General features: G+C 54.4%; 2 protein-coding genes across 9 annotated transcripts; both read left to right on the forward strand.

Annotated features, from left to right (window-relative positions):
- The first annotated feature begins 6460 nt into the window (after positions 1-6460).
- Positions 6461-23969, forward strand: FGR (FGR proto-oncogene, Src family tyrosine kinase). Of its 6 annotated transcripts, XM_070045676.1 has the most exons (14): positions 6467-6609; positions 9653-9726; positions 13628-13690; positions 14703-14935; positions 15408-15510; positions 16328-16426; positions 19517-19620; positions 19866-20015; positions 20665-20820; positions 20917-21096; positions 21675-21751; positions 21989-22142; positions 22918-23049; positions 23158-23969. In XM_070045676.1, the coding sequence occupies exons 4-14, from the start codon at positions 14716-14718 to the stop codon at positions 23364-23366; spliced, it is 1584 nt and encodes a 527-aa protein (XP_069901777.1). In that variant the 5' UTR covers positions 6467-6609; positions 9653-9726; positions 13628-13690; positions 14703-14715; the 3' UTR covers positions 23367-23969. The 6 variants fall into 6 exon arrangements, with proteins under 6 accessions (XP_030728719.1, XP_030728746.1, XP_069901777.1 ...); XM_030872859.3 differs by lacking the exon at positions 9653-9726 and having other exon boundaries at positions 6461-6609; XM_030872886.3 differs by lacking the exon at positions 9653-9726 and having other exon boundaries at positions 6461-6609; positions 14706-14935.
- Positions 23970-32296: 8327 nt separating this feature from the next.
- On the forward strand, positions 32297-97315 carry AHDC1 (AT-hook DNA binding motif containing 1). 3 transcript variants are annotated; one of them, XM_030872906.3, is made up of 7 exons: positions 32297-32324; positions 32995-33092; positions 75525-75702; positions 80790-80901; positions 81047-81084; positions 81481-86388; positions 96662-97315. In XM_030872906.3, the coding sequence occupies exon 6, from the start codon at positions 81555-81557 to the stop codon at positions 86343-86345; it is 4791 nt and encodes a 1596-aa protein (XP_030728766.1). In that variant the 5' UTR covers positions 32297-32324; positions 32995-33092; positions 75525-75702; positions 80790-80901; positions 81047-81084; positions 81481-81554; the 3' UTR covers positions 86346-86388; positions 96662-97315. The 3 variants fall into 3 exon arrangements, with proteins under 3 accessions (XP_030728766.1, XP_030728773.1, XP_060165194.1); XM_030872913.3 differs by lacking the exon at positions 32297-32324 and adding an exon at positions 32559-32763; XM_060309211.2 differs by lacking the exons at positions 32297-32324; positions 81047-81084 and adding an exon at positions 32559-32763.
- Positions 97316-140496: the final 43181 nt, after the last annotated feature.

Consider the following 140496-nt stretch of genomic DNA (forward strand, 5'->3'; position numbering starts at 1 on the left):
CCTTATTCAAGGTCACACAGCCTGTCAGAGGCCCTGCCTCTTACCCAGGTAAAGACTTGCTGCTCATAAAAGACAGAACGTGCCAATCGCCCTCCAGCGGTGCTGACAAGAAGTGCTCGAGGGTCAGGGAAGGGAGAAAATACCACCTGCCTAGAAGGCTGAGCCTGGGCAAGAAAAGAGGAGAGAGAGGCTGCCAGCTGGGGAGACCTCTGGGCCAAGGGTTGGCAGTGGGACTTGTGTGCATCGCCATGGGGGCCCATCCCCTGCCCATACATGAGGCTAGTCCATGAGGATCTCCAATGTTGCTCTCCCTGGTGATTCCTGAGACAAACCATTCTGCTGCTGAGCTATTCTGAGAACGTAGTTCTTCCTGCTTCTGAGCTGAAATTCTGCTGCCTGAGGCTGCACCCGCTGGTCAGAATTTTACTGTCTGGGTCCCCAGAAGGGGTGTCATCCCAGAGCCTCGGGGGGTGGAAGTCGGGGGAGGGACTCTATCAGAGTTTTCACCTGTGGGCAATCTCCTATTTCTCCTTCAGAACCCACTAGATACCCTCTCCCCTGGGGAGTCATCCCCCTCCCCCAAGCAAAGTTCATTCCTTTCTTCATTCCTGTTTTCAACCAACGACTACCAAGCACCTACTAGGTGCCAGGCACGATCGATGTGCTGGGCAGACCTGGTGACCAAAGCCCTGCCCTAGTGGAGCCGAAAGCCTAGGCGGGAGGCAGAAAAACACATTGACTAATACACACCCTGATAGCTGTTTTTTTCCCCAAAACTATCTAGCCAAATTTTATACATTACATTTGGCAATGATGTCTCTCTGGTCTCCTTTAATAGAGAACAGTGACCCCATCCTGCCTTTTTTTTTTTTAAAGACAACAACTGTTTTAAATGACCTAGTCAGTTGTCTTTCAGAATGTTCCACATTATAGGTGAGCATGAAGTTTCCCTCTAGTGTCGTTTACCGTATTCCTCTAAACCCGGTGTCGCTTGTAACTGGAAGTTAGGTGGAGACCACAGGATAGCAAACTTTCTCTGTGAAGGGGCCAAAAGTAAATATTTTGGACTCTGCAGCTCATACAGTCCCTGTTGCAAGTACTCAGCACCGTCGTCGTAGCATGAGAGTAGCCATACACAGTATGCAAGTGGAGCGTGGCTGTGTTTCAGTTACAACTTTATTCAAGGACATTGAAATTGGGATTTAACGTAATTTTCATATGTCACGCAATATTATTCTTTCTTTGATTTTTTAGAATCATTTAAAAATGTAAAAACCGGGCTTCCCTGGTGGCGTAGTGGTTGGGAGTCCGCCTGCCGACGCAGGGGACACGGGTTCGTGCCCCGGTGCGGGAAGATCCCACATGCCGCCGAGCGGCTGGGCCCGTGAGCCATGGCCGCTGAGCCTGCGCGTCCGGAGCCTGTGCTCCGCAACGGGAGAGGCCACAACAGTGAGAGGCCTGCGTACTGCAAAAAATAAAATAAAATATAAATGTAAAAACCATTTTTACTTCAGGGGCTGCACAGAAACAGGCAGAGGGCCATCTTTGACCCATGGTTTGCTAACCCCTGACTGGATTTAGGTTAAGCATCTGTAGCAAGAATTCTTCATACTGATGGTGTATACCTAATAGTCATCACATGAGGAGGCACGTACTGCCAGCTTATGCCAGTTACGGGGTGAGTTGCAGGATGTCCACTAGACCTCTCCATTGAAAAGAGAGACCCTCTTCGCAAATGGCAGGTCAGCTGTGCGGGGCTCCTTCAGCATTATGTGAACATTGTGCTCTTTAGAACCTTTCAACTAGCGTTTTTAGCACCAGCTATGCACTGAATTGTGTCCCCGCCACAAATTCATATGTTGAAGCCCAAACTCCAGTGTGACTGTATTTGGAGATAGGGCCCTTATGGAAGTAGTTAAGGTTAAATAAGGTCATAAGGGTGGTGCTCAAATCCAATCAGACAGGTGTCCTTATAAGAAGATACACCAGAGGGCTTCCCTGGGGGCGCAGTGGTTAAAATCCGCCTGCCAATGCAGGGGACACGGGTTCGATCCCTGGTCCGGGAAGATCCCACATGCTTTGGAGCAACTAAGCCTGTGCGCCACAACTACTGAATCTGCTCTCTAGAGCCCACAAGCCACAACTACTGAGGCCAAGTGCTGCAACTACTGAAGCCTGTGTGCCTACAGCCCATGCTCCCCAAAAAGAGAAGCCACCGCAGTGAGAAGCCCACGCACCACAACGAAGAGTAGCTCCCGCTCCCTGCAACTAGAGAAAGCCCTCACATAGCAACGAAGACCCAACACAGCCATAAGAAAAGAAAGAAAGAGGGCTTCCCTGGTGGCGCAGTGGTTGAGAGTCTGCCTGCCAATGCAGGGGACACGGGTTCGTGCCCCAGTCCGTGAAGATCCCACATGCCGCGGAGCGACTGGGCCCGTGAGCCATGGCCGCTGAGCCTGTGCGTCCGGAGCCTGTGCTCCACAACAGGAGAGGCCACAACAGTGAGGGGCCCGCGTATCGAGAAAGAAAGAAAGGAAGAAAGGAAGAAAGGAAGAAAAAGAAAGAAAGAAGATACACCAGAGTTCCTTCTGTCTCTGCCATGTGAGGGCACATTGAGAAGGCGGCCATCTGCAAGCCAGGAAGAGCGCTCCCACAAGAAACCCACCCTGCCCGACCTTGATCTGGGACTGCTAACTTCCAGAACTGTAAGAAGTAAATGTTTGTTGTTTGAGCCACGCAGTCTATGGCTTTTGGCATGGCAGCCCAAGCGACTCACGCATCATTGACAATGCTTGCCTAAATTGATTATCATCTACTTGAGGCTGCAACATGGAGTTTTTCTAGTTCTCACATTCCCTCTAGTGTATTAGCTGGCATTCTTCTACAAAGAAAAGCTTTCCTTCATCAAGTAGGAATGAACCGCAGCTCCTCCTAAAAAGACAGGATAAATGTTAAATTCTCTAAGGGAAGGTTTTGGGGTTTTTTTCTTTTTAATGGAAAATTCTAGAACCTGTTTGTATGCTGAGAGGATAATTCTTTGGAGAGGGAAAGACACGGTGCAGGAGAGGAGGCTACAGAAGGCGTGGAGTCCTAAAAAGGTGGGAGGATGCAGAGTGCAATTGGGGAAGGGGGAAAAAGGGTGGGGAAAGGGAGGGCAGAAGAAAGGGTGTGAACTGGTCATCTGCGCAGACACACAGGGCCAGCTTACTAAGAAATGCACCGGACGGTTGCTGGGCCTGGTTCGCATCCTTTGAATCTGGGAGCTGTAACTCTTGGCTGTCTGGCAGGTGGCTTTCTCCTCCTCACCCAGAGAAGGTGAATGGTTGGATTGCTGCAGGCCTGGGGCTTTCCAGGCAAGCACACCGGAGGCGGCAAGGCAGGGCAGGGGCTTGGCAAAGGGGCACCATAACGACTGACCACAGAATCCAAGATAGTTGAAAACAGAAGTGAGAGCGGGAGAGTGATGGCTGGATGAGAAATGGATGGGAGGTCTCAGCAGCTGGCTGGGCCTTGATTTTTGGTTTTGGTATCAGTTTTCAGAACTGATTTAAAGGAACACATGAGCGAGCGCAGGAGCTGTGAGCACTAAGGATAGTGGGGGAGGCCCCCCCCCGTGGCCTCTTTGCCCTGTGCCCATTGTCTCCTGTGTCATATGGGGGGCACGTGCCACATGGAGGGCAAGGACTGGACCTGACTCCTATTTGAGCCTGCCACAGACTAGTGACAGGGAAGGTTGAATATGATCGAACGAATGAATGAATGATAGCGAACACTTATACGGCACTTACTATGTACCAAGCACTAGTCTAACAGCTCATCGATTTCTCTCAAGACTTCTGTAAGGTAGAGACTCCCCATTTTACAGATGAAGAAACCGAAGCATGGAAAGGTAAAATAATTTGTCCAAAGTCACAGAGCTAGGAAGAGGCAGAGTTGGACTGCAAACCAGGCAGTCTGAGCCCAGAGTCTGTGCTCCTAACCACCAGGTTATTCTGAATGGATGAATGAGAGTCATAGACTCGGCCTATCTCTGTCCTGGGTGAAGCCAGGTATATCTTGAGGTCAGAGCCCCGATCTGGTCAAGAGAGACACCGAGACGATCAACAATGAACTGAGAAATACTCAGTTCTAGATTGTGACAACTGCCATGAAGGAGACAAACTGGGTGCCAAGGGCAAGAGTAAAGGGACCTCCTTAGATGAGGTGGTCAGGGAAGGCTTCTCTGAAGAGGCAGCACTTCAGGTTAAGGATAGAAAGGAGCCAGTACTGTGAAAAGCCAAGGAAAGAGTGTCCTAGGAAGAGGGAACTGCATGTGAGAAGATCCTGAGGCAAAAAGTCAATGTAGTCTAGGAACTGAAAAGGATTTCAGTGCGGCTGAAAAGGAGGATGGCCCAATGGACCTGAAGAGGTGGGCACGGGCCAGGTACGCAAGGCTTGGGAGGTCATGGCAAGGCATTTGGATTTTATTATTCTTCCCTATTATTGAATTGTATTTTTGTTATTCCAAGCAAAATGGGAGGTAAGCCATGAGAGAGTTTTAAGCAAGGAACTTATGTGGTCTGATTTGTATCTTAAAAGCAGAAGCAGGGCTTCCCTGGTGGCGCAGTGGTTGAGAGTCCGCCTGCCGATGCAGGGGACACGGGTTCGTGCCCCACTCATCTTCCCGGAGCGGCTGGACCCGTGAGCCGTGGCCGCTGAGTCTGAGCGTCCAGAGCCTGTGCTCCGCAACGGGAGAGGCCACAGCAGTGAGAGGCCCACGTACCGCAAAAAAAAAAAAAAAAAAAAGCAGAAGCAGTTCTGTTCTGTTCATTTGCTTATTCATTGATTCTTGAATATTTTCATTCATTCTTTAATTCTTACATTCAGTCGTTTATTTTTTCATTGGGCTTTCATTTGTTTACCTATTAATTCCTTTGCTCCTTGATTGATCCATGCACTCCTGTACCCAGAGAACCTGCCTCTCTGTGCCAGGCCCTGCCTGGGCTCCAGGGGCATTGCCAAGAGCCAGGTCTAGTCCTTGGCCTTGAGGAAAACATATCCCACACCGCACACCCCAGGAAAATGATGCTGAGTGCTCAGCTGGGGATAAGAAGCCAGCCCTTGAAGGATGACAGAGCCTGATAGATTGGGGGATCCCCAGGGATGGGACCAGTCTCTTTCATGTCTGTGCTCCCGAAGCCTGACACCTGACAGGCAATGATAAATGTTTGTTTGTTAACTGAACAGGTGGGACAATAGCCAGCCAGGGAGTGCTTGATGGTGGAGGTGATGATGTCCAGCCAGGGTGACGCCACCCTTCCCAAGTCCCTGCACCTCCACCTCCTCCCCTGTGTCTTCCTCCCCCCATCCTTCCTCCCATTATCCTAAGAGAAAGCCATTCTTACCTGCACCCCACTGTTCTCTGCCACCCCGCAAGCATATTGAGACACACGTGAGCCCATGCGTGTGCACAGACACACACAGGCATTCAAACGCATCCCTGCTCATACACAGAAGCACATGTGCCTGCATAATGTGTCCCAGTTGTTGATTCCAAAATTGCAGTCATCACGTTCATTGCCTCCAATCACACACTCACACACACACACACACACACCTGTTCTTACACACGCTCCCTGCCTCCCCACTATATCCCAACACACATACTTCTCCACCAAACAGCCCTCCCACACACATCTCTTCCTCCCCAGACAGGAGGGATTCTCCTGGTCCTGGCTGAAGGCTGAAGAAGTAATAGTGGTGGTGGTGGGGGGATTGAACCCCAGGTTGAGGGGAGGTCAGGGTCCTCCCTGACCTTGGAAAGGCTGGAACTGTGATAGAAGATGCTACTCAGTTTTTCTAAAACTTGGGTGTGGGGGGAGGCTTGACATCTCCCTGCTTCCTCAGTGTAGCCCAGTGACTGATCCTCTGAAAAGCAGTTTCCTAAGAGAAGGGTCTTCTGCTGCTCCCCACTGTCCTAGATCCCTGCCTCCACGGCGCTCAGTCCCCAAGGATGGCAAGGTGTGGTGACTGGATCCGAAGTGGCCCTGGTGACAGCAGTCTGAGGTCAACTGGCTGTGAGAATTTGGGTTAAGGTCTGTCCGCATCTTGTCTTCAGTTTTCTCAGCTGCAGAAGCGGGGTGGGGCAGTGATAGAGAAAAGCCCCTCTTAACCTCAAATGCCATGATTTTAAAAGAGCAGGTGCTTCTGGGTGTGAGGAACCTGCCCCTTTGGAGGGGGTCTTGGGAAGGTTGTGCTGGGGATTCAGGTCTGGGGACAGGAGCCAGGGTGCAGGGGGAGGCCTGGGAAAGCCGAGCCGCGGTAACCCGGGGGAAGGTGGGAAATGGGGGCGGGAGGGCCTGGGATTTGAGGGCCCCTCCCCGCTGCGGGCAGCTGGCTTGGGGCTGGGGCGTGACTGCAAGTTCTCCCCGTCGCCACCGCCACCGCGCCGCTGCGGCTGCAATAAGAGAAGTCCGAGGCTGCTTCCTCCTCTCTGCCCAGAGGGGGCGGCGGTCAGAGGCGGGCAGCACCCCAGTTTTCTCGCCCCCACCCCCGTCGGTACTTGTGGCTGCTGGGAGCCCCGGCTGGCTAGCCCCGGGGTCGGTCAGAAGCGGTGTCCCCTGGGACCAGGTAGGTGCAGTCAGGTGGGGCTGGAGGGGCAGGCGGTGCCCCGCCCCCAGCCCGCCCTAGGCCCCAGGGTCCGGGTTGCTGGGGAGTGGGGGGACGTGAACTTGGGGAAGATTGCTGAGGGAGTTGAAGGCCAAAGCGACCCCGCTCTGAAAAGAGCCTGTAAAGGAAAACTGAGGAGGCCTGGAGAGTGAAACCGGTAAAATTTGGGGAGGGCGATGAGGGAATATGGGGAAAGTAAACTAAAAGGACCCCCCAAAATGGTCTGGTGGGGAAAACGGAGGGAACCTGTAGAGATAGAATTTGGGAAAGGGGCTGAGTCGGGTGAGGGAAACTGAGGGGACCCCCACAAGGGCCTGGGAACCTTGAAAGCGAGAATTTGGGGAGAAGCTGAGGGGTCTGGAAGAGAGGAACTACTATTTGGGGGGCCTGGGAGAATCAGGTGAGGGAGTTTGCCAGAAAGGGGTCAAGGAGAACCATTTCTGGAGGACGCAGAACGTGGGGCGCAATTCCGGTGGTCCAGAAAGTCCCCCTATCCGGAATCGGCAGAAGTTGGGGGCGAAGTCTGTAGCTGGGAAGGGAGGGGAGGCTGCCACGCTGCAGCCCCCTAGACTCTCCCGCCCAGCACAGGTGGGCGGGTCCCGGTTGGCTAGGGGACTCCTTCAACTTGCTGGAGGCGTGGGTTCCCGTTTCCTGGGGAAGTCCCCGCCCTCGGCAGGGATGGGCCTCTCTGGGTGCCCCCTCCTGGCCCGCGGTGGCGGTCTCGGTCCACGTTCCTCTCGGGATCCGGGAATTGCTGGCCGCCCCGACGGAAATCCTGCCTTTGACCGCGATTGCAGGGAGGGGCTGTCTCCATGGCAACAAGAGGGCGGAGAGACCGAGCCCAGCGCTTGGCTGCAGCAGGACTCAACGCCCGCGGTGCCCCCTTTGGTCCCCTCCCCTCCCCCCCCCATTTTGGGTCCTCAGTCGAGGGCGGCCTGCGGGACAGAGGAGTAAGGCAATGATGCTCAGTGTTCAGGGATCCTGAGGTGGGGAATCTGCATTCTCAGGGACTTAGCCAGACTGGGATCTTGATTGCTGTGTTACTTTAGGCAAGTTATGGGGCTTCTCTGGACCTCATTTTCCTCATTTGAATTATGTAGGACATTATCTCTGCCCCTACCCAGCTCCCATTCCCCACCTTATCCCCAGTCATGAGAACCAGGTGCAAAAAGCAGTTTTTGCCCAGTGTGCTGGAGGGGTTAAGACTTATCACCCCTTCACTTTCCCAAAAGCATGGAGCGGGACCAAGAAGCCTGACAGGGCCTCCAGGAACCAGCACACAGCTGACTTCTAGTGAAATAAATGTTTGTGGGTCTGTTGAGGCCCCATACTGGGAAAGTCAGCAGGTTTGAGATATGTCCCCCACACCCCTGCCCCCCCTTTTTTTGCTATTTTTTGTGTTTATGTTCATGGTGTAAGCACTGGTTTGTCAGCAAGTTTTGCCGTTCTCAATTCCAAATAATACAAAGTTCAATATGAGTTTTATGGAGACTTCATTTTATTGAAACCAGTGATCCCTGAGTCCTTTGGCATCCTTCCATCTGTGTGTGGTGGTGGGAGAGCAGGGCTGTGTTCCCACTTCTAAGATGGGAAGATGGAGGTTTGGGAGTGAAGGACTGACTGGCTAGCAGTAGGGACCCAGAGTCCAGGGCATCCCGTCCCTGATGTGGTGAAGGAAGTAGCCAGAGATGAGGCCGGCGTTCCCCCCGAACCCTACCAAATCCCACGTAGCCCTCTGGAGGGGGGAGCGGGTGAGGAGGGGTGTGATGGAAGAAGGTATGGGGTTCCTGGGCTTCATGGCTGGCACCTGCTCCCCAGTGGGTGTGAAGTGGTGAGTGAGGGTGGAGAGTGTCTGTGGATGTGCTTTGGGCTTTGAGTGAATGAGCATGGGCATGTGAACATATGTGTGGGTGTTTGGGTGTTCTCTGCAGCCACCTGGGGCTGACGTGGCAAAGGAAGTGGCCAGACTTTTGGGAGGATGGATAGGGAGACCCCAGAACTGGGGAAGGAGGAGCCAGGGCCCTTCCTGCACAGAGCAGACCAGGCTGGGCTACCATGGGACCCCGGGGAAGTCTGGCCACACAGTGGAATCTAGGCTCTTGTTCCCTCAGCTCCCCCTGGGCCACCCATGGCTCCCATCCCCCAAGAATCTCCATTCCCTCAAGACCCCTATTTTAGAGGCTAATGAGTAGGTTTTCAGCAACAGATGAGAAACCACCTTTACCCACAAGAAATGGAGGAAATTCAGCTGACGCCCTCAGGGCCATGTGGAGGGGAAAGTGAGTGTGGCCCCTCTCCCCCCTGCAGGCACCTGGCCCTACGGGTGGCAGAGTCAGACTCTGGTATGGCCTCAGCCCCTGGGTGTTCAGGGCTGGGGGTGGTAAGGCCTCAAGCAGGAATGGTGCGAGATGGTTGGAGGTCCTATGAGAGGCGAGGGCCTCAGTGAGGGAGATGAGGGCTCAGTAAGGGCACTAGAGCCAGTGAGGGATGGAGGGTCCCAGTGAGGGGTGGAAGCATTCATCAGGGGTGTCAGGCCTTGGCGAGGGACGGTGTGCAGCGGGGCTGAGACTTGGGCCTGCTCCTGGCCAGCCCAGAGCCCTGAGGAGGAGCCGGAACTCTTGCTGGATGGTGGTTTCCTGCTGCTGTTCAGTCCCAGTTCCCTTATGGTGAAATCCCCCAGGCAGCTGGGTCAGCTCAGCCCTCCCGCCGCACCCAGAGCACTTCTCTTTCTTCTCAGCCTTGCAGCTCCTCCTCCCTCAGCCTCAGAGGGGGCTTCCCCAAGGGAAGGGAACAGAAGTGAAAGTTCACTGAGCAACTACTGAGTGCCCTGTGCTTTCAGGGGCTTGACTGCAGTTGATGCGCAGAAGCAACCCCATGAGGTAGAGATTTAGATTCCTATTTTCTAGGTGAAGGAACTGCAGCTCAGAGAGAAGTGAACTGACTTGCCCAATGTCTCAAGCTAGTTGTCAGGCAGGGTAGAATTTGAGGCGAAATCTGTCTTCAGATCCCACAGGACGTCCTGTGTCTCCATCAAAGCCCTGATGTGGCGTTGACAAGTATGGACCTCAAGGAAGATGGGTGAGCCTGGGGCTCCTATGTCCAGGAGTAGGGGTGGGAGGGAGGCAGGTTCCCTGCTGGGTGGCCAGCTGCCATATGTCAGGGGTGGTGTGATCAGTTGGCCAGGAGCTGGGTAGGAAATATGACATTCACCAGTCAGGGACAGCATGACCTCCTGCTCAGGCTTTGGAGAGCATAGCCGGGAACAGAACTCTGGACCCAAATTAATAATCCTGGCTTTGAATCCCCTGTCTGGCTGTTTGACCTCCAGCAAGTGACTTCCCCCCTACACGCAAGAGGGAGGTAGACTGATAAATGGTCCCTGGGGTCATTCTAGCATATGCTTCTCAGCCTCACTCAGCCACACTGGGCAAGAGCCTTCCCACTAACTGTACAGAAGGTACAGATGCAAAAACTGAGGCTCAGAGGGCTCACATTATTCACCCAAGGCCCCAGAGCTGGGTAGGACCACACAGAGGGAGATGCTGAAGGTGGGAACAACATGGTCCAGGACTGGACCTCAGCTCTGACATCCACAACCTGATTTTGATCCAGATCAGACTTTGGAAACCAACTCCTGTCAACCAGATGTTCAAGAGGCATGTTTATTAACAGACTCAACTCCCTGCAGCGACCAGAACACTTGTAGCCGTTCTCTGAGCTAGTGCCTTTCTGGTGTTAGCAGGCAGCCTAGATCAGCGCTGAGAAAAGAGAGACCTGGATTCAGATTCTAAGAGCTATGAAAATCAGTGATTGCCTGAGAGACCCTGGGCAGGTCACTTCCCCTCGCGGGGCTGTAATGAGAATTCAGGGCATGTAGCACAGGGCCTGGCACACTGTAGGTGCTCATTAAGGTACATACGTTATTGCTTTCACAAGGACTTCAAAATACAGCATCGCTTATGACGGGCTTTGGAGCCAAATTGATTGGGGTTGCATTTTAGCTTCCCCTTACTTGCTATGTAGCTAATCTTAGGGAAGTTATTTAACACCTTTGTGACTCAGCTTCTTTATCTGTAAAATAGGGGTAAAAATAAAACCTACCTCATAGGGTCACTAAATGAGATCAATCATGGGAATTGCTTGGCACAATGTCAGGCACTGAGTAGGTGTTTAATAAATTAGCATTTTAGAACTAATAGTCATTGCCCCCCCACCCCAGACTTTTAGGAAGTCAAATTACCCTCCTAGGAATTGGTGGCTGGTAGTTGAGATCAGAGCTAGGTGAGGACAGAGTCCTGGGGGGCTATTTTCGTGCAGATGCCAAGCAGAGAGGACCCTACCTGCTCCCTTTCTCTCTTTCCTAGCTTTAGCTCTTTAGTTCTCTGTCTCTGCCTCTCTCTTTCTCCGTCTCTGTCCCTCTCTGTCTCTCTACCTCTCATTTCTGTCTGTTTGTCTCTTCTCTTTGTTTCTTTCTGGCAGTGATATGCTGGAGCTAGCTAGCTGGTACTGGCTCTTGGGAGCTGATTCTGCGAATCTCTTTCCAGCCCAGCGTTCAGGAAGTCACTTCAGTAACTTGAAATCAGCCATGGTGGGAATATTTACACCATGGAAATCAGCAACTGCTACAAATCAGGGCCCTTTTCCCCCCTTTTCTTTTAAGTCAGTATACCAGGATACCCTCACCCCTGCCCCCGCTGCTTTGCCAGGGCTCTCCCTAAGCCCATAGAGCCTTCCGCCTCCTTCTCGGAAGCTGACAGTTTCTGAACCCACGTTCCACTCCAGGCGTGCAGAATTCTGGGCTCCCCTTAGGCTGATTTGAAAACATTGTGGTAACAGGTACCTGTGTATTGTTGGAAGTGGCCGCATTGTATCTAAGTGGGGACCCAAGAGGTTGTATAAGTTTGTATCTCTTACAGAGGGGAGCTCTGTGTGGGTCTGTGACTCAGGGATGGGGGAGCTACATATATCTCTGGGTTTCCCTCTGGGGGCTCTGTGCACCTGTGCATGCTTGCAGGAATAGCTGTAATCATCTGTGTCTGTGACCAGGCAATGGAGAGAAGTGGTTCAGATCCTGGAACCAAACGCCAGGATACATCATCTGTGTGACCTTGGGCAAGTTTCTAAACCTCTCTGTGCCTCAGTCGCCTTATCAATAATTATAATACTTACCTCGTAGAGTTGCCGTGAGAATAAAATGAGGTAATATATATATATAAAGCGTTGAATGCAGTGGCTGGCACAGAGGAAGTGCTATAAATCCTCCATATGCTATTCTTTGGGAGAGGCTGTGTGTGTGTGCATGTGTGTGTGCATGTGTGTGTGTGTGTGTGTGTGTGTGTGTGTGTAGATGGGTGAGGGCTGAAGGTGTGTGTGTATTCACAGATGTCTGCATCTGTGAATCTGTACAGAGGAGCTCAGAGTCCCTGTGTGAGGCGCTGCGTGTAGCTGAGGTGACGTGTGTGCGTCTGAGAAGGTGTCGGGAGGGCCGTGTGGACCTGCGTGTAGGGCTCTGTGTTGTTTGAGACGTGCAATGTGTCTTCCTGTGAGAAGACCTCCATTCTCACCCTATAACCTTTGTTTTCATCTTACCCCCATCTGTTTCCTCAGTGCCTGAAATCCCCTGCCTTAGCTCTAGATGCCCCCCACCTCCACGTCTATTCTCTCCCTGAGTCTAACCAGCCCTGTAGCCCTTCAGACAGTGGCTTCACCCCAGGGGAGGGGTCCTGAGGTGAAGACCTCGGCAATGGCTTGGTGAACAGGGCCTATTTTGGGGCTCAAACCACAGCCTGCTTCACAGCTCACCACATGGGTGTCACCCCCCCACACACACACGGGAGAATGGTTACAGTGGAGCATGAGACAGGCTGGTGGGTCTAGAGTGGGAGTCAGGGCACTGATGTGACAGAGCCGTCAGCCAAGCAGCTGGATCCAGTGGATCCAGGAAGGCTTCCTGGAAGAGGTGAGTCGTGCTGGGTAGGAGGGGCAGGACCCATAGAGAAGAGGGGGGAGGCTATCCATAAAGGGAACTGGACTTGGGAGTTGAGAAAAGCAAGACCGGGCACCTGTCCCAAGGATCCTTGGGCCCCTCTGGGAGAAATCAGGGTTCACTGGGTTGGTGAACCCTCTCATATCTCATATCTGAGGAAACCGAGCCCTCTCCCCAGCAGTTCCTCTCTGAGTGTTGCAGTGGCAGAGTTTCTGGAGGGGCGTGGAGATCCCTTGCTCAATGACCTGCCTGCCGTGTCGCTCAGAGGACACAAAGGCTTGGCTCACTTAGGGGTTCCCCAAGGGACCCTGGTGGCTCTGGCTTCTGACCTGGGCCTTCCCCTGATGTGGGGATAAGAACAAGCTCTGGAGGTAGGTGTCCACCTGCACTCAGCTACCAGACATAGTCCTGGGGTTGCCAGGGTTTACCCAGCCCAGGGTGGGAACAGAGGCAGCGCCCGGAGGCTGGGCTTGTTTTTAGGAGACAGTGACCATAGGCCTGTAGTGAGCTGAGCAGGGCTTGACAGAAATCCTATTAGAGACATGAGTCTAACCCAAAGGTACGAGTGTGTGAGTGTACGAGTCTGTTAGCCTGAGAGGCAGCCTGTGGCGTGTGTGTGCCTGTGTGTGCTACCATGCATCAGGGCCTGGGCTCGTGTGAGAGTCAGTTGTGTTGGTGTGTGGCAGTGCTGGTGAGCACACTCATGCAAGTGTGCGCTGTGAGTACTGGTGTGTCACTGTGTGCTGCCATGGGTGCTACTCTATGTGTTGGTGTGTCAGGTGGATATGAGTGCGAGAGGGCTGGTGTGGTGGCGTGTCCTGTCTGGGGGTGGATGTATAAGTGAGCCGGGGCTGTGGGAAGGAAAATGAAGGCAGAAGGCACGCTAGGGCCGAGCCCGGGCCCCCTGGCTTCCCGGAGAGGACAGGCGCCGGCATCTGGCTGCAGGAACACTGGCAGAGACTTCACCTTCCGTGTCCTCTGTCTCGCCTTCAGGTCTCTGGCCCCTCCCAAGGACCATGCCGCAGCCCCACTGACCCAGGAGTAGGGGCCTGAGGGGTGAGTGGGAGGAATGGGGACTGAGGGCTCTCAGGGTCAGGAAATGGGGTAGGGGTGGCTTTTCTGGGCCCCACAATTCCTCACAGCCCCCTCCCCCTACAAGGACCCTGTTGCTAGGTAACAGATGGGGGAGCCGGAATGAGGCAGCTTGAAAGGCCAGAGGCTGGACCCACGACAGGAAATGGCCTTGATCCCCCTCTGCAGGGAAGCTCCAGGTGCAGGCACACAGCCCTCACACACACTTACACACAAACACACATCGATACATAGACATGCACACACACATAGAGACACACACATACCCACAGAGACATGCACACCTACTTACACAGACCTACACACACAGATACACACACGCAGACAGGCACAAATACTCCCACTCAGGGCTATGCACACAGACGCGACACACAGATACAGAGGCACCCACTCACACACACCCACCTGCATGCACAGTCACACACACACACACACACAGGCACGCACATGCACGCTCACACAGAAACACATGCATACGTAATACTCATACAGACATGAACACACAGAGTCATCACATGCAATAAACATACACACACTCATACACACACTCACATAAACACACAGACGCAGACATTCACAAAAGGCTGCACATACACACACACACACACACACCAGCAAACTCACAAATACTCAGAGATACACACACGAGCACTCTGACGGAGTCACGGAAACCCAACACATTGAAGCGCTAGGAGGCAAAAATATGTAAATGAACACAGCAACATCGTGAAGCAGAAAACCAGCCCCGTGGAGGAGACACATACTCTCTCCACACACACTAAGGCAGCTGGGGGGGTGGACGCAACGGTGGCCCTGCCCCACCTCTATCCCTCACTAGGGAGGACACCCCCTACTCCAGGCCTGAGAGAGAAAGCTGCATGCCTGCATGAGTGTGTGTGTGCAAGCGTACGTGCATGTGTGCCTAGGGTGGCATATCTGGCAGGGGCCCCAAGTGAAGCATGCCCCCGTTCTGTAGCAGGGCACGTGGAATGGGCTGTGTGTTCTGCAAGAAGTTGGAGCCGGGGCCCAAGGAGGATGGTGGCCTGGAAGAGGACTTCAGGGGCTACGGGGCTGCAGACTGCTGTGGCCCTGCCCCTACTCAGGGCCGGCCTGCATCCTCCTTCGCCCATATCCCCAACTACAACAACTTCTCCCCTCAGCCCGCCAGCCCCGCCTTCCTCAATGGGGGCACCATCAGGGGCATCTCAGGTGAGTCCAATGGGCTGGAGTCAGGCACTGACTGGACCCTGGCAGGATCTAGGGGACGGAGAGACTTGGACTTGCCCTTAGGAGCCTCCATTATGATTTGGGAGACACGGCCCTGCTTTTAGCGCACAGTCTGAGGGAGTATGTACAGCCCTACCTTCAGAAACCCCAGTCTGAGGGGGAGACATAGTTCTGTTCCCAGTCTGAGAGAAGGACTCTGATGACAGATGCCGGTGGGAAGTCTGCTTGGTGGGGGAGAGCAGAAGCGACTCCCCAGGGAGCCCCCAAGGGGGGAGGGATGGGCTTGAAGGTGTGTGTCCTGAATCCACGTCCAAAGCAGAAATCCACTGCATTCCAAAGACCTTTGCGAGCCAGTGCACTGCAGCAGTGGGGAGGCGTAGTGCCTGGCTGTGGAACAGGACTCTGGGGGTACAGCCCCTGTGGTGCCCCCTGATGAGTAGCCCTGACTCTGCAGGGACTGGGGTGACCCTGTTCATCGCCCTTTATGACTATGAGGCCCGAACAGAGGATGACCTCACCTTCGCCAAGGGCGAGAAGTTCCACATCCTGAACAACATGTAAGTGATCAGGCCACCAGCTCAGGACACGGCCTAGACCGGGAGCAGGACCCAGAGAGGAATCCTGCCTGCTCCTTGTCCTCAGAAAGCTCTAGCCTAGTTGGGGAGGGATACTTGACAATCACAGGCCGGGGTGGTTGCTACTATGTAGGGGAAGCCTGAGGAACTACGGGCACAGAAAGAACACCAGCCATGGTCTCCAGGGTAGTAGTGATCAGGGCAGGCTTTCTGGAAGGGATTTCTAAGCTGAGACTAGAAAAATGAATAGACATTGAAAGAAGGGGTGAGAAAAAAGGAAGAGAGAGCGAGAGAGAATGAAACTAGAGAGAACGAAACTAAATGATGACTTCTGGAAACCACCAAGTGGTTCAGTATAGGTGGGCCATAAAGTATGAAGTGCAGAACAGAGAGAGCAGATCCTGGAGAGGTGGGTGGGAGCAGATTCTGCAGGGCTCTTTAAGCCATCTTGAGGAGTCTGGATTTTATCAAGAAGGAAATATAGCCATTGGAGGGGTTTTTAATGGAGAAGTGACCTAGTTAGCTGTCCACTGCCCGCCCAAACCCCAGCCCAGCTGAAGTGTCAGAAAAGAAAGCCAGGAGGCCCAGATGTCCCCAGACATATTCCTTCAGCAGGGAGAAGCTCCCGGGGCAGCTGCAGTGGCTGGGGCAGAACAGACGAAAGCCTTGGGGAGGGTGTGTACCCAAGGTGAGGGGTTGGCAGGGCCAGTGTCCACCTGATCCTCGGCGTGACCCTGCCTGGCCCCATGGTGCCCCAGGGGCTGGGTTGCCAACGACGACGCCTGTTCTGTGCCTTCAGCGAGGGTGACTGGTGGGAGGCTCGGTCCCTCAGCTCTGGACAAACTGGCTACATTCCCAGCAACTACGTGGCCCCTGTGGACTCCATCCAGGCTGAAGAGTAAGTAGGGGTTGGGGGGAGGCCAGCCTTACAGACAGGACCCTGGAGTCCAGACTCAAGGCCACCTCTTGGGCAAGTCACAGCTCTACTCTGAGCCTGTCTCCTTACCTGTAATTCTGTAAGATCTTTGTGAGGATAAAAAGATAATAATGATGACACTAAGAGTAAGTAAATATTATCTAGCATGTACTATGTTCTGGACACTATTCAAAGTGCTTCCTGTGCATTAACAAAGTTAGAAACTAATAGAATCCTATTTTACAAATGAGGAAACTGAGGCACAGAGAAATTAAATATCCTGCCCAGTTCACATGGCTAGTAAGTAGGTGGAGCTGGTATTTGAACCCAGATAGTCTGGCTACATTTGCTAAGCATTATATATATATAGCCTCTCGGAGATAACAGCAGTGTATGAACTTTAAAAAAAAATTGTAAAGTGCTAAACAGATGGAAGGGGGCATTACTTAGAATTAATTCTATTAAGGAATCAGGCAAGTATCATTTATGGAGTATCTTGATGTAATTGAGATACTATGACAGATACTTTACCTATCTAGATTCATTTAATTCTCACAGTAACACTATGGATATTATTATTGTCCCATTTTACAGATGAGGAAACTGAGGTTCATAAAAACTCTTTATCTAGCCTCACATATACATACATATATGGGAAAAGTAAAGATTGGAGAGACGGCAGAATGGGAGTCACCAGGACTTGGTGACTGATTTGCCACTGGGCTATGGGGAGTGGGAGGAATCCAGGGTGACCCAAAACCTTCCTGAGGAACTGAGTGGGTGCCATTTGCTAAAGTGGGGAACACAGGAGCAGGCACAGATACATGAGCGAGCTTGTTAGGTTGAATTCATGGAGAGGAACACCCACATGGAAGAGACGGCCAGCAATTAGATTAGGTTGTGCTTTGTATGCGAGGTGCCCAGCCCATGCCAAGCCATGCCCCTGAATTAGCCCAGAGGAAGGGGCATCTTATTCTCATTGGAACTAAGGCTCCTTAGTTTGTTTGCTGTGGCTCCTGCAGAGGGCACACCTGGGCTGGGGTGGCAGGACTCTTCAGAGTGGAGATGATAAATAGAGCTGCACAGGGGAGTGAAGGAAGAGGGAGAAGAGTGAGAAAGAGATTGGCCCTAGGACCCAACTTTGGAAAGAGCTGTTGGAAAACCAGGCCAGGCTAAGTCAGAACAGCCAAGAGGGTGGAGGGGAGGTTTCAGGAAACAAGAGAGGGAGTGTCAGAGGCTGCCACTGGATTTGGCAGTGGGGGTGACCTTGGTGAGAGATCTCTCCATGTGAAGTGGGGGTGGAGGCCAGACAGCAGAGCCTGGGAGGGAGTGGGAGGTGAGGAAGTAGAGACCCAAGTGTGAAGTGCTTTTTCAAGTGAAGGAAGGTGAGAGATATAGCAGAATGTTGATGGCAGGATAGAGCTTAGAACGGTTTCCTTTGGGGAAGGAAGAAATGTGGGCATATGTAGAGGCTGGTGGTGGGATGGAGAGGCTGCTGATGGGGGCTGGTCGGTGGGGGAGAGGTGTCCTTGAGCAGATGGGAGTGAACGGGGTCCTGAGCTCAAATGGGATGAGGCCTTCATCTGGAGAGGGTGGTAGGAGGCGTGGAGGAGAGGAGAGGTGATGAGGCAGAAGATGAGAGGTTTGGGGGTCCACATCTCGGCGGCAGTGTTGTGAAGTTCAGAGAGGCACTCCATGCAGTGTCATGGTTAGGAACAGTGTCGTGGTCAAGAGCGCATGCCCTAGAGCAGACAGCTTGGGTTCCTGTTCCGGCAGCACAGCTTAAGAGTCGAGTGGCTGTGGGTAAGTTGCTTAACCACTAGGCATTTCAATTTTCTCGTCTGTCTAATGGGGGTTAATAATAGTACCTACTTCACAGTGTTGTTATAAGACTTAAATGAATACATATATGTATGACAGCAGAGCCTGACACAAAATAAGCGGTGTTATGATTACGTCAATTATTAAGGATGTAGCTAATGTCATGGGTGTGAGTGGGGGCAGAGCATTGATAAAACTTGGGAATGTGTTCTGTCTGCATAGTTCTTCAACAGTTTCTCCTTTCCTGCCTGCCCTCCTGGACACGCTATTCGCCAATGCCTTCCCCTCTTCCCCAAACTGTGCGTAGTACCCAGGTATGGATTGACAGTCCCAGAGTTCACTGAGACTGCCACCTCCCTTGATTTGAAAACTATGCTCCTTTTAATTCAGCCCAAGATGGTCACAGGCCAATTTAGTGATCAAACGACATCTGAGTCTTCTATGACACCTACGGTCACCTCGACTCTCCCAGTGTACTCTCACAGTTGGTTTCAGGCTACAGTTCAGTCCCAGAAAGAATATCCAAGAGACAGCAGGGATGCTTGAGGTCTGAGGTTGAAGTAGAGACTTAGAACAACATCCAGATTTAAGAGAGTGGAGGAAAAGCAGCAGTCAGAGCTGGGCAGCAGCCGTCAAAAAGAGGGGAAGAGGGAGTTCCCTGTCAGTCCAGTGGTTGGGGCTCGGCGCTTTCGCTGTCGTGGCCCGGGTTCAATCTCTGGTCAGGGAATTAAGATCCCACAAGCCACGAGGTGCAGCCGAGGGGGGAAAAAAAAAGGAGGGGAAGAGAAGCAGGAAGGGGTGTCGATCTGGACGACAAATGAGGAAAGGGTTTGAGATGTGTGCAGGGAGAGGAATCTGAGCGACTGCCTGCGATGGTGGGAAAAGAAGTAGGGTGGGTGGCAAAGGATTTCAGGTAGAGCTCATCAGCCAGCCCTGTGGGCAGGTCAGTTCCCCTCTCTGTGCCTCAAGTTCCTCATCTGTAAATGAGCCTATGGAAGGAGCGGTAGTGAGATGGACCCTGATGAGGTCACTGATGACCGGGGTTCTAGCAATTTAAATTCAAGAGAAACCCAGAGAGTGGAGAGAAGTCTAACCTTTATTGGGCACCTTCTGTGTACCAGGCATTCTACATTCGCCTTCTCTGTGATCCTCCCAATCAGGCTGAATCTTGGCTACTGAGGTGACTTTTCCCAGGAGGCTGGGTTGGGGGTTGAACTGGGTGTATCTGACTCTTGCCTGCCCTCCCAACAGGTGGTACTTTGGAAAGATCGGGAGGAAGGACTCAGAGAGGCAGCTGCTCTCCCCGGGGAACCCCCGGGGGGCCTTTCTCATTCGAGAGAGCGAGACCACCAAAGGTGGGGCTGTGCCACTGACCATACAACAGGGAAGTCTAGCCTTTAGGGGGGAGGCTAGGAGCCGTGGGGTGGGGCTTGGGACAGGGCCACGACTGGGACAGGGTTGGAGGGGCAGAGGTAAAGCTGGGACTGGGTTCAGGGGATGTGGCCATCCAACCTCAGAGTCCCCAGCCCTGTGGGCCTCTCTGGGCTCCCAGACTGGGGATGACGAGGAAAGCTGGCCCAGAGGTGACCCTTGCCCACAGGTGCCTACTCCCTGTCCATCCGGGATTGGGACCAGGCCAGAGGCGATCACGTGAAGCATTACAAGATCCGCAAGCTGGACACAGGTGGCTACTACATCACCACGAGGGCTCAGTTCGACTCGGTACAGGAGCTGGTGCAGCACTACCTGGGTGAGGGCAGCCCTCAAGGCTGGCGTGTGCTTCAGATTCCTGAACCAATCCGCTGAGACTGAGGCCCAGAGAAGGGGCTCCCAAAGCAGTAGTGGCTGGACCAGAACTAGAACCCAAATATCCGGGCTCCCAGCCCAAGATCCTGCTCTGTAGGTTTCCAGAGGAAACTGAGGCATGAAGCTGTCCATGGCCAAACGATGCCCTCTAATGTCTGAGCTGGGTAGGAGACTGAGTGGACCTGACTTGGAGGATGGGCTGTGGGGTTGAGGGGAAGGTTAGCATCCATGCCTGGTTTCTGCTTTGGTTGGTTAGGCCAAGGATAGGTCCGTGGAAGGGTGAGGGCTTCATGTCCACACCTTTGTCTGGAATTCCCAAATCCATTTCTACCTGTCAGGCCCAGCTGGAGGCCACCTCTTATGCGAAGGCCCCAATCCTTTCAGGGATCATCTCTCCCTCTGGTGCCACCTCGTTCCCTGGGCACCAACATGTTCACCTACTCAGTGGACCAGGTTGCCTTCTGCCCTGGCCTGTGACCTCAGCTGTGTCCTAGTTCCTTATAACTGATCTTGGGGGCTGGGGTGGGGTGAGGAATGTGTGGGCCATTCTGGTCTGCCTTTGACCTCCAACCTCCCAATCCCCCACTGCCCAGAGGTGAACGATGGGCTGTGCCACCTGCTCACGGCGGCCTGCACCACCGTGAAGCCGCAGACGCTGGGCCTGGCCAAGGACGCCTGGGAGATCAGCCGCAGCTCCATCGCGCTCGAGCGGCGGCTGGGTACCGGCTGCTTCGGGGATGTGTGGCTGGGTACGGAGGTCCTGGGAGCGGGGGCCGGGGCCCGAGACAGGGGCGAGGGCTTGGGACGGCGGCGAGCCGGTCCTGACAAGCCTTTCCGCCCGACAGGCATGTGGAACGGCAGCACGAAGGTGGCGGTGAAGACGCTGAAGCCGGGCACCATGTCCCCGAAGGCCTTCCTGGCGGAGGCGCAGATCATGAAGCTGCTGCGCCATGACAAGCTGGTGCAGCTGTACGCAGTCGTATCGGAGGAGCCCATCTACATCGTGACAGAATTCCTGTGCCACGGTGAGGGGCGGGGTCATGAGGCGGAGTCTGGAAGGGCGGGATTTGGGGCGAAGTTAAGGTGCGTGTCTCTGGGGGAGGAACTTGGGTGGCGACTTGGGATGGGGCGAGGAACAATGGGCAGGGTCCGAGTGAGGGGCCGGAATGAGTGAAAACACAGGCGCGCTGGGAGTGGGGGCGGGGCCAAGTTAGACGGGGCGGGCCCGGCCTGGGGGCGGAGCCTCGTGGGTGGTCAGCTGGTGGGTGGAGCTTGGGCGAGTGAAGGCGGGATCTGTGATGAGAAAGGATCTGGGGCAGAGTCTTAGTGGGGTTTGTCTAGGGAAGATGGAGGAAGAGAAGAAATGAGACGTGGGCAGAATCAGGGTGTCTGTGAGAGTAGGGCCTGGGCGAGATCTGTGAAGGGTTGAGGCACCTGGCAGAATCCTGAGCGGGGGCGGATCTAGGGTGAGAGGCCTGGGAGCAAGGGATGGGGTCAAACTATGTGAGAGGAGTCATGGAGAGGGGCGAGGCCAAGAGAGAGAAGGCAAGCCTGGAGCTGGGAGTAGTGTCTTGATGCTGATTTTTTGAGTTCTCCTCCCCAGGTAGCTTGCTGGAGTTCCTCAAGGACCGGGAGGGCTGGGATTTGAGGCTGCCCCAACTGGTGGACATGGCAGCCCAGGTAAACTGGGACAACAGCCTTTAACTCTCAGAGCCCCTCCTATTATTTTCCACAAATCCCTGTGTCCTCAAACGCCTAGCCTACCCCTGGAAGTGCAGCCCCAGCCCCCTGGATCATCTGTGCGACCTGAGGCAGGGCACTGCCCCTCTCTTTGAGCCCCAGTCTGGAAAGTGGGTTTTTCAAATGATCCCCCACGCAAACCATGGTGTTCCCATCTCTCTATACCTTCGCCCCCAGGTAGCTGAGGGCATGGCCTACATGGAGCGCATGAACTACATCCACCGAGACCTGAGGGCAGCCAACATCCTTGTGGGGGAGCGGCTGCTGTGCAAGATTGCTGACTTCGGGCTGGCCCGTCTCATCGAGGATGATGAATACAACCCCCATCAAGGTGCCCTGCCTCACCCCACCTTCCAAGAGCTCCCCAGTGCACCAAGGGGCTGCCATGGGGCCCCACATTCCCGCAGACCATCCGGGACATTCCCACTCTAATGTAGTGTAAGAGGCAACTCTGGGTTCAAACCCAGCTCCTTCACTTACCAACCATGTGGACTTGGGCAAGTCACCTAACCTCTCTGGGAGCTGTCTTTTCTCACAATAAAATTCTCAATGAAAATATTCAGACAACAGTAAGTCAACAGATATTTACCAAGCACCTACTATGTGCAAGGCACTGCTATAAATCTCAAGTGAAAGACCATAGAGTGTAATAGGGAAAATGCTGTAGCCAGAATGCCTGGGTATGAATCCTAGACACTTACAAGCTGTGTGATTTGGGCAAGTTATTAACTACTCAGTGCCACCTTTTCCTCTTCTGCACAATGGGGATAATAATAGTAATAGTAAAAAAAATAGTAATAAAACTCACAGGGTTTTCATGAAAGTTAATTGAATTAATGCATGTAAATCGCTTAAAATGGTGCCTGGCACATGGTAAAGGCTATACAAGTGTTAGCTATTATTATGATTGGAATTATTACAATGTTTATAAAGTGCCCGGTACTATACTAGACACAGTAACAAGTGCTAGCTAGATACCAGGTCTTTTCTGTTATGCCCAGAGACCTCTGTGCTTAGGGTCTCCAGTCCTAAAGATGCCATTCTCTTAATCCAGCTGTCCCCAGGGATTTCTGCACTAACTTTCCCTTCTCCCCCAATCTCCCCAGGGACCAAGTTCCCCATCAAGTGGACAGCCCCAGAGGCTGCCCTCTTTGGCAGATTCACCATCAAGTCAGATGTGTGGTCCTTTGGGATCCTGCTCACTGAACTCATCACCAAGGGCCGAGTCCCCTACCCAGGTTTGCTGGGAGGTGGGGAGGTGGAAGGGTGGTCATGGGAAGGGCTTCTTCCTGGTTGCCTCTTCAGGAGGGGCTAAGCCCCCTGACTGACGGAGCCCCACCCTCCAGGCATGAATAAACGGGAAGTGCTGGAACAGGTGGAGCATGGCTACCACATGCCGTGCCCCACAGGCTGCCCAGCATCCCTGTACGAGGTCATGGAACAGACCTGGCGTCTGGACCCGGATGAGAGGCCTACCTTCGAGTACCTGCAGTCCTTCCTGGAGGACTACTTCACCTCCACAGAACCCCAGTACCAGCCTGGGGATGAGACATAGCCTGTTTGGGCATCAACCACCTCTCTGGGGGTGCTCACCAGCCCTTCCAATTGCCAGGGCTCTGGTCCCAAAGCCCCGCAGGCCTAGAACCCTATAGAGTCCTAGCATGTCAGAGCAAGCAAGTTGCTTTTGGCATCATCTAGGGCAACCCATTCATTTTAAAGATGAGGCAAATCAAGGCTCAGAGATAACCCCTCACCAACTCTGGCCCCAAGCTCTATTTCTCCCCTTCCCACTTCTGCCCCTGCATGCCTCTAGTCTTCCTGTCTGCACTCCCCCCACAAAAGAAATGCTCAGATCTTGTCTAGTTATTTATAAAACTGTATATCCTTTCCCTCACTTATCTCCTGTCCCTGCTTTCCTACCCTGTCATCCCACCCTGGTCCTGGCCCCCAGAATTCACCTCCTACTCAATTCTCTCATGTCTGTAAGTTACAAAGAGAGGGAAAGACTTTGCCGGATCCCTTTCCTGCTGGATGGATTCTGTAGTCCAGGACTGAGGTCCAAGCCCAGGGTGAAGGAGAGTGTTGCTGAGGGCTCATCCCCTCTCTGAATCATGTGTGTGTTTACTGATTTTGTAAATAAGAAAAGTGACAATATGAATCCTTGAGCCGTGAAAATCCCTTCCTGTGGGAGGGATGGTGGTCGGTGGGAGGTGAGTGGGGTTGCTTTGGCCGCTGGGAGGCAGGGGAGGCAAGAGAGCGCCCTAATGCCTACTAAGCACAGGGCACCCAAGGTGCCCTAGGACACCCCAAAGTCCTGAAGCTCATCCCCTTGTGAGTTTAGGGTGAATTGAGAGATGGATATAGAAGACAGGTAACTGCAGATCAAAACATCTCCTTCATTACTGATGTAGCTTTCAGTCTGCATGCAGTGGTTTTGCTAATTCTTTAGTTGATTTCAGCAGATCTACTGTTCATCACAGGCACCACAGAAGACCCTCAGGCCTCCCCGAGTGGGGCAGGGGGAAGACCACAGTGGACCCTCTGCAGCTCCCCAGAAGGGACAAGGGGTGGGTGGGGAGAGGCCTGAGAGTCTAGCTCATTGGATTTCACTTGGGGCAACTGTGCCCCCAGGGGGCTTCTGGAGAGGTTTGGAGGCAGTTTTGTTAGTCACAATGACTGGGGGCTCCTACTGGCATGTAGTGGACAGGGAGGGGGCTGCTTAACAGCCTGCCATGTACCCTGCAATGAAGATTTGTCCCCCCCCCCGGCTCCCCCTTTGAGAGACTCCAGCAGCTGATGTGCCTCCGGGTGGAAACAAGACAAACAGGGAGGGCTTCCCTGGTGGCGCAGTGGTTGAGAGTCTGCCTGCGGATGCAGGGGACGCAGGTTCGTGCCCCGGTCCGGGAAGATCCCACATGCCACGGAGCGGCTGGGCCCCTGAGCCATGGCCGCTGAGTCTGCGCGTCCGGAGCCTGTGCTCCGCAACGGGAAAGGCCACAACAGGGAGAGGCCCGTGTACCGCAAAAAAAAAAAAAAAATAGACGAACAGGGAATAAGGATTCCCACCTCTCCCATCAGGAAGTTGTTGACCCCTGACTTATTAAGGGAATGGCCAGGGGAAAGAGTCTGGGGGCTGGGAATCACTGCTACGCTTGGCAGACAATGACTAAGCATTGACTCTGTGAAGGGCCATTTGCTGGCAGGACCCTGGGAACACAGAAATGAACAAGACCTGTCCCTGTCCTAGAAGAGTTCACAGTCAGGCTGGGTAGAAATAATAGTAATAATAACTCATTTATTAAGTGTCAGCTGAATGCCGGATGTGTTTACATCCATCTTTTCATTTAACCCATTCCTGAATCTGGTTCTATGATTAGCCCCCCTCCATTTACAGATGAGGAAACTGAGGCCCAGGGGTTACATGATGTACCAAGGTCACACAGATATACGTGACAGAGCTGGGATTTGAACCCAGGTCTCACACCAAGGCCCATGATCTTTCTACCAGACCTTGCTGCCTCTGGGCCTTGGGAAAAGATCTTATCTGTCCCAGGTGGATGTCTGGGTGATCCTTCTCTCTCGAAATATTGGTAGAAGGAGTCCCTGGAAACCCCCCAAGCTGAGTGACTTAAAGGAAAGCGGATGAGGTGGCCAGTGCAGATGGAGCATTCCCTGTGCTCAGCCCTGTGCTGGGGATGGCTGAACAGGAGCGATAAGATGGGTAGAGGCCAAGTGGCTGCTTAGAGAAGTGGTCACAGGAGTGGGAGCCTTAGCTCTGTACATTCCAACTCTCAGGGGCCAAGGCTTCCAGAAGGCCATGTTCTCTGGCAAACCAAACTCACAAGAGCCTGATGTATAAACCAGAAGCCTAGTGTTTCCACCTGCCATGGAGTAAGCAGATAAGAGCACAGTTCTGGAGCTGTTGTGTAGTATTGTGAATCTTGCCTCTACCACTTGCTAGCTGTGCCACTTAGTGCAAGCTATTAATCTCTCCAAGCCTCAATTTCTTTATCTTTGAAATGGAAATAAATGCACAATACATGTTAGCTGTCTTTGTCACTACCACTTACAAATCATTTACTCTATGCCAGACATCCTACTAAGTGCATGTCGCCTACTAAGTGCACAGAGCCCTATAAGGTGAGGGCTATTATATCTTGATTTTACTAATAAGGAAACTGAAGCGCAGTGAAGTAAATAGATTATAAGACATAATGGCAGAGCAGGGGCTTGAACCAGGTCCTCTGACTCCAAAATCAGTGCTCTCAGTATCTAGAGTCTTTCCCTGGGACCAGACTATTCCTGTCTGCCCAAAGGGGCTCTGCCTGGCACCTGGATATCCATTTAGTTTAAATGGAGGCCCAGCAGGGCAGTGAGCCACCTGGAGTCCACCAGGCCCCCATGACTCCTCAGCAGAGACCAGAGCCACCTGAGCCTGGAATCCCTATGTCTACTGGTTCCCTGTCCCTCCCTCTGGTGCAGCCGAACGAATCCTCCCTTGCACCCCCTTTTCTGTGCATCCTTCTGTTCCCTTCAGATAGAGCACAATGCAATTGATTAGGCCTCTGTTTTCTCAATTTCAATCACATCCTCGCCCTGCCTCCCTGAGATTACAGGCGGGTCACCTTGATTGCGGTTTCCACCGTTCACAAAACCCTTCAGTCATTTACAAAACCATCTCTCGTCTCATTCACTCCCCCACCTGGCTCTTCTCTTCTGTGATGCGTGATTTTACTGGCTTAAGACTCAGAGGGCAATTTTATTTCCAAGTTCATGATGGGGGAGGAGGACACCTAATTGACTAATGCTGGATGTTTCACATGCCTCGTCTAATTTGAGCCTCGCCATGAGGCAGTGCAGAAGTATGATTATTCCTGTTTTACAAAAGTGGAAACAAAGACTCTGAAAGACTACAACGCTTGCTCAAGGTCATCCAGCTGGATGATAGAGTCAGGATTTGAACACAGGTTTGCGTGACTTCAAAGTCTTATGCATCCCCCTGTGTCACGTTGCCTTATTTAATGGAGCAGCATGGGGAAGTATAATACTCAACCAGAGTCAGGGCCAGGGAGGATAGGGGGCGGGGGTAGCCCCATATGTGCTGAGGGTTGTTTTCATAAAAGAGCCAAGTCATTTATTAATTTCACACACATCTACTGATGTCTCTTGTAGGCTGGTCCTGTCCAGGAGACAGAACAGTAAACAATTACAACACTTAGGGGCAAGGTCAGTCTGGAGGCCAAGGGAGACTTCTTGGAGGAGGTGAAAGAAAAGTCTGCTTGATGAAGCAGCCAGAGGGTGAGATCATCTCCCACTGAGGGAATGGCATGTGCAAAGGTCCAGAGGTATGGGAGAGCAAGGCCAAGTCAGGCAAGAGCAAATAATTATGTATGGGAGGGTTGAGGGAAAAGATGAGGCATATAAGAAGATGGTTGGAAAGTCAAGGCAAGAGGTAGGAGGGTGAGAAAACCAAGGGTCATGGTCCCTGAGTTGTGGAGAAAAGTCAGAGAGGAAAAATCTCGGTGCCCCAGGACCTACTGGGATGAGTCTATTCTGGATCCCACAGCTCCAGTTCTGAGCTGGGTGGACCCACTATCCACTCCAGGAGTTCTCTCCCAGGTACAGTATCAAAGCCTCCCTTCTACCCGGCCATCCACATCCATTACACCACACACACACACACACACACACACACACACACACACACACACACACACACACACACACACACACACACACACACACACACACACACACACACACACACACACACACACACACACACACACACACACACACACACACACACGATGGTTTTGCCGTGGTGTCCATACTCCCTCTAGTGGTCACTCTGGGCACTACATCCAAAACTTTCGTCCGAGACAGGAGGACCAGGTCCCTTCAGAGCCTCCCAATCCATCAGAATGGGAGAGACAGTAATTCAGTACAGTTCCTGCTCTCAGAAATCTCACAATGTAATGATAGTGAGAGTGAAGGAGACAGGCACAGGCAGAAGACGTAGGAGAACAGGGGAGGGTCCTAACTCAATTGGGCAGGGGGAAGTCTTCTCATTAGAGGTGTTGCTTCACCACCGGAGACCTGAAAAAGGAGTGAAAGTTTGCTAGCAAGAAAGAAGCAAGCAAGAGAGGGGCATTCCAGACTTGACAGAATTAAGTAGCTCAGAGGCAGGAAATGGGACCGTGCAGAGAGATACAATTAAGTAGGAGTGATTGGAGTAAAAAATTTGAGGGGGATCAGTGGCTAAAGATGAAGATGACGAGGTAGGCAGGGGGTCTTGTCTGCCATTGCCCTCGGGCTAGGATTCCAAACCTTGGGCCACGGAAGCCACTGAAGGTTTTGAGCAAGGTAATAACAGAGTCAGATTCACTTTCCAGAAGGAACCCCGTGGTGACCAACACGGAGGAAGGATGGGAGGGGAAGAGGTGGGAGAGGAACACCCTTCTTGGACACAAAGAACCACACCAGGTCACACTCATAGGAGAACACAGAGCTTTGGGCAGGACTGTGAACCAGATATATCAACACACGTGATGACACCTACAGACATGTCAGTGGGACCCCAGGCTGAGCACCCAGACAAACAAACACATACTGACAGACGCTCAGACATATAACTCAGGTCCTCGAGCCAAAAGGAAACCAAGGACACACATTTACCCCCAGACACAGGCTGACAGTGAGAACCATGCATGCCCTGATGGACACAGGAATTCACACACACACACACACACACGCAGTGTGGCTGTCAAGGGCTCTACCCTGCCCCCCTCTCTCTCCCCCTGGGTCCCTCACCACCTCGGGCAGGAACAAAGCTGACCTTTGCCCTCTGGCCTCTGGCCTCTCCTCCCACACCCCCTGCCCAGAGGGAGGAGCCGTTTGAAGTCTGGGCTGCAGCTGGGGTTTCCTGTTGCCTGGAGGAATGTGGGAGGACTTTCTGGGAGGGGTGAGTGCAGGGAGGCTAGCCCATGAGGAGGGATAATGGGGACCTGGGGGCCTTGGTTCCCACTGTACCACAGTGAAGGAGGGCTTCCTGCTTCCATGGTCTCTTGGGCCCCAGCTCTGAGCCGTTCCCATCCAGAGGAGGGGAAAACCAAGGCCATAATGGCTCCAGTCCAACGGGCCTCTTGTTCCTGGATCAGTAGCTCAGTGGCTCAGGACAGGCCCTCAACCTCTTTTGGCCCAGTTTCTCCTTCTGTGGACTGGGATGAATTCCTCTCCAGCAATCCAGACTTTTCCTGCGGTAGCTCCAAGAGTGGGACCAACCCCAGAACTTCTGTAGTCAGGGAAGGCAAGGCTCCCTTCACTCTGCCCTTTCCAGGAGCTCCAGGGGCCTGGTTCCAGGCTGCTGTGACCTCTCAGTTATTGTCATTATTATTATCATGACTTAATAATCCCTCAGCATGCCCGTGCCAGTTTTCAAAGTGCTTTCACATCCATGTGTTCAGTAAATCTTCTCAACAGCTTTGCCTGTAACACAGAGAAAGGGTTACTCCTCAACTTGACACATGTGGAAATTGAGACTCAGCGAGTTTTAAGGACACACAAGTAAATGCAGAATCAGAACCAGGTCTGGGGAATTCCCCGGCAGTCCAGTGGTTAGGACTCCACGCTTCCACTGCAGGGGGCCCAGGTTCGATCCCTGGACGGGGAACTAAGATCCTGCATGTCGCTTGGCACAGCTGAAAAAAAAGAACCAGGTCTGTCTGGCTCCTATTCCACATGGCCTCCAAACCCTTGGGCCCTACAACTTTGCCTCTGGACTCTCACCTCTATTTCCTGGGGTCTAGCTATACCACCTTCTGCTTACATTGAATCAAAAATGGTTGGGGTGAGCAGAACCCAGAAAGGATGATGCAGGTTCTTCCAGGACCTGGGTCCCCGCCTTCAAGTCTGCTTTCTCTGGGCGCTTATAGCTACCCTGCCCAGCCTGAGGTGACCCCAGATGCTGTTTTTGAGGACTGGGTAGTCCCCATTTAGACTAGGCTGGTGAAGCAGAGATGTCAATTAGACACTAGGTGGCAGCAGCCACCTACAGGAAGACTCAGCTTGAGTTTGGGGAGACCACCCCCCCTCACCCAACACAATTTTAAGAGGCTCCAAGAGAAGGACCAGCCCCCAAATGACTGGGAAACCCTGTGATGCTTGGTTTCCAGCTTTGCCCAACACCTTAGGGACCAAGCACCCACCCTGTCTGGGGAGGGGGTCTCTGAAGCAACCTAGAGTGGGAGGGGAACGCGCGGACAGCCCCACCTAACTTCTATTCCCCTCTCACTCGTGGAGCCATGGGCCCTACTCACCTTGCACCTTATGACCTAACCTCTCCCCTCCCACGTGTTTCCCAAATGCCTTTTCATCCCAATCTACCTGGGGCTGCCTATTTCCCAGAAGCTATCCTGTATGCCCACCCAATTCCCTCCCCAAATTTGCTTCAGCTTAGGTGGGACCTTCATGCCCTTGGGCAGAGCCTAATAGGTAAGGATGCTGTGAGGGGGTAAAAGAAAGGGGAACCTGGGCCTCTCCTATGCTCCCCAGTGATAAGTCTCACCAGTGGGGGACCAGCTGGTGCAAGATGCCAAAGTCCCATCTATTTGTGATAACTTTAGACTCAGGCTTTGGAGGTGCAAAGGGCCCCTAACGACTTTAACCACTGCTTTCATTAATATCTGACCTTATAACTGTTCCCATTCAATGAATAAATCTTTGAACCCAGGGCTTGCCTGCAAAGAGAAGCTGCTCCCAAATGGGGGGCCTCTGCCACTGGCCATGCCAGCCCCATGATGCCAGATCAATAGGTGTACTATTTAGACCCTAAACCTCTCCCACGGCTGCTGTGCCCCGGTCCCTGCAAAAGGCCAACAGAGAGTGCCCCCTAGATCCCCTCTTTTGCCCTCTGGGGGTTCCAGACTGTCTAGAGGAGGGGCTTGGGAGGGGTGGAGGTGTAGGGAAGGTGGTGACAGGGAGCTGCAGTTGGCAAAATGACACCACCTGCCTTTGTCACATGCTGGCCCTCACCTCGCAACACCCCGCAGGGCCAAAGGAAGAGTCAGAAACAGGTGGGCCAAGGACAAAGGCACTGCTGAAGAAACTTCAGACATGGGGCAAGACAGAAAAAAGCCAGCAGACACTGGACAAAGGAACGTCAGAAACACAGATGAAGTGGGACTAGCGCAGGACCAGTCAGGGCCGGTGCTGGTAGACACCAAGGACTGGGCAGCCACCATGCATTATTCATCTCCATGTCCCCTGTGAGCCCTGCATACCTCAGTTAACATTTGTCGAATTGAAGTGCCAAGGGAGGACACACAGACACTGGGAGAGAAGGTCAGACAGAGACCTGCGGAGTCAAAGCTCCCTGCCACGGCCCATTCCAAAGCAGTGGGCTTTGGAATGAAACGGATCCTGGTCTGGCTGGGCTCTACCACTTCTTCAGTGGTTGTCATGGGCCTCAGTGCCCTCATCTCTAAAATGGAAATGATAACCATACCATTTCACCAGGTCTTTGCAGGACTCAAGAGCCCTGCGGTGTTCAGTAAATGGCAGCAGCAGCAGTTTTCCTTTCTGGGCTGTCCAGATACCTCCCCTTGGTAACCAGGCCCTGGCAGTGCACATTTCCATCTGTGGGGATAGGCCAGGCAGGGGGCCCAGAGCGAGGGGCTGGATAACAGATGTGACCTGAAGAGGAGGTAGGTGAAAATGCTGAGTCCAGCCCCCTGGGCACAGCAGGGGCTCTGAACTGTTGAATCTGAATGTTGCTTCCTGACACAAGGAAAAAGCTCAGTCGAATTCAGGAAGGCAAGGTGTGTGTGTGTGTGTGTGTGTGTGAGAGAGAGAGAGAGAGAGAGAGAGAGAGATCTGTGGATTATCCAGGAATTTGTGCCCTCGCCGCCCTTGGACTTCTAGAAACACTAAGCTTTGGTGGGGGTCGCTAAACCCAGAGCTCAGAACTTGAGACGGGGTCACTGAGTGAGGAGGAGGTGCTGGTGGGCTTTGAGGTTTCTAGAGCAGCCCTCTCGCCATAAACCCTTGCGCTTTACTCAGTAGGAAACCTTTTCATAAAGGGAGAATGCCCCCAAATTCAGGGAGCCGGTCCTCTCCTCTTTCCTCTTCCTCTCTTATTTAATTGGGATGCCCCAGAAAGTAGCAGGCCCTTTAGCTAATCCCTCGATTCCCTATTCTACTCTCATTCCCTTCGCAGACCCCGCCCCTTCGCTCCCGCCCCTAACCTCCGCTCAAGCCAGAGCCCCCACGGGGGACTAGGAACGTGGGAAACGTTCCCAATCCTTGGGGAGAACCAGCACCCCTTGGTAAAACAGGACTCGCCCCGGCCGGAGGGGCCCGGGCGCTGGGGTCCCTGCAGGGTCCCGGCCGCGCCGTCGGAGCTGCTGGCACCGCCCCGCCCGCCCCGCGCGCCGAGCGGCCGAGGCGGGGACTACAAGTCCCGGCGTGCCGCGCGCGCGCTCCCCCCTGGGGTTCCGGATGGTGAGCGGCGAAGGTAAGGCGAGCTCGCAGAGGCAGCGGCGGCGGCGGCGGAGACGGAGAGCGGCAGGCAGGCAGGCAGGGCGAGGGCGAGAGACGGAGGGAGGGAGCGAGCGAGGCAGACCAGACAGACAGACAGGCGGGCGGGCGGGCAAAGCGAGCCACCCGCCAGGCTGCGCTCAGCCCCGCTCGCAGCGGAGAGAGCAGAAGGCAGGAGGAGGGAGGGGAGGAGGGGGAGGGAGGGAGAGAGGGAATCCAGCTACCACCACCCAAAGCCAGCGTCTGCTTTCTGTCCTCATTTCCTTTTCCCACCCAGCTCTGAGAGCAGAGAAAGGCAGAGGGAGCGAGAGATAGAGACAGTCAGAGAGACAGACAGACAGCCAGAGAGAGCAGGAGGGAGGAGGGCGGAGGAGGAGGAGCAGGAGGAGGACTACGCGGGGCGCGTTCCCTCCCAGGTTTGCAATTGGGGGGGGTGGGGGCGGGGGTGTCCAGGGCTGTGAGAGTGTGTGCGCGGTGGGGGGAGCGAGGGGGGCGCAGAGAGCGAAGGAGTGATAGAGGTGGGGGGCGCCGCGGGAGCGGGGGGCCGTGTCCAGTGGAGTTAGCGGCGGAGAATGTGAGCCGAGGCGCGAGCCATGCTGTCAGCAACGGCGGGCGGCTCAGGGCTCCACCACGACTGCTCTCCCCAGCTGCCGAGCGCCCGCGTCGCTGCCGCGGCCGGAAGACAGACGCCCCCCAAAGCCCCTCGCCTGGCTCGGACCAACGGAGCCGGCAGCCCAGCACTCCGGTGAGTGGCGCCTCCTCCCCAGCCCTAGACCCCCGCTGGGGACCGGCCGGCCGGGCTCTTTTGTGCAGCGCACCGGGGGGGCTCTGCGCCCCCTCCGCGCGCCCGGGTCCGGTCCGCCGGACCCCGTGGCTGCGGTGCCCGCGGTGCGATCGGTCTTTGTTTCCACCGGGGCCCGCGGCTCGGCTGGGCTCGGCTCGAAGCCTGGCAGGCAGCGCCGGGAAGGGGGAGGGGGAGGTGGACGAGAAGGGGGGGCGGGGAGGGGGGGTTCTCGGGTTTCCTGGCCGCCCCGCGGCTCCCCCGGCTCGGGGGCGAGGTGCGCGCCCAGCGCTGCCGCGCGCCCCCTCCTCCTTCCCCCTCCCTCCGTCTTTGGATTTAAAACTGCAATTTGCTCTCCAGCTTGCTGAGAATGTGGGGGGGGGTGGGTGAAGGGGGGGACCGTGGGAGCGGAGAACAAGGCTGGATTTTAGGAACGGCCCTGGGAAAGGGGGAGACTGCGGAGGGAGGAGCCCCTCCCCTTCAACCCCCAAATCCCAAGGTTCTGCTGGTGCTCTGGGAGTTGAGGGGCGGGGACCTAATGACCCGGAGGGGGTGTGGGGCGGAGGAGGGATTTGGGGGCGGCCAGGGCCGTAGGGGTTGGGCCGCGTGCCCGGTTACCTGGCGAACAAAGTCGGCTCACTTTTGCATAAATAAATAAATAATCGCCTATCAATGCGTTTCCTCTGAGGCTGTGATTGAATCGGCCCCCTCTTCCCCAGGGGGTGGGGTGCTGAGTGACAGCTGTCAGCCCCCTGGGCCGGTAGCTGGGGGTGAATTGCAGAATCCCTCTGCTTTCTGGCTAAGGGTGCATTCCCCTGCTGGGTCCTGGTCCCCAGGCAGAGCCAGAGGGGCAGGGGGCTGGCTCTGAGTCTAGGAAATAACCTTGTTTCCTGTTCTACAGGAAAAGGGACAGCAACCCAGAGTTTGGGGGCTGGGGATGAAGACTGATGGGAGCTGGAGGGGTTCCCCAGCAGCCTGACCCCCCAGCCTCCTGCCAGGCGAAGGGGCCAGCTGAGGGAGGAAGGATGTGGGCCTTGCTGGCCGGAGGCGGGAGCTGGGGCCGTCCCTGAGGCGGGCAGCGGGCACTGAGAGGGAGGAGGGAGAGAGAGAGAAGCGGGGGCGGGAATTCTCTACCGCAGACCCTGGGGGCCAGGGCCAGATGTGGAGGGGTGGGGAGTCCCCCCCTCCCTCCTAGCTTGGGGGCCCTGGGGCTGGGCTGGGAGGGGCTGAGCCTGGTGCCCTCCGTTCTGCACCAGTGCCTGACTGGCAGGGCCAGCTGAATTTGGGCCCAGGCGTCACCCTGGGAGGTAGGGCCAGGCTGCACCAGCCTGGCCCCTGAGCACAAGGAGGGACCCTTGGGGGGCCTGTGCCTGTCTGGCTGGGCAGGCGTTTCCCGCCGGACCAGTTGGTGTCAGGCGGGACTTGGCCCCAGCTCCCTGGGCAGAGCTCAGGGTGTGAGGACAAGCTTTGCCTCCGGGTCAGGGTGGCCACATTTTGTCCGCTGCTGCCGCCGGCGGGGCGGGGGCATGCGCCCGGGCCTGGGCAGAGTCCTGCCAGGAGCATTTGGGGTGTTTCTATTGTTGGCTTGTTCCTGTTCCGTGTGGCCCGGTGTGTGTAGCTGTGGGAGCTGGGGCTGTAGGTGACAGATTACCAGTTGGTCGTCCCCCACCCACACACAGCCCCCACCCCTGCCGCCTGGAGGGGCAGGCTGGGTTGTGGTGGTGAGCGGCGGGGGGACCCCCCAGGTGGCATGTGCCTGCAGCTTGCCATCTCCCTCCTTTGAGCAGATGTATATTTTTATAGTAATGGAAAATCAAACTGGATAGTAAGTTGAATTCATTTTTTTCTTCTGCTATGTCAATAGTTGGAGTAACCCCTAGAGACTAGTGAACTTCTTGCCCCAGAGCTTCTACCCTCCAGAGGTTGCAAAGATCAGTGAGGGCATGAGCTTTGGGGGACCAGTTCAAACCAGTGACTCTTGTCCCTCTTGGTCTGGCATTGGGGCAGGTGCCCAGGTGGGCGGGCATTGCCCCCTCCCCAGGCATTCCCCCCACACCCCACCCCACCCCAGGTGTAGTCTGTCCTCTCAGCCACCTCCTTGGTCAGTGCCTAAGCTGTGCCCAAGCCCTCAGGGACCTTCTCCTGGTGGGCTCTCTCCCCCTGCCTGGGCTCCCGGCCCACGTGTTGATATTTATTTTCTGTAGTAAAATCCATTTTTAATGCCGTTACTTTTGAAATAATATAGAGAGAAACAAATGTGATGTGTTTAAGTTGCCCTCTGTGAGTTTTTAATGTGATCTATGGCTGAGGTAGTGATGGAAGGAGCTGTTCGGCTTGGGGGAATTTGGTGTCATAAAGAAAAAGAGCTTGCTGTTATTATGGTTGCTGGGCTGGGGGGTCTGGAGCAGGGTCGTGGGGGCAGGGAGCCCCAGCACCCCCAGGTGCTGTGGATGGACAGGCCTGCTTCTCAGTTTGGAGGTGTGTGGGTTCCAGGATTGTTTTGCATTGCTCCGCAGCCCTTGATGGGGCCTTTGGTGAGGGGGCTTGGCAGCTGGGGGGCTTTGTCCCCCCCATTCCACCTGGTTAGATTGGGGCAGGGAGGCTTATGGAACCCCCTGCTGAGCTCAGTGGGGGGTATACTGTAGGGAGGATGGATTTGGATTCTAAAGGAGATTAAGAGACAGAGACGGGATCTTTACCTGCTTGGTGTGGCTGTGCTGGAGGCTTGCGGGGCAAACTGTCCCTGGCAGAAGACCTTTTTTTTTAGGGGGGGCTGATCTGGACCGGCAGAGCCCCAGAGGGACATTGCTTGTTCTCAATCAGCCTGGAGCGCTGGCTCGAGCCACTACCTCCTCGCCTCTGTTCCCCATTGGACAGGGGCTTTCTCCAGGCAAACCTGATCCCCCTCACTTCCCCTCTTCTCTGCCCCACCCCAAGTCAACTTCTTTTTTTTTTTTTTTTTTTTTTGGTTTGTGGAATACAGAGCTCTGTGCCTCAGGCCAGCCACCCAAGACCACAGGGTGCCATGCCTTCATACCAGATGCCCAGGCACTTCTGGTGTGATTAGTGAGGTCAAGCAGACTCACCATTATGGGATGGAGCCCAGTTCTGCCTCTGGGTCCCCTGGGTCTCTTGGGACAGAGCTGGGGAGGGGGAAGCCAGGATGGGGTGGAGCTGGGAACTGAAGGGGGGGAGCAACGGTAACATTGTTGCTAATGTCAGCAGATGGGCCCCCCAGGGAGAGAGCTGGGGGAGGTGGGGAGGAAAGAGACCCAGAGAGCCCGACTTGAGGTGGAAAGAGGAAAAGATGATGACAGAAGCCAGTGATGAGGGGGTGAGAGAGAAAACGGTCAAGGAGAAGAGCCAGGATCACAGCCCCTGGAGATGGCATCCAGGGGACCAAGAAGGCCTAGGCATGTGCCACTCCCCACCCCACAGCCCAAAATGAGCGGGCACTGAGAGTCTCTCACCCAAGATCAAATGCTGCTAGGATAGTATCTGGAGGAGAGACAAGCGAACGTCTCTGGGAAAAGAGAGGAGGACAGGTGGGAGAGGGAGAGAAGGAAGCTCTCCCACGGAAGGAGAGAGAACGGGGAGACAGGGGGATTCCAGGGGTCACTTGACTAATGCTCCTGCCCCAGGGCAGCGTCTCCCCTCTCCCCAAATTTCTGGGAACAGAGCCGACCTCTTCTTTGGACCTGGGGGCGGAGCCTGAGGCAGGTACAGCGCCCCACAGGTTGTGGGCGCTCTGTGTCAGGAGGCACCGGGCTTTTAAAAGTGGGGAACATTAGGACCGTTAGAGACACCAGGGGTGTCATCCGGTTGGATCCCCCCACCTTGTTTGACAGGAGGAAATCCAGTCTAGAGGGGCCCCCTCCCCTTGCTTGCCTGGGACCCAGGCTCTTTCCGTCCACCTCTCTGTAGTTAGAGAGCTGGAACAGCTGCAGGGGGCCTCCTGGGTGCGGAGGGGGCCAGAGCCTGCAGAGAGGAGCAGGCGGGCACCCTTGTGGCCAGAGCCCCCCCAGGGGAGGGGGAGGCGCCGCTGCCGGGAGAGAGGGAGGGAGGGGAGAGAGGAGGGGAAACAGTGAGTCAGGCTTCCAAGAGCTGAGGATGAGAGAGCCAGAGCTGGGAGGGAGAGGGCAGGGAGGGCTGCTCAGAAGCGAGGAGAGGGAGGGGGCCCAGCCAGGGGCAAGGAGAGCTCTAGAGGGAGGGAGCCAGCCCCTGGCCCTGGCCCAGCGGTAGGCCTGTGCAGGGCTGTGCAGCCAACATGGACTTTGCCCGTGGCAGGTCAGGAAGGAGCCAGATTCTGCCCCTGCGGCGTCCTTTTCATTCCCAGCGTCCTTTTCATTCCCTATTCCTCATTTATGATCCCACCCCAGGGTCTCAGGAAGAATGACTGGCTGTGTCATCCCATCCCTTCCTCAGTTTCCCCATCTATTGTGGGATTTGGACTGTGAGCTCTTCTTAGAGAGGGAAGAACAGAGCCTCCTGGGAAGTGTTGGGGGTACCTCCTCCAGCTGCTGGCTTTGTGCCGGGGCCCTGCTGGAGGCTGCCACCAGTCAGTGTAGGGTGCAGGTCTCCGCGCTAGGGCTCCTCTTGAGCCCTCAGAGTTGCTGGGCCAGGGAGTGGCGGTGACGAGTGCTGGGGTGCAGTGTGTGTGTGTGTGGTGCCGGGCTGGCAATGGTAGGTGGACTGCCTGGGGCCTCTCAGGATGGCCAGGACGTAGACAGGGCCACGAACTCCAGATGTCCAGAGCCAACCTCTATTTGGGGAGGGAGGAGACACCCTTGTGATCCACCCCCCTCCACCTTATCCCTGTGGGTCAGAGGCACTGGGGCAGCTGGGAGGTAGGAATGGTCCCTGTGGGAGCTGGTGAGAACTGCCTATGGGGCCCCTCGTGTCCGGAGCTGGGACCAGCACTGGAGGGATCCCCAGGGACTGCTTGGGAGGGAGGAGGGAAGGAGCCCCCCTCCCACCCATCTGACAGGAAGCTATGGCTTCGTCCAAGGCCTGGCATCCCCCAGCCCTTCCCTCCTGGATCCCCAGCATCTCTTCCATTGGTGAGGGGATGAGGGAGGTGGGCACTGAAGCTTCCTCTCCTACAGGGCCTGGCTTTGGGGGGAACGGTGAAGTGAAGGCAAAGTGAGGCCCCCTGCCTCCCCCTACACGCACGCACACAGACTCAGCTGCAGTGAGGCCCTGTTTTCTCCTCTCTCTGCTCTGGGGTCCTTGGCTTGGGAGCCCAGGGGAGGGGCCACTTCTGCAGCTGGCTGGCCTCGAACTCCCAGCTCCGCCAGCTGCTACTGAAGCTTCCAGAAGCTGCAGCTCTGCACCCCCTCCCCGCCCCCTGAGCCAGGAGAGGCCTTTGCTGACCTGGGGGAGGGTGTCTTGGTGAGCGAGTGGGCACCCTTAGAAGGACTAGCACAGACAACCAGACAGATGGGTGGCGGAGCAGATGGACAGAGACACCCACGCACAGGCAGACGGAGAGAGACAGACAGATGGACCAGGACTGGGAGAGACGGACATACAGAGGTGCTGGCAGAGACAGAAGTCAGAAAAATGGAAGGGCTTGGGGAGAGAGAAACAGACAGAGAGAGACAGAGACTTGGAGACAGGGAGATCCAAGGGGGGAGACAAAGTGACTGAGATGGGAGAAGGAGAGATATGGGGGAGAGAGGGAGGGGCAGGAAGAGATAAAGAAAGGGGGAAACCCAGACCTAGAGAAAGAGAGAGGAGAGACTGAAGGCTACAAACCACAAACAAGGATTTGATGAGAATCTGGAAGGTGTTTTCTCCTGCTTCCCTCCCCAAACCCCCAGGCCAGCCAAGTCTCCATTCCTTCCACCCCCGGCTCAGTTTCCAGCTGCTAAAGAGGTCAGGGAGAAAGAGAGAGAGGAAGACACACACACACACACACACACACACACACACTCACACACACTCTCACACACACACACACACACACACTCCCCCCAGATCCCAGAGACCCCTTTCCCCTGAGCTCTTTGTAGGGGGAGGGAGTTGCGGAGGGTGCCTCTCCTAGCCCTGACCCTTACTCACAAATGTACATACCTCTTGTCTCAGAAAATATCCCAGAATACTCCCCACTCACTCCCCACTCACACTCACTGTGTGTCTCCTTGTGTAAGTGCACCCCCCCATACTCACGCCTGTCCGCAGGGGCCTGGCCTCACACACACTCACAAATACACATTTTGTGGCATACATGTCTCTGCTCCCACACTCATCCTGAATCTCACAAACATAACCGGTGAACCTGTCCCTATGCTTTCTTACCCATACAGGCAGTGACACACAGGCCTCATCGTGGCTTCTCGAAACATGTTGATACACACACATACACAGACACACTCTCACACAACAGTGGCCGTCACCCCAGAGCAGAGAGAGGACTCTTTCTCTCTGGAGGGGAAGATCAGGGTTCCCAGGGAGCCATGGTGTCATGGGGGGGGTATGCCCCCCACTCTGACCTAGCTGCCAGGGCAGGGAGGCAGGAGACACTTTCAGCCGGTGGCAGCCTTCCTGCAGGGCCTGGCCTGGACGCAGAGAAATTGGCTGGTGTGAAAGAGCTGAGAGCTGGTGAGAGTGTGTATGCACATGTACAAACATGTGCACGTATGTACAGGTATAAGGGATGGTGAGTGTCTGTTACAATGTGTATGAGAGAGACTGAGTGCATATGAGGTGGGATATGGGTGTGACAGGGAGATCCACTCCCCAAGGTGTGTGGAGTGTGTGGGTGTGGGTGTGACAGCTACTTGTCGGGTATGTCTGTGTGGAGGCATGTGTATGTGACAGGTGCATGTGGCTGTACCTGGCTTTGCAGTGTGCGGGTGTGTGTCATGGGTGTACACATGTGACGGACTGGGACTCTGGGGCTGAGGGGCATGTGTACCAGGGTGCAGTGTTCTGCAGATGTGAAGGTGTGGGGGATGTTTGCGTGTGAGTGTAGTGTAGGCAGGGTGCATGGATGAGGGGGTAGCTGCCTGTGTGAGGCTGTGAGCTCGTAGCCTGGGTTGGAGGGCTGTTTTCCAAGGCAAGGATGCTGCTTGAACAGAGGCCACCGGCATGAACACATGCGAAGGGGCTCCTAGGCACACAGTTGGGCGCTGACCCGCACAGACGCACAAGGACAGACATACCCGCCCCTGTCCTCCCTCTTCGTCTCTCCTGGCGTCAGTGGTTTTCAAAGGAGCCTCCACGAGGACTGTTTGCTGTGCAGTTCCTCCCACCCCCCAGCCCGTGCCTCTTCAAACACAGGGATGCCCTCCAGGCAGCTTTGTGGAGGCTCCTGCCTCGACCATCTGAAGGCAGATGGGTGGGCTGGGATCTGCTGCCGCCCCCCCAGGGAGCGAGGAGGCGGCACTGCGCCTTCGGCCTGGGCACAGGAAGAGACAGATGGACTGCCTGTCTCGACACCCGGACGTGGGGTCTGGGGGTGGGCGGGCACCACCGGCAGAGGGGCTCTAGCGGGCAGCCCCCAGGTGGGCCCCTGAGCAAAGGCCAGGACTCTGCCCTTCACCTCCTCAGAGGGGCACCCGCCCTCACCCCGCAGCCCCATCACCTGTCTGGGCACAAGGGCCCAACTCCAGCCCCTCGCACCTCCTAAATACACAACCACTTCCCCACTCACAGCTCCAGCACCCCTAAACACACAGCCCCAGCACGCCCCCAAACACACAACCACCACATGCCTACCCACCCAAACACATATTACAGCCCTAGTACTTAACCAAAACCCAGATGTTCATGACCCCCAGTATACCCCCAGACACCCCAACACACACACACAAGGCTTCTACCACATCCTCGAACATATCAACTCTTCCTCCAATCCCAGCACCTCCCCAGATACACCCAGGACCCTACTGTTAGCCCTAATACCTTCCACACACTCAGGTTCTCAGAGTCCCAGCACCTAACCAGACACCCTCAGACTCTCCCGACGGCCCCAGCGTTTCCCTCCGCTGCAGCTCATCACGTCCCCAGACACACCGATACAGCCCCCTGCACCTTTCCAAACTCTCCCCGCGACGTACACGTACACACACCGCCTCAACACCCACGCGGAAGAGGACACCGCTGCAGCCACACCATTTACCTCAAACACACAGACACGGTGCATCTTTGAACAGTAATGTCCCCTCAGCTTCTTGTACCTTCCAGGCCGTGCACGTGCATGCGCACCCCGCACACGCACACGCACCCCCCAGATCCCAGCACTTCCGCAAACAAGCAGTCCTCTGTGCATTCCCCAGCAAGCTCCAGCTCCAGTACTTTCCTCAGCCATCCAAGGGCCCAGGGACAGCCCCCACCCCTCTCCAAACACCAGTCCCGCACTCATACACAAACACACAGGGCCCCAGCCCAGTCACCCCTCAGAGCAGCTCCGCCCTGCGCCCACACCTCACCCTGCAGCTGCACTCCCACCATCACACGTTCCAGCACAGCCTCCCTCCTCAGCGCTCTCCATCACCGCCCCCCCACCCCACCTTGTCCTCCCCAGCCTCCCTCCCCCAAACCTCCCCGCAGATAGCCTCAGCCTTGCAGACACACTGGCCCACTCTTCTGTGCTCTCTCTCGTTTCTGGGCTGCCTGGTCCTCCCCCACTTCCCAGAGCCTCCTCTGCCTGGGGAGGCATCTCCACCCCCCCTCGTTGCCCCAGGCCTTTCATTCCTGGACAGTGAGGCTGTACATCTGGTTCAAAGCTGCCCCACCCAAGACCCTGTGCTCTGGGCACCCTGGCCTGGGCTTTGGGGGTTTGGGGCCTCTTTGGGGGCTCTTGGCACCTGGTCATCCTGGTGTGTCAGCCAAGAACTCTGAGTACCCAGCCCTGCCCTGACTCTGTCGTGTATGGGTGGGAGGTGGGGGCGGCCTGGGCAGGGGGATTTACCCCCAGCCTGCACTTTCTCAGGTGCTTGCCAAATGCCCCTCTTCTTGGGCTCACCTGAGGGGGACATTGGGCCTGGAGCTTCAGGAAAAAAGATGGAGAGGGTGCTGGCTTGACATGCTTCCCCTCCCACCCACCCCCCGAGATCCGGGCTTGGGGCTTGGTCTCCCTGGGAGTCAGTTCCGACAGTGAAGGTTACTTTACTAGATGCATGATTTTAAACGGAATCTCCACCATCTGTTCCACCCCCTAATTACAGATGCACAGAATCCGCCTCAGAGGGCAGCATGAGGGGAGTGATTTAGAGGCTGAGCTGCTTCTGCCTGCATTAGGGCTGGGGAGACTGGGGGGGCCTCTGGGTATTGCTCACAGCCCCCCAATCCCATCTTTTTCCCAGGGGCCCCTCGTGCCTCTTCTCTTGCTGGGGGAAAGGCTCCTAGAAAGGTGCCCCGACCCCCTAGACCTGAAAGAGGAAGCAACTGCAATGCTGAGGGAGGGGTCCCTGAGAGATCGCCTGTGTCCCAGGCCCCAAGTCTGGGGAGGCAGGCTCCATTAGAGCCTTAAAAAAAAATTCAGTGGATCGATCTCTTGCCTGCTTCTTGTGCCCTGGGGAGCCACAGGCGCTGGCCTGGCCCAGCTGTCTGCCCACCCCAGAGTAGCAAGGATTAGTGAGGTTAGGGAGGGGGCGGTTAGAGCAGAGGTGGGGACATCCAGGTTTTGGCAGCAGAGGATGTGGCCAGGCACGCCAGGACCCACCAGGTGTGTTTGCACGTATGTGCCGGTCCTCCTTGGTGCAGCTGGCAGGCCCGACCCCAGCTTGAGCCTTGCCCTGTGGGGCTGGACGGGCACCAGGGGCCGGAGGGGATGGCAGGGCCTGGGCCTCAGAGGGTTCCGAGGGACACCCCGAAGATGGGTCTACCTTTGCCCGTGGCTCCGGGGACCTGGGGCCCGGGCCAGCTCGCTGGTGGTGGTGGCGGCCGCGGGCACACTGCGGTAGAAGCTGGAGCATTCACTGTGGGGAGAAAGGGAGAGAGGCCGGGCTACAGGAATTTTAAAGATTGCTGTAGGCAGGAGGGTCTCTGGAACCCTGTGGAGCGGGCAGTCATGCAGAAGTAATCCTATCGCCGCCTGCCTGGAGGAGAGGAGAGGAGAGGGGGCTGGGAGGGGAAGGATGGCGCGGCCGCCCCTTTCCCACCTCAGCCCCTGCCCCGGCCAGCTGTGGAGGGAGCCTGGGACCCCAGGGGGCTCCCCCGGGGAGGCACCACCCTTCCACCGCTGCCTGTGTCCCCTGGAGGGGCGGCACCGCAGCTGTTGCTGGGCTAGGAGCTCTGGGTTTTATAAATAATGCAGCTTGGAGGTGGGGGCCAACTCAGCCTTGGGTCACCCACTGTGGCATCATCTCCAGCTGGCAGTCCTGTGGCAGAGCCCCTCTGCCTTCCAGCCTGCTCCTCCTCTTTTGCTATGTGAGCTTGGGCCAGAGGCCCAGCCTGTGTGAGCTGGGCCAGGGCAAAGGAGTGTGGAAGAACCCAGAACCCCCTGTCCTTTTGTACCCCGCCCCCACCAGCCTTCACAGGTTAACTGGCCACTGGCTCAGCAAATCCAGGCTGGGAAGGGATGACCCGCTGTACAGGGGCCTCCCCAGTTCCAGCCCCTCCATTTTGCAGATGGAGTAACCAAGTCCAGAGAGGGCAGGGATGGCCAAGGCCAGCCAGCTGATGAGCACCTCCTTCCTGTCCCGTTCTGCTGTCACTCAAGGCTCTTCTCAGCCTCAGCTCAGCTAAGAGCAGGGCCTGGGGGGGTGGGGGGCGTGGGGGGGCGGGGGATGTTTGGGAAAGTGGTTGCAGCTGAGACGTTGCCATGGCGATGCTGCAGGATGCCGAGCTGAAGTGGGGGTCCTACAGGGTCTCTGGGGCCCCCAGCTCCACACCCCTGTGGTCTTCTCCTCCCCATCTCCTGTCCCCCACCCAGAGGCCTGTCAGGCAGCTCCGGTGACAGGCTGGGTGGGTGACAGGTGGTGCAGGTGATGGGCTGGGTGGGTGACGAGCTGGGTGGGTGACAGGTGGTGCAGGTGATGGGCTGGGTGGGTGATGAGCTGGGTGGGTGACAGGTGGTGCGGGTGCGAGGCAGGCAGGTGACAAGCTGGGTGGTGACGGGCCCTGCTGATGACAGGCAGGGGGTGTGGTTGGCGGGGATGCTGTCTCCTGGCTGGTGGCCTGTCGCAGCCCCCCACCCTCATGCTTGTGCACATGCACAGACTCTGGGCTCAGAGCTTGGGGCTAAGATACTAATGAGGCTTATTACGTGTGGAGGGGCAGGTGCCCAGGCTCACTAATGAGAGGCCTTTAACGAAGAGGGGAGACAGCTGGGGGGCTTTGAGGAATTTGGCTGGTCCTCCTGGTCTGGAGGGTGAGCCAGGTCGGGACCCCACCTACCCTTCCCCCCGGCCACTTGGCTTTGTGTTAATACTACCCACAGTCATGATAGTTACCATTGTCCGAGCGTTTGCTACGCTGGCCGAGCCCTTTACATGCGTTTTCTTATTTCAACTCAGCAGTCGTAGGAGGGAGGCACTATTGCCCATTTTATGGATGAGGAATCTGAGGCTGAGAAGGCAAGGGACTTCACATAACAAGTTTCTGTTGCAGCTGACATTTTAATCTTAAGTCTTTCTGTCCCCAGAGCCTGTGCTCTTAACCATCCCACCAGTAAAACTCAGGTCTTGGTGCAGACCCCGACCTTCTCTCAGGGCCTCAGTTTCACTCTTCTGGAAAATGGGTGTGCGGTGGAGGAGTGAGCACCATACGCTCTTCAGCTCTGACTTGGGTGGCTTCAGGGGCTCCTCCAGTTAACTGCCAAAGCCTCACCCCATCTGGCCCAGATTCTAGGTGACACCCCTGGACTGGAGAGAGGGCAGGGCTTAGCACTGAGGGAGCGGAGCTGAAGGGGGGATGCCTGGGGTATCCAGACCACTTCCTGCATTGCGTGGTGGGGTGGCTGAGGCCTGGAGAGGAGCAGCAAGGGCCCAAGGCCACACACCCTGTGAGCTGTAGGGCCCCGTGGGACCCCAGGTCTCCTGGCCTGTTGGAAGGGTGGGGCTGGGAGTGGTGCCAGAGCTGGGAGGTCACCTCCTCCTGGACCCCACCCACCAGCCTAGCTTCTGCCCTGGAGGTTGTGAGCCCCTGCATCCTGGGAGGGGGCAGGGGGCTGTTGGCCACCTCTTTAGGGCCATGCCCCTTCCCCGTCAGTCTGGGCCCGTAGTGTCAGTTGATCTCCTCCCTTTGGGACCCATTGGGGTGGAAACTCCCTGGCAACAGCTGATGGATGGGTTAAGGCCTTGACATTGGCCTGGGGCCACAGCATGACCCTGGAGGAACCAGGCTAGGGCTGGGGGGCTTGGAGGGGAATTTAAGGGAGAAGAATTAGGGTCATAAATCTTGGAGCGTCTGGGTTCTCTTCTGCTCGACCTTAATCTCCTACCAAACCTGCTCTCTGGCTGCTCATCCAAGTCTGAGGGTTGAGGGGGGTCCACCTGCCCATTCCCCTCTCCCTCCAACTGATGCCCCCCCATAAATTGCACCCCCTATGGGGAAGAACAAGTTGCAGCCACTGCCGCTGGACAGAATTAAGAACTTGTGTGTCTAGACTCCTGGATTTGGCCTCTGATTCATAACGGTAGGCAGGGCAGAGAGCTTCACTGCCTCAGTTTCCCCAGCCTTGGGTTTGAAATCCTCTCCTGGTGCCTGACTGCTCAGTCAGGAAGGAGTGCTAAGACCAAGAGGGATTTCACAGCTGCGGGACACATGGCCCTGTCCTCAGAAGCCCCATTCTGAGATAAGCAGCACAGTCCTGGCCTTGAGAGCCCTCACACCCAGAGGTGAGGTCTTGAACTCAGGCTGGGTGTGCGCTGAGGCTCAGGTAGGGAGTGGGTGGTGCTGGGTGGCTGGGCTGCTCTCTGAAGCAAAGGCCGAGGCTGGGGAGAGGCCAGGAGAAGGGTGGCGGTTTGCCTGGGGGGCTGAGGAGCCGTCTGTGGTTGGGGGTGGGAGCCTGGAAGGGTCCGGCTTTCCCATAGTCCCGGGCAGCTGTAGCCTGAAGTTCTGGGGCCCTCCTAGCTCCCCAGGGAACCCGCTGCTGCCCGGCCCTGGGGACCCAGGCGTCCTGGCGGGTGAGGGCAGGTCTCCGGCAGGCGCCCTGCCAAGCCTCGCAGCCTGCTCACCAGGAATCTTGTTGCTGAGAGATGGAAAATCCCGGTCGGGCCTGCAGCTCATCCCTCCCCTCCGGGAGGAGGAGGGGCCCAAAGATTCCTTCCTGCACCCGCCCTCCCGTCTGGGGCAGGGCCCTCCTCAGCAGTGGGTGGGGCTGGGGGGCCCAGGACAGGCCTCTAAGGCTCCGTCACATGTCCTGGAGCCTAGCCCAGCCAGCAGTGGGCACCGGGGCACTCTGGAGGCAGAATGAGCCTGGTGTGGCAGAGGAGAGGTGGGGGTAGGGTGCTGAGGCCACAGGGGGGCCTGCATAGGGGCCTAAGCCTGGCCCTGGCCCCGCTGGCTCCTCCAGGGCGGAGGGTGAAGAGTTGGTTCTCTCCTTGGACAGGAAGACGAATGATCCCATTATGGGAGCGTGATTTTATTCCACGTGTCACGGAGTCTGAGATTAACTTGCTCACCAGTCTGTGACAAACCCCTCACACTCAACACACACATACACACACAGAGGCACAGAGACACACGGAGATCCTTGGTCTCACAAATGCACCTTCCACAGGCACACATAAGCATTTCCACACTACAACGCATGGCAGACTCTCACACGCAGATACACAAGCACACACTCACACTTAAAGATACACCGAGATCTAGACCCACAGTCTCCAAAGCACAACGTTCTCCCACTCACACTAAGGCCACACAGACAGAGATACAAACAGGCGGTCCAGGGGGATGCTCGCAGCCCTACTTAGACATGCACAGATCAAGGACGTCCGGTGCCCCACAGGCACAGATACACGTAGACACACACAACCCCAGACACAGTCTTGTGGGCAAGCCTAGACCAACCGCCACACACACTGAGACAAAGGCCCAAAAACATACAGAGACAAAGACAGGCACAGACACACAGCCGGCAGCACGCACACAAGCACAGGCGTGCACACCCGGACACAGACAAAGACAAATAAATGCCCAGAGGTTTTGCTGTGGACAAAATGTGAGGCGCACACACACATCTGGGCCTCCTGCTCGGCCTCTCTGCCTGGGGACGTGGTGATCTGGCGCCCGTGGCTCCAGGGAGAACTCTGAGGAACCTTCTGCTCGGTCAGAGCCCCCCACCCTGGGCCCAGGGCCAGCCCCCACCTCTGGCTCCCGGCCCGTGGCCGAGGCCACGCAGCCACACCCTCAGCAGCGCCCTGACATCCTACCTTACCCTCCGCGTCATGCACACTCACGGTCACACCGTCTCCTCCCGCACGTGCTCACCACGACACCCTCCACGCCCGCACACTTACGGTTTCTCCCTCACACCCCCCCTCAGGTGTCCCCTCCTTGTTGTCTTTCTCAATCATTTCCCCACCCCCTCGCCCCGCAGACATGCACAACCTCCTGCACAGCCCTCGTGGCCCACACCCTCGCCTTCTCACGCAGACCCCCATGCACAAATAGAACGCACGGGCTCTCTGCCACAGACCCACAAGCCATGTACACGCGCTCCTTCACATACTTCCTCAGCACCGCTCTCACAGACTAATTCACAAATGCAGCACACTCACACACGCACACTCCCCCGCATACATCCCCACCGCCTTCTCACATGCGCGCGTGCGTGCACACACACACACATACTTTCAGAGCCTCCCTCACACCATCACTTTCCTTCCTCTGTCTCTCACAAACACTCCCTCTGCCAAGAGCGTGGCTCTGCTGCAGAGCAGCCCCTGAAGTACTTGTCACTGTACTCCACCACGTCCTTGGCCTTCCTGGCCTCAGTCTCTTCCCTTCCACCTCCAGCCCTGCATACTGTGGCCTTGTATTCTTTTGCCATTTCTCCGTTTAGTCAACAAGAATATATAGAGTATTCATTTATTCATTCAACAAATGTTGACTGAGCACTGATTATGGGTTAAGCATTGGGGATACTATGATGACACAGGTCCTTCCCTCGTAGAGCTCTCAATTTTGTGTCCAATTCGTTTGCTGCTTGTCTCATCTGACTAGAATGGAAGGTAACCCTTGATCTTGGATGTTGAGAGATGTGTAGGAGTTCACAGGAGGAAAAGTAGGGGAAGGGTGTTCTAGGCAGAGGGAAAAGCATGTGCAGAGCCTACAAGTAAATCAAGGTACAGTAGGCTGGAAACTGAGGTGATGCTCAGAGACTAGAGGAGAAGCTGCAAAGAGGGAAGAAGCCAGATGTCACAGAGTTTAGATGCCATGCTCAGGGGTTTAGATTTTGTCTAGTGGGCCACAAGGAGTCATGGGAAGTCTTTAGTGACAGGACAGGGTGAGGAAATGATGGTGGTCTGACCTAGAAGAGGTGAGTGGGAAGGAAAGGAGACTCATTTAGGCACAAGAACCAGTGGGGTTCCAGTTCCAGAGCTGTGACCTCAGGAAAGTCACACAACCTCTGTGACCTGGGTCCATCACATGAGGATGGGAGACAGTACCGGAGCCGGGCTTATGGTATATGCTCGATAAACAGTAGCCATTATTGTCGGTTATCGGTAGGACGTGGCAGGGCATCAGATGAGGAGGAGATTTTACTGAGCACCTACTGAGTGCTGGGTACTGTGCCAGGTGCTGGGGCCCAGAGGGGAGGGAGGTGATCTGCGGCTTCAGGAAGCTCACACACCGTAACCACAGCTCACGTGGACAACAGAGCGCAGGGTGTGAGGGTGGAGGCAAAGCACCTCGGAAGGTTAGAGGAGCATGAGGGCTCTGGGTGGCTCACGAAGGAGCTGGCATTGAGCCGAACCCTAAAGAGGCTGGTTGAACTTGGGCAGGCAGAGGTGGGAGAAGGAGCTTCGGGGAGAAGGAGCCCTGTGAACGACAGCCTGAGGGCAAGGGGTCTAATCCGGCTGTTGTGCGGGACACAGGAAGGGGGTGTCGTGGGATGGGATTATGGAGGCGAGACCTTGGTGGCCAGGCTAAGGGGGGGGTGGTCAGCACGGACTGAGCTGCACTCTAGAAATCCCATGTTTTGGTGGTAACATGGAATGTGTCCATTAGAGACTCTGCTCCAGGCTCCGCCAGTAGGCCATCGAGTGACGGTGAACAGCATGCCATTGCCCTCCTCGACCTCAGTTTCCCCATCTGTGTGATGAGTTCAGTCTTGTTTAGGAGGGAGTTCCGGTATCATGTCCTGGGGCTGGCCTAGCCTACTTCGTTGGGCATCTTCTGGCCTGGGATTCTGGGTCTCAGCAGTGCTTCCTTCCTGAACACTCTCAGCCAAAGAAAGGAGCAAAATGAGGGGTTCCCCAGAGGCAGGTTTTGGGCGCTCAAATGAGGGGCCAGGAGCTGCACACGGAAGGGAGGGGTCTGTGCCTGGATCTGACTCCAAGCCCCAGAGGGAAACCAGAAGAGAACGTCAAGGTCCCTCTTCCCTCTCGCCCTGACCCATGTGGTGGCAGGTGTGGGCCACGTGCCCAGTCCCTGGTCCAGGGGGTATCAGGACTATTCTGCCCACTGACAGAGGAGCAGGGCTTGGGTTCAAGAATGTGGCCCAGGGCTTAGAGTCCCCTGGGGTTAAGGAGCCAGGAGGCCAATCTCAGGGTGGCAGAGCCAAGTAAACGCCCATGGGTAACCGGGTTCATTTATATTTGGTGTTGCCAGGAGTTGTGGTCTAAGGCAAGTCCTGGTGACACCCCAGCTGCCCGGGATCCTGGCTGCAAAGGGCTCTTTAAGCATCTCACCTGTGAGGTGGGGCCGGCAGAGAATTAATTTCCTGTGCTATTTTAATTTTGCTGTATTTAATTTGCTGTTTATTTTAATTAATTAATGGCGGGTAATGGTCTATCGTAACTTGCTGCGGCTGGCTCCTCTTCCTTTTCAGAAGGGTGGAAGGCCAGGCCAGGTGATTGCCGAGTTAGCAGTGGGGGCACGGGACGGCCTTGGGGTCCTGACCCTCTCCCCCTTTGCCCCTCAATCCAAGGGTCTTCTCCACTCTCCCTGGTTCTCCTCCACATGGGCCCTCTCCTCCCCCCTCACTAGTAGCCCCTCCTACTTCTTCCTCTTCTCCCCTCAGGCCTGCCTCAGGGCCTCAGATGCAGTAACTTGGTGAAGAGAGGCCAACATGAGATCCCTGCCTGTCCCCCAAGAAACTGTATTTTAATGTCATAGGTGGTGGATTAAAGGACAGGGAGCTTGGCTTGCAACCGAAGTGGTGCTTAAGAGCTGTTGGGAAAACTTATAAAGTGGGGGTCAGTTTTAAATGGCAGCTCCCTTCCCCACCCCAGCGCCCAAACAGCACGCCCATCGGTGTGGTCAGGCCTATGGGACACTAGCATGTTCAAACGCCTGTGAACACATCCTTGGGCATCATTTCAGTTATTAGTTAATCTCTAGGACAGACCTCCAGGGGAGGATTATCCCCTGTAGAGAGGAGGAAGTGAGGTTCAGAGAGGCTAAGTGACTTGTCCAAGGTCACACAGCAACTAAGGAAAGCAGGGTCTGGATTCTGGCTATAATCTATCTGGCTGCATAGAAGGAGTTAACAGTTGGAGGGAAGGGAGGGGAAGTGGCTTGGGGCTTAGGGTAGGGGGATTAGGTCAGAAGACTGATGGGGCCAGGAGATGGGGTCGTCTGGCTTTCGAGGATGTGGGGAGAGGAGAGGAGCGGGTCCTTGCCACAAGGGGCTTCCCGAGATGTGAGGTCTCTGCCACCTGTTTCCATTTCCCTCGGTGCCTTCAGTTGTCTGTTTGGAACTGGGGTTTGCTTTGTCACTTGCACTGTACCTTACCAGGGGGACCCTTCCATGGCTAGGTGGAACTCTACTTTTATTTATTTTAACAAACACATAGCATTTACCACGTCCCAGATACTCTTCTAACTTTATAAATAGATATTCATTTAATCATCATAGTAGCCCTCTTATTATCGTCTTTATTTTACGTATCAGAAAACTGAGGCTTAGAAAGGTTAAGTATGGATAACTTGTCCAAGGTCACGCAGCCAGTACCTGGTGGAGCAGCCTTTGAACTTGGAATACCGGGATCCACAGTCCTAGTTCGGAGCCACCATCCATCCTGCCCCCTTAATGCTCTAAGTGGGACATAGGGCCCTGAATTCCCAGGACGTACTGCATCTTTGGGGAGCCTCTAGCCTTGGTGGAAGGGGAGCTCCAGCCCCACCCTGACCAAACCCAAGTCTGATAGGGCAGACAGAGCCCACAGATCTAGAGCTGCTTTGTGAGGGAAGCTGGCAGAGTGTCAGGGTGTGCCTGGCTGGGAGGCGCATATCAGCAGTTAGGATGCCTTTAGAGCATGGCCCCGTGGCCACAGTTCTGGCCATGGTAGGGGGTCGGGGACACAGAAGTGTTGACAGAAGCATTGCCTCAGACGGAGCCCTCAGAGAGCTTGCCTTCTGACTGACTGGAAAAACAAGGCAGGTGTGTGTGAACAGTTATCAACAGTTGTGTAAGACGGGGAGAGAAACGGCACAAAACCCGAGGCCGTTGAAAGAGCTTGGGCTTGGAATCCTTTGTGGCCGTTTGACTCCTCTCTCAGCCTCAGTTTCCTCACCCGTCAAGGGGAAATGATGATGGCTCTGACTCCATAGGATTTTGTGAGGCTCAAATTAGATAAAATGTGCAGGATTTGAGCTTTGGAGCAGGGGTGCAGTGAGCATCCATCCAGATGGCATTGGAGCAGATCAGACTGGGAATAGTGAGGACGAGGAGGCCAGTGAGGGTCGCGGCTTTGCAGTCAGACTGCTTGGGTTTAAATCCCAACCATGACAAGTCGCTTACCCTCTCTGGCCTTGATTTCCTTGTCTGTAAAATGGGTATAATAATAGTGCACCCCCACCACCACCACCATCATTGGGTATTGTGAGGATTAAACTAGTTAATTCATTTATTAAATAAGCAATAGTGAGCACCTGCTGGGTGCCAGACATATTTCTATTCACTGCAGATAATAAATAGTCAGTACGTGTTAGCGATCTTATTGTTATCATCAAGTCATTTTCAGGAGGCAGGGGACTGTTCAGGGAGGAGGAAAAGAGGAGGCCGAGGCTTTTCAGGGTCTTTGCCTAAACGGGGATGAACGACATTCTGATCACAGGCTGATGTTTAGTGAGTGCTTACCATGTTCTCGGCACGTTAGCTTATGAGGTGCTCACATCATCCCCGTTTTGCAGGTAGCAAACAGGTCGAGAGAGGTGTAGTGACCTGCCCAAAGGAACACAGCTAGTAGCGGGTGGAGCTGGGTTTTGAGAGACTCAAAAGCCAGGCTCTTGATTACAAAGCTTTAAACCTGATTAAGAGATGGCATGGGGTAGGGGCAGTGATCCAGCAGAGGAAGGAGGGAGAGACCTGGCCAGGAGAGGGACAGAGGTGGGCAAAGCCTCCAGCCTCGGCAAATAGTGAGGAATGGACCAAGTCAGCATATGCTCCCCCAGTGGGTTTTCCCAGCAGTAAACAAGGCATGAGCTCAGGGAAGGGAGCGAGTGAAGACTGGAGGCCAGGCTTCCCAGAAGAGGTGGGTCTTGAGAAATAGGCAGTTGAAAGACATGGGGAGCCGGTGCATTCCAGGCAGAGCGCACAGCATCCGCAAAGGCCCTGAGGTGAGTGAGCAGCACGGTGTAGGGCTGAGAAGTGGGAGGAAATGGCTGAGGGAGGTCAGAATGAGGGTTGGGAGGGCTGCTGGCCTCAGGGGCATAGGGAGAGAGACAGCCCCAGGGAGATGGGGAGGATGACAGATTCAAGAGGCCTAGCTAATGTAGGAATAGAAATAACCTCCCATCTGGACAGGAAATAGAGCACAGTGAACAAGAGGGCAGGTTCTAGAGTCACATTCTAGTCAGGCTGCTTCCTACCGTGTGATCAGAGCAAGGCACTTGATGTCTCATTTTCAAAATGAGGGGTAATGAAAGTACCTCCCTCCTAAGACGAGACCATCTGTGAGGAGTGCGTAGTGCAGTGCCGGGCACGTAGTAAGCACTTGATTCATTCATTCATTCCTCAACTACCAAATGCACACTTGGTGTCAGGCACTTTTTTAGGGCACACGGCAGAAAACAAAGTCGGTAAAAATCCCTGCCCTCAAAGAGCTTACATTTAGAGGGTGAAACAGTTAACACAAAAATCAGTAAAATATATGGTTTGTTAGATGCTGATAAATGCCAAGCAGAAAAATGAAACATGGAAAGGGCTTGGGGAGTGCCAAGGTTAGAGTGGTTGCAATTTCAAGTAAACTTATAAATGGAGGTTATTGTATAGAATTATTGTATAGCTGTATTATAGCATTATTTGTATAACAGGTTTTAGTAGAAAAAGCACCTTCCAGTTTAGGAGGCATTTATCCTTCATTAGCATCACTCAAGGTGTAGGTATTTCTGTCCCCATTTTATAGATAAGGACGTTGAGGCTCAAAGAGAAGATTCTGACCTTGGAGTCATGACTCGAGGATAGGCTATACTGGCTGACTCCCTGTGACAAGAGGAGTGTTGTTCCTGAAAGTCTGGAGAGAAGGAGAGAGAGGCTAATTGGAGAGGGTATAGAAAGTGGCTAAGGTGGGTCAGTGTCTCGGGATACAGCTGAGCTGGAGAGCAGAGGCAGAGGCCTACTTCCTGGAGCGAGAGCTCAGGTCAGCATACCTCAGTGTGGCCTGATCAGAGTGGGTTCGACGTGGCTGGACCCAGGGGCAACCCTGAGGGCAGAGCAGGGGCAGCAGGCTGGGCCTGAGACACTGCGTGATTGAGCAGAGGGGCAGAATCTGTCCAGAACTGAGTGAGTGTGTGGGTGGTATGGAGAATATGGGAGGGGCTTGAGGAGAGGACTGACCAGACAAGAGGGAACAGTGAGGAGGTTGGTGGGCCAGAGCTGGCTGTGCAGGCTCTTGAATATCAGGGTGAAGACCTCGGCCTTGATGTTGTTGTCAGCAGTGGGGAGCTATTAAAGTTTTTGGAGCAGGGACACGGTGTCATGAGAATGAGATTTTTTTTTTTTTTTTTTTTTTTTTTTGCGGTACGCAGGCCTCTCACTGTTGTGGCCTTTCCCGTCGCGGAGCACAGGCTCCGGACGCGCAGGCTCAACGGCCACGGCTCACGGGCCCAGCCGCTCCGCGGCATGTGGTATCTTCCCGGACTGGGGCACGAACCCGTGTCCCCTGCATCGGCAGGCGGACTCTCAACCACTGCGCCACCAGGGAAGCCCGAGAATGAGATTTGAGGAAGATGAATCTAACACTAGGTAGAGCAGATTTAGGGGAGGTATTTGGAAGTGGGGAGCCTGCCGGGGGGCTAGCATAGTTGACCAGGCAAGAAATGATGAGGAGGTCAGATCAGAGAGACAGCTCGGACTAGTGGAAAGAGTGGGGCCCAGGAGATGGTACTCCTGGATGCTACCCTTGGGTCTGCCTTGAATTTTCTTTTTTCTTTCTTTCTTTTTTTTTTTTTTCCTTGGACGCACAGCTCGTGGCTTGTGGGATCTTAGTTCCCCGACCAGGGATTGAATCTGGGCCCACGGCAGTGAAAGCGCCAAGTCCTAACCACTGGACCACCAGGGAACTGCCTACCTCGCATTTTCTGAGGGACCTTAGGCTAGTCCTTTCCCCTCTGTGCCTGTTTCCCCATTTGGATTGAACTAAAGGCTTCCCCCAGCTTTTTTTTTTTAACTCTTTGGGCTAAGGCTCCATTTTGAGAAGATGATGAGCCTTCTCTTCAGAAAAATACTAAAATACATTTTGGTTAAAATCGTGTGAGGTTTACAGACTTGTCAAAGTCCATTCATGGAACCAAGCTAGATCATCAGTAATAGTAAAAATAGCAGCTGGCGTTAACATGCTTATTATGGGCCAGGTGCTTATTATGGGCAAAGTGCTATACATCATAATCCCGTTCAGTCCGCTCAACAACCCTATGAGGTAGGTACCATTATTATCATTCTGTTAAGAGTTGAGGAAACTGAGGAGGCCTAGAGAGGTAGAGTGACTTGCCCAAAGTCAGAGCTGGACTCAAAACCTGGGTGTGTCAGCTCCAGAGCTTGAGATCTTAACCGCTGTGGTTAAAGGCTAGGATTCTAGGATGGAGGAAGGAGAAGTGGCAGGGAGGAGGGCAGATGTGGGAGAATTTTCAAAGAAAGCCATGGAGAAGGAGACCTAGAGAGAAACTGTGGGAAGGGCGGATAGTGGTACCAGCTCAGTCCTGAGGTGATAGGCACAAGGTGGTTGGAGGTGAAGATTCTGTTTGGAGGCGCCTTGTGTAGCTTCCAGGAGATTGGTATCTGTCCCACATGACCCTCAGCTAAGTGACCTGCTCTGGAGCCTGCTGGGGAGGGGTGGGGCTACTCTGTCTTCTTGGCTTGATTATGTTCTGCCCCTTTGGCAGGAAGAGCTTACCCTTGACTCTTTGACTCAGCCTCCAGTGCTGTCTCTGGAATCTACCCTTCCTCCCCCTTCCCAAGGCCATTGACAAGGGCCAGTGGGCCTTGATCTCTCTAGGGGAGTTTGGAAGTGGGGACACCCTTTCCATCCCAGAGAAGGGTACTGGGGCCCATGTCCTGAGATCAGAGTGGGATCTGGAACCCAAACAGCATTGGGTACATGTTAGGTTCTGGTTGAGATCCTGATCAGCAGTACCATCTAGGAGGAGGTGATCGAGATTAGACTGGGCCATAGTCTCAGGCTGGAATCTAGATTTATGGTGGGTTGGACTTGTTGGTCGTCTAGAACAGGGGTTGGAAACTTTCTGTAAATAGTCTAATAGTAAAAATTTTAGGCTTTGTAGACCATTGGGTCTCTGTCATGAGTACTCAGCTCTGCCATTGCACCTTGAAAGCCTTCATAGACGGTGCTTGAATGAATGAGCATGGTGGGAACTTCCCTGGCAGTCCAGTGGTTAAAGACTTTGCCTTCCAGTGCAGGAGGTGCAGGTTCAATCTCTGGTCGGGGGAGCTGAGATCCCATGTGCCTTGGAGCCAAAAAACCAAAATATAAAACAGAAGCAATATTGTAACAAATTCAATAAAGACTTTTAAAATGGTCCACATAAAAAAAAAAAATCTAAAAAAAAAAAAAAGAACGAGCATGGCTCTGGTCCAATCATACTTGAATCATAAAAACAGACAGCAGGCTAGATTTGGCCCTCTGGCCATAGTTTACCAATCCCTGATCTAGAACCTTATTCTTCCTGCAGATGTCTAGATCTTAAATATTGCCAGACAGTGATCTAAGCAAGCAAGGCTGGGTGCTCTAGAGCCACACTCTCGCTGGATCTAGATATTGGGAATTGGTGATCAAGAAATGTACTAGAGAGTGGTTTAAAGCAGACTAAGCCATAAGCTCTGGCTGAGCCAGATTCACAGAAAGCTGGGGAGGGGTGGTGTGGGATGGTGAGATTTAGACCCACACGTAAGGCTGTGGTCTGGATATGGGGAAGTGGGTGAGCTAAAGCCACACAGATGTTGATCTAGAGCAGGCAAAGTCTTGGTCCAAAGCCAGAACACCATATGATCTAGAACAGCACTGTCCAGTGGAAATGTAATAGGAGCCACATATGTAATCTAAGTTTTCTAGTAGCACATTAAACAAAATAAAAAGAAAGAAATGAATTAGTGTTAATAATATATCTTATGTAACCCAATATACCCAAAATATAGTCATTTAAACACATAGCCATTGTAAAAATCATTGAGATATTTTATATTCTTTTTTCATATTTAGACTTCAAAATCTGGTGTATAGTTTATATTTACAGCACATCCCAGTTGCAACTAGCCACATTCCCAGTGCCCAATACCTAGTTTCTACCACATTGGGCAGCATATTCTACCAGCATTGGGCAGTTTGGAAGCAGGCTTTTCTTTGGGACCAGGGTCCAGAGGAGTCATGAGCCAGGATGATCTGGAGTAGATAGAGTTGGACACACCAGAGGTTATATTCTTAGCAGACTTGAACTGGGTATAGACTGGCTTATCCTGGGAGAGCATCTAGGCCCTGGGTTGGGAGGTGGTAGTGGTAGTGGTGGTGGTGGGATCCCTTCCTTGGAGTCCTGACCAACTGGCCTCCAGCCCCTCCTTCCCTCATCCCAATGTCACCTCTGACTCTGGAGTCTGGTCTGGCCTGGCAGGTGGGGGTGGGGCCGGGTAGCAGCTGGACCCTTGAGGGAGCAGGAGCTCCACCCCTCCAAGCTAGCTGCTGCCAGCCTTCCTGGACTGACTCTGTGGAAACAGGGGGCCCAGAGACAGAAATAAACTGCCAGGTTTCCGGGGCGGAGTGGGGGGCCTGCCAGCCTTTGTGCTTCCTTGCTAAGGGGTCGGGGGGACAGGAAGCAACTCCTGGCCCTCTCCCAGGCTGTTACCCCTGCATGCCATCTCTCCTTACCCCCAGGTGTCCTCACCCCCATGGCTCTGAGGCTGGGCTAAGCCTAGATAGAATTTGGTGGATTAGTGAACCCTGGGGGCCCAGGAGTCTGGGACTGACCCTTGGGAGCAGAGGGTGATCCTCCAGGGCCCTGGACACAGCTTTGTGCCCATTTCTAGATCCCATCCTAGGGGCCCCAGTAGCTGCCCCAGGGCAGGAGGTGAACAGATTCAGAGGACTGCAGCAGGGCATTAGACTAGGAGTTGGAAGATCTGTGTTAGATGCTCAGCTCTGCCACTAACTGGTCAAAGGCAACTTTGAGCAAATCACTTTGAGCCTCAGTTTACTCTTCTGTGAAAACGGGGCAGTGTTTGTCCTGCTCGTCTCAGGGCACTATAGTTCAGTGGTTTACGCAGCCTCTGGAGCCAGAATTTTGCTAATTCTGGCCTCTGCCACTGTGTGACCTTTGGCGGGTCACTTAACCTTCCTGAGCCTCAGTTTCCTCATCAGTAAAGAAGGAACATTACCTGCTTTATGGGAACTTTATAATCAAGTGAGTTAATACATGCTAATTATACAGGGCAAGTGCCCAGTGTTGGATCTTGCCATCGGGTAGACCATAAGCTCAAATGGGTTGTAAGTGAAAATGCATTATTCGAATATGAGGGATTCTTCCCCTGTTAAGAGTCCTCTCGGACCCCCTCATTTTATAAACGGGAAAACTGAGGCCCCCAAAAGAGACGGCATTTTGGCCAAGGAGAGGCACACAGCAAGCAAAACCTTTATTTGGTACGCACCGTATAAAGCCAGGTAGCTCACCCCCAATCTACAGGTAAGGAAATCGAGGCCGGTGATTGGCTACTGGTGCCCAGTGGCGCTATCCAGTGAGGCCTGAGTCCGCTGCTAGGGAGGGAGTGCCCTGGCCGCCCACGCTCACCGGAGGAGGGGCGTGCAGGTAGCGGGCGCCCTGGAGCCGCAGCCGGAGCCAGGCGCGCTATTAATAATCCCGCTGCTCCGGCTCGGCCTCGGCCGAGAGCGCAGGTCCGGACCGCCGCCGGGCGCCTCCCGGGCCTGGGCCGGGGCCCGAGCCCCAGACGGATCGCGGCGGCCCTCCCCTTCCCCTCGCCACGTGACCCCCCCCCCCCACTCCGCGGGCAGCCGAGGGCCCGGGCTGGCGGGCCGGGGGCCAGGAAAAAGCCAAAAACACCGAGGCTGGGCCGCTCCCCTCCCGCTCAAAATAGCCCCCAGCCGGGGCTGCCACGCATTCCGCTGGGCCCGGGGCGCGGGAAGGGGCGGCCGGCCGGGCCCCCGCCCGGCCCGACGTGGCTGCCCGGCCGGGTTGGAAGGGGGGGCGAGGGCGGGCCGCGCGGCCGGCCGGCATGTGGCTCTCCTTCGGGGAGCCTTGGCAGCCCGGGCTGCGCGCTGCGCCGGGATGATGGAGAGCTTCTGGAATTTCCTGCAGCTGGAGAGCGCGGCCGGCCGGGGGAGCGGGCTGAGCGCGCGGCTCGGGAAGGGGCGCCTTGCAACCCGACCCTAGGGGGCGCCCCCGCGGCGAGGGTACTTGGGGGAGATCTCCAGACCCGCCCCCCATACTGCACGCGAGGCAGGCGGCACACACCACCCGCATCCCCCGCCGTGCTTTTCGGGTCTGGCGGGGGTCCAGTCCCGCCCCTCCCGGCCAGGGCGGCGGAGAGGGGCCAGGTGCAGGCAGCGCCCCTCCCCCAGCCGCCTGGTTTCCCTCTCGGCCCGTCACCTCCTCCAGGAGTCAGAAGCTCTGCGGCCTCATCTGGGAGGGGGCGGGGGTGGCAGGGATCAGGGGGCTGTGCAGGCCTGCCAGGTAGCCCGAGAGGCGGCGGCGGGAAAAGTCGGAGACGGACCGTTCGGGCCTGAGAACGGCTGGGCCTGCGGACCAGAGCCTCCTGCTCAAGCTGGAGGCGCCTAAGGGCTTCTAGGAGGGAGTTGAGGCCACCTTCTCGCAACCACTCCCCAACCCCCATCTCCCGCATGGTGGTCGGATGTGCCAGAAAAATCCTGGACAATTTTCTCGACGGCGGCGGCAGCTTTCTTTGGGGGCGGCTCTGCACCTTGCAGGTCCCGGAATCAAGAAAAGGGCTCCCGGGAGGGAGGGGCTTCCTTTTACAGGAGCCCTGGGATCCAGGGGAGTAGGTAAGTGACCTCTTAGGGCTCACTCTGGGCACGGTGTCTTGCGGGAGGGAAAGAGGTCTACCCTGCCCTTTGTGGGGGAGGGGAAGAGATGCTTTCCCACCACTCTGCTAGTTCCAGTACCATTTGGTGCTCTGCAAACTGATGAACCTTTTGGCAACTCAGCAGGCACCTCCCCCTCCTGGGGTGGACCCCCTCTCCCCTTGCCAGTGGTCCCTGTTCAACTTCACGTCCTGCCCCAACCCAGCAGACCCTCACCGTGCGAAACAAGCAGGGGGGATAGGTGCAGTTCCAATACCTTTTCCTCCACTCACTGGCTGTGTGACCTTGAGCAAGTCCCTTCACTCCTTAGTCCGTTTGCTCATTTGAAAAGCTAGATGATAGTAGGTAAGCCACGGCCTTGAAGTTGAAGAACATTTAAAGCAATCACCATAGTGTCTGCATATGGTCAGGACAGGAAATAAAGGGCACCTGTGTATCAGACAGCCCCCTTCAGAGCCTTCAAAGTGTTCGAATCCCCCTTCCCTTCCAGCAACCTCGAGAAATTCAGCCTTCCGAGGTAAGTAGTGCCTCTCAGTTGGTCTGGGAAGGATGGAAAGACATTGGTTCTGTTGAGTGTTCATTTATTCATTAAACACATATCTAAGGTGGTTCTCAGCTAGTTCCAGTCTGGGGGAGAGACATACATTTGTGGTGGAGACTGAGAATTAGGACTGTTCGCCACATTATGTTAAAGTTGGAAGGGCCCTTAAGAAATCCTTCCTGCTAGGCTAGCTCTTAGTACAGATGGAGAAACTGAGGCCCTGGGAGGAGGCAGGGTCTCCTCACAAAGCTCCCTCTGCTGTTGGGGGGTGGAGGTGGAGGTGGGGGTGGAGGCTGGCAGACAGCTCTGGGGCCAGGAAGTTGGGGCAGCCCCCGGCCCAGCTCCCTGGGGCATGGCCCATGCAGGCTGAGAAGCTGGTGGACTTCTGCTTTCCTCTCCCTCCCATCTCCTTGCTGACCTTTCACTCCACCTCTGCTAGAGTGGGTGGGGGGTGGAACCCAGATACCCAGATTCAAATTCAAATGCTTGTTGGCTCCCCCTCAGCCCAGGATGTTGGGCCTGGGCCTGTGTCAACTCCCACCCTTCCCTCTCCTCCTATCCCACCCTCCCCCCGGTTCTCCCTGTTTCCTGTTGGATGGGCCTTCCTTGTGTACTGGAAGGAACTCAAGGCTCCATTTGTTGTCTGTGTGAACTTGAACAAACTACACCACCTCTGTGAGCCTCGTTTTGCTTTTCAGCAAAATGGAGTTGAAATTAAAACTACCTTGCAGAAAACGTCTTTCACAGCATCCCAGAGGCTCCCTGGCAGAGAACTATTTAAATAATAAAAGGCGAGGACTTCCCTGGCAGTCCAGTGGTTAAGACATCATGCTTCCACACGCTTCCGCTGCAGGAGGCGTGGGTTCAATCCCTGGTCAGGGAACTAAGATCCCACATGCCACATGGTGTGGCCAAAAAATAATAACAAATTAATAATAATAATAAAAGGCAGGGATTCCCTAGAATGTACATTCTAGGCCAGGTATAGGGAACAGAGCAGCCTCCCTTTACCTTTGGTTTGGGGAGGCAGCTCTCTGGGGCCCTGGGATAGGAAGTGGGTTGGGGGTGAGTGTCTACCAGATAAATTTGGCAAAGTACAAATTCGAGGAAGCTTATGTGGCCCAGATTCCAGGGCTGCCAGGTGCCCATGTGTCTGAATACACTGCTGGGCAGTTCTCATAAACTCTCTAGGACTACAGGCTCTCCCTCTCCTAGCTAATCCAGTCCCATCTCGCTCTGCCTCAGAGAAACCTTCCTAGGCTGACTGTCCCCCACCCCCAGTTATCATGGAGGGCTCTCAGAGACTGTAGAAGAGAAAGGGGCTGGAAGCAGCAGTTGGGCTGTGTGACTTTGGGCAGGGCACTTCCCCTCTCTGGGCCTCGGTTTCCTCCTGCATAGCAGAGGAGGCTGGATTAGTGACTCCCTAAGGCACCTTCCACCTCTGACAGGCTCGGAGCCTGTGTTGACTGATGTATCCTAGGAGATAGGAGCACACAGAACCGAGTCAGCTGGGAGATTCCTGTTGAGGTATCCCCCCCCTCCTCCAGAAAGCTGGAGTGCCTCCCTTCCCAAGACACACCCTCCAGGGATCCTGGCTGAGATTGTGATGGGTGGAGGGGGCATATCACCCAAGTGGTGCTGCTGATTCCCAGGGTCCCTGTTGTCAGTAGAGAGGCCTGCGCCTAAGAACGAGAGCTTGTGTCAGGCAGGGCTGTGAGACTCTGCTTGCTTCTAGGGGAAGGGAATGTGTGTGTCAGTGACCAGCCAGCCTCCAGGGAATGGGGGGTGCGGTGCATGAGGCAGCTAGCTTGTGGGATGGTGTGTCCAGAAGAGCAAACACAGGGGCAGTTTACTGGGGTGTGTGCAAGACAAGGAGGCTGACAATGGGAGGGAGGAAAAAACATAGATGAACCGCAGAGCCAGGCTTTGGGTTAGGGCAGGCTGTGTGGGGAGGCTCCAGCCTTATGGGGAAGTTACAGAAGATTCAACACACAGTCGAACACAGTTTTGCCTGTGCCTAGGTTTGTCGGCTTGTTTATAGGTGCTGTGCTGAACTGCAGTGTTCTGAATTGCAGTTGTCACGTTCTGTTGTGGGGTATCTGTGCAGGGGTGTTGTCAAGGTTTTCTGAACAGCAAGTGTCTGGCTGTTTGCGGGGAGTGTCTGTACAGGACGACATTGTAAGGCAATAGGCAGCTTTTGTCCGTTTGGGGTACTCTCAGGTTGTTCGAGGGGCATCAGTTCTGGCTGTTAGGAAGCCTTGGGCTGTATTGGGGGAATTGCCAGGCTGTGAGGGATTCCTGGCCATGTTTTGGGTGCCCCCTCCCCCGCCATCTCTTACACACTGGGAGAGAGGTCTCCTGTCTTAATCAGTCCCTCCGCAGGTAGGCAAGCCGGCAGTCGCAACCCGGCAGTCGCAACCCGCTCACACTCGCAGTAATTTTACCACGGTGCCTAAATCAGGAACAGGCGTGAATTGACCTTTTAACCCCTTCCCTGCCACGGGATTAGACTGTTTCCTGTTCAATCTCCTCCAGAACCAGTTCCATCCCTCCTGGGGCTCCCCCCCACCCAAGGAGCGGATAAGCAACCCCCACATCTCTTTTCTCCCCCTCCTCTCTTGAGCCTTGCGGGGGGCCTGAGGGCCAGGCTGGTGCAGGGCCTGGCAGGAGCCGAGGGCCCAGGCGGGAGTGATAAATATTGAAGAGGAGGGATTTCGGTGTGGGCTGGAGCAGCTGCAGTGGTTCGAGTGTCACACTATCTCTCCCCAGGTTTACTGACCCATTTCCATTCACGCGGCTGCCGGTTTCCTAGCAACGGCAACAGTCCCCCCAGAACAGGCGGAGTGTGTGTCTGCCATTAGCGACTGCCGCAACTGTGTCAAGGTTACCCCGCTCCCTGCAAACCCACCCCGGCGGGTTTGTTTTCTGCCAGCGCCTGGCACACACCGTGCCAGCCTGGGAGGGCGAGGGAGGGGGCCGGGGGCCAGCCCAGGGGCTTGGGTGTGTGGGGGGGGCCCGAGGAGGAGCTGTAGTTCCCGGTCCAGTGGGAGCCAACTTGGACTGAGGCCGAAGCAGCCGCCCCCCCCTCTTGGCTGGTGGAATTCCTAAGCCCGAGGGGAGCAGGGGGCGGGGCTGTCCCTCAGCCCTGACCCCCGAGATTCCAGAGCCTGGGGGGAGGGGTGTGGGCAGAGGGGCCTCCGGGAAGCCTGCCCGATCTGACCCCACCTGGCTTGTTCTGCTCCTGCCCTGGCTTCCTCCCACTTCTGTGCGGCTCCATGCTCTTCTCTGCTCTCAGCTCTTTGTCCCAGCTTCTGTGCCTGGTCTCCCCCATCAGACTCCCCAGGGCAGGGTTGTATTTCTCCCATCAGACCAGGGGCTCCCGAGGTTGGGGTTCATGATACCTCCTTTCCTTCTCTTCCCTCAGCACCAGTTCATGACTGTTTTTCTAAATGTCATGGGAGATGAGACTAAACAGTTGGTGTGGCAAAGGATAATTTTTCTTAACAGGGACTAGCAGGGCAAGTACTCCCATTCCACCCACTGGGGGAAGTAGGTTCTGCCTGCACTCCCCAGCCTGGCGGCACTCGTTTGGGAGTGGCCATTGGAAGTAGAGTACCCCCTCGTTTTCAGCCTGGAAGCCTGGCTGCAAAGGGTTAAAGCAGCTCCCACCTCACCTTGGTATGTGAGCTTCCCCCAGGCTGGGGGGATGGGAGGATGGGGGTCTGTCGCCTTATAGCCACTCATGTGGTCAGCTCAGACCTGACCAGTCACATTCCTGCCCAGGAGGACCAGGGCTTGAGGTGGAGGGGCAGGGGCCTGGAGGGGGCTGGGTTTGTAGGAATCGGGGCGGGGGGTGGGTGGGTACCGAGAAGGTGGGGCAAGGGGCTGCTGGGAACATGGAAGGATTGTGCAATGTAAACCTCTGGAAGCCTGAATCAGCCTCCTATTCCTCTGGGTCTGTCCCCCTGTCTTTCCTCCCAGTTTGCAACCCCCCGAACATTCCCGTGGTCCACATAGCTGTGACACAGGTACAGATCTGGTCCCAGTTCTAAACAAAGAAAAGAGTGTAGCAGAAGCAGTTTCTGACATGCAGGGTGGCCCAGAGATTTGTGGGTAGCCTCCAGTGTGACTTTCTGGTGCTTGGAGGAGGTCGGCTGGGTTTTTGGCTGGGTCAGAGGCTCTGAGATCTAGGGTACAGAGCAGGCTGTGCTAGATAGTAGAAAGAGACCTGGGCGGGGACCCAGGAAGCCTGGTTCTCTGCCCAGTCCTATACCTGACTCCTCATGGTCTCAGTCTCCCCATCTGAGGGGCTCAGGCCAGTGGTCTCTTACAGCCCTTCTGTCCTATTGGTTAGTGGTTCTGGGTGAGGGATGAGGAGTGGGGGGCAACGGTCTGGAGGGATTGTGGGAAGCTGCCAGCTCAAGGGGGAGTTTGCAACGTGATCCCAGAGCGAAAATAGCCCAGGTCATTTTCAGCTGCTTGGGCGGAGGTATCTGATCCCAGCAGGGCAGGGCAGCTTGGGCAGGGGGCAGGGAGGAGCATTCTGTAAAGCTCTCTGGGAAACCAGACCCCAGGATGGGAGGGTGGGAAAAGGTTGGCATGCCCAGCTGGGCTTCCTGAGACCACCCCCTCCCCGCGGGGGCTCTGGAATGGAAAGATGAGGAATGCAGAGGGTTAACAGGAGGTGAGGGCTGGACTCCAGCCCCCTTTGGGTCCTGGCCTGGATGAGGTGAAAGGTCAGCCCCAAGGAGTCCAGGCACAGCTGGGGAAAGAGTAACCGGATCCCAGCCCTGCTCAGGGGATCATAGAGCCGCCTCCCCCAGGAAAGGTGCTTTGACATCCCCAGGAAGGAGTTTGTTTCGAGGACTTGTTCTCAGCAAGCACTGGGGGCTAGGGGAAGGTCCTGGCCCAAGGGGTCAGGGAGAGCTACAGGCCTGGAGCCCCAGCCAGTATGGCAGTGCTTTTTCATCCTAAGGTCAGGGGAGGTGGAGGTGAGCTTGCTGGAAAGGTTAGAGGTAGCCTGTTCTGGCTGTGCTCCTACTGTGTCCCATTTATGACTCTGATAGCCAACATTGGGGATTGGGGAAGCTTAAAGGTAGGAGACTACCCCCCAGAACACACACTGATTAGTGAGAGAAGCTGCCTGATACTAGACGGTGACACTGAGATGTGTTTGGGGTGGAGAATTACACCCTAACTCTGAGATGGCTTTACTGTGTGTGGTGGGGTGTTAGAGGGTAGCATGGTGTGATGGGAGGCAGAGATAATACACGGAGGAACGTGGGCTATGAAGTCAAGTTTGACCAGGGTTCAAATCCTTGCCTCTGCCTTAGGCAAGCTATTTAACGTAAGCCTCAGTTTCCCCAGCTACAAAATGGGACTAATAGTACTCACCATAAAGGGCAATTGTAAAGATTGGCACAGAACAAGTGCTCAGTAAAAAGTAACCCTTAGTGAGCCTCGTTATGTCCCAAGGTCACACACTAGTGTGGCACCCGCTTTAAAACTGGCAGTCGGGCTCCAGAGGAGTTGGTGAGCCGCTAGAGTTGGTCTGAGGGAGAGGATAGTCATGAGAATGTGACTGGGTCAGTGTCCCCAGGGCTCTGCAGGAGACTGTGGGAGTATCCAGGTCACTTGGGCTAGGATGGGGTGAGGTGAATGATGTTTAGTCTGTGGCAAGGGGTGGCTGGGGCAAAGTTCTTAACGCCAACCTCTGGGGCTGGCGACAGCCCCCTGTTCCCCACCCCGGCGGGTTTGTGCAGCCATGTGTGGGTGTAGCTCTCCCCGGAGTGTGGCTCTAGGTATGTTTGAGAAGGCGCAGGCATCCCAAGAAAGAACAAGTCGCCTTTTGTACGAGTCCAGCCCGGGGCTGGGCTAGGCCCTCTCTGGGGGATCCCCTGTTTCCGCGCCCAGCTCCCTGCCCACGGACAGCGCCCCAGCCCCGCCTGCCACCTGAGGGGGCCGCGAGGCTGCCTGAGCGACCCCTCCCGGGACCCACGCTTCGGCCCGGAGCAGGAGGGCGGGGTCTGGGGCAGGGGCGTGTCCGAAGACCTGACCCCGCCCCATGACATCACTCCAGGTGCTACCAATCTCCGGGAGCTGTGCCCACGGGCGGCCCGCCCCTCCCAGGCTCCGCTCTCCGGAGATCGGGAGGCGCAGTAGGTGGAGGAGGAGGCAGCGCCGGCCCATGGGGCGGGGAGACCATTGAAGGCCTCGCCCTTCCTGCTCTGGGCGGGGCTGAGCACACGACCCTGAGAGTGTACAGAGCAGCTCACGAGATCTCTCTCCTGGTGCACTCTACCTTCTTGCCCACCTGTCCAAATCTTACCAGGTACCACTTTCTGCAGGAAGCCTTCCAGAACCGACCTCCCCCCAATCTTTTCCCTGATGACCTACACCCTTTTAGCGACCCTCCGTCATAACGGCGATACCAGTACTGACTGCTCCTAACAGCAGCAGCCGTCCACTGAACGATTTACCAGACTGCTCCGTGTTTTTCATTGAATATCTTACTTGATGGATCTCTGATTGCTTTCTACCTTGTCTTATGAGCCTTTCTCAGCCGCTGGGTTGGAAGTTCCTCTGGGCAGGGCTTCCAGACATGGCATGGCTCAGAATAGGCACTACTAAATGTTTAGGATGGATAGTAAATGAGGAGATAGGCTCATGGATGGAAAATATCCTGGCAAAAGTCACACAGCAAGTAGGTAGAACAATCAAAGCTAGAAACCAGGTTTCCAGGCTCCGTTCAGGTCTTTAGTTCTGGTGTGCGACTAAGAGTAGGGAGTTGCACAGAGGATGCCACAGACCTTCCCTCTTCCTATAGGAGGGCTTCTACCCCCACCAAAGATCAGAAGAACCCGAAATCTGTTTTCCTCCGCAGTCCACACACCTTGTACCAGAATCCCTGACTTCTGAGAGGATGAGGAAGAAGAGATTTGGAGGAGCTGGGAGGGCTTTTGCAGGCCAGAGTGGCAGTTCTGGGCTATAAGGAGTAGTGTGATTCCAGTAATTGGAGGGTACTGGTTCTGGGGACATAAAGCATTTCGCTTGCAGGTGGGAGGTTCCAAGCGGGGCAGGGAGGAGGGTTGGGAGCCAAAGTATGTAGGGGTTCAGTGCAAGGGAGGCAGGGATTGTGCTGGGCCAGCACTCCCCCCGCCACCGAGCCGGCCCGGTGGAATGCTGCGAGGCCCGGGGGATGGGGCCAGGCAGCCAAGGTGTCTCCGGTGGCACAGAAGCAGTTAAGAGCTGCCTCAGCCCGTTCCTTCAGACAATTAGTGACATCTCGCTTGACAACACCACACTGAGCCGATGCAGACCTCAGCCCCCCTCCCGGCCCCCCCATGGCCGCTTCAGCTGTTTATTCTTGGGCTTTAACAATTGGGATTCTGACTTGGAGGAGCGGGCGCCCTGCGCTGCCCTCTGACCCTCCGTCGCCTTGGCAACTGGAGCCCGGTAGGCCTGGGCTCTGCGTTAGGATTACAGATCCTGAATTCACAATCTTGCTGCTCCCCTGCAAGCAGAAACAGCAGCAGCAGCAGCATGCGGGATCTTCAGCTAGACTGGAGGGGACAGAGAAAGAGGATCCCCAGGGGCCAGCCTGAGGCACGGATGGGAACCAGGGATGCCCACCGGCACCCCAGAGAGTGGTCCCCCCCATGGAGTGGAGCAGGGCCCAGAGCTCTGCTCAGCTCCCAAGGTCTTCCATCCTCTCTCTGGAAACTTTCTTCCTGGTGGAGCCCCGAGGGCAGGGGCCAGGCTTCTTCATCACTGCCCTCTTTCCCCCTCAGTCTGCCCCCTACCATGCCCAGAACTACAAGTGCCAGCAGACTGTGCCCCTGCCGTGCCCGCAGCCATGGCAACAGGCCCCCCTCCCTTGTCAGCTCTGCTCCTTTCTCCCTCCCCACCATCACCATCTCCCCCCCCCCCCAGCAGCCAACTGCCCCAGCTGAAACCGGAGCCGATACATCTGTGAGCCTCATGCCCAGACCCACATTCCATTTCTGTCCGGTCCCCCCCAGCTCTGACGATGACATCTCCCCCTCCTCCTCTTCAGGCCCCCTCCCTCCTTGCCTCTGTCTACTCCTGCTGCCCCCCTACACACACACACTTTATCACTTAGTGTCTCCCCCTTCCTCCCTCCCCAGTCTCTTGAGTGCGTCTGGCCCTTTCACTCTGTGTCTGTTGGTCTTTGGGTGTGTCAGTCCCTCTGTGTGTCTCCAGCTCCCTGTGGTGTCTTCAGTTCCCTGAGCCTTGCCCCGTCCGCGGCAACTCCTTCTCCATCTCCTTCCCCTCTGCGTGTGTCTTGCTCTCTCTCTCTGTCTTTGTCTCTGCCTCATCCTGCCTGTCTCTCTGTCTCTTTGTCTTTTTCCTCCTCCTCTGTCCCTCTCTTCCTGAGTCTCTTTTTCACTCTTCTCCTTCCTCTGGCTTCTTCTCTGTCTCTCCCGCAGCCCCTCCCTCCTCAGCTCTTCCTGCCTCTTCACCCTCATTCTGCCCTGTTTCTGTTGCCCCCACATTCCCCCTCTTTCCGTCTCTCTCTTCCTGAATCTGATTCTTTGCCTTGGTTTCTCATTCTCTCTCTCTTCTTCCGACTCTCTCCTTCTAGTACATAGATTTCTTTCCAGCCTTCTTTATCTATTTCCCACTTGGCCATTACCCTCACGGCCCCTGGGTTGGAACTGGGAGAGGGGGCCCCTCCAGAATCACCCCGAAGGAGTCCCCTTTCAAGCGGGGGCCAGATGTCCTGGCACCCCATTGGGCACATGTAGTTGAACCTGAGATGAGGAGGAGAGGTTCTAAGGTCAAAGAGCCAACAGGGGGTGGGGTACCAGGAACCAAGAATGCCAGGCCTCCCTTCCCAGGGTTTCAGAGGACGGGCTCCATCCATCTAGCTTACCTTCTACCAGCCCAGGTGGAGGCAGAGGGTAGTCTTAGGGGCTGAGCTGGCCCAAGAAGCCCCCAGCTCTAAGAACTCAAAGTAGAGCATGGTTAGGCTTCCCTCACCGATTCCTGGGATTTGTTCCTCCCCTGCTACAATGAAAGCTGTTTCAGACTGTGCCTCAGTTTCCCCCAGTGGCACGGGGTGCAGGTGGGGTACTACCCTTGCTCTATCTCTGACTTTTTTTTAAAGTACTTTGAGTTCCTGGAGCAAAATCAGGCTTATAAAGAACAGGGAAAGGGTAAAGTGACTCCCACCCCCTTGCTCAACACTACGCTGTGCTGGAGGGGGACTCCAGCACAGAAGAATTTGTTTGGTTCGGGGCAGGGGTAGAATAAGGGTCCTGTCTCCTTAAGTATCTGGTGGAGGACAATGCCCACCCCCACCCCCCCGCAAAGACTGGCAGCCCCTGCTGTCAGGCCCTCCCTCCCAGTCTGGGCAGTGGCCTCTAGCCCTTCTCCCCACAGCCCCTCTTCAGAATGAGCTTCCCGTCATGGGAAGCAGGCCCTGGGGTGGGGATGCCAGGCCTCCAGGGCCCAGCCCTTGCCTCTGGGTGTGATGAGACCTGGCCAGACAGACAGTTCTAGGACCCTGGGGTCTGGGCACTACTCACCAAGTGGCCAGGCGGGGGAGTAGGGGTGCCTGGGGGAGGCGGGTTGCACGCAAGGCATGCTGGGCCCCCTCGGCGGGTGGGTGGGGGGAACAAAGCTGGCATCGAGGCCTCAGCTAAAATTAGCCGCTTCCCTGCGCGGGAGCGAGCATGCCTGCCAGCCGCCCAGATCGCCGCTGCCTCGGCAGGCCATCTGTCGCCACGTTTTGCTCAGTCCCCCAGGGCCCCCCAGCTCCAGCCACCCTAGGGGCTAGACAACTCTGCTCTGAGGCTGTCGCCGGCCAGGGCTCTGGACTCTGCTGCTGTCATGCTGTGTGACCTCAGGCTAGGCCTGTCCCTCTCTGAGCTCCTGTACAACGAGAGGGCCCCAGACACTGACCTCCCAGTCCCCCAGTCCTTCGGAGCACCAGGTGCTGGTGCTGCTTATGGGGGCTGGAGTGTGGGCTGCCTCCCTCCCATAGAGCTGGCCCTCTGGTCCAAAGTTTGAAGGTGGGCCAAGTGGGGTTTAGGGTAAAGGTCAGGCTATATCCTATCCATTTCCTTGATCCTCACTGGACAGTAGGGCCGCTCTATAAGCAACAGCACCCTGACACACACATGCACACACAGTCAGTCTCCAAGCAGTCTTAAGAAACAGCTTCAGGTGGGAAGCCTGGAGGTGGAGGCCGAGTTCAGCCGATACTGGCTTGATCCGTGGCTTGGGCAAGTCTCCTGCCCTCTCTTAGTCTCTTTTCCCCTCTTCAATAAGAAGCTCCCGTTTCCTGAGCACCTGTCCACTTCATGCTGCGTTATCTCGTGAGGCTGACGTTATCGTTCCTGCTTTACAGCTGAGGAAACTGAGGTACAGAAAGCTGAGGTTCCTGGTGAGGAAGCGGTGGAGCCAGGGGCTGGACCCGCTGTGTCCTCCTTCCCATGGCCCCCAGTTCTCTGCTTGCTGGTCTGCAGCCTCAGCGCTTCCCTGGCTGCTGCCTCTTCCCCACCTCCCCAAAGCCAAAGAGACTGAGCCTCTGCTCCAAGGTCACTGTGCTTGGCCTGGGAGGAGTTCAGACTTGAACCCAGGCCCCTTGGCTCCTGTCCTCCCTCACTTTCTGGCCAGCAGGCTGGGCCTGTTCCCTGGGTGAGTCATGCCCTTGGACTTTGGCCTCCTTGTCAGGCTCTGTGGCCTGAATTTGGAGAGGGGGCCCTTGTAAGAAAGAGGGGCTCCCCTGGCCACAGTGGGAGTCTGAAGCTATCGTCCCACTCCCTCAGTCCTGGGCCCTGAGGGCATGGTGACAGCAACCCCTACCCTGCCTACCCTCCGCCGCCTCTAAGAAGTCTTGTAGGATCTGCTCCTCAGGCCTCGTTGACAGCCTCCCTCCACTACACAGTCTGCCCCCTCCCTCGATAACAGCTACATTCAGTTAGAAGTGGGGTGGGGGTGACTGCCTGGGGAGGTGGCATTTTCAGGTTGTCTGTGTGCCCAGGTGGCTTTCTTCCCAGCACTCATCTTCCCCAGCTCCGGGGCCAGTGGGTTACCCAGGAGGGAGGCCACGGCACCTCCCCTCCTGGTGTTCAGGGACCAAGGTCACGCCCAGAGCCCTGTGCACCTCCACCTCCTGGGGCCAGTGGTGTTTGTCACTGGGGCAACATGTAGCTGGGCCCGGCTCTGGCAGTGCTGGGGTGACATTCATGCCCTGTGAGCTGTGACGCCTCTGCAGGCAGAGGACGGCACCACCAGGCTGGCAGTGACGGGGGAGGGGTGGGGTGGGCTGTCACCCGTCCAGAGCAGCCAGGGTGACATGTCGTTTACCCATCCTGCAGTCTGGAGGGAGAACTGATGGGGAAGGGGTGAGGTCGTGTCCCTGGCTTATACTCTGTGTGTTTGGGGGAGGGGTCCGTACCTCTGTCACACCTGGAAGGTGAGGGAGGGGTGTGTGTGTGTGTGTGTGAGAGAGAGAGAGAGAGACAGTGAGTGAGAGACAGTGAGTGAGAGACAGGCTCTCTGTGCATTTTGCATCCTATCGGTGGGTGAGGGGGCGCCTGGTTGTATCTCAGTTACACCATTGTGAGGGTGACAACCTGTGTTCTTGTCTCATACTGTCTGGGGTATCAGATGTGCCCATCTCAGGCCTTGGAGGAAGTGACAGGCTCTGTGCTTAGCTCATCCTGTTAGGAGGGTAGTCACTCTCTCGTACTCCTGTGTCTCTGACTGTTGGGTATGTGTGAGATGTCACCATGTGCCTATCTCATGCCGGTGTGGGGAGTGACATGTGTGATTATCTCATGCTGTTGGGGGGTTGTCAGTAACTTGGGAGCTTGTCTGTCACCCTAAAGAGACGACATGTTGCTCAGTGGTACGGGGCTGACGGTTGGCAGGGCCCCAAAGCGCAGGCCAGAGCAAGCACCCAGGCCACGGGTGCAGGGACAAGCTGGGATGGGGGAGTCTCTGTTCCACAAGACCTACCTTCTGACCCAGGTGCCAGCCCTTGGGACTGTCCCCCAGGAGGAAAGACCCGGTGTTTTGCAGATGGTGTGGAAAGGGGCCTCTGGGGCTGGGGCAGGTGTGACTGGGGAGGTGGGGCACCAGGCAGGGCTGGCATGGGGGCCTGTGTCCCCGCAGGTCTGGGAGCCCCTATGCCTGCCTCTCCTGCCCCTGAAACTGTTAAACTAATTAAGGCTGTGGAGCCGCAGGATTAATCGGGGCAGCTCGGCGGCGCGGACCGGGAGCTCAGGTAGTCGATTAGTGTGCCGCGGAGGATATTGGATTTCTGAACCGCAAGTCAGCACTATTCCGGCCTGTTATCTCTCCCAGGCTCGAGGGTCAGGAGGCGGGAGGCTCCAGGCTCCTGGCCGCCCCGCCCGGTGGCGCTGGAGCAGCCACTCCCCCTGCCCACCCGCGTCCCCACCCACCGCCCCTGCCCTCCCTGGCCCTGCAGCAGGTTCCCGCTCTGTCACCCTCGGGTCCCCTCCATCAGGCTTGCGGCCCCAGCGCCGCCCTCCGCCCCCTCAGTCCCTCCTGGCCTGACTCGCACTCGGTGCCTCACTGACTCACTCCTCAGCCTCTGATTCGTCTCTCTGCACTGCAGTCGCCTTCCCTGTCGCTCTCCCTGTCCCCCACTCTGTTAGCCTCTCCCATCACCCGTCTCTGTCCCTCTGCTTTTGTGTTTGTGTGTGCCTGTCTCTGTTCTCATGTCTCTCTGTCTCTGTCTCTCTCCCTGTGTGTCTCTGTGTATCTTTCTCTCTCGCTCTCTGTCTTTTCCTCTCCCTCTGGCGTTCAATCTCTCCTCTCTCTCTCTCTCTCTCTCTCTTCCTCTCTCTCTCTCTCTCTCTCTGTCTTTTACTCTCTCTCTTGTGTGGTCTCGGCTGGTGTCTGCAACCAGAACAAATCTCCCCCAGCCAACACCCCCTGAACAAGGAGGCCAGAGCAGCTAATGGGAAACATGTGATTCTGCCTTGCGCTTGGAGCACCGTGAAGGGAGCCTTAGTCCCAGCTCAGCCCCTGCTCCCCCCTTGCTGCGTTCCCCCCACCACGCTGTCCCCTGCCTCCCAGCATCCCCCCAGCCTGTGCGGGCACAGGCGCAAGTTCCCCAGTCATTTACATTTCCGGGGGTGTCGGAGCTGGCGTTTATCAGTTGGGGAGTATCAGACTGTGGAGGGGTTGGAAGCAGCTTTACTCCTTAGGTCGCCCCAGCCCCCAGGGCCAGGCAGACCTCATGCAGACTCCCCCCACCCACCACCACCATATGTAGGAGAACAGGGCCAAGATGAGCTGAGCTGTGGCGGCCTGGGGGGGGGCGGCCAATCCACCCCCACTGGAGGGCTCTGGGGCCACCCAGATTTCCATCTTTTCCGCCCTCCCGGGCCTCTGGGGAGCTGCAGAGGTGGGGGCTCCCCAAGGGCTTGGGAGCTGCCCGGCTGCATTTCTCTGCCCACCCAACCAGGAGGGAAGGGGGGACGGATCAGAGGAGGGAGGCTCTGGCAGGTTGGAATTCTCCTTCTCTGCCTGTGGATAAATTGTCCCTAATCCAGGCTTGGGGAGTTGTCTGGCTCCTACAGAAAGAGAGAGAGAGAGAGAGAGAACGCAGGAGATAGGGAGGGAGGAGGGAAGCAGGCATACAAACACAGTGACACAGACACACACTGTCTCACAAAGGGTCTCCCATGCACACACACACACGCGTGCGCACACACACTGACAAGTTACATAAAGGCACCACACAAACACTGAGGCACCGTTTTACTGACAGGCATACCATGGCACACAGACTCACCCATGTTGACACTGACACAGACATACAATGACATGGCACAAGGACCCACTGACATACACAGATGGACAACGATAAAGTCATACAGCACACACACGCAGAGTTACACACGTGAGCACATACTGACCCACAGTGAAACAGACCCACAGGGACACTGTGACCAGTCATGCCATCACACCATGACCCTGAAAACCCAGAGAAAGGCAGAGGTAGGAGGGAGGCAACACTGATCCACAGTGACACCAGTGCCCGCAGTCACAGGCCTCGAGATTGGAAGCCTGCAGGGACACACGCCCCGCCCCAGTACACACGCCCAGAGAGTCAGAGATGGGCAGAAGCCGGTTCAGCTCCTGACAGCAGTGAGATGCAGAGAGCTGTGTGCACACATGGGCACTCGCCCCCTGACCACAGCTGGGCACACCTGTCACACATTAGGTACACACTCACACCTCTGTGTCCCCACAGGCGTGCAGACATAGGCTCAGCTGGACACACACAAAGAACTGAACAGACCCAGGTGCACACACCCACACATATAATTGAAGACACTGAACACAAGTATCAGCTCACACACACACACACAGTCCCATACGTGTAACACTCTTACACATATACTCGTATAGACATACAAATACACCCAGAGAAGCATACAGAAGGCTAAGTAGACCCAGGAAGCCACACACAGGTGTATTTGCCCAGACAGCTGACGCTCACAGACGTGCATCTGTACAGGCAGGATCTCTCTCTCTCACACACACACACACACATACACATTCCCAGGCAACCAAAACCTATAAGCAGTCCATGAGGCCTGGTTCCCAGACCCACTCTCGGCTTCAGTACAGACCTCAGGGAGGCAGACAAATGGGCAGGAAGCCGGTTGGGGGGGGGGCGGTAAGGAGGGCCACGATTATTAAAGAAAACAAGAGACATATAACCAGTCGCTGATGGAGAAGGGTAAATGCCAGCTGCCTATACACCTCTCATGAAAATCTGCATTCACCATCACTTTGAACAGCAACTCTCACACCTACGTTGTAAGTGAGCTCTTAGCATTTATAGTTTCCCCAGCGTGCTTCTCCCCATTCATAAGGTCTCCCCTTTTTATAGATGAGAAAACTGAGAGACAGAGAGGTTAACTGACTTGCCCAAGATCACATAGTTGGTGAGAGTTGAGCCAAGGACCATTCTGACTCCCAAGGCCAGGTTCTTTTCACCAGAGCATGTGTGTTCATGTTCACGCGTACATGTACCTACCCGCACGACGATGCTACCTGGGGTTTCAAGAGGTAGGCTCACACTCCCCAGTGAAATGAAGTTGGAGCCAATTTCATCCTGTGCAAGAGTGGACCCCATCTAGGATGGCCTCCTGGTCCCTCTCTCTGGCTCATCCCGTATCCATGCTTATGTCTGCGGTGCTGTTTTTGTTTCCACAGATGGGAGCTTGCCTGCCTGTCTGCCCATTGGCCTGGACTCCAGAGCCTGCCCAGCTGAGTGCGTGCAGAGGGCCCCGGCTTTGGGGCGACTCTCAGGCCGCCGAAGAGACCACTCTGGAACCACTGGAGAAGACAGGCCTTTCTTGCTGAGCTGGGCCTGTCTGCACAGCCTGCTCAGGTAACAGTGTATAGGGAAGCCGGGTCTGTGACTGGCCACCCCAGGAAGTGGGGATCAGGGGTACTTCCTTCCCAGTCATGGCAGGGATTTCCCCCCTCCCAGCTTAAGCCAAAAAGAGGCCCTTTAGAATCAAAATATTTTAACCCAACTTACTCAGACTCCCCATTATCCAGAAAGGTGAGGTCCGTGGATATACAGGCAGTTCCCTGGAGTCCTGCCTCCTAGTCTGGGGACTCTTCCCTGCACCTGGATGACCTGAGAGAACTGGGAAGGGAAAGGGGTTGTGACAGTGACCAGAACCCAGGACAGAGGTAGAGACCAGAATGCCTGATGTGTGAAGCTGACCCCGCAGGACCCCTCCCTTCTAGAGTCTGTGGAAGCTGAGAGGACCTGGGTAATTCGGGTATGCTAGGCTGCCCTCCTGAGATGAGATGGGGCAGGGGTGGGGGCAGGACCCACCTCCTGACTCTGGGCCCGAATTAGCCCACCCAGGCTCAGGAGCCACAGAGGCCAGGTGGGGCTGCCCTGCCCTGCAGAGGCAACTCCCCGAACTGACACATGAAGCCTCAAGCCTCGGGCTCCAGGAAGCTCCCTAGATCCCAGCCTGCCTGGGGACCCCACCCAACTTCCAAAAGAGCATTCCTGGGGCCTGAGGTCTGGGGGCGGGGCCTCCTGGGATTGTAAGCGTGGGGAGGTTCAGCTGTGGAGGATGCAGGGCTGGATGTACCTGACTGTATGTGCACAGAGCATCTCGTGTGCAAAGTCCTCTGACTTGTGTGCAAGCAGGCACGTGCAGGACTCTGTCCGCAGGTGTGCAGGGTTCTGCACACAAGAGTAAGTGGACTGGGCTGGGGGACATTCAGAGGCTGTGTATGTGGTACATCGGAGTGAGTGTGCAGGATTCAGAGCGTGTCCTGGGCAGGTGTGGGGAGACTGGAGTGTTGTGTGTGCCACGCTGGATGGTGTCTGTGTGCAGGGCGCTAGTGTACACTGGAGAGGTGTGTAGACAAGAATCTGAACACACTGGGGTGATGTGTGAGTACAGTGGGGTGGGGTGTGTACACGAAGATCCTTCCGCGTATCACCGGGGAAGCGTGTGTTCAGGGTTCCGGCTGCACGCTGGGGGTGGTGTGTGCACGTGGCTCCGTTTGTGCTTTGGAGGTGGGCTGGGCAAGCCTTCAGCTGAGCTGGGCTCAGCAGTGCCCAGCCTTGTGGCCAAATTGCTGAAGTCACTTCCTTTCCAGCAGCAACTTTCCAGGAGGAGGAGTTCTTCAGACCTGGGCGGGGAGGGGGGGGGCAGAACAAGGAGCTCTCAGGGGAAGGAGGTGGGCGGTGGTGAGAGGCTGTGGGGAGGGCCTGGTGGGGCTGGAGGAGGGAAGTCCTCCAGTAGACAGAAGGAAAGACAAGGACAGGAGTCTGGAAGGGCCAAGGGCAGGAGGGGATGGGGGCGGAGCAGGGCGGGAAGCACAGTCCCTGGGTGACCTCGGAGAGAGGAAGGGAGGGCTGCCCGGCAGGGTGACCCTCAGGTTCAGCCAGAGCTGGCGCTGGTGCCCACACACCTGGCACCCAGGGCTGGGGGCTGGCCGGGGGCGGGCCTGGGGCAGACCTGCTTGCCAGGTGCCCTGCTCCGGGCAGGAAGGGGGTGGACAAGGGCTGCACAAAGGAGCTCTGTGTGGCTGGGGGTAGGGTGGGGTGGGGTGTGCTGTGCTGTGGTGGGGAGCCCTGATGATTCCAGGGGGTGGGGCGGGGCTTGCTCCCCTCGGGGGCGTCAGTGGCTCTAAGGGGACACCTAGTGGTGAGGGAGGGTAGTGCATGAGATGACCTAGGTGGGAGGGGTGCCGAAGCTGGGTCGGGTAGATTAGAAGTCAAAAATTAGAACTGGTGGTTGGGACTAGGACAGTTAGAGGAAGCTTCAGGGGAGGGGGCTGACTCTCTGGACAGTGAAGAAGTTTGGTTTAGAGGAGCCCAACATACCTAAGTGCAGGCGCCAGCTCTTCCCTGTCATGGCTGTTTGTCCTTAAGGGCATTACTTAACCTCTCTGAGCCACCATTTACAAGCCAAATAAGTGACAGCTGCCATTATTTTTTTCATCGTTGTTATTTTTGTTATGATTTTGGTCTGGAGTCAGGTTGGAAGAAGATCTTCAGGTACAATTGGGTGGCTGGGAGAGGGCTGAAGATAAGGAAGTTGAGAGGGGTGATGCATAGTTCCTGAAGGGGCAGATCCTGGGAGATAAAGGCCCTGAAGGGAGGTGATGGGGGAAGTTTCACAGCAGCAGTGATAGCCCCTTTGATGCAGAGTTTTCCATTTGAGGACATCCCTGAGGCTTCAGTCCGGGCTGGGAGGGAAATGGTGTTGGGGGGGCGGGGAGGAGTATGCAGGCTAGAGAGAGGGCCATGAGGCCGGAAGTGAGAGCTGGGGCTGGCAGCCTGGCTCCCCTGGGGAGGCTGTGGGTGGGGGAGGGGAGGCTGCCTGGGGAAGGGGTGGGGTGGTCACAGCCGCAGCGGGGGAGGGTGGGGCTGGGGACTCAAGGATGTGGGCTGGCCCTTCCCGGCACTGTGCACAGCAGGTTGGGGCCCCCAGCCCCCTTCCCTCCCAGCCAGCTGGTGTCCCCATAGGCAGGCTCAGACACACTGACCCAGAAGCAGACAGATGGACAGAAGAACCTTTTCGACTTTGTTCACAGACGTGGGATAGGTGGTGCCCTTGGGAGGGGTCCAAGAAAATGGATGCCTGGGTGTGGTGGGGAGGGGTGCCAGCTGCTTCCCTCAGATCCTGGAGGCTGCGAGAGAGCAGTGGACAGAGTCAGGAGGTCTGGCAGGACGACGTGCCCAAAGGTCTTCACGGGTGGGTGGAACAGAAGCAACCACTGGAGAGGAGGTTTCTCTCTTCTGCCAAGATCACACCCTCAGGCCCCAAGTGGGAGGTCTCCAGAGCAGGGAGGGTTGGTGAGCCCCACCGTCAGTAAGGGAGGGATGATGGCTTCTGGTAGGCATCTCAAAGAGGGCAGCACTGTGGATCAAGCATACTGTTGGAAATCTGACCTGGAGACTCCACAGAGTCTGAGCCCCTTCGCTCCTTTGTGAGTGTCTTACCCGCAGCCCATCCTGCGAGAGCAACAGTGAGATTCTTGAAGCAGAGAGAGCCTAGCCTAGAAGGGGCCAGGCCACAGTCTGCCGGCAGGCATGAGAGAGAACAGAACCCTGAGTGATCGAGTAAATGGGGCAGTGAGGAACAGCTGAGGCCTGGGACCTGCAGGGACAGGGGATGTTCTGCCTGGATGAGCAACAAAGAGGCCCTCCTCATGCCATTTTGTGGTCTTGGGCAAAGTCTCTTTCCCTCTTCCGGTCTCAGTTTCCTCATCTATAAAATAGGAGGCGCACGAGGTGGCACTAGAACAGCATAGCCACTAGGGGAGCCGATTAAAAATGCAGAATCCCAGATGTCCCTTCAGATTTATGAGTCAGACTCCCCTGGACTAGGGTCTGGGTATCTGCAAGGTTACATAGCTTCCCCAGGCCCAGGGTTTGGAAGCCAATGGGTTAGATGATTTTAAGGTTCCTTCCAGCCTTAAGTGAGGCCACAGCTCTAGAAGGAGCACTTTCAGGAGTGGCTGAAGGAGAGTTACAGGAGCTGGGAGTGGAAGGAGGCTTTGGACTTGGCAGAATTAGGAATCTTGCCACTTAGCAGCTATGTGACTTCAGGCAAGTTATACAGCTGCTCTGAGCCTGTTTCCTCTGTAACGTGGAGACAGTAAACCATGTCTCCCAGGTTCGGTGAAGATTCAGTGGGTCATATATGTGGGGGTGCTTCATAGATTGCAAATTGCCGCCCACCAAAGGCGAGTGGACGAGTGTCCCTGCCCACACTCCCCTGTCCCCAAGTCAGCTCTGCAGTCTTCCTGTGGAGTTAACAACCCTGGGTAGCGATCCTCCCAGTGGTCAAGGACCATTCAGCTCCCTGCTCCCCCAAACCCCAGCTCTTGGGGATCAGCTGGGGCCCTGAGTCCCCAGGCTCCCTTGGGGGTCAGACATGCCTGGATCTAAATCCCAACTCTGCCCTGACCAGCTCAGGGAGTCACTCGGTAAATATTTATGTAGCATCCGTAGCCCGGGCCCTGGGGTCAGGGGACACAACGGAAAACAAGACAGACACAGTCCTTGCCCCTGAAGAGCCCATACTTGGGGAGCAGACACACTGAACACCCAGTCGTACAAGTAATTGACTGCAGTCATGATAAATACAGTGAAGGCGAAACAAAGAGGGCTCTAAAAATATGTAGCAGGGGCCGGATGGAGGCTAGAGGTGGCATGGAGGGCGGAGAATGTCCCTTTTCACATTCTTAATCTCCTTCCCTCCTTCCACATCCTACTTGGGTCCCACTTTTGGGTCTGGAGAGGAAAGAGAGAGAGCCTCAGGGGGAAAGGCAGGGCTGATTGTTCTGTGTGCCTCATTCATTCATTCGTTCGTTCAGTAAATATTTTTTGAAGCACATTTGTGGGCCGTGTGCTGATCCGGGGGTTGGGAGATACACACAGAAGTCAGCAGGACAGAAATCCTTGCCTTCATGGTGCTTACCACCTTCCAGCGGATGGTTTCCTCGACTGTGGAAGCAGGGATGATAATCGTATCGATCCCAGGTTTGCAGGGGGGTCAGATGAGGTAGTCCACATAAAGCGCTTAGTCCCGTGTTTGGCAGCAGAGAAGGCGTCCCCAGAATATGTGCTTTTGTCGTTGTTGACTCCCTGGTATGATTGTTAAACCTCTGACCTCAGGCACTCTTCCGTTTTTCTTTGCAGCTCTTATCCCGCTAATAATTAAGTCACTTACCATAATCTGTTAAATGTTTGTCTACCCAGCTCTTGTGCAAAGTAGGCACTCCATAGATAATGAGTATATGAATGAGTGAATGATGTCACTTCATCTCAGCCTCCATTTCCTCATCTGCAAAATGGGGTTATTCATAGCCCCTACCTCGCAGGATTGGTATGAAGAATTAAATGAAACGATGCCTGGACAGCTTCCAGCCCAGCGCCTGGCGCGCAGTAGGTGCTCACTAAACCTGAGCTGCGGTGGTCCTTTCCAGGCGCTGTCCACGCCCCGAGGCCTGGGCTCAGGCCGAAGCTGCCCCGCAGCACCCCCAGCTGACAGCCAGCGACTGGCAGAGCCCCCAGGCACGGGGGCCTTCTCTCTCTCAGGTCAGCTGGGCGTGCGCTGGAGGGAGTACTGGGGGAGCTGGGGTCGGTATGTGGGGGAGACCGGGCCCCATGGGCAGGTGGGCAGTGGTTGGGCTGTGGCCAGCAGACCGCTGAGATCTCCTCTTGCCTGTCTCGCTGCCCACAGAGATCTCCAGTGTGACAGCCCAGGCGGCAGAGCCGAGGGTGAGTGGCTGGGCTTCTCCTAGAGCCCTGGGGATGGGGCAAGAAGGAAGAGGCCGTGTCCTTGATAGGACCTCCGGGCCCTCTGACAGGGGCCTGGCCCTCTCCTGACGTTTGATCCACCTTGCTGATGGGCTTCCCTCCCCAAAGCGGGTGAACTGTTCTCCCCCAGCCCTTAGCCAGAGTCTAGACAAAAGTGGGTGAGCTGTCAATAAGTGGAACTGGGGCCCGTGGGGGTTCACGATGCGTGTGGTGGTTTAGGAAAAGCTGGGGGTCAGCAAGGGGATGGGGCTTCGGGAGGGGACTCAGGGGAGGGGTGCCGGGGATCACTGAGGACATGGGAAGCTGACGAGGACTTAGGCGTTCGGTGAGGGACCTCCTGGCTGTGCTGCCTGGCAGGTCCTGGTCCCGGCTTCTCGCACCCTCATGTCAGCCCCGGCCCCGCCCGGCGGCCCGTGGAGGACAAGGTCAGGATGCGTGTGAAGCCCCAGGGCCTGGTGGTGACTTCCAGTGCCGTGTGCAGCTCTCCTGACTACCTCCGGGAGCCCAAGTACTACCCCGGCGGCCCCCCCACCCCCCGGCCCTTGCTTCCCGCCCGGCCCCCTGCCAGCCCACCCGACAAGGCCTTCGCCCACACCTTCTCCGAGAACCCGCGCCCACCCCCACGCCGGGACCCCAGCACCCGGCGCCCACCAGTCCTTGCCAAGGGGGACGACCCGCTGCCCCCGAGGGCAGCCCGTCCTGTCTCCCAGGCCCGCTGCCCCACCCCCGCGGGAGACGGCAGCAGCTCCCGACGGCGCTGGGACAACGGGCGGGTGAACCTGCGTCCAGTGGTCCAGCTGATTGACATCATGAAGGACCTGACCCGGCTCTCCCAGGACCTGCAGCACAGCGGCGTGCACCTGGACTGTGGTGGCCTCCGGCTCAGCCGCCCACCTGCCCCGCCCCCCGGGGACCTTCAGTATAGCTTCTTCTCCTCACCCAGCCTGGCCAACAGCATCCGCAGCCCTGAGGAGCGGGCCACCCCCCATGCCAAGTCTGAGCGGTCCAGCCACCCCCTCTACGAGCCTGAGCCTGAGCCTAGGGACAGTCCCCAGCCCGGCCAAGGCCATAGTCCCGGAGCCACGGCCACGGCCACTGGTCTGCCACCAGAGCCCGAGCCAGACGGTCCTGATTACTCAGAACTCGCTGACGCCGACATCCTGAGTGAGCTGGCCTCCCTGACTTGCCCCGAGGCCCAGCTGCTGGAGGCCCAGGCCCTCGAGCCACCGTCGCCTGAGCCAGAGCCTCAGCTCCTAGACCCCCAGCCCCGCTTCCTGGACCCGCAGGCACTAGAGCCGCTCGGGGAAGCTTTGGAGCTGCCGCCCCTGCAACCCCTTGCTGATCCTCTGGGGTTGCCGGGCCTGGCTCTGCAGGCCCTAGATACCCTGCCCGACTCCCTGGAGTCGCAGCTGCTCGACCCTCAGGCGCTTGACCCCCTGCCCAAGTTGCTTGACGTCCCTAGCCGCCGCCTGGAGCCCCAGCAGCCCCTGGGACCCTGCCCGCTGGCTGAGCCCTTGCGCCTGGACTTGTGCTCACCCCATGGCCCTCCTGGGCCTGAGGGTCACCCCAAATACGCCTTGCGGCGCACCGATAGGCCAAAGATCCTGTGTCGCCGACGGAAAGCCGGACGGGGACGCAAGGCAGACGCCGGCCCCGAGGGCCGTCTGCTGCCCCTGCCTGTGCCCACAGGGCTGGCGGCTGCCCTGGCTGAGCCCCCACCCCCGCCCCCGCCCCCACCTCACACCCTGCCCGGCCCAGGCCCAGTCCCAGAGCTGGAGCCCGAATCCTCCCAGACCCCAGTGGTCCCTACCCGCAGAGGCAAGTGCCGGGGCGTGCGGCGCATGGTGGTGAAGATGGCCAAGATCCCCGTGTCACTGGGCCGGCGGAACAAGACCACGTACAAGGTGTCGTCTTTGAGCAGCAGCCTGAGCGTGGAGGGCAAGGAGCTGGGCCTGCGCGTGTCCACAGAGCCCACCCCGCTGCTGAAGATGAAGAACAATGGGCGGAACGTGGTGGTGGTCTTCCCACCCGGCGAGATGCCCATCATTCTCAAGCGTAAGCGCGGCCGCCCTCCTAAGAACCTGCTCCTGGGCCCCGGCAAGCCCAAGGAGCCAGCGGTGGTGGCGGCCGAGGCAGCCACTGTGGCGGCAGCCACCATGGCCATGCCGGAGGTGAAGAAACGGCGGCGGCGGAAGCAGAAGCTGGCATCTCCCCAGCCGTCCTACGCAGCAGATGCCAACGACAGCAAGGCCGAGTACTCAGACGTCCTCGCCAAGCTGGCCTTCCTGAACCGCCAGAGCCAGTGCGCTGGGCGGTGCTCACCGCCCCGCTGCTGGACACCCAGTGAGCCCGAGTCAGTGCACCAGGCGCCCGACACACAGAGCATCTCCCACTTCCTGCACCGTGTGCAGGGCTTCCGGCGGCGAGGTGGCAAAGCAGGCGGTTTTGGTGGCCGGGGTGGGGGCCACGCGGCCAAGGCTGCCCGATGCTCCTTCAGCGACTTCTTTGAGGGCATCGGCAAGAAAAAGAAGGTGGTGGCCGTGGCAGCCGCCGGGGTCGGGGGCCCTGGCCTCGCTGAGTTGGGGCACCCACGCAAACGGGGCCGGGGGGAGGTAGACGCTGTGACTGGGAAGCCCAAACGCAAGAGGCGGTCCCGGAAGAACGGGACTCTGTTCCCGGAACAGGTGCCCAGTGGCCCAGGCTTTGGGGAGGCGGGCACTGAGTGGGCCGGGGACAAGGGTGGTGGCTGGGCCCCTCACCATGGGCACCCGGGCGGGCAAGCTGGCCGAAACTGCGGGTTCCAGGGGACCGAGGCCCGGGCCTTTGCCTCCACCGGGCTAGAGAGCGGGGCTTCGGGCCGTGGCAGCTACTACAGCACCGCCGCACCTGCGGGCCGGACGGAGCTCAGCCAGGAGCGCCAGAACCTCTTCACCGGCTATTTCCGCTCGCTGCTCGACTCGGATGACTCCTCCGACCTCTTGGACTTTGCCCTCTCAGCCTCTCGCCCCGAGTCCCGGAAGGCATCAGGCACCTACGCAGGGCCCCCCAGCAGCGCCCTGCCCGCCCAGCGGGGCCTGGCCACCTTCCCCAGCCGGGGAGCCAAGGCCAGCCCGGTGGCGGTGGGCAGCAGCGGGGCTGGGGCGGACCCCTCCTTCCAGCCCGTTCTGCCCACTCGCCAGACCTTCCCGCCGGGCCGGGCAGCGAGCTATGGGCTGACCCCCGGCGCTTCAGACTGCCGGGCAGCCGAGACCTTCCCGAAGCTGGCTCCTCTGTCTTCTGCCGTGGCTCGCTCACCTACCGCACACCCACCCGCCAGCACCTACCCCCCGCAGTACGGGGGCTACGGAGCTGGACAAAGTGTATTCGCACCCACTAAGCCCTTTACGGGCCAGGACTGCGCCAACAGCAAGGACTGCAGCTTTGCCTACGGCAGTGGCAACAGCCTCCCTGCCTCACCCAGCAGCGCCCACAGCGCTGGCTACGCCCCACCGCCTACCGGTGGCCCCTGCCTGCCACCAAGCAAGGCATCCTTCTTCAACAGCTCTGAGGGGGGCCCCTTCTCTGGTTCGGCCCCCACACCCCTGCGCTGTGACAGCCGGGCCAGCACGGTCTCACCCGGCGGCTACATGGTACCCAAGGGCACCACAGCCTCTGCCACCTCTGCCGCGTCCTCGTCCTCCTCCTCCTTCCAGCCCTCGCCTGAGAACTGTCGGCAGTTTGCGGGGGCTTCTCAGTGGCCTTTCCGGCAGGGCTATGGAGGCCTGGACTGGGCCTCAGAGGCCTTCAGTCAGCTCTACAATCCCGGTTTCGACTGCCACGTCAGCGAGCCCAACGTGATCCTGGACATCTCCAACTACACACCGCAGAAGGTGAAGCAGCAGACAGCCGTGTCCGAGACCTTCTCCGAGTCATCCTCCGACAGCACCCAGTTCAATCAGCCCGGCGGTGGCGGTTTCCGGCGTGCCAACAGCGAGGCCTCGAGCAGCGAGGGCCAGTCGAGCCTGTCCAGCCTGGAGAAACTGATGATGGACTGGAACGAGGCATCGTCCGCTCCCGGTTACAACTGGAACCAGAGCGTCCTCTTCCAGAGCAGCTCCAAGCCAGGCCGTGGACGGCGGAAGAAGGTGGACCTGTTCGAGGCCTCACATCTGGGCTTCCCGTCAACCGCCTCGGCCAGCGCCGCGGGCTACCCATCCAAACGGAGCACCGGGCCCCGGCAGCCTCGGGGTGGACGGGGGGGCGGGGCCTGCTCAGCCAAGAAGGAGCGGGGCGGGGCGGCGGCCAAAGCCAAGTTCATCCCCAAGCCCCAGCCGGTCAACCCGCTGTTCCAGGACAGCCCAGACCTCGGCCTGGACTACTACAGCGGGGACAGCAGCATGTCACCGCTGCCCTCGCAGTCGAGGGCCTTCAGCGTGGGCGAGCGAGATCCCTGTGACTTCATGGGACCCTACTCCATGAACCCGTCCACGCCATCGGACGGCACCTTCGGCCAAGGCTTCCACTGCGACTCGCCCAGCCTCGGTGCCCCTGAGCTGGATGGCAAGCATTTCCCGCCGCTGGCCCACCCGCCTACGGTGTTTGATGCTGGCCTGCAGAAGGCCTACTCCCCCACCTGCTCCCCGACCCTGGGCTTCAAGGAAGAGCTGCGGCCGCCACCCACAAAGCTGGCTGCCTGTGAGCCCCTCAAGCATGGGCTCCAGGGGGCCAGCCTGAGCCATGCAGCTGCAGCCCAGGCCCACCTGAGCTGCCGGGACCTGCCGCTGGGCCAGCCCCACTACGACTCCCCCAGCTGCAAGGGTACAGCATATTGGTACCCGCCAGGCTCAGCTGCCCGCAGCCCGCCCTATGAAGGCAAGGTGGGTTCAGGGCTGCTGGCTGACTTCCTGGGCAGGACGGAGGCCGCGTGCCTCAGTGCCCCACACCTGGCTAGCCCGCCGGCCACACCTAAGGCCGACAAGGAGCCACTGGAGATGGCCCGGCCGCCCGGCCCACCCCGTGGCCCCGCTGCAGCTGCTGCTGGCTATGGCTGCCCACTCCTTAGTGACTTAACCCTGTCCCCTGTGCCGAGGGACTCGCTGCTGCCCCTGCAGGATACCGCCTACAGGTATCCAGGCTTTATGCCGCAGGCGCATCCCGGCCTGGGTGGGGGCCCCAAGAGCGGCTTCCTGGGGCCCATGGCGGAACCTCACCCTGAGGACACATTCACCGTCACCTCCCTGTAGTGCCAACTGAAGTGCCGACTGGACCTCGAGGTTTTGTTCCTGGGTGAGTCTAAGGATGCGGGTGCAGTGGGAAGAAACCGGGGGTGGGGTGGGGGTGGGGTGGGGGGATGAGGACATTAGAGCTTGGGCAAGGGGAAGAAGTATAGCAACGAGCAGGAAGGATTTGAGGACAAGACTGGGGACCCGAGTTGGGATTCAGGGAGTCTGGCGTTAGATGTTGGGAATAGTCTTAGGGAGGAGATGGGGTCTTGGGTGGGGAACCCAGTGTGGGGCTTGGGCATTCAGGGGGTCCCGTTATTGAAATGGCTGGAGGACCATAGACTGGATGGGGCCATCTAGTTCGGTTCCTCAAGCGTTCATTTCCCTCATCCATGCTAGGTCGTGGGCAGGGACCACCTGAGTCCCAGGAAGCACTCACCACTTGACCTCTTGCAAGGGAGGGCGTTTGCATCGCCCTGCGTGTGACAGATGGAGAAAGAAGCAGGTTGGATAATTATCCGCCGAGGCCCATCCAGGATACTGACCCTGCCTGCTTCCCTGTCTCCCTGGGAGCTTCATTTAGTTCACGATGCAGTCTGGCAAGGGCCAGGCTGAGGGTGTGGCCAGTATGTCCTTTTCTGGTCTCCCAGAGTACCCCAAAGGCTATTTTTCAACAGGGGTGTTGGGATCTCCCTGTGCCTGGGGACCTGTAGCCAGCGCGGGTCTATCCCCAGGCAGGATGTTTCCTACCTAGAAAAAGCCAGTCCCTTTCCTGAAGCCAATTGCTTTTCTTAAGAATTCCATTAGCGAACTCCCTGGCAGTGCAGTGGTGAGGACTCGTTTCCACTGCAGGGGGCATGGGTTCAATCCCGGGTTGGGGAACAAAGATCCTGCGATCCTGCAAGCCGCACTGCGCGGCCAAAAAAAAAAAAAAAAAAAAAAAGAATTCCGTTAAATATTGTTAGGTATTCAGATATTGTTTTATCAGGTACTGTCACCTCGTTGAGTTTTCTTAAGATTTTGTGTTTAGGAAAAGAAAAATAAAAGAGGGGAAATGCCCGCAAAGTGGTAAAACGGGACAGAGTTGGAGGAATCATTTTCTTGATGAACAACCTGCTCCAGAAATGCAGCCGTAACTGGCCCATGAGATCCCGCTTTTGGAACAGACCTGTTACAAAAATTGACCCAGACGTGGTGGGTGGTGATGGAGTGGGCTGGGGGCCTTTCTGAGCCCCTCACTCCCCCTGACCTCTGCTACAGTATACTGCAGCCTCCTGGGAGTGCCTTTTCCTGGAGAATGAATAGGAGGGCTCCTGGAAAGCCCCGTCCCTGCTCTGGGAAGGCTGTTCGAAGCCAGGGTGACTCAGGGTCTTGAAGTCATGTCAGTGGAAACTTATTACCCCCTCTCTGCCTGACCTCAGCTCCCTCGGTGCCTGAAGATGGCAGAGGGCAGCACATGGGAGTCAAGAGGCCTGGGGAAGGACCATTCCCCAACTGGCCAACTTGCTACATGCCCTTGACCAAGCTTTCGCCCCTCCTCCACCCCACCCCACCCCCGCCTCTGTTTCCCCATCTGTTGAAGGCAGTTGACTTTGATAATCTCTTGGGCTCTTAAAACTCTGCATGGCATAGACAGTGGACCAGAATTTCTTGGGGGACAGCATAGTTTTCCTCCTAATGAAACCAGAACAAGATTAAAAATGGCCTTCCGTTCCCCATGCACCTCATTGCAAGCAGCAGAGCCGCAGATCTGAAGCAGGCCAGGGAGAAGCTGCTTAGGGTTTAAAATGTCAAACTCCTGATCCTTCTCACTGGAGGGGAGATGTCTCATGGATAATCCAGACATGTGAAATAATCCGAAAACCTTTCCTCCTGGGCTCTGGGTGGGAAAATAAACGGGTGAGGGGGCTGGGTGTTTGGGCAGGTCACGGCTCAGTGAGATACATAATGGAACCACCCAGTGAGCCCTGAACGCAGGAGGAACTGGGATGCCATCCAGCCCCACATTCTGGCCCCGCTCCCCACTCAGAGCTGGGAGTTCACAGCACTGTCCTCAAACCGATGCATTCAGTTGTTCCAGCCAGAGACGTCTGTCCAGCACCCACTGCATGCCAGGCACTGGGGACACAGCAGTGAACACCTCAAACGAGGTCCTGGTCCTCAGGGGGCTTCCAGTTTAGCGGGAAAGACAGTAAACAGAATGTTGGTAATTATCGCTGTAGGAAGGACTGTGCAAGAGGGGAAAAGCTAGGAGGCCATGAGGGCTTGTGTCCAGCTGACCAGATGCTGAGGCTGATGCCTGAAAGATGAGGGGGCGTCAGCCAAATGGGAAGTGGGAAGAGCATTCTGGGCAGAGGGAACAGCAGTGGGTAAAGCCCTGAGGCAGGAAGCGGCTCAGCTTTGAGGAGCTGATGGGAGGACGGCAACACTGAGTGAGGGGGTGAGGGGGCAGGGCCAGATCATGCAGGGCATTGGACGGAGTTTGAACTTTGTCCCAAGACAAATGGGGAACCACTGAAGCGTTCTCAGCTGGAATGTCGTGGGCCACAGTGGAGCAGGGCCGGTGTTGAAGGAGGGAGACCGGCTGCGGTAGCCCAGGAAAGCAGTGGTGGTGGCTTGGACCATGGTGGTGGGAGGGCTGTCCCCCTTCTTTATCCAAATACTCCCTCATCTAGGGCAAACTCTACCCCCCCCGCCCCCCCCCCCGCCCCGCCCAAGGACTGATTACAATCATTGTGGGAGTGAAGAAGCCTTGGGGATATAGGGAAGAACAGTGAGGAAAAAGAGTTAACAGAGGGAGTGTCACTGTCAACAGAGGGCTTAAGCAGGGAGGACAGTGACACACTCATTCACCGACAGGCACTGAGCCCTTTTGACCCTTGGCACGGGGGGAGCAGTCACTGAGCTTAGCCTCACGTCTTGAGCCCCTCCATGCCTGTCCCGATACCAGACACGGGGAAGACAAAGCAGACGTGGCCCCTGTCCTCAAGAGTGGCCATCCACCCCCAAAAAGCTAAAGCAAGCACACAGAGAGCCTCAAACACCTGGTGGGAAGTGGCAGGGAGAAGCAAAGCTCCTGCACCAGGAAGGTGGGCCGTGGGATCAGAAGTCACCGCTCTGCCCCTTTGGTGAGAGAAGGGACATATATTCGTGCCGGGCCCTTTGTGCAACACTGCCTCACTGACCCTTCACAGCAGCCTGGAAGGTGCGGGTCCTCACCCTCACCCCCCCATCAGAGAGTTGAGGAAACAGGTACAGCTCTGAACCCTGCCCAGGGGATCCATAGGTAGTAAATGGCAGAGTCATGATTTGAACCCAGTACTGCACCCCCTCCCAGCCTGGATGCTCTGCTCCCCCTCCACGCTGTGCCCCTGATTCCCCATCCGCAAAATGACGGGTTGATTGGATGCTCACTACAACCCTTTCTGGGTCTGACATTTTAAACGGATTTTGAGGTTCTGTGAAAGAAGCTGCATCTGAGCTTGTCCTTGAAGAATAGGCGAGATTTGGACACACCGAGATGGAGACGGGGCGGGGGGGGGGGGGCGGGGGGGCATTCCAGGCCAAGGAAACCGTGAGCCAGGGCAGGTCACATCCCAATGTGAATTAGAAGAAGAAAGCTTGGAGGAGCCAGAGTGGGGAATGGGGCACCTGAATGGTCTGGGAGCTGAGTTGATGGGACAGAGAGGGACGTGGGGCCGGGGTGGGGTGGGGGTGGGGGGTGAGGGAGACTTGGGCCCCGCAAACATCTTCTAGTCCCTTAGATGGAATGCGGAGCCAGACAGACTGGCTCCACCTTGGGCCCTCACGGCTGAAGATCAGCCCTTCCAGACCCTGAGGAAAGGGTGGGAGGGTGGGAAGGGCCCTCCAAGGTGTTTAGGGATCTCGAGTCCCCCCTCTCCTCCCTATTCCCTCTCAGGCCTGGACCTGAGGCCAAGAGAAATGTCACAGGTCCTCCAAGGTTACACCAGCTGGGGCCTCACCGGAGCAGAAGGCGGCTTCCAAGGCCACCAACCAGCCAGGGTCAGCAGGCATGCCCGGACCTGGGCCAGGCACTGGCCGCTCTGGGCTTTGTCTCTCCATGTCTTGAAACCTCAAGAGGTCACCTGATCTCGCCTCTGGCCCTAGGCAAGAGGCCCTCACGTCAGGGGTCAGCCAGGCCTGCCCTGCCTCTCCTGGGCTCCTCTTCCCACTCTCTGGGGCTCTCCTCCGTCCAATCCGATCTCTTGCCTCTCCTGCAGCCATTTTCAGGCCAGGCCTTCTTGTGCTGAGCCCTCATTACCTGGAAATATAATCTCTCCATGAGCATGCCCTCTCACGCTCCTCCTCGCCCATCTCCCCACATCCCTGTGGACCCAGAAGAACCCAAGGGAGCAAGGCCCTGAAACTGGAGGGTGGTGGCTAGGAGCATGCCTGTGGGCACAAACAGGCCTCCGTGCAGAGCCCGGTTCCATCCCGTACCAGCTGGGTGACCTGGTGAGTCACGTCACCTCACTGCATCTCTTGTGAGAATTAAACGAGATTACCCGTGAAGCACTTAGCCTGTCCCTGGCACACAGGAAGCATGTAATCAGTGGTTGGTAGATGGGTGAATAAAATACCTCCCCGCCGTCTGTGCGCGTCACACACCTCTGACCCTTTCCTCCGAGCTCAGGACTCTGTAGCCAGCACTCCTTCACCTGCTCTTCCTGCTTCCCTTCTAGGAAGGAGCTGGTATTCTAGTATGGGTTTGGGGCCTTTGGCAGGAGGCTGTGAAATACCACCTAGTTATATGCCTTAACAGTGGGGCTGAGTCCTCCCTGGGCGGTCCAGAGACAAGGTAAGTCACAGACCCCACGCCAAGGGACCTAAAGCCTGTTGGGCAACAGGACCCAGACTCCTAAATGACCCAGGTCAGCTAGAAACTCTGTCCACACACAGTTATCCACAGCAGTCCTCTCTTTTGGTACAGATAATCTGAAAGAAGATTGCCTTGTGATTTTGTAATACATCATGATTTCTCTCCCGGCAGATTTGCCCTGCTTGTCATCCTAACTTTTGCTGCCATAGTGCCCTCTGTTTGTGCTGGAGGGCAGGAGGAAGTAGGTTAATGCTGTGTTCAACCAGCATGAACCAGGCGCCTGCCCCAGGCCAGGCATCGCATCCGGTACTAAAGGTACCACTGAACAAAATGAGCAGTGTCCTGCCCTCATGGAGTTTACAGCCTTGAAACAGGTGTTCATTACAAGCCTCCATGTGGGCATCACTCTCCAGGGGACGGACTGAAGTGCTCCCACCGGAAATACCAGGGACCACCCTCTTGAACCGTGGTAGGGCAGGGCAGACAGCAAGAGCTTCCTGGGGGGGGGTGCGGGGGGGCAGAAAATGGGTCTTGAACAAATTTGAGGCCTCGGCAGCTATAGCCCTAGCTCAGCCACCTGGGTCAGCACAGCCAGTGCGTGCCAGGTCTCTGCCCCAACACCTGCCCCCGCTTCCTGAGCCCATAGCCCCCACTGTGGCTGCTGCATGTCCCTCAGCATTTTGGGATGCATGGTGTCTGGAGCAACCTCCCCCTCCCCCCCCCAGAACATTTACTGGATGAATTGACTAAAACATGTCTGCTCTGGTGACTTCATTGCTTAACACCTTTTGATTGCGTCCTCCCCTCGCCAGCCTCCTTGCCTCCAAAATAAAGGCCCGACTTCCTAACCTGGTATTCCGGGTATTCAAGGCTGCTTCTTCAGCCCTGACCTCCTGCTCACACAGCCTCCCTTTCCAGCTCTATACTGTGGGATCGGGAGGGAGCTTTCCAGGCCCTTTCCCCAGTGTGCCCTGTGTCTTTGCTTTAGCTGTTCCCTGGCCTGGGCCGCCCTTTCCTAGTCATCATCCATCTCCCACCTGTCATTTCCTATCTTTCACTCAGACACTGCCTCCTCCAAGAAGCGTTCCAGGATCCTTCCCAGGCGCAATTAATCTCCAGCCCTTTATGCATCCATGACAGCCCTTCCCGGGAATGTTTTCCTCACCATGCCATCAGCTCCTTTAGGCTGGTTACTCATCTCTGTGCACTGTCCCTGTCTCCCCAGTGTTTCATCAGGCCGGGGACACTTCAAGGGTCAGGATTTTTTTTTTTTTTCCAGGAGTCAAAGAAGGGCATGTAGACTAGGGAGAATTGTGAGAGAAAAGGTTAGGCATTGGGTAACGGGGCATGAGCTGGTTTCTCTCAACCGTACTGTTATCAGATGCGCTCCTAAGGATGAGGCAGGGGAGGGGTGTATAAATAAACCAGTTCCAACTCTCAGGCTAACTGGGCTTTTGGAGTTCTGTAAATTCAGCGCCTTCCAGTTTACAGAGAGGAAGAGGGACTCGCCCAAAGACACAGAGCCACCCAGGCAGGGAAGCCCAGAAAGGTAGAGTCAGGAAGGTCGCTCGGGGATCACCCAGTTCCATGTTCTTGCTACTTCCTCAGCCTCCACTCAGCTGCATGCCCAACACATACCCAGATGTGGGACAGATGCCTGTCCTTATATAGGCATCTCCGATCAGGAGGGTGGAGAGTGTGGGTGTTCGGGGTGGGGGCGTGTATAGCCTCCTCCCAGGACAGGTAAGGAGCGTGAGGCTCTGAGAGGTGAGAGATACGCACAAGGTCACACAAGCTTGGTGGGCAACCATGGAAGTAAACCCCATTTGGTCCCACTAGCATCACTCTCTATGCCCCGCAGTGGGGGAGGTAGGAGAAGATCTCTAAGGAGGGAATGACTGGCAGAGCTAGAGTTTAAGGAATGCCTCTAGTCACTGGTGGACAGATTTTGAAAAACTTCCCTGGAGTGAGGAGGAGAGCCACACACCCACCCACATGCCACAGCCTACCCATCCCCAATTGGAAGCTTCATCCTTCAGAGAACTCTGGGTCCAGAGGGTATCTCCATCTGTCAGGTGTGGTGTGGGCCTCAGGGAAGCAGTATCCTCTCCACATTTAAGGGACTCAAAAGCCTGACTTTGCCTGAAGACATCAGAAAGGCTGGATCAGCCTCCCTGGACAGCTGTGATTTGTCTCTGACCCCTTGTCTTTGGTGCTCTATCTCAGTGCCTGAAGATCTCTGCCATTCCCTGTTCAACCCCCTTATTTTACATAGCAACTGAAGCCCAGAGAGGGAAAGGACTTGCCCTAGGTCACACAGCATATCCGTCTCTCAAATCCTCATGCACTCTTTGCCTTCTGCTCCACTGCCTTGTTTGATGTTGAGACCCCTTTCTGGAGGGTAGAGACTAGAAGGTAGGGTTAGACCTTAGCGCATGGCCTGGCAGTTAGCAGCTGTGAATACATGTCTGCTGGTTGCTTGAATGAATGCTCCTTTTGCCAGGGAGAGCAGCTCTCTTTGGACAACCTGACTTATATGTGATCTGTAGCACTTTAAATCCCTGCTCAGCTCTCCCTTGGCACCCCCAGTGCCAGCGCCCACTGACAGGCAGAGACCACCTAAAGCCCTGGCCTCACAGATGGTAAAACTACTGGAGCATGAGACTCTGGGACGTGCAGTCCTTCGTTATGGAGGCACTAAAAGGTTAAGTCTCGTGAACAATGGCTGGTGTCCTGGGGCGCCAGCCACTGCTGGCATCGGGGATACGGAGGTACCCCACGCAGGTCTCTGCCCAGGAGGAGCACGGAAGGGAATGATAAGTGCCCCAGTAGCTATGGTAACAGGGCGGTCTGAGGAGGCGTCCGGAGATGTGCAACACCTGACCTGGACCTTGACTCGCCGATCAGACTCAGACCGGTCACGGCTCTTTCGTTCAGTCGGCGCACCTTGTTGACCCCAGCATGGGCTGGGCGCCGTGCTCAGCGGTGTGTTGAAGAGCCACAGGCCCTCTCACCAAAGCTGGGTGAGGTGCCCCCGCTGTGCTCCCTGAGTCCCCCAGGGCTCCTCTTGACACACCCCCATCTCCCTGCGTGTGATCGCCTGGTTTGGGGTCTGCTTTGCTTCCCTCTGTGCTCTGTGAGCCCCTCAAGGGCAGAGACCAGATCCGTCTTGCCGTCTGCTTTGTCTCCAGTGCCCAGCACTGGGCCACCTGGCCCAGCAGCACTGCTTCTGTTCCGTGGCGAGTTGAACCTGGTGAAGTCAGGGTTCTGCATGGCCATAGCATTCTGCTTTCTCCCTGGCTCAGGAACCTCTGGTTTTGATTCTTTCCCCATCCCCCACCCCCCACCATCCCCCCAGATTCTGGCCAAGTCATGAAAGCTGGGGAGGGCGGTGTGAGGAGGAAGGTGAGACAGCGGTGGCTTAGCAGAGGGTGAGAAAGCCTCCCTGCTGCCTGGCCGCGGGCACCACGGGAATGGTTCTGGCAGGAGCTGCCTGCTGGGCTGAGATCACCATGGAGACCTGGCTTGGAGAGGGTCACTGGCAGTGGCTAAGGGCTGGAGGGGGCGGGGGTGACAGGGATTTGTGCAGAGGCTCCCAGCCTGCCCCGGGGCCCTTAAGGGGAGCAGGGAAGGCTGGGGTTCAGCACAGTTCGCTTGCTAAGTAGTTTGGAGCTGCCCGTCCTAAATCTCCCCCTCGTCACCCCAATACACCATATCTGTCACCCCAACAGGGGTTCCTTAGCTTGACAGCTGTTCTTCAACTGCAGTAAAGCTGTCCTACAGATAGATGCCCCCAGCCCTCCAGCTGAACCTGTCCCCCCACCCTGCTTATCACCCTAACTGGAGAACTGACACCCACCCCAGCTGTATCCCCTGCCCCGATCACCCCAGTTGCGATACAGCTTTTCTCCCCATCACCCCAGTTGTAATACAGCTGTCGCCCTAACAAGCACACCTCTTAACCCTATGGCTAATATTCCATCCTCCCCTCACCAGCAGGAGACCCGAGAGCTTAACAGAGATGCAGCTCCTACCCTCCCCCTCACGCCTCTGCATGCCGCCTGGGCTGAGGCACCAGGATGGGGTGCTGTCCCACCTCCCAGGAGCCCACCTGGCTCCCTGAGGGGAGTCCTGGCAAGTCCAGCCTCGGGACAAAAGTCTTCCCGGGGGCTGACTGCCCAGCAGACAGCAGCCAAGGCTGAGCAGAATTTAAATGTGGCCCCGTTGGAAAGGGAAGCCAAGAAAGAGGACAAGAGAGGGAAGGCTTTCTGTGGCCGCCTGGTTCCTGCAGGGGTGGGGGAGGGTGGATGGCTTGCTGAGGAGTCTCAGAAGGTGGTTTTAGGACCCCCACGCCTGCCCCTTAATTTTGGTGGGTTGGTCACTCACCCAATGTAGGAGACATGAATTTCAGGGCTCTGAGAAGAGGACAGAGCTCTGAAAGAGCCAGGCTAACGACTGGAGGTCTTGAGAATAACTGAGCCCACACCCCTTTCCCACTGGGCATCTTCCCACTCACCCCAGCAAAGCTAGGGCTCTGGATAGGGAGTCAGGTCCCCAGAGCCCTGCAAACATAATTAGGACCGACTGTCTAGGGAAAGGGGGTACTTGAGATCTCTATTGTCTAGTGATTGTAGGGACTGGGGACTCGAGATTTTCTGAGCTTCAGGAAGGCGGGGTGCAGCCAAACAGATGGTATTGTGTTGGGCAATTTCTTTATTCAGACAGACTTCCTCATCACCTCACCCCTCTAAGGAACAGAATGACATTGATAGGGAATGGGGAGAAGGTTGGATTTGGAAGAAATTAAAGCAGTGGTTCACACCTGTGCTGTGCTAAGGCCCTGTCTTCGCATTATGTCATTCCTCAGAACAGCCTAGGTAGGAGGAATTACTAAACGAACTGGTACATGAGGAAGCCGAGGCTTGGGGAGCCTAGCTGGCCCAGGCCCCGTGAAGATAATGACTAGTACTAATTAGGATCATTTATGACACATTTATGGACCAGGCTTAATCTGCCTCAAACCACTGAACCTTCCCAACGAATTTACGGGATAGTTCTGTTATCCCCTTTTTACAGATGAGTAAACTGAGGCTGACAAAGATTCACTGACTTGCCCAAGGTCATAGAGCTATTAAATGGTGGTGCTAGCGTTTGAACTCAGCTGTGTCTGACTCAGGAGCTCAAGTTCTGAACAGATTGCACTGCCTGGAATCCCAGCTCCTCATCCAGTACATCCTTGACCTCTCAGTGGTGTGGGCCTTGGACACACACCTATTTTACAGATGGGGAAAGTGAGCTCAGAGCAGGCCAGAAAGCAGTCCGGAGGCTCATGGATGGGGCCACTTGGAATTTTCTGGGAGAAGGAACAATGCAGTTCCCTTCTCTCAGAATCCTGGTAGGAACCGGGTGGAGGTCCTGCTTTTAACCTCCCTCTTCCCAGAGCTCAGGGTCTGTCCCTGCCGCTGACTTCTGCCTCTTCTCTTGTGTTTCTCTGCAGCTTTCAGAAAACCAACGCCAAGACCCCTCCCAGCGTCCACATGGTCCTCCGGCAGGCGCCTGCCCCTCTGCCTCCCGCCCCACCTCCCCTGCACCCCCTGCAGCCCCATCGCCCCCCCCACCCCTCCCTGCCCATCTCCTCCACGCAGAAGCCGAAGGTGAGCCCTTTCTGCACAAAACCAGCAATTGTAAATACTTTTTAAAAATGTACAAAACTTAAAAACAAAACACAGTTTTAGAAAAAGACAAAAAAAAGAGAGAGAGAGAGAACGCGAGCGTGTGCAAGAGGTTGCGAGCGGGGCCTCAAGGTGTCCAGAGCCCCTGCAAGTATGCACTGAGAAATTTATCTACAGGTCGTTTGACAAAAATGAACAATATCCTATTTATTGTATATACTGTTTTATTATAAATCGTGGATTGTATATTGCATTCTGTAAACCTGCTGTGGTCCCGTGGTGTGCAAATTCGCATGGTGGGGGGGAGGGAGAGGAACCTCTTGCGGGAGCTTTTTTTTTTGTTTTTTTGTTTTTTTTTTTCTTATTTTTCACTCTTTTGGGTTTTCTCTTCTGTTGTTGTTGTTGTTTTCTGTTGGCAGGACACACCCAAAGATCCAAGTTTGTATTAAAAAGAAATGAAAAAAAGCAAAAAAAAAAAAACAAAAAACAAAAAAACAACCTCGTGTCTTGTGAAAGGGGGTGAGTGAGGGTGGACAGAGTGGAAGGGGTGTGACAGCTGGGGGTCGTCACCAGCCACTGGGTCCCCAGAGGAGTTGAAATACTTTCATGTGTTCCCTCCCTCAGAGCTCTCCCTTCTGCCTGAGATCTGAGTCACCTTTGCATCTGGGCCCCTCCCTTTCCACCCTAGGCCCTGGGTCTCCCCTGCCTCTGGGCTCCCCAGACTGCCCCCTGGGGTTTCCTGGCCCCTGGTCCATGCATTCTGTCCCGGGTCCAAGGAGTCTGCCTTTTAGACCTTCCTTTTGCCCTAAGTCCTAGGTCTCCCATGATTCTGAGACCCCTGTTCTCCCCCAAGTCCTTGGTTTCCTCTCCCTGAGGAACTCCCATTATAAATCCGGTCTTGGGTCTCCCCTGCTTCTAGATCCCCTTACTCCATCCTCAGTCCCAGGTCTCTGACTCCAGCCCCTTCATTTGTCCTGTGTCCCCTCAGCCTTTGGACCCCACCGTTGTACTCTGGTTCAGGATACCTGTCTTTCAGACACTCCATCAATCCTGAGCGCAAGAACCCTTGTGGGACACCCCCCTTTCCCACAGAGACTGGAGTATCCCCTGTTTGTGTGTCTCCCATCTACCCCAGGGCCTGGGTCTCCTTTGTCTCCAGGCCCCCCTCTTTTTTATCCCAACACACCTGCCTTTGCCTATGCAAACTCCAGGGTTTGACTAGGCCAAACCCATTGGCCTTCTCCTTTCTTTCCACTCTGAACCCCAAATGCCGGGTCTGTATTTCCTCCAGCTTTTGTAAACTTTGGAAGAAGAAAACTCCTAATCCTGTGCCTATTTCTGGTGGACCTGGCAGGGCCGAACTGTATCACACCCCCTGACCTTGGGGAGCTCTTGGCTGCCCTTGACCAAATAAGCCCACTTTGGGCTGCCTGGTCCCTAGCAAGCCGCTTTTCCCATAGACCCAGTTTACGTTAAAGCTCTGCTCTATGTCCCTCCCTGCTGAAGCTCAAGGAGACCCCAAGGGACAGCTCCGCACCACCTGCCCCCCTCCCTGACCCTACCGGTAAGGCCCAGGCCCTGGGAGGGTCAGAGGAACCCTCCACCTGAGGCAGGAGACAGACCCCCACCTTCTGGGCACCCCTGTCTGAAAGAGGATGCTGGAGGGTTCAGACAGGGGCAGGTAACAGTCCCTAAAACTGCATTCTCTGTGCTGGATATGAAGGTTCAGCCTCCCACCAAGCCCCCTCTGTGCAGCCCCAAGACTCAGCTGAAGACGTCGTTGTTCCTACCCTCCTGCGCAGTGAGGGCGGAGGCATCCACTTCACTCAAGCTGCAGCCGGGGTGGGGCTGGGAGTCGGGGCAGGGGCAGTAAGACCCGGCGAGGGTTTCCTGGAGGCCAAGACCAGGGTGCGAGGCAGAAGAATGAGGGAGTTCCCAGAGGAGGAAAGAGCAGGGCAGGGGGTGGAAGCCACACGTGGCTAGGTCTGTTTGGAGTAGACACTGTGTGTGTGTTTGGGGAGGGGAGAGGGCTTTGGAAAGGTCACCCCTGGGCAGGGGGGAGGTTGGTTGGAAGGGGTGGGTGGCTTCAAAGGCACCAGTGGGAGAGGCCAGGAGAAGTTTGTTTTCAGCCCCAAGAATCGCCCGCAGGGAGAAAATGAGTGTTCAGCGGCTGCTGAGGAAGCGGAAGAGATCAGGAAAGGCTGTCCAGGTGGGGCCGGCTGGGTAGAGGGTGGGGCCCGGTGAGGGGGTTGAGGGCTGGGAGATGGAGGTGCAGTGGGGAAGGGGTAGTGGGGGGATTATTCCGTGGAAGGGATTGTTGCAGCTCTGCAAGATGGGGAGGAGGGACGGTGAAGGCTTGTGTGCCCAGGAATTGGGGTGGGGGTGGAGATGGGTGACCCAGGAAGGAAATGGGAGTTTAGGGAGGAAATTATAGCCCAGCACGGGCTAGGGGACTCTGTAACTTGAAGAGGGCTTTGTAGGAGGGGTGGGGATTCACTGAAAAGAGAGGGGCACCTGGAGAGGGATGGAACCCAGAGAAGGCCTTGTGGTTTCCAGGATGGGAGGGAGGCTTGGTGAGAACTGGGGCTCCTTGAAAGGTTAAGGAAGGGCTCCTGGAGAGAATGGAGCTCAGCAAGGGGAGGGGTCTCAGTCTAGGGTCTGTGGCTTAGTCTGGGCTGAAGAGGGCTAAGGGGGGCCGAGGTGTATTTGGAGAGCAGGCTCAGGGACATCTGCCACGGCCCAAGGGCCCAGCCTTTGGGATGGAAGCTTCTCTTGGCCCTTGGGCCCTGGGGCTTCTGGGGGAAGGGGCTTCGCAGCCACAATCCCACACCTGATCCCGGAATACATCAAGGCAATGTGGCTCCTAGATATTTGGGTTTTGCCGCCATTTATTAAACGCTTCCCTGAGGTTTTTATTCCTCAAGACAATCCTTGAGGTAGAGAAAAATATTCACCCCATTTACAGATGGGAAGACAGGTTCAGAGACACGGAGTAAGTGACCTGTCCAAGATCCCACAGGAGGTGGCAGAAGTAGGTTGGCCCAGAGTCTGGCTCTGAGCCCTTACTTTTTCATAACAATTTAAAGGCAAAAAAATCTTGCTTATAAAATTCATCCCTCAATTCATCTATAATAAAATTTTTAAATGATAGAAATAAGAGTAAGAAATAATTATTTAACACTATGTACTAGTTACTATTCTAAGCCATATATATAAACTCATTCCATCCCCACAACAATCCCATGAGGCTTTACTGTAATGATTATCATTCCCATTTTACAGACAGGAAACTCAAGTGCAGAGAGGTAATTTACAAAGACCATTCAGTGAGTAAATAATGACACCAGGGTTGAAACCCAAGCAATCTTTTCAAGGTGAAAACCCATTCTACCCCCATTCCTGGTAACAATCCTTGTGTCAACATTTTTGAGTCCATTCATCTAGATCAGTGGTTCTCAATCCAGAGATTTTATTGGTCTGGGTGGGGCCTGGGCATGGGGATTTTTAAAAGCTCCCCAGGTGGTTCTAAAGTGCGGCCGAAGTTGAGAACCTCTAACCTAGCTATTGTGCTGAGTGCGTACAAGCAGCCACCTGTGTGCACACACCTATATTTAATGAGTTGTCCTACGTGTGCATAAGATGCTTTCTTGTGTGAACACTGTGGTATCCATCAGTGGTTATCACTGAGCGTCTGGTTGTAAATTACCATGGGTTCTTCTCAGTGACTGTTAGAGACACTGTGTGAACACATTAATTCAACTGATATTTCTTAAGCATCTATAAGATTCCAAGCACTGTCCCAGGCACCTGGGGATACACCAGTGAACAAGACAAATGGGGTCCCTGCCTTTGTGTGTATGGTCTGATAGTATTGACAAATTTGGTCTTATGTCTTTCCCTGTGGGTGGCAGGGCTTGGGAACCCCTCAGGGGTTGCTAAGGGGTGAATGGCTGGCTGGGAGGGCTTAGGAAGGTGAGACTTGCTGGTTGGCTGTGTGCAGGGTGGATCTTCTGGCCCTGTGTGCAGATGTGTTTGAGAGAGGGAGACCCAGGGCATGTTTCCGGGTTTGAATGAGTGTGGCTGACTATGTGGTATGTGTATAAAGGTGTGCATGATCTGGGCCAGTGAAAGTGTGGACAACAGTGTGTGTGTGTGTGTGTGTGTGTAGGAGGGGGTGATGGGGGAGGGCTGTGTGCAAAGTAGGCACCAGCCTAGAACAGCACACAGATGGTGGCACGTGCACACTCAAGCGCACACACACAGCCAGCTGCTGCAAAGAGGAGGCTGAGTTCCAGTCTCAGGGCACAAACTCCCAGGGCCAAGAGAATTCTGCTTTGGGTGTGTGGAGGAGGCACAGCTGGGGCTGGAAACTCTAGAGTGGGAGGAAGGGAGGGAGGGACAGGGAGGGAGGCTGGGGAGCCACATCCTTGATCTCTGGTCTGTTTCAGCAGTTCCGGACTTAGTGCTCTGGGTCTCTCTGTGACTCTGGGTCTCCCTCTCTCTAATGTCTGGATCTTGGATCTGTTTCTCTCTTCTGGGTCTTGGGCTCTGAGGCTGATCACATGACTCTGGGTCACCACCTCTCCAGCCTACTTGGCTCTCTGTGTCCCCTTCCAAGTCTGTCTGTCTCTGCCTCTATGTCCGCCTCTGTCTCCGTGTCCTTCCTTGTCCTTGCCAGGTGGGAGGAGGGGGCCCAGTGCTCAGGGAGCAGGTGTCAGCTCACTCAGGCAGCAGGGAGTGAAGTTGAGAAGGGCACAGAGCCAGGAGCCCCTGGACACACAGCCACACTCCAGGACACATACTCAGGGAGCTCACAGGAACGCACAGTGTCATACATGGAGAGATGGGTCCTCGGGGACATACAGGTACACAATTCAACACACAGCTACACCCCACAACACACGGATGCCAAACACCGAGGGTCACATGCAAAGATCACACACACACACTGACAAATACTCATCTAGGCACACCGGGATACACAGTCACAGGCACCCGGGGCATTCTTCCAGAGGAAAACCCAGGGCCATGGGCACGCACACGGACACAACCGTACACACACCCTAAGAAACATACAGACACACAGACACAAAGATAGGAGACACAATCACACACTGAAACACAAATATACAGGGGCACAGGCACACTCAGTTCCACCACGGCAGTCACACTCAGAACCACATACAGCCAGGAGTAAGGAGGCAAATGAGCACAGACAGGCAAATAGCCTCAAGGACAACCAGAGACAGAGGCACAACAGGCACACTGAGGGACACACCCAGGCACAGGAAGAACATCCTCAGGTACACCCCCCCTCGGGGCTCACTCTGGAGCACCTGGGGACACGCCCACAGGCGGCGGGAGCGGGGCCCGGGCGGCCCAGCGCACCTGGCGCCCTCGGCTCGCCCCCAGGCGGCCCCAGGCGCCCCGAGTGTGCGTGCCCGCGCGTGCGTACCCGTGCGAGCGTGCCCGCCCCGCGCGCGTCGCCACCTGTGGGAGGAGAGGTGCGCGCTGCGCCCGGGGCTGCCTGGCCGGCTCGGCGCTGGGGGAGCGGTTGCCATGGTGCGCAGAGCGCGGCCGCATACTAATGGGGCGGCCACTGGCGCTGCCCCCTGTCCGTTCCGCTCCCTCCTCCCACTCCTTCCTCCAGCTCAGCCCGAGTCGCCCCGTCCCGCGGCTTGGCCCGCGCACCCGACTCAGAGGGCGCGAGCCTCCCCCCGCTCCCCCATGCTGGCCTGGGGCCTGGGGCGGTCGGGAAGCCCGGGGCTGCGGGACCCCCGGAGGAGGCCAGGTGAAAGGCTGCGCGGGGCGAGGGCCTGGGGCGCTGCCCGGCCTGGGCACGGGCACCAAACGGGCACGGCAGCTGGGAGCGCAGGTGCTGTCTTGGAAACCGGGGTGGCAATCCTGGGAGGGGGGAAAATAAAGGGGGAATTTAACCCTTTTGTTGCCAGAGGTCCCTCCAGCCAGTCTTCCGCCAGGCTTGGCTGGGGAGCGTGAGGGGACTTGACCAAGCACTAATACAGTCTACACCCCTCACTTTCCATCTGCTTCCAGCATCTCTCCAGTTCTGGCTTGGCCTATGGTGTGTGTGTGTGGCGGTGGGGCGGGGGTGGGAGTGGGGTGGGTGGGGGTGGGAATCAGTTACCATCACTCCAGTTCTGCTCATCTGACTGGTGAGGTGGGGCTGTGGAGGAGTGTGCTGAGGACTGAGGGCAGGGGGGCATTGGCACCAGAAGGGTTACAACTCCCCATACCTTAATCCCAGTCCCTGAGCCCCCCCTTTCACACAGCCTTGACCCCCTACCCACTCAGGCCCGCTGTTTTAATTGGCATGGAGGGGCGTGGCGGTATTCTAGGGTTGGGGGAGCCAGCAGAGGGTTTGCAGGTAGAGGCAGTGGGTGGGGGGGGTTAATGGGGGGGAGCCAGGCGGTTGCCTAGCAACCCCACAGCTGTCTGTTGACCTAGAAGAAGCTGCGCTGTCTTGACACAGCTGGTGTTTACATGTAACCGAGGCTCTGGCTTACCCGCTTGCTTGGAGGAAAGCTGAGGCAGTGCCCTGGTGGCAGCCTGGCCCCAGCCCCTGGCTGTGGTGGGCTTCGTGCCTGGTGCCTGCTTGCCCTCTTTGCTTCAGCTCCTACCTCAAGTCCAACTGGAGAGAGAGTGGGAGGGCAGAGCACAGAGCTGGAGGCTTTGGGGCTGGGGACAGTTGATACACACACACACACACACACACACACAAAACCCAAGGCCTTCAACATAGAAATGGTGGGAGACTAAGAAAGGGTTGGGGGAGTTCCCTGGTGGCCTAGTGGTTAGGGTTCTGGGCTTTCACTGCCGTGGCCCAGGTTCAATCCCTGGTGGGGTAAATGAGATCCTGCAAGCCGTGTGGCATGGCCGAAAAAAAAAATTCCCTGAGAAAGGGCTGGGGGATGAGGGTGCCCAGTTTGTACACAGATTTCAACCCACACAGACAACTCCAGCATTTGCAGGGACACATGGACACAGAGACCCACGAAATCAAACTAACATAGGCACACACACAGGCGCAGAGATGCCCATTCACATAATGACATCCAGGTAGACACACAGAAGTGCAGTAATCAAGGGATTGAAACCCCAACACACAGACATACGCACAGACCTCTTGATACAGAGGACAAACAGGCACTGACCATCTGATAAGAGACAGACACTCCAAAACACTGACACACCAAAATCCCCATGTGGTAACACCAGCAGCTATCATACTAACACAGTTCATTCCAGCTAGAGTTTGCAGGTCTGCATTATGAAAGAAACCCAGCCTCACATATGGAGTCACCCACACGCACACTGAGAAACACACAACTCCCCAAACTTTTATTGATTGCCCACAATGCTTAAGGCAGGCAGTTGCTGACAGCAGAGATGTAAGCAAAGACACACCCAGGAGCCCAACATGTGAAGAGACACAAGTCCCTGAAGGACCATGGGCCCTGACATGTCCCACCCGCACCCACACAAATACCCGTAGCACAAACACATGCCGGCCTAGGGTGTGAGCGGAGCGGAGACTCCTCCCTGCCCACAAGCCCTGAGGAGCAGCAGATGTGCCTTGAGGTCAGAGGGCCTTAGTAGCTTCAGTACCAGCTCCAGGTGAACCCATACAGCCTGGGCTGTGCCATCAGCACTAGGGAGGAAACAGCACCAGCTCTTTCCCTGGGAGCCCTCAGGCCGAGGGGAAAGATACAGCCCATCCCCAGGAGGCCCTGTCTGAAGCTCTGTCCTCCCCAGTCCCTGCCTGTACTGACAGAAGAGGCACTATCCTGCCCAGATGAGGTCCGGTCTGACGGAGGCCGCACCTCCCTCCCAGGCAGCTCTGGACACTACAGACGGACACATAGACACACACACCAGCATGTGGCAGCTCCTGGGGGGTTCTGGAGGGCTTCCTGACAGAGGTGAGCCTGGGGCCTGGTTTTGGAGCCAGGGAGGAAAGGGGGAGGGAGTGTGCTGACGAGGGCCTCCTTATCTTACCCCACACCCGCCCCTCCCCCAGCAGCTCCTCCTCCCGCCAGGGCCCAAGGGGCCTGCTGGGGCCCCACAGCCCTGTCAGCCCAAGCAGTGAGCAGGAGGAGGAGAGCGGGTATTTTTAGCTTCTCTGCCACTGACATTTCGCAGCAGGCGACCTGGGGTGAAGCTGAGTGAGTGCTGAAGGCTGGGAGAAGCCGCCAGCGCCTTCCCGCCCCCGTTGCACATGCACACACAACTGTGCACGCACACAGCCACGTCCCCCAACACTCGCAATGCTCACCTAAGGGGCACAGCTTCAAGTACACAGTTATGTGCGGATCTAGACACACACACATGCACCTGTGCACACACTTGGTCCACGTGCCACTTATGCCTAAAACCTCACACACCCGGACAACACGAAATGTACCTGTTCACACACCCAGATACATGCACACACAATTCAGACATATAACACACTTCCCACACCTAGCCAAGCATGCACACACTCGCTCATCATTCAGTTGAGAAGTATGATTCAGTGCCTACTGTGTGTTGGGCACTAATCTAGACACAAAGGGTATCGTGAACATACAGACCAAAATTCCAGCCCTCATAGAGTTTATATCCCGGGCGGGGCGGGGGGGGGATGTTTGACCATAAACAAAAAATAAAGTATTGCTTCAAGAACCACCCATTTAACCCAGTCCCCCCAAATACACAACCACACGTGTGAACAGCTCCCTGACAGTCACTGTCCCACAAATATACAAAACTGCACACACCACCCATCGTCAGGACTCATACAGACAACTCCACCTTTTCCCTCAAAACAATCACAGACGTGTACACAGCTGTGCACATGTGCAGTTATACACTTCCCGTGTAAACACTCATGCAATCAAACACACGATACACACGCACAGATCCAACCACACACACGCTGTGCATAGCTATATAATTTACTTACCTTCGTACACAGAATATAGCCTCTACAGAAGCATGTAAGTGCAGGTTCACACACGCCCCTCTACATGCCCGTGTGCACACACACACATGCTCACAACTATCCCCTCAGGGTAAAATTCCTCTCCTGCCTATAGCAGACACACACATGCACACATTCCCACAATCGTCCCCGCACCCAGTGAAATCCAAGCCTGTTTGCCTATGTTCACAGATGTACACACAGAGCCCTATCACACAACTTCACATACACACCTAACTCCCAAGCTCCAAAGAGGCCACACACCCAGGTTCGTGCCCATCCTCCCACCCCCAGCCCCTTCCCTCTTTTCTCAAGGTGAGTGTGGTCACTGCACACCAGACGTGCACTCAAAATTCTGCCCCCAAGATTCCAACCCTGCTGACCCCAGGGACTGGGGGTTGAGGCCAGGCCCTAGAGAAACCCAGCAAGGGGCAGGACTCCCTCTGAGCTCAGAGTTTGCCCCTGGTGCCCAGACTGGAGGTGGAGCCAGGAAGCAGGCTATGCTTCTCAGAGGCGCCACCAGGCCCCTCCTCGCTTTGCTCTCCTCCCCTCCTCCCTCTCTTCTTGAGTTCCTTTCCTTCTCTTTCTCTATCTCCCCATCCCATCGCCACCTCCCCAGTAGCCCTTGGCCCAGAACCAAACTCTCCTTTTCTCTTCCAGGTTCTGCTGCCCTAGAGGCTGTTGGAGCCCTTGTGATAAACAGATGGGCTATGAAGCACACAAACACATCACTTGAGACAAAAAAAAGAAAAGAAAAGCAAAAGCCAGAGGTCATTGTCGTATCATGAAGAACTGGGAGGGAGAAACAGCTCAATGGGCCACGGGAAGGCTAGGAGAGGACAGACGGCCACGGGCCAGTGGCCACAGCAGACACAGCCAGGGGAAGGAGCAGCCCTGGCTTCCAGTTCCGACTCTGCTGTGTTACCCTGGATCAGCCGCTGCCCCTCTCTGGATCTCTTTTCTGCTTCTAACAAAGAGAGAGCTGCAGTTGGTGATTTCTGAGGCAATGAGATTCTCAAAGTCACTGCAGCAGTTGTATAAACAGGGCGGGGGCCTGGGAGCCTTGGGAGTCTGATCAGAGTAACAAGAGCCCCCTCCTCAGAGGCTCCCCGACAGTCTCCTCCCCCCTCTAGGCCAGGGCTCTAGTCTGGGTTGAAGCACCAGAGGCCAACAGCACCCCTGCCCCCCAGTACGTATAAACACACGTGCCCATGTCCTTTGCCCTCTCTGGACCTTAGGCGTCCAGGCTCGTGTATTTAGGGGCTCACGTTCGGGCTCTGTGCCGGTGAGCCAGTCGATGTGTGCACTGTCTGTCTGTCTGTCCGGCTGCCAGCAGCCTTCAGGCGCCAGGAGGGGAGGCAGCAGTCGGGGAGGTGGGGGCGGGGAAGGAGGTAGCGTTGACAAGTTCCAATGTCTGGCTTTCCCTCCTGGAAACCCCGAGCTGGGGCTGGCCCCCCCTTCCCTTCCTGTCTCTCTCGCTCAAGCACGTCCCTTCTAAGAGCCCCTCTCTGCAGACACCCCCAGTGGAACCAAGCCCAGATCTGCTGCCAGGAAGGCCGACATTTCTTCGACTTGCCACGTTAAAGGGGCCTGCACAGGCACGCACTCAAATCCCCCCTCCATGTCCTCCTCCTGTGCACATTCAGACGACCCGAAACACACAAAGACACGGTTGGACACAGCGGCCACCTGTGCACACAGGAGGCAGCACATGGAGCGCATCCGACCCGGGGCTCACAGACAAGTACCAACACGGCCATGTACTCCCCCTTCCTACACTCAGCTCACCACAGACTCAGAAGCACGCAGTTTCCAGCACGCGGTGCTCACAGACACGCACAAACACAATCACACACAGGGCCCTGCCGAGCAGAGAAACAAGTGCAAACCCGTAGCATACTGTCTCTCCCTGCAGAGTGCAACTGCCACCTCCGCCACGGCTGCTTTGGCCCCGTGCGGATGCAACCCCAGGAACACAACAACCGTGCCGCCTGTTCTCTGCACACACAGCCGAGCATCGACCATCACACACGGTCATCCCCTGCATCACCAGAGATAACCACGCTTACAAAGCCCGCCAGGCACAGAGACACCCCGTGCCCACGCCCTGGACATTTGGACCAGCGTGCTCTGTTACACAGTGTCTTCCTGGGCACGGAGACCGGCCTAAAATCCCAGCTGCACGCATGACTCTGCTGTGCACGTACAATCGCCGTCCCTTGGGCACACACAGAGGAGCTCAAACTCACAGTTACGTCATTATCCTCTTGCACACAATAACAAATTCACAGGGGCCCCAACACACCCAGACATGAGGTGAGTACACAGACTCAGACACGCATGCTGAGCCTTTTACGCACACAGATTCCTTATCACTAACAGTCGTCGTCTTGTCATCCTCCCTTGTGCTTACACAAACACGCAGTGGCCCCTGTGTATCACAAAGCAGCACAAACTCACCCACAGAGTCATCTGTGTGCATTGAGGCAAACACAGCCTCCCGAATCACCCCCAGCATGCTCCTCCCTGCACACCTAAGCGTGCACACTCCCACAGACAGACCCGGCTATCTGAACCTCACACACACACACCCCAGCCCCAGGACCCCAACCCAAGCCTCCTGCCTCCCTTTCTTGGCTGGTGAGGGTGGGGAAGGACTGGGAAGGTCGGGGGCTGGCTCAACCCTTGTTCCCTCCCTACGCCGGCTGGCTCGCTCCTTCCTGTCTGGCAGCGTCAGCCGGCCCAGCCCCGGCTCCGGCAGCCTTGGCTGTTCTGGGCAAACTCCCGGCGGGCTGGTCTCGGCTGATGCGCGGCAGCAGCGGCAGCAGCAGGGGCGAGGAGGCTGCGGGCGGCTCTGCCAACGTGGCAGACGGCGGGCAGGGCGGCAGGAAGGAAGCTGGGCCCGTTCTGCGCCCACTCACTGGGGGAGACAAAACCAAGGGGGCTGGATGAGCAAGCGAGGCAGCTGGGCAAGGGGACTTCGTGCCCAGCCCGGGCTCTGGGCCCACATTGGCCCCAGACTCACTGGGTGACCTTGGGGAACTTGCTCCCCTTCTCTGATCCTGTTTCCTTCTCCTTCAGCAAGCGAACAGCCTGTTCTGGATGCTTCCTCCAGCTCCTAAACCTGGTATCCAGTTCAGTGCAAAGACCTCATGGGAGGGAGACGTGGGTTCGCTCTGTGGCCTCGAGCTAGTCCCTTCCCCTTTCAGAGACAGCTTTTCAGTCCAGCAGTTAAAAACTCCTCACCTCTGAACTGCTGTCGCCATTGACAACACGGTTTTCATTCTACAAAGGTAGCACCATTTTACAGATAAGAAGACTAAGGTTCAGAGAGGTCAAATAATGCACCCAAGGTTGCCCAGCAAGTGAGTGTGGCAGAGCTGGGACAGACGCTCAGGGCTTCTGATTTAGTCTTTAAGATCAATGTTGCCTCCTTTATCTTTCAGACATCCCATGCCCCTGCTGGTATCCGGGCTGCCCCTCTGAGATCCTCCCACTCCCCCCCCAACCCCCCCAGGCCCTGAGCCCCCTCAGAGCCACCTGGTTCGGCCCTGGGGAGTCAGGGTGCAAAGGCCAGACAGGCCTCCCACCAGCATTCCAGCTGCCACTGGGAACATGGCTGTCGGTAGGGCCAAGAGAGCCAAAAGCCACCTCCCGAGCAGGCCCACATAATTGGTACATTGTCAACCCAAAAACAGAGCTGCTGTGGGATCTTGGGCAAGCCCCAGTCCTCTCTGGGCCTTGGTTTCTTCATCTGGCTGCAGTGGATTAGACTAGCTGATTTCCAAGGGCCCTCTCGGCTTGGAATGTCGCCTAGGGAGTGACTGAGGAGAAACATGGCTGGGGGCGGCCGTGGGTGGGCCTCAGGTGCCTGACCGGAGGAATCTGGTCTCTGCCTCGCCTGCTTGCGGGGGTCACGTCTGGGCCCTCTCACACGTCTTTGCAGGATGGCTGGGTGGACAGACAGATGGACAAACAAAGGTATGAAGGAGAGCGGGAAAGGAGGCCCTCAAGCAGTGCTCTAGGGGTTGAGCACCCCCTGCGGAGGAAGGAGGACAAAAGGCAGAGGGAGGCTCCCCCTACCCGCCTCCTTTGTTTACTAGACAAACCTCTCCTGCTGCTCACTTTGCCCTGCCCTACAGGGCAGTCTGTGGGGAGGATAAAGGTGGGACAGACAGTTACAGGAGGAGGGTGAATGCTGTCCTGGGGACCATGGAGCTCAGCTGTGGGTGTGAAGAAAGGCCTGTGGGAGGAGGAGTCACAGGTATTGAGCTCAGCCTCCTAGGATAACTCAGAGTAGGCCCAGAGAAGTGTGCATGTTCGAATGTGTGTCTGTGTGGGTGCAATTACTATCCCATTTTACAGATGGGGAGATCAATGCTCAGAGGTGGTGAGACAGAGCCAGGCCTTACATCCAGGCCTGCCTGACTGCAAAGCCAGTGTTTTTGTGCTATGCCACCACGCTGCCTCCCGAAGGAGTGAATTGCTAATGGTGGCATTTCAGATTTCAGATGTAGTGACAGCAAACTAGGGAAGAGGTTCTGGACAGATGGTTCCCAGTCGGGTCCCTGCCGCGGGCTAGCAGAGCAGAGGTTTGTCGTGGCAGGCGAAGCGCCCTCTCCTCCATTCCTCTTGTGTGTGGGATGCAGGCAGGTCCCCCCCACACACTCTCCTCACCATCCCCCTCCAGCCCTTTGGCCCTGCCTCGGTGACCTGCATGAGCTCAGCTTCCCAGCAGCCCTGCGGAGGAGTCAGCCAGGGCAGAGGCTGCCTCTGCCCTCTCACTGCTTGGCAGTGCCAAGAGAGGTGGGGCTCTGGAGGGGTGGGGGGAGCCTCCCAGCCACCAGACCTCCAGTCCTGTCCCCCAGCTCAGGCGCCCCTGGGGTTTGCTGCAGAGGCCCAGGCTGGGACAGGTGGTGCCGGGCTGGGGCATGCTGGTCAGGCCCGTCCCCGTTGCTGCAGCCTTGTTGAGCTGCCATTAACAAGTGGCCGGAGGTTGCCGTGTCTCCATGGAGACCAGACAGTCAGTGCGGCTCCGGGGTGAGGGCCGTGATTAGTGAGTGTCAGCTTTGCCAGCCCTGCTCTTCCCACCGCCTGCTCGCTGCTGGGGTCTGAGACAACAGGCCTGGCCGGGGGTGGGGAAGGACAGGGAGGGGCCTCCAGTCCCCCACAGGCAGGGGGTTTCCAAGCCTGGCCCCAGGTACTGTCTTTGTCTCAATTCCCCCTGCCTCCCTCCCCAATTCATCTTCCACACAGCCCCCAGGGTGAGCTTTCTAAAACACAAGCTGAACCCTGACACTGCCTCCCTTAAGAACTTTCCATGGCTCCCCGTTCCTCTGAGGCTGAGAGTCAAATTCCTTATCGTGGCATTCACGGCCTTCCTTCCTTCCTTCATTCACTCATTCATACCAATAAATCTTGTTTTGAGCACCTACTGTGTTTCACGAAACCTGCCAGGTATACGTGGTCAGTGAAATAAGCAAGATCCCTGCCTTCGTGGAACTTCCCATCTATTGAGAAACACACACCACAAACAAAATACAAATCAATAGATACCCGATGACAATCATGAAGACGGCTGGGAAGGAAATGGAGAGGGCACGTTGGTAGAGAGTGATCCACAGGGGGCCAGCCTACCTAGGGTGGTCAGAGTGGCCTCTCTGAGGAAGCAACATTTTGACAGAGTCACAGACATTGATGGGGACCCACCGGTGGGGAGATAGGGAGGAAGGGCATTCCGGGGAACAGCGTGCACCGGGGCCCCATCTCCCGCCTAGGCCTTCTCCTCCTCCCCACCTCTGCCCCCACCCATGTTTCCTATCTTGGTTAAAGGCATCGGGCTATCAGAGGGAGAGACCTCTGAGTTATCGCCAACTCTTTCTTTTCCCCCTGTGCTCACTTCTCATCAATCGTGTGTCCTGTCAATTCACCTGCTGGATCTCTCTCCTCACGGCACCGCAGGCCTCATCATTTTCACTTGACTATCACACCTGCCCGCTAACGGGCTTGTCCCTTCACTCAGCGGTTCAATCATTCCTCCAATCGTGGGATAAGCGCCCCCTACGTGCTGGGCACGCTCTGCTGGGCCTTGTGGACTCAAGCCTGAGCAGGACCACACAGTCCCTGCCCTCGGCCAGAGTCCAGTCTGGGCAAGTTTACAGGTCCCGAGGAGGAGGAGGAAGACCTCATCTAGACCTGGGGTGCCCAGAACAGCTTCCCGGAGGAAGCATGGCTAGACGGAGACCAGAGGGAGGACCAGGAATTAGTGGGCGAACCGAGGGGGACGATGTCGATGTTGCATGCAAAGGAGAGAGCCTGTGGGCAGGTGGGAAGTAAGAGGTCAGAGCCTGATCTGCAGGCTGCTGGGAAGCCCCTGGGGGACTTTAACCCACGGGGGGCACACACTCAGATCCGCTCCCTGACATCCAGTCTCTCCCCTTCCGGTTCACTCTCCACACTACAGTGAGAGTCATCTTCCTAAAATAGGCACAATCATGTCCCTTCCCAGCTCTTAAAGGCCTGCTCCGTCCCCAGCCCTTTAAAGTCCAGACTCGTCGGCAGCGAGACACTCGAGGTCCTTGAAACCGGCTTTCCAGCCTCATTTCCAGTCACTCCTCCCAGCTGACTCTGCTCAGCCACACCCAAACAGGTATATCCTCCCGGTCTCTGGGCCCTTGTCCTTGTGGTACATCCTCCTGGAGTGCCCTCCCCCACTTCTCCAGGTGAAGTCTTCATCCTTCAGGGCCCAATCCAGATGTCCCTTCCTCCAAGAAGCCTCTCCTGACTCCTGTTCCCCAACAAAGAATAGGTTTCTCCTCTATGCCCCCATTACACTTAATTACAGACAGCTAATACTCATTGGATACTTCTTTCTTTCTTTCTTTCTTTCTTTTTTAAATATTTATTTATTTATCTATTTTGGCTGCGCCGGGTCTTAGTTGCGGCATGCAGGATCTTTTAGTTGCGGCATGTGGACTCTTAGTTGCAGCATGTGGACTCTTAGTTGCGGCATGTGTGCGGGATCTAGTTCCCCAACCAGGGATCAAACCCGGGCCCCCTGCATTGGGAGAGGACCCACTGGACCACCAGGGAAGTCCCCTGGATGCTTCTTTCTATGTGCCAGACTTTATATAAGCATATCATGTTCATGATATTATTTAATCCTCATGGCTATCTTAAAAGAAAATATCTTGGAATTCCCTGGAGGTCCAGTGGTTAGGGCTCCGTGCTTCTACTGCAGGGGGGCACAGGTTAGATCCCTGGTCCCGGAACTAAGATGCTGCATGCCGTGTGGTACAGCCAAAAAAAAAAAGAAAGAAAATATCTTATCATCATCCCCATTTTACACACATGAAACTGAGGCTCAGAAAGGTTTAGTAACTGGCCCCATTTCTAAGGGTAATAAGTGATAGAGCTGGGGCCCAGCGAGTTGGTTGCCACAGCTCATGTGCTTACTCTCCAGTCCACCTCACCCTATAGTACAGTTTCTAGCCATGCCTCTGTCTCCCCTAGCAGACTAGCAGCACTCAGAGGGCAATGTCCAAGTCTGACTTATCCAGGGTCCCCAGGGCCCAGCACATGGCTACACTTAGGGAAGGGGTGTGCAAATGTGCATAGAATGAATAAATAACTTTAGTAAGAACGATACTAGAGGGTTGGGAGCCGGGTTCACAGGCAGGTTTCTGAGGGTACATTAAACCCCTCTGTCCTGAGTGGATCTGCTCATCATCCTGGGACCACACCATGCCCAGTCCAGCCCATGGCTTCTGGTCCAGTCCTAACAAGAGTCTGCTGGTGACCTTGGGATTCCTAGCCTTTGGCTGGCAGCCCCTTTGGGATCAGACAGATCCAGCTTTGAATCTCAGCTGTGCCCTTAGATATACATATTTTTTATTTATTTATTTTTTATTTTTTGCGGTACACGGGCCTCTCACTGTTGTGGCCTCTCCCATTGCAGAGCACAGGCTCCGGACGCGCAGGCTCAGCGACCATGGCTCACGGGCCCAGCCACTCCACGGCACGTGGGATCTTCCCGGACTGGGGCACGAACACGTTTCCCCTGCATCGGCAGGCGGACTCTCAACCACTGCGCCACCAGGGAAGCCCATGTGCCCTTAGATATAGCCGTGTGACCCCCAAGCAAGTGACTTTACCTCTCTGAGCCTCAGTTTCTTCATCTTCAAAATGGGCTCAATAGTGCCTGCTTTTCAGGAATGTTGTGAAGATAATGGATGGCAGCCATTCGTACTATTTCCCAAGGGTCTACTATGTGCTTTGTCATTTATTCTTTTTTTTTTTTTTAGAGTTTTTGTTGTTGCTGTTGTTTTTGTGGGATCTTATTTCCCCAACCAGGGATCAAACCTGTGCCCACTGCAGTGGAAGCGTGCAATCCTGACCACTGGACCGCCAGGGAATTCCCTATCATTTATTCTTAATTAGTTTGGCCCTTAGGCCCAGGCCACCAGGGAGGTAGGAACCTCCCCTTTCAGAGGGCCCACTCTAGGCTTCCTCTACTGGGCCCTTCCCCATGGAATGAGGAGTCAGAGAGAGGCCAAGAGGCCATGCCCACCTGGAGCCCTCCTCCACCCCCTCTAGACCACCTCTGGGTACCCAGATCCTAGAATCCCTTGAGCTAGGTCCCAGAGACTGAATGACCCTTGTCTAATCCAAACCCCACTGCCAGGGTAGATTCCTAGGCCTACAGGGTGGCCAAGGGGCAGCTGTTTGCTGGGGACAGATGAATAGAGCTTGAACATGCTAACGATGAGGCAGGGAAGGGATGTGAGAGAGGCCTCCAGTGGACTCCTATCAGGGGCCAGCGTGTCCTTACTAATCTTCACATATGCCTCGAGAGGCAGGAATTATTAGCACCATTTTAGAGATTAAGAAACTAAGGCTTGGACTAGAGGAGTGACTCCAAAGCCTGTCCATTTTGCTGCCTCTGAGGTGGCAGTGCTTTATATCTTAATGCTTTACATCTATTGCCTCATTTAATCCTCACAACAACCCTATGATATAAGTAATATTATCATCCTACTTTACAGATGAGGAAGCTGAGGCACGGAAAGGTTAAGGGATTTGCCTAAGGTCACACAGCTCGTAAATGGAAGAGCTGGGAGTTGAACCCCGGCAGTCAAGCTCTTAACTCTAGGCTCTGCTGTCTATTACCATCTGCATAGTTGTAACTCAGCTCCTTAACTTGGCCACTGACCACTCTGCCTCAGTCATCGGTCTGAAGAATGGGATTCAGTAAAGATGCTCTGAGTGCCCCCTGGTTGTAAAGCCGGGAAGAGTCAGAAATGTGATCCAAGCTGAAGGGAGGGCCCTGTGGAAGGAACTGGGGGCTGGGGCTTGACTCTGCTCCTCACCCTCAGTCCTGCAGCCCCAGCACAGCTGGGCAGGGCCCTGGGGGGCTGCTCCAAGAAAGGCCCCTCTCGCCTGAGCTCACAACAATGCCCTCCTTCCTAGCCTGTGGCCTGAGAAGATGGCGCTTTCCCAAGGCCAAGGCAGAGGCAGCAGCCCCCCCTTCCCCTTCAAGGCTCAGCTGTGGGGCGGCTGCCCAAGCTCCCGCCTCTCCTACTCCCTGGCCAAGTTGCTGCTCTGTGGTCACCTGGACCCAATTTCCTCCTTCCTGCCTCCTCCCATCTCTGGGAAGCGCCCCTGGGCTGCCCTGCCAATTTCCAAAGGCTTCTCCCCCAGGAAGCCATCTCTGTCTTCTCCCAACCCCCACTGCCAGGTCTCCTACCCCTACTTGGAACACTCCAGCTCCTCTCCCTTCAGCCCCACACGTAGAGAATCACTTGGACCATCAGCCCATTTTCCATTCGGTTCCTGGCTGAACATTGGGTCCCCCTGGCCAGACTGCGAGTTCCCTTTGCAGGGTGGTTATCACATCGAGTGCTTTCCTCTCCCCGCACAGTGCCTGGCAGGGAGGAGCCCAGAGCCAGCTTCCCGCGCTCCAGGAACAGAAACTTGGTGCTCAGAGGCCTGGAGCCAGAATCACTGCTCGTCAAGCTTTTGAGGTCAACCTACCCCGCATTTTAAGGGAAGAAACCAAGGAGACCCAGGGGAGGGAAGGGACTTGCCCAAGGTCACCCACAGGCGAGGCCAAGACTCAAACCTACGTCCTCTGACACTTAGGCCCAGGCTCCCGGTGCTCTACGTGGGTATAGTTTCTAATCCCGCCAGGTCCTCATTTCCAGGCAGAAAACCAAAATAGTTCCTGACAATGTATTGTCAGAACCTAAGGGGGCTAATTCTGCCCCAAATGCCATACCTGGAAAAGGCCCAAAGGGATTATTATCCAAACTCCCTCCATCACCCCACCCACCCACCCATTTTGTAAACAAGCAACCTGAGACCCAGAAAGCAGAGGGACCTCCTCAAGGTCACACTGAGCTAGACCCAGAGCCAAAATTGGATTCCATGTCTAGTTCTTTGAAGAAGAATTAAGCATCATCAACTAATTCATTCATTCAGCGAAGAGTTGGGATTTTTTTGTTTTTTTTGAGAGCTTAATAATGCCTAGCTCTGTGCTGGGTGCTAAGAATATAAGGGTAAAAAAAGACAGCCATAGCTGAGGGGAGGGGACTCCTGGGTACAGAAAATGTTTAGCATCATAACGGTCTGCCTCTTGATCTGGGTACCAGTTATATAGTGTGTTCAGTTTGTGAAAATTCTTCAAGCTATATATTTTGATATGTGCAGTTTTCTGAATGTATATTTCAGTACAAAGTTTTTTAAGAAGACCGTCACAAGCATTGAGTTCAGAGAGCTACAGTATACAAGAGGAGAGGAGATGTTAAACAACTAATTACATGAATAATTGTTTAATTACAATTGTGACAAGTGCTACAATAAAGTACAGGGTGCTATGGGCTGTGGAGTAGAAGGAACTGATCTAATCTGGGAGCAGTCAAGGAAGGCTTCTCAAAGGAGGTGAGGGATAAGCTGAACTGTCAAGAATGAGTAGGAATTAAAGCAGGAATGAGTCTCAGCCTCTATCTGACAACACACAAAAATTAATCCACGATGAATCATGGACCTAAATGTGAAAGCTAACACTATAAACTTCTAGAAGAACACATATGGCAATAACTTCATGATCTTGGGATAGGCAAAGATTTCTTAGGCATCAAAAGCACTCAACATAAAATATAATTATCAGGTGATGGGGAAAAGCATTCGAGACAGAGAAAACAGTATGTGTGAAGACCCAGAGGAAAGGGCAAGGTGTGCTTGAGAGAACTGAGAAAGGGCCAGAAAACGTGGAGGCAGGGGGACAGGGAAGCGAGAGAAAGTCCACGAGGAGGCAGGGACCAGACTACCTAGGACTTTCTGGGTTGTATTGGGAGTTGAGCCTTTATCCTGAGGGTACTAAGCAGTGAGAGAAGCGTTTTTAAATAGGGGGAGTGACAGGAGCACCAACTGAAGCAACAGTTGGGGATAATGTGACCTTAACCTGGGTTTACAAAGAGTACTACCTTCTTTGATGTGCCCAGGATTGCAAGGGGTTGCCAACACAAAAAGGAGAATAAAAGGGAACACTCCCCTTCCTCCCTGCTCAGCAACCAGACAAGGCCAGGCTTGGATTCTGCCTCCTTGCAAATCAAGATGTAGTTTTACAACCTGAAAAGTCACTTAATCCAGGTGCCAGGATGAGGCGGGGCATGGCAGGCGGCAACCTGGGCTATGAGGCCCTGTTCTGGCGGGCCCAGCCCTGGTCTTAGAGCAACTGGAGTCTCCCAGCTCCCACCCACGCCCCAGCTCCTGTTATAGCCCTACCTCACCCCTGCTCAGCACCTGGACCTCCTCACCTCCTCTCCCTTCTCTTCTTCCCTCAGAGGACTGAAGAGTCCTGGCCAGAAGAAAGAGCCCAGAGGTCAGGGGTTTCTTCTACCCACTTCCACTCCCATACACATACCAACATACCCCACACCAGAGCTGGAGTGGGACTCAGGCAACCAGGTCCCAGCATCCCTCAGGCCTCCTCCCTGCAAGGTGCTCAAGAAAAGCACTGAAAGCGGTGACTCCATTCAATTCTACCAACACTGTTTGAGCACCTGCTGCATGCCAGGCATGGGCTAGAGTTAAGAATGTATTGTTTCTGCTCTCCTGGAACTCTTGGGGTAATGGGGAAAAGAGTGCAACAACAATATTACAAGTGCTTTACAGAGATGCAAAGTGCAAGCGAGTCTGGAAAGTGAGCCTGATTTCACTTAGGGAACAGAGTATGAATACCAAGAAAAATTTCCTCCAAGAGGTGACATTTGAGCTGGGTCATAAAGAATAGTAAGACTGACAGTAAGAAATGCTCTTGGGCTTCCCTGGTGGCACAGTGGTTAAGAATCCACCTGCTAATGACGGGGGCACGGGTTTGAGCCCTGGTCCGGGAAGATCCCACATGCCGTGGAGCAACTAAGCCTGTGCACCACAACTACTGAGCCTGCGCTCTAGAGCCCGCGAGCCACAACTACTGAGCCCATGCGCCACAACTACTGAAGCCTGTGCACCTAGAGCCCGTGCTCCGCAACAAGAGAAGCCACTGCAGTGAGAAGCCCGTGCACTGCAACGAAGAGTAGCCCCTGCTCGCTGTAACCAGAGAAAGCCTGCGCGCAGCAACGAAGACCCAACGCAGCCAAATATGAAAAATAAAAGAAATGCTCTTTGTAGCAGAGGGAAGGATAAGAATTACAGGAACTATTGGGCATGTCGGGTGCTGTGCTCAGCACTGTATGTATTCATTTAATCCTTACACTGACTCTATGAAGAGGTATCATAATTATGCCCATTTCCCCAGATGTGGGAACTGAGGCTTATAGAAGGGAACTGATTTGTTTACAAACTTCCACATCTAGTAAGTGGCAAAATTCAGACTCGGACCCAGGTTTGTCTTCTTCCACGCTCTTAACTTCTACTGCATAGAGTGGCTTGGCCAAAGGACATGTGGAGGAGAGGGGCAGGAAGTGAGACTGGACAGGTGGAGGCAGGAGTTGGGTGGTAGAAGCCTTGGTGAGGAGGGTGGGCTTTATCCAGAGAGCAAAGGGGAGCCACGGAAGGTTCATTAGTGAAGGAAGGGGTAAAGAGGGGTAGCACCCACAATTAGCTTTCTGTTTTTAGAGGCCCACTTTGAAGGAGGAGAAACTAGAGACAGAGAAACCTGTGTAAGAGTTGCTATAAAAATCCAAGGAAAAGATGGGGGTTGAAGGATGGAGAAGAAGGGGTACACTGGGAGACATCGAGCAGAACCAGGGGACTGAATGGCTCTGGCAGATAAAGTGGAAGGAGGAATCAGAGATGACGTCTCAGGTTTTTGGCCTGTATGTTCGAGAAAGAAGCCCAATAATTGGTCTGTAACAATATATTGGGTACCCCCTCCCATCACCATGGCTCTACACGTGGCACCTGCAAAACTCACTCCTGGAAGGTGCTTTAGTCTTTTCCAAATGCTCATGTGTATATTCATAACCTGTTTGTGTCCTCATTCACCCAGTGTATGTGGAGCACTTACTGTACGCCAGATGTTCTGGGAGCTGGGATGGACAAGGAACAAGCTGAATCTGCCTGACTAGTGGGGCAGCCTGGGGTCTGGATTTGAATCCTGGTTCTGCAACTCCTTTTTTTTTTTTTTTTTTTTGCGGTACGTGGGCCTCTCACTGCTGTGGCCTCTCCCGTTGCGGAGCACAGGCTCCGGACGCGCAGGCTCAGCGGCCATGGCTCACGGGCCCAGCTGCTCCGCGGCATGTGGGATCCTCCTGGACCGGGGCACGAACCCGTGTTCCCTGCATCGGCAGGCGGACTCTCAACCACTGCGCCACCAGGGAAGCCCTCTGCAACTTCTTTGTATTGAGTCCTGGCTCAGCCTCCAGCTTGCTGTGAGGTCAGGTTATTTACTAAATCTCTCATTGTCTTAGTTTCCTCATCTGTAAAATGGGAAAACTAATCATACCTGGCACAGGGATTCAATGGGTTAATAGATGGAAAGTCTCCGGCACTGGGTAAGCCTTTTGTGTCAGCTATTATTATTACAGAATTCACATTTTAGTGGGGAGACAGAGCCAATTACACAATTAATTATTTAATTACAACAGTGATAAATACCTTGAAGGAGCATCACGGTCTGGAGGTGAGGGAGGGCTCCCCAGAGCGAGGGATGGTCCGGCTGAGCTGAACTGAGCAAGCTGGGGCTGGCCAGGTGAAGCGTGAGGAAGGGAGGGGCCTTTGAGGCAGAGGGGTCTCTGAGTAGGCTGACCCTCAGGCAGAAGAAGGTGCTGAGAGGTCTGTATTTCTGTAACTTTACCTCTTTGGAACCTCAAAATGGTGCTGAGACATAGGCCAGGCAGATACTCTGCCCCCATTTTCCAGAAAGGGCGCTAAGGCCCAGAGAGGAAGAGCGACTTAGCTGGTCAGTGACAGAGTCTCCTGATTGTTGCTCTGCCCCCACTGATCCAGGGGGCTGGAGGGGACAGGCTGAGAAGAGGCCTTTGTCCCTTTGCCTGCTGGGGTGGGAGCGGCAGGAGCTGAGGCCGCAGCTGGCCACCAGCAGCTGTGGCGGCCAGAGCTGCATTCCTTCCCCTGCCAGCAGAGCAAGTCCAGGCTCATGGCAAGGGCTGGGAACGTTCTTTTTGTGTTTTTTTTTTTTAAAAAAAGGCACTTTAATCAACATTAAGTCGTGACTTCAAACAGACACAGCTCCCAACTGTCCTCCCTAACCCTGGGTCTCTCCAACTCCCCAGGGTAAGCCCCCAGGCAGCCAAGTTTCGGGGAAAGGGATGAGGCCTGGACTTGGAGTCCAAAGACTTTTGGAGTCCAAAGACAAAGGCTGAGTCCTGGCTCAGCCTCCAACTTGCTGTGTGACCTCGGGCAGGCCACCAGCCCTCTCTGGGCCTGAGTGTCCTCTGTAAAACAGGGAAGGGAGGGTTGGATGACATCAGGTGTGTGTGGGGCGGGGAGAGCCCAGCAACTGGCTTCAGCCAGCTGCAGCAGCTTTGCTGCCCTTCAAGTTGGAGGCACTGGGGCCTCGGGGGTCCGGAAGCTGGGGACAGGCAGCCTTTCATCTCTGCTGGCCCAGGGTCGCTGCAGGTTGGCAGGCCCCACATCCCGAGATCGCGTTTCAGGCTGGAAGAGGCCTTCCTGTGACCTCAGCCAGCCAGCCCTGCCCCTGCCCCCTCCTCCCCATTCTCACCAGAGGGAAGCAGGCAGCATCCCGCCCAAGGTCACTGGCCAGCAAGTGGCTGTCCTTCGGCCTGCCCTTCCCTCCCACCCGAGCCAGCCCCCACCGGCCTCCCACTGTAAAGCCTCAGGTCTCCTGGGCCATTAGGAATCTGCCAAGCGAGGCGTGGTCTTTTTCCTCTCTCTTGTTTCTTGGCTTGTTTTCCTGGTTCTCCAATAGCCGCCTCCTGCAAAAGCCTCTGGGTGCGTGCACAGGAACATTTTTCTTTCTTAAAAAAAAAAAGAGAGAGAGAGAAAGAGAAAGAAAGAGAGAGAAATGCAGCCACAATTTGGGTAAAAAAGCAACCAACTCCTTAATCCTCCCCTGTAACCTCTGGCTCCTCAGCAGGGTTGGCTCCAGCCACTGGGAAGGAAGGCCCTGCTGGGGTGAGAGGCCTGGGCTTGTTTCCCGCCCGCCCCCTCCTCACCCGCCTCTGTTCTCCTTCAGGGTTTGGTCTGACTTCTGGAGCCAGGAGGAGACAAGCTGCAAGGCTCAGCAGGGCTAAGAAAGCATGGGGGTGCTGACGGGGTTGGCCAGGGCCTCTGCCCCTCTGCCCACTTGGCCACCTTCTAGGGAGGTTATAGGATCAGGATTTTCCACCCCTAACCCATTGCCTCTACTCCTGCTTTCATTCCTTCCTTCTTCTCTCCTAGGAGTTGTCGGTCTCTCCACTGCAAGTAGCCTGCAGGTTCCCTGAGTGCCATCTCCCATCTCACCGCTTCGTTGTCCAGCACAGGGCTTGGCTTTCTTTTTGTGAAAGCCATACCCTTTCACAATCCAAGCCTCTATACACTCAGACCGCTCTGTAGAAGCGGCACTCGATGTCCCTGCCACATCTTGCTCTGTCTGCAGGACCCTTAATTAATTCTCTCTTGCAGCCCCAGCATCTGGGTCAGTGCTTGAAACATAGTGGGTACTTGGTGTCTCTTGCATGAATGAATTCAAACCACAAAAAGGTCTCTAGCAATATTCAGAATGATCTTGCAAAAGGGACATCTGATCATGGCACATCCAGCTAAAACCCTTCCGTGCCTCCCCAGCACCCTTAGAATCCAGTCCTATTCTCCGTCCCCTACCTCGTCCCATTTGCCAGCTCTCATCAAAGGATTTCCATTTTTCCCCAACATGCCATCTTTTCTCTTGCCTCTGGGCCTTTGTACTTAGGCGAAATTCCCCCTGCCCGCCACACCCTCCCCAACTCTCCCCTGGCTGACTCCCTCTGGCCTGTCACCCCGTCAGATTACCCAATGAGCAGAGCAGCATGTACTTAGAACACCAGCAAAGGAGGGGCACTAGAAACATTATTTAAAAAAAAATAATTTGATGTATGATAATTTAAAAAACATTTATATAGTGTTCATCAGAAAAATCTGAAGTTTATTGGAGTTCCTTACTCTCATTTTACAGTTGGTTTTGTTTTTATGTTGAATTTACGTAATGGCTGGGGTAGTGGTAGGTGATATAATCTGGCTCTGATCTTTAAATCTCAGCCTAGACATCAACTACTCCTCCAGGAAGCCTTCACTGACCCACTGACAAGCTTAGGTCTCTTTTTTGGTAGTCCCAAAGCCCCTCTGGATTTTTCTTTAATGTTGCTATTTTTGCTTTACTTGTTGCTTTCCATCCCCTGACGCCAAGTCTGTAAGCTCCCTGGAGGCCCAGTTAATTTCTTTCCACCTCTGTATCTGCAGCGCCCAGTACAAGACCTGGCATAGAACTGACCCCAGCATGTTATTCTCTAGCCTTTATTGACTCAGTCTCCCTTGCAGGGTCTGCACTATACATCATATTCTATGTCTCTACTTCATAACTGTCTGAGGAATTCCTACTCACCCTTCAAGACCCCACTCAAATGACTCCTCTTCTGGTAAGCCTGCCCCAATCCTCCAGTTAAGTTCTATGCTTCTGTGAGCTCACAGCTCCTGCTGCAATTGGTGTCTGCCTCTTTTACTGTAATTTTTATGTATGTGTTTTCTCCCTCACCAGATTGGGAGCCACTCGAGGCAGAGACTGAGTGGATTGATCCCTGGGTCCCCAGTGCCGAGCCCAGGCCTGGCCAGAGCTGTCAGCAATAGATGCTCATTAAATTAATAGACTGGAAGATGTAACCAAGGAGGGAAAATTCAGGCAGGATTTTGAAGGTGGGAGGAAAAAAAGAATAACATGTACTTACTGAGGGCATAGAGTCAGTACAGATAAAAGGAGATAAAACTACCACTGAGAGCATCATAGTATGATGGGTAAGAACAGAGATAAGCTCTGCCTCTCATTGCCTGTGTGGCCTTGTGTAAGTTATAGAACTTCTCTGTGCCTCAGTGTCCTCATCTGTAAAATGGGGATAGTAATGGTATCCACCTCACCAGGAATTAAATAGGCTAATATATGCAAGGTACTGAGAGCTGTGCCAGGCACACATGGGCACTGGGTGTGTTTGCCATCATTGTTATTATCTCCATTGCTGAGCGCTTTGGTTGCGCCCCGGCACTTTCGTCTGGCATCTTACTTAGTCCTCACAGCAGCCTCAGAAGAAGGGATTGTTGTGTCCTTTTACAAAGAAATCAGGTGTAAGCAGGCCAAACAGCTTGCTAAGGCCACTCACTGGGTAAGCAGCAGGAATGGGATTTGAACTCAAGTCTTTCTGGCCTGCCACCCACACATGTTCCTTGACTGTGTGGCACCTGCCTGCAGGAGGAGGGGGAGGGAGAGAAGATGGCACAGTGGGAAGGCAGGGAGGCTTCACCGAGCTGGGGCCTCGGGAGCAGAGCGGCAGGCGTTTTTCTAGAGCTTTCATTTCTGTCTGCCTCTTCTGAGCAGGTGAAAAACCCCATAGAGGGCCCTTCATTGAGCCCTCCCCCTTCCCCTACCCCTCCCGGTGCTGCCTCGTCCCCCACGCTGGGAAGGGGGAGGTCAGGCTTGCAGTGTGGGAGATGCAGGAAAGGGGAGTGAGGTGGTGGGGGAGCATCATTCCAGATCCTTTCCCTCCAGCACCGCCCCCCACCTTCCCCATCAAAGTCGCTCCGGGAGGAGAGAGCATTCCAGGTGGAAGGAATGGCAAATGCAAAGGCTGTGGATTCAGGATGTGGAGGCGGGGAAAGCCTGCAAGCTTGGCTGGAACTGAGGTTCGGGGGCCCCCTGGGATTGCTCAGTGGAGAAGAACTTGTTTGACGAGAAAGGGGGAGAGAGAGAGAGAGAGAGAAAGAGAGAGAGAGAGATGCAGTGGACCCAGCCAGAGCTGAGGATGCCAGAGGCAGGGCAGTGGCTGGAGTCCGTTCTGGCTCTGATCACAGTACTCTCCACCCTCTTGCCCTCAGGCAGGGGTGGTGTGGAGCGCCAGGGTGATTCTCCTTAGTCCCTCTGCTCTGAATCCCTAGAATCCCTTAGCCGACTGTGCTCTGCCAGCTCTGTACTAGGCATTGGCTCATGGCTTTTTATGCATTCTTTCACTATGTTTTGTCTCCAGCCCTACAAGATCAGTATTATTCACTCTATTTTATAGATGAGAAAACTGAGGCTAAGACTTCCCCAAGGTCACTCAGGCATAAAAGGGAGCTCTGGGACTCGAATCCAGGACTGTTTCCAGAGATGGCAATTTTCCTGCTATACGCTATACTGGCTTCAGCTGCTTTCCTGGAGTGCTTGCCATCCCCATAGCAACAGGAGAGGAAGGCTTGTGCTGAGAGCACTTTATAGTTTATGCAGGACTTGTTTTTTCTGCTCCTCACAACAGCCCTGTAGGCAGAGCTATTATCATCCCTGTTTTATAGATAAGGAAACTGAGGCTCAGAGAGAGGGTGTGACTTGGCTAAGACAGAACCATTAAGTGGCACAGCTGGGACTCAAACCCAGTTCTGGTGACTCTACATGTCTTTTTGCTTCCCCTTGCAGAGGGAGAAGTTCTGTTCCCTGATCTTATCAGCCTCAGGGGACAGGAAACAGGCAGGGGTTATTTTTTAGAATTGGGGGGAAAGGAATGGGGCTTGGTCTTCAGAACCTGGGATTTATGGGCAATGAATTATTTCATCGTTCCAGGTGATAACTCCTTGGGTAGTAGAGGGAGGGCTTGCCCCTCAAGACCAGCAATCCCTCTCAAGTTCCAAGGTTGGGTTTAAACTCCAGCCATGCTGTTTCTCTACTGGCTGGCCTTGGGCAAGTCACTTAACCTCTCTGTGCTTCCTTTATCTCATTTGTAAAATGATGATAATAACAGGCCCTAATTTATAGGACTGCTGTAAGAATTTATGAGTTAATACCTATAAAACACTTAGCACATGGCTGGCACATAGCAAATGCTCAAAGTTAGTGCTTATTGGCAGTGCCGTGTGGCTTGTGGGATCTTAGTTCCCTGACCACGGATTGAACCCACACCCTTGGCAGTGAAAGCGTGGAGTCCTAACCACTGGACCATCAGGGAATTCCCAGTATTAGTATTAAGATGCACAATACCACTCCCTCTGAAAGCAACCTATCTCCATTGCCTAAAAGGAGAAACAAAGTCTCCTGTTGCCAGACAACCTTCAAGCAAAGCCCCAGAATCTTATCTAGTACAGGTAGTAACTGCTGACATCAATAATAATAATAACTATTATTAAGGTGAACACTCAACAACTGCTACTTATGTGCCAACTACCGTGCTAACTACTTCACATTTATTATCTCATTTAATCTTCACAGCTCTGGGAAATAGAAGCAATTATGATCCCCAGTTTACAGATAAGGAAACTGAGGCTCAGAGACCTGCCCAAGGTCACACTGCTAGGAATTGGTATAGATGTGATTTGAACCCAGGCTTGCCTGACTCCAAAGTCTTCTATGACAATTAAGGTCAGATGACAACTTGCCCAGTGCACAGGTGCTTATATCAGCTCTCTCCCAAATGCATCTCCAAATGCATCTGCTGCCTCAGGCTCACTTCCTTCCATGCTTCGAAGACCAAGCATCATTTATGGAGTGACTTTTGTGCGCCAGAATGTTTTATACACATTTCCACACTGAATCCTCACTCTCCACCTTATGCCCTTCTAGCACTATTCCCATTTCTCAGAAGAGTAGCCGAGGCACAGACGTGTGGTGACTGCTTAAGGTCATACAGTCCAAGATGAGATGGCAGAGCCAAGATTCAAACCCAGGTGGGTTGGCCTCAAAGCAGGGACTATCAGAAAAGAACACAGACCCTTGGAGAACTGCCTCACTTTCAAGGCCAGGTTCCCTCCCCTGTTAACACCTTATTTGTTTAGGCTCTAAGCAACAGCTCCGCCCTCCCTCCCCAATGCCACTATCCCCCTTGGCCTAGATGCCTTCCACACCCTTTCTCTTGGCCTGCAACACTTCTCCCAACCACCAGCTGCTTAGTCAACCCCCACTCACCAACTCACCTCTTCAGGAAGCTTCCTGTGTCCCCACCCCATTCCCTGACATTTACTCTCATAAACACATTGTACTTTGCCTCCTGTTCCTTATCACGGTTTCTAATTGTATTTTGATTTGTCTGATCATTTGTTTAACAACTTGTTTCCTCATCAAACTGTAAGCTCCATGAGGGTCTGAGTCTGTTTTGCTCCTCATTGTAGCTGCACCACTGGCAGGCTGCCCTACACATGGTTGGTGTGTAATAATTTTTTACTGAATGGATGAATCCATGAATGAATAAATAGCTATCAGGCACTTTACACACATGACTCATTAATTCCACAATTAACTCATTGAATCCTCACAACTGCTCTGTTCCCATTTTAGAGAAGACTTAGGTGAGGCTGAGAGCTAGAAGGTAGTGGAGCTTAGATTCATCTTGGGTCAGTCTGCCCCTAAAGTCACTGACCTCTACATAGCACCTGCTGCCTCCCAGCACCCAGTGGCCACAGGCAGGATTTAAATAGTCATTGGTTGTCAGACCACACTGCCCAACTTGAGCCTGGAGGTCACTGACTCAGCATGCACTGGGGCCTTGTCGGCACCACCCAGTTGGTAGTTTCTGCCCTTCTAAAGTCTTAGGCTGCTCTCCCTCCCACTCCCTTTTTGGCTTCCTTCCTTTCCAGAGAGGGAAAAGGACTAGGAATTATAGCCAAGGCAGCCCTTCTGAGGAAAACAATTCTGTGGTGAAAAGAGCCCAGTTCTGAGAGCAGAGAGACATGGATTTAAGTCCTGGAATGGAGACTGCCCCTCTTGGAGCTTCTGCGTCTTGTTCTGGATTCTACCTGGGTTTCTGAACCACGTGTCATCCCTTACCCACTTCCTGATTCCTAGGCCCCCAGAAACAGCTCGGGTGCACCACTAGGATCACTTTTCCCAGGAACCTTGGTGATTAACAATAGCTGGGGGGTGGCCTGTGCCTAAGTTTATGGTGACCAGAGAGATGGGGGACTGGCCTGGCACCCTCAAGTCCCTCCCTGGAATGCTAAGGGGTTGGGGGAGGGAAGTCTCTCTCAGGGGACACCACACCTGTAAGGGAGAAATACGGGAATGGAAGCCAAAAGATATAGGTTTGAGACCCAGGGTCATTTCAAATTCCCTGGGTGACTGAAGGTAAGTCATGGAGTTTTCAGTTTCCTCTTCTGCAAAACGAGGACAGTATCTGCCTTACAAAGTTGCTCTAGAGAACTAACTGAGGTACAGGTGAATTTGTCACACTGATACCCAGCCTGCAACCCTTTATAATCGACAAGGCGCACATATACACACTCATGCATGAATCCTTAACAAATACCCCAGGGCACGAGGCAGACATGGCTACTCTTACTTTGCAGGACAAACTGAGACTCAGGTAAGTTCAGAGAGCTGTCTGTGGTCAGAGTGCGGTGGCGGCTGAACCAGGGTCCAACTCACCTGACCCTGGCCTTTCAGAACCAGCTCCCAATCCCAGGACCCCAGGCCTCGCCCCGGACGGATCCTTTAACAGCGGGCTGGAGCCTATGACTCACTCTCCCCACCCTACTCTTTGCCCGGCCTGAGACCGGGAGGGAAGGGATAAAACTACCACCAACTTTAGGGGTGTCCACAGAAAGTTCATAGGCTTGGCCCCTTCCTTCCACCAAAGGTACTGGTTATTTGAACTCTAACAAGACGAATTAGCCTCTCAATACACTTTGTACGCGTTTTTACACTTTCTTAGGTGGGATTTTCCTACTTTGAATTTAGGAGTTGGTTTAGTTTAAAATCCACCCCCACTTCACTTGGTTTGCCCCTTGCTGTTTACTCCGATTACGGAAGTAGCTAGGGTGGAGCTCCCGGGACAGTACCCTTGAGTACGTCGTTTGCGTAACTATTTAACTGACATTCTACTCAGGCCAATGGAATGCCCGGAAGCACCAGGCAGGTGGGGCAGAGAGCCAATCAGGGCGTTTGGCGGGGTGTGGCTGCGTCCCGGGGCGGGGAATCGCGTAATGGCGGACGCGGGCCGGTTTAGCGCGGCTGGGGGCGTAGCGCGCTGAGGGGGGTCTGGCTGTGTGGCAGCCCGCGACGCGGCCGGCGAGAACAGACCCCGTGCGGAGAAGGGCGGCCGGCCGACCAGCCCCTCTGTTGCTGAGGGCGACCGCGCGAGACCAGGTGAGCATCAAGTCCCCGCGGGCTGGCCCGGCCGTGAGGCGCCGGGCCTGGTCGGGCCGCCCCTCCCAAGCAGCGCAGGGTCCTGGGGGAGTGGGTGCCGCGCCTCCTGCCGCAGACCGGCAGAGACCCGGTGAGCGGTCAGCGAGGGGTGGCGCCTTACAATACACTCACCTCCCCAGGGAGAGGTGTGCCGGAGATCCCCTCGGAGGCTTGGAGGGGCCCGCGAGTCTGTGAAGCTGCGAAAGTGTCCCAAGCTGACCTAGCGCTGCCACCAGCTCGTCGTGTGACCTTGGGCAAGTCACTTCTCTCTCTGGGCCTCGTTTTACCCATTTGTAAAACGAAGGCTTTGCAGGCAGATGTACATGAGTTGGATCCCAGACGTTGTCTGAAATCTTGGGCAAGTTCTTCTCCAGGCGGAGCCTCAGTTTCCATATCTGGACCATGAAGGCGTTGAAGTGCTCTTTGAGACCTCTGGCCTAAGTTGCAGAGTGGAGGAGAGGAGTGTGTGTGTGTGTGTGCGCGCGTGTGTGTGTGTACGTACGTGTGTGTACAGGATGGTCTGCAGAGTAAGGAGGAGAGTTAGCTAAAGGGGCCCATTGAGGAAGGCTCTGGATGGACCCTAGGCTATGATGAGGTGGAGTCCCGTTTTCTTGGTCCTCCAGGATCCTAGAGCCTCTGAGATGGGGGAAGTTTTATACAGTTAGTTCTCCATAGAATCAGAGAAGAGGAAGGAATCCTTGGAGCCTTTTGGGGCTATGATTGAAATTTAGGCCCCAAAGAATTCAGGAGGGTTAGGAGGAGGAGGAGGGGGAACATTTATGGTGCTCCTACTATGCGTCAAACATATGTTCTTGTTTAATTTTTACAGCCTCATTTGAGAATTTACACATAAGGAAACTAAGTTTCAGAGGAGTTAAGTAACTTGCCCAAGGTCACACAGTAAGGTACACAGCTTACCATCATTAAGGTGTTTTCCTTTGAGAGTCACTGGGCAAGGGGGAATTGTCCACTTAAAGGAAGTTTGCTTTGTCACAGATGGGGGTCAGGTTCCAGTCCCAGACACTTGAATTGACTTCTAGCATGGAGACAGGATGGGTCTTGATCTCTGGATGGTTAATTATAAGTACGTCCCCTTTGTGCAGTCTGTGAGTTGGAAAGGACAGTTACTAAATTGTAAAAGTCACTTTGAAGTGGATCAGAACCTCAGAGAACTCAGTTTGAATCATGACTGCATGGCCTGTGGAAGAAAGTTCACCAACTATTGGTGCATAGACTTGACTCTTGGTTCAGAGCGGTGCTAGCCCAGTAGCTTTTTCTCTTCCCTAAGAAGGCCAAGTTTTCCTGGGGTGGAAGAAATTTCCCATTTGTTAGTGCAATCCAAAGTCTTTGGATTCCTGGGGTGAAAGGTTCAATAGCCGGCCTCTTGATTAAGGGAAATACTCCTTTCTTTGTGCTCCCTGTTATTTGACTTCTGGATGAGTGAAGATTGTGGACTTGGAGTGGGTACTATAGATAAATTGCAGCCCTTAATTTTTCCAAGCCTCAGAGCTTTTTGTTAATCAAAGTGGTAGGACGGCAGTGTGTATTGTTCTCGTATGTCAACGGTAGGGAAGAAAATTGGAAGAGGAAGTTGCTGAGAAAGAGGGCGTTTCTTAGCATTGGAGCCAATATGTATTTCTTTGTTGGAAATTCTAAAACCAGAAAAGCAGCAGCTGAAGGAGGAAGGAAGGAAAGAACTGTGAAACTCTTCTTCGCTTTGAAATATCTTTAAGGACTGTTCTGTTGTTGTCCCCTGTCCAAGGCTCTGTTTTCACAGAAAAAGTCAATTGTAATTTGTTCAACGTTCAGAAGTTGTATTCTAGAATGAAAGAATTTTAAATCTTAAACTTTCTGAGATAATTTTTAAAAAATCAGAACCGAATATGTTGTTTATTAGTGGATGATTCTTTCAACATAATTACCAATCGCAGCCTTTGGGTTTTTTTTTTTTTAAACTGTGATTTAAATTAGTGGATTTCAATCTAAGAGGAATTGATCTAGATATTGCATGATGCAAATGTCCCCATCACCTGAAAAACACGTAATGGTGTGTTCGTTTTTTGACGTTTGTTAAGTCTTTATAATGCTTTATTTTACCGGATTGTGTATGTGTGATTAGTTAAGACACTGAGTTTATTGCATGTAAAATCTACATTCACTCTCAGTATTAGTTATATTTTCTATGTAAGATTTAGTCTTAATTAGTATACCAGTCTACAGTACCTTGGGGCCAAAAAAAAAAAAAAAAGGTTCTTGGGGCCAGTTGTGCTTCTGAAATTAGAATTTTTTGAATTTTGGATAGGGAATATGGTACATATACTGTATGTTATGTAACATCCCAGAAAGGTGTGGGGCAGCACCTTGTAATCAAATGCATTACTATTTCTTCGGTAAAACATCAGAATGTTCACACCAACTGGGATAAATAAATACTATACATAGCCTCATGTCATTTCATGTCAGGATTTGCCGCCAAATGAATAATGAAAAACTTGTTTGTTTATACCTTTTGGATTTTGGAATTGAAGTTAAGGGATTGTGGACTTTTATGGATAAAACTTGTACGATGACAATAACAATTACAAGGACAAATATTGTAAACCAAGCTAATTTTAAAGTCATGGATCCTAAAAACAGTATTACGTAGAAGACACATTTTTTTCTTTCTTTCACATGGCAGTCTTATTCTAATTAATATATGCCAATATTCATTTTTCCTTAAGTACCAGATTTTACCTTTTAATACTGTCATTGGGCCCTGTTTTAGATGTTTGAATGACACCCTGCCCTGTTTTTTTTTAAAGTAATTTATAGGGTCTTGTGCTCATCAATTTTTGTACAGCAGTTAAGAGAATTGTACCTTTTCCTATATAATTCAGAGAGAGACGAATCAGGTGAGGATCTGTAGATTCATGTTTGCAGAATTTTAAAGCTGATGTTCCCTTCCAGGTGGTCTTTAGTATGAGGTCGTTGCTGCTGGATGAGATTTAGATCAAAATCTTTTAATTTTTTAAGCCTCCACAATTTGTTCATCTTAGTAAGGAGTTTACTAAAATATATTTAGAATTTTTTTTTTTTTTTTTTTTTTTTGCGGTACGCCCACCTCTCACTGTTGTGGCCTCCGGACGCGCAGGCTCAGCGGCCATGGCTCACGGGCCCATCCGCTCTGCGGCATGTGGGATCTTCCCGGACCAGGGCAAGAACCCGTGTCCCCTGCATCGGCAGGCGGACTCTCGACCACTGCACCACCAGGGAAGCCCTAGAGTATTTTTTATTTCAAGTGTATGCCATTTGAAAAACTAGAGTTTACCAGTCTTATGAATTTGGGTGATTTCTTTAAATGGCCAAGGACCTCTAGGAGCAAATTTACAAAAATTCAGTCTACTCTTTGCTTTTCTTGGGCACTTCAACTATAGAGTGAGGTGGACTGGTATTGTTGGAGGTTAAAGAATTATTTCTTCTCTTTATTTATTAAAGAATATTTATTTATTCATTTGGCTGCATCAGGTCTTAGTTGAGGCATGTGGGATCTTTCATCGCGGCGTGCGATCTTCTCTAGTTGTGGCGCGCGGGCTCAGTAGCTGCGGCGCTCAGGCTTTCTAGTTGTGGCACACGGGCTCTAGAGCGCGTGGGCTTAGTTGCCCCACGGCATGTGGGGTCTTAGTTCCCCAACCAGGGGCCGAACCCGCATCCCCTGAATTGGAAGGCAGATTCTTAATCACTGGACCACCAGGGAAGTCCCTGTTTCTTCCCTCCCTCCCTCCCTCCCTCCCTTCCTTCTCTTTCTTTCCTATAAATTTATTTATTTATTTTTGGCTGCGTTGGGTCTTTGTTGCAGTGCGGTGCACAGGCTTCTCATTGCGGTGGCTTCTCGTTTCTGAACATGGGCTCTAGGCATGCAGGCTTCAGTAGTTGTGGCACATGGGCTCAGTAGTTGGGACTCGCGGGCTCTAGAGCGCAACGGGCTTAGTTGCTCTGCGACGTATGGGATCTTCCTGGACCAGGGCCCGAACCCATGTCCCTTGCATTGGCAGGCGGATTCTTAACCACTGCACCACCAGGAAAGTCCCTCTGTTTCTTCTCTTTAAAAGAAGGCCCCTGACGGCATGAATTTGAGAGATTCTGGTCTTCAGGACAAACAACCACCTCTTTTGAGGGCCTCAGTTCATCTTCCTACTTGGGTTATCTCCATAGTTCTTGAGAATGGTACTTTCACTGTCTGGGAGATAGAAGGGGTATGGAACAGTGTATCAGGAGTTGAAGGTGCAGTTGGTGTGTGACTGGACTGGGGAATAAGAGCAGTTGTTATCCAGACTACCTCAGTTTCTTTTGTTTCATAAGGATTGATAATATTGCAAAAGGGTTACAAATTAGTGAACAAACATACTATTACAAGTTACTCTGTTGTGACTGTGGATAAACTCTTCAACACAAGAACTGTATTTTATACTTCTTTTGTATTCTTTAACGCCTAAAGGCCAGGGCATCAGACATGTTGCATCAGAATTTACCATCAAAAAATAAATTATATCTGGGAACTCCTTTGTCAGTAAACAACCAGGGTTGAGAACCATTGAGGTAAGCACATGGTAGGTGTTCAATAAATATATGTTGATTAATTTGCTCTTGGTTCTGGCATGAATTGGGTAGGGTGGAAGAGGACCCAGATTTTTTATAAAGTAAAAATAGCTTTCCAGGATACCAACACACATCCAACAGTTGGCAGATCTGGATCCATAGTCAGTTCATTGCTAGTTACTCTACCAGCATAACCACCCTGACTTTGTGATCTAGGCAAGATTGAATACAGTCTTGTCAGCAGGCAACTGAAAGTTTTATTTAATCCTTGGGTAGTGGCCTTACTGATTAATAAGATTGGTTGGGGTGACAGTCGCTAAATTGAAAGAATTCTTGGGGATTTGGGTTGGGGAGGTAGGCTGCTGGGCATCAGCAGTGCCAGGGGAAGAAGCAGAAAGTTATAATTTGACTGTGTCTCCAACACATAACACAATGTATGGAACATAATTGGTGTTCCATAGTTTTTGTTGACTGAAGAAATGAATGGTTCTTTGTTTGAAAAGAGGCATATAAGTTGTGAAATAAGATGCTTCCTACTCATCCTTCAGAACTGAACTAAGATGTCATCTGTTCCATGAATCATTCCTAGGAAAAGTTGAGTGACTCCCTTGTATGTCTTCTCCTTCATTAAAGCATTTATCAGATATTGTCAAATCAGATATCAGACAAATTATAAAACTCTTTCCCCTACCTAATAATGAGCTCCATAAGGGCTGGGCTGTATTGTTCATTTTTGTATGACTGGTGTGTAACACACAATAAAGGCTTTTTTTTTTTTTTTTTTTTTTTGGCCATGTGGCACGTGGGATCTTAGTTCCCCGACCAGGGGTTGAACCCGTGCCGCCTGCTTTGGAAGCGAGGAGTCTTAACCACCGAACCGCCAAGGGAAGTCCCAATAAAGGCAAAATAGATTCTAGTAATGTTTAATTTAGGCCTCTGTCTTCTACTTCATTCTTGTAGGCTTCTCTTTCTTCCAGTTCATGGTCTTTACTTTTCAGTTCAGATCAGCAAACATTTATTGAGAGGTAGGTCTTCGTTGGGCCTTGGGGTAGGGTTTCTCATCCTTGGTGCTGTTGACATTTGGGCTGGATAATATCCTGTATTGTGATAGGCTGTGCTGTGCATATTTAGCAGTAGCCCTGACCTTTACCCACTACCTAGTATCACCCTTCCAACCCCCACCCCAGCTGTGACAACCAAAAATGTCTCCAGATATTGTCAAATGTCCTTTGGGGAGCAGAATTGCTCCCTGTTGAAAACTATGTCAAGGGTAGTGGGTTCATAGAGGGAAATAAGTGTAGATGTCCTCACGTGTGTACTATCCTTTCATTTGTTCTTTCTGGTTATACAGTCTCATGTCTCTGACTTTTGGATAAGAAAGAAAAATGAGGGAAATCAGCAGGTGACAGCCTTAAAAAAGCACCATTGGGCTTCCCTGGTGGCGCAGTGGTTGAGAGTCCGCCTGCCGATGCAGGGGACGCGGGTTCGTGCCCCGGCCAGGGAGGATCCCACATGCCGCGGAGCGGCTGGGCCCGTGAGCCATGGCCGCTGAGCCTGTGCGTCCAGAGCCTGTGCTCCACAACGGGAGAGGCCACAACAGTGAGAGGCCCGCGTAATGCAAAAAAAAAAAAAAAAAAAAAAGCACCATTATTTTTTTTCTGTCTAAATTTTTTTTTTTTTTTTTTTTTTTTTGGGGTGGGGTACGCGGGCCTCTCACTGTTGTGGCCTCTCCCGTCGCAGAGCACAGGCTCTGGACGCGCAGGCTCAGCAGCCATGGCTCACAGGCCTAGCCGCTCTGAGGCATGTGGGATCTTCCCGGACCGGGGCACGAACCTGTGTCCTCTGCATCGGCAGGCGGACTCTCAACCCCTGCGCCACCAGGGAAGCCCTCTGTCTAAATTTTATTTTATTTGGTTTAAATATATTAGAGCAGTACAGACAGCTGAATTATTTACACAGATTTTTGTAAATTCAGTTTCCACCACTGATTAGGTGGAGTAAAGAACTACTAGAATATTACTACCTTGAATAAAAGACTCAGCTTTTCTCAGAAAAGCTGTTTAACACTTAAAGAATAACCAGCATTTTTTTTTTTTTTCCTCCAGTACGCAGGCCTCTAACTGCTGTGGCCTCTCCCGTTGCGGAGCACAGGCTCCGGACGCGCAGGCTCAGTGGCTATGGCTCACGGGCCCAGCCGCTCCGCGGCATGTGGGATCCTCCCGGACCGGGGCACGAACCCGCGTCCCTTGCATCGGCAGGTGGACTCACAACCACTGTGCCACCAGGGAAGCCCTCAGCTAACTTTTGAGCTTCATGGCTAAGATATAATATATCTTTTAGTGTTCCTACATAGATACTTTATAACTCTAAAAAACATGTTTAGCTAATGAGCATGCTTTTCTAAGCTCAGTACTTTTTGTGATAGGTAGATTGGTCAAGGCAGTGGTCCTTGGTGCCAGTGGGCATTCATAAAATGATGACAGATTAGTAGTAACACTGGGGGACTTCGCGCCTTTGGCCAGCTTTCTACAATATAACATAATCATTCATGTCTTAGTCACCATTAAAGTGAAGTTGAATGAGTGTTTTTTTTTCCTGTTCCATTTGAAGTTATGAATAGTACTCTAGAGAATTCAAATGTATAGTTATGAATGGTATCTCAGAATAGTCACCATTTATGCAAGTGAGACACACTTCTTAACTTAGGAACCAAACAGAATTGAATTAGAAAAGAGAATAGAAACAAGAATTGTTGAATGCTTGCAGAGGAAATAATGTTCAGATAAAGAAGTACCTCAGGAAACTTTGGTCTCCATCATGATTTCTATACACTAATAAAGAAAAAACAGTTTGAGGTTGATGGGAGAGGCTATTAAACTTTGCCAATGATATCACCTTTCAAGCTGTTTTTCTTTTCTGGTAAAATATGGAAAAGCTCAAGACATAGTCTCTTAGTTATAAGATTAATTCTAGTTGAACCAGGTTAAGTTTCTTAATTTTTTTAAAAATTTTATTTTATTTTTGGCTGCATTGGGGCTTCCTTGCTGTGCAAGGGCTTTCTCTAGTTGCGGCGAGCGGGGCTACTCTTCGTTGCGATGTGCTGGCTTCTCATTGTGGTGGCTTCTCTTGTCGCGGAGCATAGGCTCTAGGCCCATGGGCTTCAGTAGTTGTGGTTCGCAGGCTCTAGAGTGCAGACTTAGTAGTTGTGGCACACAGGCTTAGTTGCTCTGCGGCATGTGGGATCCTCCTGGACCAGGGCTCGAACCTGTGTCCCCTGCATTGGCAGGTGGATTCTTAACCACCGCGCCACCAGGGAAGCCCGAGTTTCTTACTTTTAAATTTATTTATTTTATTTATTTATTTTTGGCTGCATTGGGTCTTCTTTGCTGCACATGGGCTTTCTCTAGTTGCGGTGAGTGGGGGCTGCTCTTCTTTGTGGTGTGCAGGCTTCTCACTGCAGTGACCTCTCTCGTTGTGGAGCACGGGCTCTAGACAGGCAGGCCTCAGTAGTTGTGGCAGGCGGGCTCAGTAGTTGCGGCTCATAGGCTCTAGAGCACAGGCTCAGTAGTTTTTGGCGCGCAGGCTTAGTTGCTCCGCGGCATGTGGGATCTTTCCGGATCAGGGCTTGAGCCCGTGTCCCCTCTATTGGCAGGTGGATTCCTAACCACTGCGCCACCAGGGAAGTCCAAGTTTCTTATTTTTAGAATATAGAGGCCCTCTTGGGAAGAAGCAGTGGTTCAACTTAGTTCCAGTTTGAGTGAATATGTGTGTGTATATGCACACATACATACTTACACATATATTTATGATGTGGCTTACGGGGACATTTGAATTTTGTAATTGACATAGTAATGAGCAATTCTTTTACTCACGTATTTAGAATTGAGACCTTTTTCTCCTGTGATTATGCCATTGTTCTAGCAAGTCCTCAGTCTAGAAAGCTTTCTTCAAATCATATCTTGAGTAATTGTTTTTAACTGTGTAGAAGGAGGTCTTAGGTCATGTCCATGATGTTCCCTTCCATTCACAATTGAGAACTGTAAGTAAATTTCCCTTTTTAGAATACTGCTAGTCTTTAAAGAATAGTTTTCCTGATAACAAAGCCATTTGTGGAATTATGAGAAGTATAAGACCAACTTTGCCCCCTTTTTACCTTTAAAGTTCCTTCAACATTCATTGGGTGATAATTTGCAAAGCACAGTGATATGTATTGTTACAGTCAGTCCCCAGCATTGAGATAAATTATGTTATGCTGCATTTTTTAAAAAATATATTTATCTATTTGGCTGTGCTGGGTCTTAGTTGTGGCACGTGGGATCTTCCTTGCAACATGCGGGCATCTTTTAGTTGCGGCATGTGGGATCTTTAGTTGTGGCATTTGGGATCTAGTTCCCTGACCAGGGATCGAATCCGGGCCCCCTGCTTTGAGAGCTCGGAATCTTAAACCACTGGACCACCAGGGAAATCCCAGTAGCTACATTTTGTACAGATAAACAGGCTCAGAGAGGTTAAGTAATTTCCTTAAAGTCACTCAACTAATAAATAACAGATTTGAGATTGAACCCTGTCTTTTTTTTTAATGAGTTTTTTTAAAGGTAAGATTTACATACAGTAGAATGCATAAAAATGCACGTATATAATTAGATGCGTTTTGACAAATTTAAAGACATGTGTGGCCAATACCCAGTCAAGAGAATATTTCCATAACCTTCCAAAGTTCCCTCATACCCCCTTCCAATCAGTCCCTGCTATCTTACAGGCAACCACTGTTGTGATTTCTATCCTCACATGTTAATTTTTCCTGTTCTTCACTCATACAATATGCACGCTTGTGTCTGAATTCTTCTGTTCAACGTAAAGTTTTCGAGATTAATCCATGTTGATGTGTATATCAGTATCAACCCAAGCCTTTTGGTGTATATCTGGAGTTCTTTCCAACAAACTACAACTGCTCATTTGCTAATTCTTACATCACATCCTTTTTTTTTTTTTTTGCTTTGGTATTTGCATGTAATTTACTTCCTTTTTCTAATATACTAGATGTATTTATTTTTAAAATCGCTTTGAAATTACAAAAGTAATACATGATCATTGCAACAAATTACACAATTAGAAGTGAATAAAGCGTGAAAGTTTCCTCAGATTTATTTTTATTTCTGCCTTTTTCCAATTATGAAAATGAGTGCTCTTTGTTTAAAAAAAAAAGCCAAATTCAAAAAATATGAAGCAGAGAATAAGAATCGCTCATAATCCCACTAGTTAGCATTTTGATATCTTTTCCTCTTTCTCTGCACTTTGTTTACCATGGCTGAGACCACAGTTTAGGGATTTTTAGGCTTCCCTACTTTTTTTTTTTTTTTTTAATTAATTTATTTTGGCTGTGTTGGGTCTTTGTTGCTATGTGCAGGTTTTCTCTAGTTGCAGCAAGCGGGAGCTACTCTTTGTTGCGGTGCAGTGCACGGGCTTCTCATTGCGGTGGTTTCTCTTGTTGCAGAGCACGGGCTCTAGGCACACAGGCTTCAGTAGTTGTGGCATGCGGGCTCAGTAGTTGTGGCTCGCAGGCTCTAGAGTGCAGGCTCAGTAGTTGTGGCGCACAAGATTAGTTGCTCCGTGGCATGTGGGATCTTCCCGGACCAGTGCTCGAACCCTTGTCCCCTGCATTGGCAGGTGGATTCTTAACCACTGCGCCACCAGGGAAGTCCGAGGCTTCCCTTCTTGTATTAGGTTTCTCACATCCTCATTAATCAGGTCTTATTATTTCAGTGTTCATGCTTGTTGGCCACCCTAGATCTGAGTATCTATCTGGCAGTGTGACCTTGGCTGGGCTGGGCTCATCAAGCAAACTGTACACTCCTTCATCACTCACCTCATTCTTGCATACCCAACACCCAACATTTCTTGCAAAGTAGGAGGCAGTTAGTTCTGTGGTTATGAGTATAGATTCTGGAGGCAGTCCATCTGTTTTCAAATGTAGGCTCTGCCACTTACTAGCTCTGTATGTACCCTTAGGCAATGAATCTCGTAGCTTCAGTTTTCTCATCTGTAAAGATGGGGACCTGGCTAATTTTACTGTAAAATATGGAGCATATCTCAAAGGATTTTAGAAGGATTAAATGACATCATTACTTAGTCCATTGCTCAAATAATGTTAACAGTTGTTATAAATTAAGACAATCAATGGCATGTTTGGTTGGATATGTCATCTATCTAGCCCAGAATTCTGCTGCTTGTGGGAAAGGGATGAAAATGTCAACTTCAAAATTTAGGGCTATGTTGCCCAAAGTTTATAATTTCTCTTAGGAAGGAGGTTCTTATGGAAATGTTGCCTATGAATTTATCTAGACTATCTAGACTATCTTTGAATTATTTTTTCTTACGTTCTGTACTCCCCATCTGAGTAATGAGTTTTATTACTTTATACACTGGATTGGGCAGTAAACTATTACTTTTTATTAGTCCTAATAAAAGTAGTAAGTGTATACTATGTGTCAGGCATTGTGCCTATTTCTATCCTCATAGCAGTCCTTCAAATTAGTTATTTACAGATGAGAAAAGCGAGGCTCAAAGAAATTAAGCAACATGCGCACTGTCACACAGCTAAACCTACTGGAATTAGAACTCAATTCTTTCCTCCCTCCACTTTCTTTCCCTTCCTCTTACCCCTTCCCTTCCCTTTTTCTACATAAAACTTCTGTCTTTGTGATTCTAAAACCTGGGTTTAAAATTTTTTTAAAAATATACTTTATTGTTTCTTTAGACTTCTAACTACATTGTAACTTCTAAGATTTGATGCAGTCTCTACCATTTCACACCCTTTTTGTTTCATACTAATATGTCCTTTATATATCTATATCTATATTAAAAAAAATGTATGCATACATAAGCTCCTCTGTCCTTTGGTCTTTTGGGATACCTTTCTAGGCCTTGTGTATCTATTTTACCTTTTTTGTGCTATGATGGCCACAACTGCACATTCTATTCTAGGTACAGATACGCTTTGGTTTGTACAAGGGCAGGATAATGTGTTCTGTGTTTTCAAAGCCTTCGTAATAACAGCCAGCATTTTGTTGCCTTTTTGTAGCTGTATTCAGCATAAGTCCAGGGACTCTGAAACCCTTTTCTTGTATTGTAACAGGTAGCTTTAGAGCTCATCATCTGATAATTACAATTTGGACTATTTTTCCATTACTGCATTACCTTATTTTTGTCTACATAGAAGCTATTTTCCACATTTCTCAACACACAACTTTGTACCATCATATTTCTAGCTACTGTTTTAGAGTCATCTGCAAACTGGGAAGATGTCACTAGAC

This window comes from Globicephala melas, chromosome 1, assembly GCF_963455315.2.
Source record: "Globicephala melas chromosome 1, mGloMel1.2, whole genome shotgun sequence".
Classification (NCBI taxonomy): Eukaryota; Metazoa; Chordata; class Mammalia; order Artiodactyla; family Delphinidae; genus Globicephala; species Globicephala melas.

Bases quoted from the DNA above. Each gene is read 5' to 3' on its own strand.
- FGR (XM_070045673.1), top strand. From the start codon at position 9,707: ATGGACCTCAAGGAAGATGG. The intron at 22,143-22,917 runs GTGCCCTGCCTC...CAATCTCCCCAG, and splicing joins TGAATACAACCCCCATCAAG to GGACCAAGTTCCCCATCAAG. The intron at 23,050-23,157 runs GTTTGCTGGGAG...CCCACCCTCCAG, and splicing joins GGGCCGAGTCCCCTACCCAG to GCATGAATAAACGGGAAGTG.
- AHDC1 (XM_030872906.3), top strand. From the start codon at position 81,555: ATGCGTGTGAAGCCCCAGGGCCTGGTGGTGACTTCCAGTGCCGTGTGC.